At 43.3% G+C, this 144179-nt stretch overlaps 3 protein-coding genes across 3 annotated transcripts; all 3 read right to left on the bottom strand.

The window, feature by feature from the left end:
- Window positions 1-42847: 42847 nt before the first annotated feature.
- Window positions 42848-45651, bottom strand: edn1 (endothelin 1). The gene is made up of 5 exons (XM_079367529.1): window positions 45439-45651; window positions 45026-45179; window positions 44657-44809; window positions 44298-44402; window positions 42848-43808 (listed from the first exon to the last, which is right to left on the bottom strand). Exons 1-5 carry the CDS (start codon window positions 45497-45499, stop codon window positions 43670-43672), a joined length of 612 nt encoding a protein of 203 aa, XP_079223655.1. The 5' UTR covers window positions 45500-45651; the 3' UTR covers window positions 42848-43669.
- Window positions 45652-48410: 2759 nt separating this feature from the next.
- On the bottom strand, window positions 48411-93771 carry hivep1 (HIVEP zinc finger 1). The gene is made up of 8 exons (XM_079368083.1): window positions 93685-93771; window positions 61638-61691; window positions 53415-59206; window positions 53179-53315; window positions 52885-53060; window positions 51608-51709; window positions 50390-50922; window positions 48411-50125 (listed from the first exon to the last, which is right to left on the bottom strand). Exons 1-8 carry the CDS (start codon window positions 93722-93724, stop codon window positions 49010-49012), a joined length of 7950 nt encoding a protein of 2649 aa, XP_079224209.1. The 5' UTR covers window positions 93725-93771; the 3' UTR covers window positions 48411-49009.
- A 24038-nt stretch (window positions 93772-117809) lies between these two features.
- tmem170b (transmembrane protein 170B) lies at window positions 117810-130656 on the bottom strand. Its single transcript, XM_079368452.1, has 3 exons — window positions 130118-130656; window positions 122566-122736; window positions 117810-120683 (listed from the first exon to the last, which is right to left on the bottom strand). The coding sequence occupies exons 1-3, from the start codon at window positions 130290-130292 to the stop codon at window positions 120553-120555; spliced, it is 477 nt and encodes a 158-aa protein (XP_079224578.1). The 5' UTR covers window positions 130293-130656; the 3' UTR covers window positions 117810-120552.
- Between the last annotated feature and the right edge of the window lie 13523 nt (window positions 130657-144179).

The raw sequence follows: 144179 nt of genomic DNA, 5'->3' as shown, positions 1-144179 counted from the left end.
TTACCTCGAAGGCCTTGACATCCTAAACTAAGCAAAATATTATCACAGACAAACTGTTTACACTTCCTGTGTCCAATCAGTGCAATGTTTAATTTAATGTTTGTCACAGAAAACGTGTAATATATCACAACTCGTCATGCGGTAGCTACAAGCAGGTGCCGGTAGCATCGTGGTTGAAAAGTCTTTGAGAGCGGACTCATGTACTGCAGGTCACATATAGTCATTCACACACTGAAGGCAGAGGTTACTAATCCCATTCACACACTCCCTCAGAAGCAGAGGGAGCAACTTGGGTTTAAGTGTCTCGCCCAAGGACATGAGGCTGCAGAAGTCAGGGATTGAACCCACAACCTTCTGGTTGAGAGAGGACGGTCTCGACCAACTGAGCTGACAAGCCGACCCTAAATAAAAAAGCACAGATCTTACACAGATGTATCCAGATGTTTGAGCTCAGGCCTTCATGAAGCAGATGTGTTGAGGCCATATTAATATTTACACTGAAAAATCAAATCTTCTCAAAGCAAAAATATAAGAGACACGAGTAGATTTTAAAAAACAAAAGAAAGGATCTCTCTCGAGGTTTTTTTTTTCTTCTTCATCAGGAGCTCAGTGGTTGAAAGCACTCCTCTGATTGATCATGAATCACTTTATAAGCTGGCAGAAAATATCTAAAAGCTTGTTTGGCAGCTTCTCAAACACACCGCCACATTCACAGCTGTCCACTGCTTTCATGACTGAGTCATCGTCCAGGAGAGAGGAGCCGTCAGAGACTCCTCTACAGTGCACCCAATGCACCTGGACACATCCGTCATGAATGTGTACTGTCTACTGAGGATGCAGCGTTTAAACAGAGAGCAGAAAGAAATGCTTAAAAGATAAGTACGGAAGCCCAGAGGTCAACAGCAGATCTTAATTAATACACTGACAGGTCGGCAAAACAATGAAATCATATCCAGGGGTGAGGCGAAAGGCAGGGACAAGAAGGCGAGCGAGATCATACACGAGAGAGCTAAATACAAAAATGCTGCATTGAGGATAAACTGAAGACGCACGGAGAACTCAATAATGTAAAAATACACACGAGGACATTGAGACACACACAAGGATAAGAAATGAAAAAATGAAACAGGAAGCACTTAACTAGGAACAATCAACACACAAGGGAACAAGCAACACCATGCTAGGGAAGAAGGAATAACGCAAAAATACAAATCTAAGTACCAAATGATGACGAGGAGCTCCATCCACTCACGTTCAGTCTCCGCTCGTTACCTCATTGTTCTCTCCTCTCTCCTAGTTCTGAATCGTGTGAGATACAAAAGACGTGACTTGGGTGAATTACTCACAGTGCAATCACATGTCTGAAACTTCTCTGGTGGTCGGACACAAATAAAACACAGAATGATTTTAGAGGGTTGAACTGTGAGTCAACAAAATGCACTAAAACAAGGCTCAGACGAGTCCTCTCTCGACATAAACCCATCTTTGTTTTTCTCCTCTATTTTGGTTTCGTACGTCAGTGGGAGCTGGCTGATTGGCTGGTCGAGTTGTATCGGGGAGATCTCCTCATTCAGCACACATAGAAACGCACTCTCACACACACACACTCTCTCACACACACACACACAGACACAGACACACACACACACACACACACACACACACACACACACACAGAGTTCTATTTCTTCTCCATCCTCATTTTCTCTGCTGTTCTTCCCTCTCGCTGCCTCGGACAGCTGCAGGACTCTCAGCATCTCCTGCACAGCTGACCCGGATGCACTGACGGCTATGAAAAGAGCTGTTGTTGTCCACTGATGACCCCCCCTGCACTCACACACCCCCCCTCCTCCCTGCAAACACACTCACATCTACACATAATCACTCTCCACACGAGGCAGGAAACACGAGCACAGACCTGCGATGAATGCTATTCTCATCCTAATCCTCATTTTGATATTCACGTTTAAATCCTGGGATTAAATGAGGATGAGTTGCATGAAACTTTATCCGAAGTATTTGTTGTGCTGATGACTATTGATACAAGTGAAAGAATCCTAAATGTGCACGTTAGCTTTCACTGGGGAGTTGAATTGATGTATTTATCTTCTGTTTGAACCTCTTTGAAAGTCCTAATTTTGGGTCAGAAATCTCATTTTGAGTGTTTTTTCTTTTTTCTGTTGTTGTTTGACCTAGTTGAATTATGCAATGGGGATGTTCTGTCATGTCCCACATTTTTGCAGCCGCAGCAGAAGAGGAAGAAGAAGAAGAAGGAGCGCGGCACAGTCGATAATACAAATTGTTTTTCAGTACGGGAGCTTCTGTAACAAATGAGGCCCAGCAGCTGTGTTTTTCTGTCATCTCAGACACTTTCATCCACATCCAAACTCACAGCCTCTCTGTCACACACCCACTGATCTTGTTTGATTTCTTTGAAACAGAGCAGCATGAAGGCAATGACATGAAATCTAAACTCAGGTTTTCTGTGGCAGCGGGGGGGCCACTGTGTTTCCTCTGCGATTCATAACGACAGCTTACAGCTTTTTCGGTGCCCTGCAGCAGCTGAAATGGAGCTTAACGTGTTGTGTTTGGACCTGAATGGTAAATATTATAACCATATAAAGACGAAGAAATCTGATTGGACGAGAGGCGTTCAAATAACCTTTAAATTACAGTATAAATAGTATGAATACCACTGGGACTTTTCATTGTGCCTGTAAGTCTCCTTCAGGTGTTCTAGTGTGAATAATTACTGCTGCTGATCTTTGTTTACACTGACTGAAACTTTTATAGTTATTCAAGGAAATTCAAGCATCAACTTACAAAACATGGCATGAAATATTGTTAAATCTACAATACCTGCTAACTAGATTAAAAAAAAGAAAAACATAGACAATGAAATGTTAAATGAACCTGAACATTACACAGTATGAATAAGAGAATGAAATCAGACCTTTACAAGGAGACTAGAGTCATACAGAAGTTAAGACAGTGTGTGGATGGAGCTCATTGATAATGAGTCTGTTCATTCTTTAAGGTGTCATTGTGCTATTATTAAAGAGGCTGTCGCTTTAAAAGATGTGCAGCCTAAAAATGCTGATCAAGGACTCCCATAGACCGTCAATAACTCTCAATTCACTGCTTCAGTGCCAATCAAAACACAAGTCGACACAAACAAAAACAATGACCGTTGATTATTAGTAACATCCACCTGTTGATACAAATACATCACGTTGATGTTTTTCTGTCGTGCTGAGTATGAGCACTTCTTCAGGACACTTGTGCTCATGACAGAATCAGAGCTTCGCTGATAATGATGGCACTCCTTCTGCTGTGTGTTCATACGCTGTTATGTTAGTTTGACTTTTAGGTAGTTTGGGTTAAAGTGTTTCCTGCGCAGCTTCAGCAATATAGGGACACGCACACGTCACATCAAAAGCTCTTTCCAGGGAGAAAACAAATGCAAAAGAAACTCAGAGCAGGACCACAAATGACACATCAAATAAAAAGGAGGAAGAACCAGAACAGAGATTTCCCAGAAAAGTAGAGGGTGACGGGAAGAAAAAGAGGAGAGGAGCCACAGAATGAGGACACAGACTGGCAGAGGGGGACAGTAAGCTCAGCAGCGGGTGGATGCCTGAGTCAGACAGGTTCACCTGATGACACATCTGTCGCTCTGACTTACCCAGACTCTGTAATCTCTTCCTATACAGACCCACATGGAGCAGCAGACACCACTGAGGGGAATAAAAACACACACACACGCACACACACACACTCAACAGAGGGATTACAGGATGTTTCATGACAGTTTAGGGTAGTCAGACAAATAATGACCCGTTTAAACGAGGACACGGACACGATGTCCCGAATGAAGAAGTCGACCTGTGTGAAAAAGAGTGTTTGTGTTTTCAGTGTCTCTATGTGTACACTAACTCAAGCACTGCTCCTGCATTCATGTTTGAGATTTCTGAAGTCACAGACATGCTTTGCACAACTGTTACAAGCTGTGTTTGTAACTTTGACTTCATTAAAATAAACGTGGCGTTTCAAAATAATCTTAATGGACAGTCTTGCACTGCAGACTCTATAAAACTTCTTTCTTTTATGAATTATTTCAAGCACACATGAGTTGGCCTTAAAGGTAGAATACTGGTTTCAAAACTTGTTGATCCTGTTTAAACAGAAGTAAGAGGGTCTTCTATTAAAGCAAACAATCAGCTTCTATGTAGCAATGGTGCCCTCTAGTGGACAAAAGAAGGTTCTACTTTCACTGTGAAGTTTTTAATGGGAAATAAAGGAGACAAAATAAAGACCTTTAAGTGTAAAAATATGATACTTTATGAAAATAAATTAAATACTGCTCTGTAGCTTGTCAATTACAAATCAGTACTGTCAGTAAGTCTTACATAATCATGGATTATAGCTTTTTAAAAATATAATATTATAAAATATGATATATTATTATAATATTATGAAATAAAGAACATTTATCTTTTATTGGCCGAATCAGTGAAAAATAATTATCAATGTGAGAATAATTATTGATAAAGGAAATATTTGGTTTTAGCTCCACAGTGAAGTAATGTCCTTGAATTTTCCCTGATTTAGAGATTTTAAACAATAAAAGCTTGTTTATAGCTCAATTCTTGAAACGTACAACAAACACTTGTTGAATATTTTGTCGGTTATTTTTTTTTCTTTTAAACAGGCCTTGAGTAAACCTGTTCATAAAGCCATTAAATCTTCATTTTACGTCATTGACCCTGCTGCTGTTCAGTCCACCAACCAGAAGAGGGCGCTAGATACACGTGATTGTGTTGTACTCCACTGGCTGCATGCCTTTGCTCCTCTGTACATTAGTCGATGTTAAATCTTCGGGTGCCAGTTTAGTTTGGATCTAACCTGTTCTGGCACAATGTGCTGAAAGCTTTTTATAGCAGCACTGGGCTTGGCAGCAGCTGTGAGACTCAGTTACTGTCCCACACTGAAGAGCAGCCCTGTTATTACTGTCTGCACTGCTTTTAACAGCCCTGATGAGCTGTTTGCACAGTTCATTACAATTGGCAGTTAAACTGTGTGTTTAAACATTTTCAACAACTCCTTTACCTGCATGACTCGGTGCTGTTTGATCATGAATTGGGGTTAAAATGGTGTCTGATGACCCTCAGGGACCCGACTGCAGGGCTCCCTGCAACATACCAATATTCTTACAGTGATTAAAAATAATAAATTAATTTAAATCGAATATTCACCAGAGTCCTCTTCTCTTCATTTGAGGTAGCAGATGAACTGTTATCAAACTGACTGGAGCTATAAAAATTTAGACTTTTTTCTTTTTAAACTTCAACTTTATTTCAAGGTAAAGTTTTGGATTGGAAAAAATCCAGTATATTTGTACTTTATTCTGAAAATCAAACAATGAAGCAAAAATGTAAATATAAATTGAACTCTGGACTTTTGTTGGAGCTCTATGTAACCTTTGTTTTATTGCACGGTGTATTTTTACGTGTGTATATTTAGCTGTTTTTAATTTTCAGAATCAATGGTTGATTAAATTAGACTTAGACTTGGAAAACTTTATTTATCCCAGAGGTCCATTTCGGTTTCTCAGTCCATCCAGACCATGAACAAACAAACAACAGATGGAGTTTATCAGAGACAACAAACAAATCAGTTCTTGACAAAGACCCTCGTGTGGTCTCTTTGTGCAGTGACCTGAAAGGCCCGGTTCAAATACAACAGTAATAATTAAGTCAATACATAACCAAGACAATCTAGGAGGCACCACCGTCACGTTGAAGACTTTATTCAAGGAATGCACGTTCAGACCCCTCAGGATTCAACCACTATCATTAAACCAAGGAGACTGCTTTGAGGTCGCACACACCTCTCGCACATCTGGGTGTATCGACATCCCGAGCTGCCTACAGCGGAGACATCGTTTCACTCATTAAGCTAAGCTATGCTAACAGGCTGCCCCTCGTTGCTCCGTGTCAGATGGACATGAAATGGTATTGATCTTCGCGTTAAGCTAGCGAGAAAACATTCCCCCAAAGTATGCAGCATAATACATCAACAAACTGTGTTTTCCAGCTTTGCAAATGAGATTTTTTGCTGTTTTTTTCCCTCTTTCAAGTCATTGTATGTTGAGTATTTTACATTCAGGAATAATGTTTGTATCACTCTGGATTCTCGGGAACAGTGATGGAGTTTGTTTGGAATATCTGCCTGATTATATCTTTAAAAAGAGAGATTTTTTTTTGCAGAATAGTTAAGAAACACTCATTCAATGTTTGAAGGGTGACCTGTGTGTGATGCAAAGGATATAGGAACTATTACGAGGCCCTTGATTGATAAAATCACATTGTGCAACTTCTTCTTTGTGAACGGGTCTAATTAAATCATGTCCCAAGTGTCCACACCTCCTCCCTGCTGGCTTTCTTGTATGTTTGTGTGTTGGCCAACATGTCTGTCTCTGCAGGGTCAAACCTGTTAACCTCTCCATTGAAGACCACATCATCAGGCAGGGGGACTTTGTGCCGTTTGCTCCACCTCGAGGGACACAAACAGACACCCTGATCCCACAGGCAGAACGTAGCTTTCAGCACCGAGCAAACATTTGATCCCACAGCGGATCAGCACACTAACCCTCAGCCCCCATTAGAGCGCCATGTTTCACTCCATTGACTGTTCTTTACGATGCACAGATTGAAGAGAGTTATAGAGAACAGATTGATGCCCTGAAGACGACATGCTGGGGACTGCAGTGTAGAAATAGAGACATTAGTTGTGTGTTTAGGCTGTGATTGGATTTATAGCGGCAGAAAGTGAAGCCTTTCAGCTCCTGTTTGGGGATTTAGGGAACAACTTGTTTGTTGTTGCAGAGGTGCCCATGGTGTTAACCCATGACCCCGCTGCCCTCTGACCCGAAGGACGACAGCTCCATCCACGCGTCAGGGAGAGGGGCTGTCACAACGGAAACAGCCAGAACACGGGCAAGGGCTGCTGGCGAGACAGGGACAATTAGATATGGTTTACTTTACGCTAGATCAAACACACCGCCGGAGTGAAGAGTGTCAGGCTACCGGATGTAAAATGTGTCCCGCAGGAAAAGTGTGAAGAGATGCCACAGGCTGCAGAGGAGGGGCAGGATTAACGTGACAAAAAGGTTTCCTGCCACAAGGAACGTGTGCAATGAATGAAACGTGTTGCATGACATGCATCTGTGAAGTCTCAGGGATTAAAGCTCTCAGTGCTTTTGCAAAAAAAATGTTCATCAAGGTAACTCGGAGGAAATCTGTCTGAAACCAACATAGACCACGTCAGAGGAAGCAGTGTGTGTTCAAACATAGAATGAGCGGAAAATTAATCAGCTTTAAAGTGCTATATTTGAAACAAACTAAAAAAAAGTCATTTTTTTTCTACTTGTCAAATCAGAGGATTTGTTGATCCTCTTATTATAGTTAACTCATGTTTTGGTCACCTTGGTCATATTAAAGTTAGTTAAAATTCGCTGTAACTGCTGCCATCTGCTGTTCGTTGTAGTTTTTGAAACATACTTTGCTGTATCTCAACACATAACTCTTTCTCTGTGATGTACCGCTCTCTCACGTTCTCTGGTTCAGGGAGAGAAATGAGCTTCAGCTCGACCCGTTAGGATTTTAAATCTAAGATGGAAATGTGACCCACAAAATCAAGTCTTATCTTTTTGCTGATCCTGTCCTGTGCATGTGTAAGAAGTGTTTTCTGATGAAATATGAACTCCTGCTGTCAAAGGCATCACTCTTTGTGATTCTTTATTGAGGAAGATATTTCAAAAGTTTCTGCAGTGAGCTGTTAATCACTCCGTCTGCAGCAGCAGGTCAAGCATTACACTGACGAGAAAAAAATCAGTCTTCTTGCTGATGGTCTCCTTTGCTTTGTAGGTCATAAAGAGGCAGCAGTAATAATATCAGTCTGTTTCATAATCAGCTAATACTCCTCACAGGAGCTCAGCTGAACACTGTCTGAACGAGCTGCGACGTCCTGCAGGGTGGAAACAGAGGCCAAATGTTCGAGCTCTTTTCTTTTGACTTTGTGATTTACGAAAGAAAATCAAAAACTTCAAAGTTTGACTTGGTTTGGGTTAGAAAATAAGATTACAGATAGCGACATGGATTATTAAATAGATAAATGCACAGAGAGAGAGAGTCTAAGTCTAGTCTCAGCCTTCAGCAGCATAACTAGAAGTCATGAGTCTGGTCCTGCTTGAGGTTTCTGCCTCTTAAAGGAAGTTTTTCCTTACCGCTGTAACTTTGCTAAATGTGTCTTAGTGCTCATGATGGATTGACCTTGAGTCTTTGTTGTATAAAAATAAAAAACTGTTTTTTACCTGCTCTTTTATAAAGTGTCATTTCTGATGAATTGGCGCTATACAAATAAAGATTGATTGATATTTCTGTCAGACAGTGTGCAGGAGTTTCTTTAAGAGCTTCAATACTCGTTGATACCATCAATTGTAAAAAAAAAAATATCCAAACTGTTGACAGCCCTGTATTGAAAACTGATTGGAAGGTTGAATTCATGCACGGTACTTATAGTTATGGTCTCTGCTGCAGACAAACATGACGTGTTTTGGTTTGTTTTCTTTCTGGGGTTTGTTTTGGAAAAGCATCCCCGGGGGAATTTGTCTTTCAAAAATGGCTGAACAGCAGAACGTACAGAACACAATGTCTCAAAGTTTGGAGGGAATGCTGAAGCCAAAGCTAAAAGTGGCTTAAAGGGAAACTTCAGGGGAACATTCGGGGTTCAAGTGGTCATGGTTCCTGCTTGTATGCTGCTTGTTTATTTTATCTTGAGCTCTGCAGCCATAAGATGTTGATGGCTCCCTGAATTTATCACTGTTTTCGCTGATAACAACCTTCCACTTAAGTTTAAAGGTCCCACATTTGTCTTGGATTTTTCCAGGTGACAGGTCGACTTTGCCGATAGGACGACATGTCTAAGTCCGTCGTCTGAAAATCTGCTGAGGTGGATTTTAACATTTCGTCGCTTGAACCGGCAGGATGGCAGCGGAGAATGCAGAAATGAGTGAGCGCAAACATCCGTGGCACACATGTATCACACGGGGTGACATTATCTTCAAAGTCTGTCGCCTCTAACATGTGATACGACTCAGACCCTTTAAAAAAAACAACAAAAAAAAGTCAGACATCTTGCATTCCTGAGCCCATTCCACAAAGTACAATAACTTCCTTGAATTCTTCGACCCTCGGCGGCGGAGCCAGGGCACATCCTGTTGTCCTCGCCGCACTTCCTGCTCATGCAGCTCGAGCAGTCGTCCCTGTTGCCATGGCTACTGGTCAACACTGTCCTCATGCTTGATAGGCACACTAGCAGATAATGGATGATTATGAAGTGAGCGGTGCAGAGATGTGGCAGCAGTCTCTCTGTTATTATGTTGGCGTCAAATTGCAATTTCCTGCCTGTACAGAGTAAGAACAGCGCATCAGATTTACAAGACAATCCTGTTAATGTCAATCAGTTATCTTTTTTGGTACTTCTTACCTCAAATATTTTCAGAGAAATTCATAATTTTATGGTCGAAATGGGACGTGTCCCAGACTAGTGACAGACACGTTTATTGTTGCCACGGAAACGCCAGATGTTACATAAAAAAAAAAAAAAAGCTGAATAAGGAAGGAGGAGCTGCCGTGATAAATACGTCATGTAAATTTTCTTTGGATAGCTCATCCGTGAATATTCTCTTCCTCATGTCGGTTTCGTCCGGTCGTCTTGACAACGGGCATCTCAAAGCTCCTTTTCATCCGGGGTGCAGATGGGGGTGGAGTAGCAGAGAGAATCACTCCCGTGATTGCCCGCCAGCCTCAACGTGATCTTGATCCCGCCTGGAGGCAGAATTTACTAACTGTGCGTCGAGGTCACCATGAATGTTGAGGGTGATAACAGAGAACTTTAACTTGTGGTAATTGTCTTTTTTTTCCTTGAGAAACTTTAATTATTTGGAATCAAAGTTGTGCAACCTTGTTATCTGAATAATGTATCTTCAGTCAGCATATGAAAACACGTTTGTGTGTGAATTATGAATAAAGTGTGCTCGTGTTGCTTCTATCAAACAAATCTTTGTTGATTTTCTGAGCTGGAGACGCTGAACTCAGAGTGCGAAAATAAAATAGTGAGTTAAACAAATCTGCTGAATATTTCATGCCTGCAGTTTCACTGAGACATCACACAGCCTGTGCTGGCCGTGTGCTGCATATTAAACATTTTTTGGATCAGTTTGGTTTATTTCATAACCACAACCCCGCTGCCAGCTCGACGTTTATTTGTCAGCTTCCAGCACGGCGAGTCGTGGCCAAACTTTCATCCTGCTCTGTCGGAGAGAAAAAAGGGAAAGTGAGGCGCGTCTCCTGGGTCTTTACACAACTCACCCTGAAGGCTGCCTTCAATTTAGCTTCCTGCACTGCTGTGTCTGTGTGAGACTCCACAGACAATCTGACTGTTTGCAGGCCCTTTGAAAGGGATGTTACACAGGTTAAAGGATCTATTCTAATAAGTTGCTTCACACATGAACATGTTCTCTCCCTCCTTAATAATCCATTATTATTTTAATCGTCACTCCTCGTGATCGGCACCTGAAAATAGCCTTGTTGCTGTGCTAAAGCTTTGAAGGCAGAGGAGGGATGAAACAAGCCCTCATGCCCTGATGGAGTGAGGATGAGCAGACATTAGGAATGGACAGTGATAGCAGACAAAGGTGGCGGTCCATGACATCATGTATCAGGAAAGTGATACCGCCTCACTTACCCGTATGCTCACAGAGAAAAACACCACGCCTCCGTCTGCTGCCTGTAAACACACAGAGGCTGCCACCCATCCTTCAACCTGTTATTGCAGAAATGTTCAGGTCTCTTTTATTAATCAGACCGATAATGGGAACGTAGCATCTCTTTAATATGTTGTTCTCTTATTTTTGACTTTGTCAGCAAACTGGTTGACAACACTTGCTCTAACTGGATGATGAGGGTGTTCGTGACTGTACAACTTTCCTCGTGAATCATCCTGTATCTGGTCATGCTGACGGGTTTTCACGCCTCTGGATAAGCCGTATCAGATGGCACACCGGATGCATGCGCCTGAAGCCCGGGCTGAGTTGTGTTTGGATATTCTTAAGATCAGGTTGTTATCAGGAATATTCCCCTATACAACCGATCCTAAACAAACACAAACAACATTTCAATACAGCAACAGGAATGTATGGCTCTTCAGCTATTTCAACATTTTTACAGCTTTAACGTCTCGTGGAGGAAAACTTTGAGTAAACTTTGTCCCTTGGCAGTGTTAACCATCGTAGTGTGTCAGTGTCACAATCTCCTCTCGTTGTGAAAAAAGTGCAGGAGGTAGACAATCATCGGAGGTGATCTCTTATCTAAGATGGTGCTGAAACCTTGAATTATCCAAATCACCAGTGGTGGAAGAAGGATTCAGATTGTTAGCTTAAGCTAATGTATGAATACAACAATGTCCCCCATTCTAAATGTATAACTACTTTTTATATGGTGATAGTGTTTGCCCGTTTTGTAGTGCTAGCTAAATGTGTTATATTTATACAGAGGCACTGCTTGCCAATAGGCCAATGGGGCCCCAGGCCAGTAGTGGGGTCCCTAACAACTGACTACCACAGCAATGCCTCCAAATGTGCAAATTTTGCAAAGACAGTCAGCAATGATGCATGCATTATCAGACAGATTCTTCCTGATGTCTTTTACATTTTTGTAGAAAGTTAAGTTTTACCGACAGTAACGCTGGAAGTGGAACTGATATCTGATTCTACGCACTGTCCCATCTCTCCTATAAAAAATGACACCAGCTAAAAAGTTGGATTGCAGACCTCACCGTCAGCTCGAGTTCTTACATACACTCAATAATCTGCACTGATCTCTACACACATCTGCTCCTCTAATAAAACACCTTTGGGAGCTCTGATAAGACATCAGGTCATGCACTGTCTGCTGCTCAAGCTGCACACAGACACACTCGTACACACTGAATGCACACATCATGCACATCGCTCTATTAATAACATTGCGTGCCTGCAGTTCTCTCACGCCATGACATCACAGGGTTTAACATATCTACAGTGTTACATGGCGGCCTGGCGTTAAGTCGGACTGACAGGCGGCGACATTAGGCAGCATTCCTAACATGCTGCCTTGTTGGGAGAAAGCGGTTAGAAGATCATAACATATTTCAGTGAAGTTTGATGAGCGTGCAGAGCTGAGTGGAAAAGGCTTAAAGAGGATTTCACTGATCATGTCAGAGAGCCAATAAACGGTGTCTCGCTCAGCTCGGAGAGAAGCACATTAAGAAAAACTGTGATACAAAAACATTTGTAAGTTTCAACGTGTCCAATGTTTACATCCAGTGTTCGCTTGTTTGTGCTGAGCCGACGTAATCCCATCGATTTTACAGCAGCTTGGCTCGTGAAAATAAACGTCTGAAGGTAATAACACTTTCAAACATGAACGTGTTCCTCCAGCGTAAACTTAAAGGACCAAAATGTAAGCTAACTACCGAATGAAATCATAAAATGACCTCACGAGCAACACATAAAGGAAACTGGAAAATGTCTGATCTCTCAACAATACAGCGGCCTGTATGTTTTCCTTCTAAGTTTAGATTCTGGTGCTGAATGGTCTGTTTTAGGCGGTTTCAAGACGCCCCTAAACAGCCGTTTTGGACGCCCCTCAGTTTGCCAGGGAAACTGCAAACCAACAGGTGTTGCAGCGATGGAAGCGGGCAAACAAACTGGTTCAGAAAGAACTGATTCTACCAAAAAGCCTCTGCATGTTTCAAATAAGCTCCACGAGCAGAAACCTGCTCAAACTTGAATCATTTTAGAGATTCTTTTTAAAAATGGAGCGAGGTTAGAACGCAGAAAGGTTTACAGACCGATGCAGAGCTGCTGGCTAAACACTGAAGCTTCAGTGTCTGTAACATGGTGGGGGGGTGGAGGCAACTCTCTTTAACGTTGTGAATTTGGACTGCAGTAACCATTTTAAACACTAGGTGTCAGAGTTGCTCCTTTAAGATATGGTTGTCAACAAAATAATTTGCACGTCTAAAGGAGTGAATAAACACTCCTTTAATTTAGGGGTTGTCATTTTTGAATATTAAAACTTAATGCATCCTTTTTATATAAGCCTTCTTAAATACCGTAAATTCCGGACTATAAGCCGCTACTTTTTTCTCACACTTCGAGCACTGCGGCTTCTACTCCGGTGCGGCTAATGCATGGATTTTTTATGAGCTTGTGCCGCAAAAACATTTGACTTCGTCACGTCGGATCTTAATATCAGTCATTTTGCGCTTCATGCACGCACCCTCATGATGGAAAACACACGGAGAAATACATATGATGCAGCTTTCAAGTTAAAGGCGATCCACCTGGCTGTCAAAGAAGCTAACAGAGCTGCTGCACGTTAAGATGACACTGACAGCGACAACAGAGACTGAGGAAGTGAGTAATGAAGTCATTCTGAGGCAGTGAATGGATGGACTTTTTCTTGTGAAATATATTACGGTCATCTTTTTCATCAGCCGTGTTACAGACACCGTCGGCTAGGCTTCGTATTGTAACGGTTCATGTCGTAAAGTCAGTAGTTGATCATGTGTTCATAATTCCGATTATGTGGAGAGTCAGTGAATGCACCAGCGCGAACGTGTTGAGTGGCTGTATGAGAGAACGCTGGGGGAGAGAGTTGGATTGTTACGGCAAGTTATGTGTTGTTCTCTGCTGTAAACGGCGTGGTCACGGCCGACAGTGATCGGGTTATTAAAAGTTATTATTTGAACGCTCTCGTCGTCCTTTAACGTCCGTACGGACGCTACAGTATTTGCGGATGTTACCGGTAGCCTACGTCTGTGTAAATAGCTCTTGTTATAGCGTGGACACCTGCGGCTTATAATCAAGTGCGGCTTATATATGTACAAATACATTTATTTACTTATTTTTAGCCGGTGCGGCTTATATCCAGGTGCGCTCAATAGTACGGAATTTACGGTAGTAAGAAATAACTTTTTCTAAACAGAGGACTGAATGTTTTCACATATAACAGTTGATTATTTGTTTCAGATGCATTGGCTTGCTTGTCAGCAGGTCACTTTAAAAACACAACCAGCTTGTTTTTTCTAAAACCTTTGCTGTACGTTGGTGCAGCACGGACTAAAAGAAGCCATGAATGTCACTTTGGTGAATCCAGAGCAATTAAGTGTACCTAATTTTATAAACATGCCGCCTATTGTAAAGTGAAAGGTGTGGTACACCTTAACATGCAATGAAACATAGTTTACAAGAATCAAGAAACGTCAGCCATGAAGGATAAACATCCCATAAAACAAAATCTGTTTAGCATGAACCTTCAGATCTCCATTCTTTCTTTGAGACCGATCTTTAGTGACACTTTAGAAACACTTTACCTTTTCTTGATCTTTGTGATTTTATGAATCCACTCCTGCTGCTTTTCCACAACACAAGATATTGTTTCTATGTTAGGCTCGGATGTTTTTATGGATAATCTGTCGTTGTTTTTGTTTTTTTTCAGTTCTTCGCGGCCTGTTTCAAAGACGCTGCGTTTAATGGCTGTTATATGTTTGCAGGCTGGGCTGAGAACAACATTTGTCCCTGGTTCTTTTTGTCTGGGCACGTCTGATCTTGCTTGGAATTTAAATCATTTACTGATGGTGACAATTAGTTTTGTCTTTAGTTCGATCTTCATCTATTGCATTGACAGAGTGGGGCAGTAAGAATGCTTTACGTTAATGGTAATCTCATGAGGATTTTTGAACTATGTAGCCTCGTATCAGATGCGTTGATCTCACATGAGGTGAGGTTAGCCGAAGCAGAGGTCAGAGTGCCAGTCTGAACGTTTGTTCAGCGTGGCACAGGCAGGAACGTATAATAGTAGTATTTGATGCGAGCATGTGACAATTTATAATTCACCTTTTCTCTTGGAACTTCACCTCCAATCATACAAAAACGTCGACCAGGAACTTTCCATAATGTCTGCTGATAGAAAAACCCAAAAAGGATTCATTCGGAGGGGAGTTGTGACTTGCCGTGCCACGTGTTAGAAATGATGCATTTGAGTTGTAACACCTTAAATTAAAACCTTGAGAAGCGGCTCTGAACTTGTATAACACTTATGTTACTCAGCTAAAACATTTAGAGGGAGTGTTTTGTTGTGTAAACCTTTTCGCCCATAGCAACATATTTTCTCACAGCTCCACTTTAAATGAGACACACAGTAGCACTCAGATCAAAGTCGGTGTAACCACAAAACCTCGAACCTCACAGAGCCTGTCATCCAATCACAACAAGCGGGCGTGCTTTTTTGTCCTTATTATAGTCTTTGATGAGAAGGGACACGTGTGAGTGTACCAGCCGGACCTGAAAAACAACAAACACTATTAGAGCCAGAGCGATGGAGGAACTCATGTTAAACTTTTAAACTAAAGACTCTCTGGATGGGCATTCTTCCTTTTATTGTTTATTTGAAATACCAGAATGACCCTCAATTTAAAAAAAGCCCCCCCCCCCACTCCTGTTAATTAACCTGAAATCAGAAGCCGTTTGATTAGTTAGGAGTGGTGAGAATGTGACTTTGGCTCGGTTGCCAAAGTCCTCAGGGCATCCATAGTTCTGAGCTTTAATTCTCACCAATTTAATGCTTGAGTAACGTTCAAGATCACAAAAGGCTTCTGTGGAATCTAAAGGAGGACAGGCGAAGCTGTAACACCGTTCAGACTGGTCCGCTCACAAATTCTACGTCCAGACGAGAGTGAAGGTAAAAAGAGAAGCTGGGAACTGACTTGTTGAGTGGCGTTGTTTAGAACCAGGAAACATGTTGTCGGTAAAGTTAAGTGAGCTGACAACAACCACGCTCACCACACAACCGCCACATGAGACGCACCGACGGTAATGATCCCTGCGCGGAATATAGTTCCTCCGTGATAGTCGTTCAAAGCAGAAAAACGGGCAAAACAGGAGAGGAATTCTCTAGAGACAGCGACAAGGTTGAAAAAACATCATAGAAATGATTGGACGTCGGTGGCCTATTGGTTAGTTTGCACGCCACATGTTCAGAGGCGAGAATCTCTCCCGGATTTCCAACTCTATCTACTGTCCTATCGCTCTGATAAACACCCGAATACAAACAACATTTATATACATTTAAGTTGAAAAGAAAAGTCTTCCAACAAAAAGATACATCTGTTTAAACTCAGGAGTATTTGGGGACGCTGGTGTCACATTGCTTGGTGTGCACGACCTCCTTATAGAGACCTCCAGGCGGGCGGCACTCGTTCAAACCCGATCTGTAGCTCCCTTCCTGCACGTCATTCCCCACTCTTTCTCTCTCTCCCTGATTCCCGACTCTATCCACTCTCCGTCTCTCTCTAATGAAGGCACCCAAAAAAAGCTCAAACATGCAGGTACAGTTGCAGAAATATTCTCATGTCGAGCATGTCCACTGATATTCTCTGTTAAATTATACAGATCGGTGGCATAGAGGCATCGAAGCAACCCCCCCCCCCCCCCCCTTATCTTATCTTAATATCCGGCCTGTTGACAGCAATGGCATGCATTCACAATAACTACGAATAGAAACAGTCAATCACGGTTGGTCATGTAGAGGCATCATTATAGCAGCTATAGATATCATCATAATCAGTTAACAGTAGGTTTGATACAAAGTGAATCAAAGCTGCACATGTCGAACCTGAACAGAACAACAGATGTTATCCTGCTGTGCAAAAACAAAAGTGATGCCAAGATGTGAGAAAGGCTGCCAGTTAAAATAATCCAGGGAGCAATTACATTTCCTTTGACACGTGTTTGGAGAAGCAGTTACGCAGCATGTAATTGTGACTTCTCGGAGACGGGCTTGTTTAGTGCAAATCTACACAATTTTAGTATCTGGGCCACAAATCTCAAATTGGTGTTTACATTCCAATTTCAGCTATTTCCAGATCTACCTGCTGAATCTCGTGTTATTTTTACAGAACACGAGGAGGCCTTTAACTGAGACCTGCTGGTGTCCGTGTTTAAAGAGATTCATCTGACTTGGTGATTACTCTCAGGCCTTGAAACACAGGTCTGTACAAACCTCAGGTTTGTTTACGACACGTTTATCCTTCGGAAGATTCAGATTCATTTTTGCTCCTCATAATCACAGAGTGTGGCGTCTACATGCAGCGTGTCAGCAGGAGCACGCCCAACACATACCAGCTCGTATGATGTGGTAAACAAGAAGCTGAAGGAGCGCGACTCCTGACCTCGTTTTACCACCAAAAAAAAAAGTCTTTATTAGAATTATATAACAAACTGGAAACCCTTCCTCGGGCCTCCTCTGCTCGCTGATGATAAAAGCCGATAAGCATGTATGTTTATGAAATACTGGGTAGTCTTATTCATAATATTATTACCCCGCCAGACCACAAGCCAAGACATTTGACATGAATTTGAAGCCGTCCTGGGTTTTTGTGCACATTGAAGTCAGGGTTCTTGTATTCGCATCCTCCACCCTTTACATTCATCGCAACGTGTTTATGGTCTGCGAGGGCGTCGAGGCAATAAGGATTTCAAGAGAACGGCATTCCAGGTATTGTCGTCTGTTTTCCATTACATCAGAGCGGCGGAAAATCAGTGCTGCTGTCAGTTAGCGAGACAAATGTGTCTCATCAGCCGCCTGACATTGTCTGTCGGAGAAAAAGAGAGGCGATCCCATGATGCACATTGTGCTCGGAGTTTGTGATGTGTCACTGACTGTACCTCCTGTCTTTGTCTCTGCACATTCCTGGCAGTATGTTGTCTTGAAAAGCTGAATATTATTGCCATTATTCATTAGTGGAGCTTTACATGAGGTGGCTTGAGCAGCCTCGAGTCCTCATTCAGCGTGGCTCTTATCTGCAGCGCTGCAGGAGCCTCTCTGTGGTTCCTGTTATTGCGATGGCCATGTTCTGCGGGCAGATACTTGCACCCACTTTGGGCTGCGGCAGCTTTTTTTTTTTTTTTTTTTTTCCACTGCTTCACAATTCAGATTGTTTAACCCTCAATGGCAGGTTGTTTTGTTTTCACAGTGCCAGTGCACAGGGACTTGAGCGTGCGTTGTTTTGACTCTGAGGAACAATCAACTGTTGCAATAAAAGAGAGTCCCTCCCTCCCCGTGCAGCTCGAACCATCTTCCCACTCCCCGATTATTTACTGCAGGGATTCTCCAGAAATGTCAGCACCTCCTCATTATTCTCCAATCTGACTGGAACAAGGGAAACACCTCCACCCAAGAATTTGACTGGAACAAAAAAGGAGGACTTTTCTGCTGTGTTGTCAGCTGTCACACGTACGTCTGCATTCAAGTGAATTAAATGGCTGTTATGTAACGCTGGAACAAAGTCGTCGTGTATAATCGCGTGTCAAGCACTTTGAATTTGATTCATATGCATTTCCTTGAAACTTTTCCTGCACATCAAAGGAGACCGGCTGCTCGATGAAGCATCCTTAACTCTCGCTCCCGACAGTATTTCACTTTGGTTAAAACAACGACAGTGCTCAGGAAGTGGTCTGGCACCTCTCCGCACTGGGACTTGAACCGGCGACCCTCAGTTTTTTTTAGTTTTTTTTTTATTGACATTGTTCGGAAAAATTCACTTATAATGAAAAATAAACCCAAACTCCCTGAAAGTAGCACACTGAAAATAACTTTACTGTATTTTAGTGTCGCCTGCAGCTTCCTCCTGTACATCATGATTATCTTCAGTGTGCCGCTTTCAGTGAGTTTTGATTTATTTCTCATGTTCCTGCAGCCGTGCGCTCCTGAGAAGACAGAGGCTGTGCACGGCGCACCCTGTTGGACATATACATCATGCATTATATTTAACTTACTGTGATTGTGCATGCATGCTCATTCTGTTAGCACATTGAAACTGGTTTCCATTATGACCACAGCGTCAAGCGAGTGCTATCTAGAAAACGATTAAGAACCAAGCAGACCTTGTGGGTGGAAGACGAAACATCTTCCACAATTAAGCCAGCTCGTGTTTCTTTAACCTTTTGTAGATATGACTGGTTCAGTCTGTTTTCATAAATACGAACCCTATCTGGCTTTAGGGACTAATCGAAGCCTGCGATGTTGGAGATGACATAACCGTCACTTTAATCACCTCTGCACTGTTCCTTTAAAAACTAACAGTGTGATTGGAGCTGGTTCCACTTGATCTTAGGAAAGTCTGCAGTGAACAACAGGAAGCTGAGCTGCATGTTTATGGAACAAGTAGCTTACAGAGTTTGAAGCTTTTTGTGCGCGAGATAAGAAACGTGAAGTGCGAATTTAAGCGTGCGGCAGAAAAGCTTTTGTCTGAAATGGAAAACTACTTACTGATGGAGACTCAGAAAGCTTTTCAGCCTTCCTCTGCAGACTTTCCATCCTTCTCTTTTCTAATGACACAGAAGACTGTGTGTGTGTGTGTGTGTGTGTGTGTGTGTGTGTGTGTGTGTGTGTGTGTGGTGCTTTAGGGAGGTTGTAGGTGAACGGTGGGTGGTGGAAAGGTTGGTTCTCCTTTCAAACGGGCCGAGAACAAAACAGGAAACCATCCTCCTGTTTTGGTTCGTGGTCGCTACAAGTGTTTGGAATTTTGAGGAGCTGAATTCAGATGTTTTTATGTTCATGTCAGCACTCAGGTCAGAGCATGCACACACAAACACATCCACACACACACACATAAAGCACAGGGAATGTGTGGCATGCCCCCCCCCCCCCCCCCCAGCCCCCCCCTCGTGGATGTTGTGAGGAGCGACCGCTGAATAGACTAAATACTCAGGGATACAGTTGGGTGACCTTGGTTGACTGCGGGCTCGAGTTCTGTGTGGGTCAAAGTGCTGCTGATGCTTGTCTTTATGTTCTTGACTAACAGATTCCCAAAAATCACCATGACCTCCTTTTTTTTGTGTACAGTACAACTTTTACATCACTCCTCATTTTTAATCTTTTAAAAAGTGTTATCTCGTTATCTTTGGGAAGAAACACAAAGGCTAAAGTAGTCTGGGCTTCTTCGGAAATGTTGTTTCACCTCAAACAAGAACAACAGATAATTCGATTGTTGGATTGTTGTTTTAAATGAAATCTGCAGGAACTCTTCTTGCTGTTATTGATAACTTGTGTTTTTAATGTTTATTATTGGACTCTGTATGGACAGGGTTTTCCTCCACTTCATTGGGCATATTGTTTGACATCCTTGTGCAGTTTAGTGTTTGAATTATTTATTTTCCTCTGCGCCCTCACAGCTCAGCTAGTAAACAAAGTGACACCTATTCTTTTGCAGTCATGCGAGGGAACCTCCCCCGTCGATGCCTTCCTGTAGCTGTCACTTTTAAAGCTCCTACCCTCATGATAAACAACGTCTGAGGAGATGCCTCTCCTGATATTAATGCTTTTTTAATGCTTCCTTTTATTGTGCGAAACAATTCGGCTCCATCGAGGTCGAAGCCACGAAGAGGGAAAATAAAGGTTCGGTCTGTTATTGATACTTTGATCATTTCACTTCAAAATAAACAGCAAATCAAATCTGTGCTTTTCTTTGTCACTATAATTACTTGGCAGGGTTCAATGGAGCGTTGGATTTTTGTGATTAAGGCAACAAACAATCAATTTTATAGTGAGACATGCGGCTGCTGTGTGAAAGGTTAGACTAAGTATGAAATGGAAAAATCAAACTTCCAGCAGGATCCCGTCTGAGAAACCAAATCACAAAAAAAACACTTATATTGGCTTTTTTAAAATCTACAGTGCGGCTGCGTCCAATCACTAATGTTGTGAATTCTTTCATCTGATACCTACGGCATGTAGAAAAAGTCGGTCTTGTTGTGGATGCTCTTTATTTAGGTCAAAGAGGCGTCACGGTTACTTTCAGTTTGGTAAATAATAATGTAATAACTCCTCACAGCAGTTTTAAAAACACGACTTATTCTTAAGTGATTACAGACACGGACCGTTTCATTTATCTACATGTTGTTGTGTTTCTACAGTTAATATAAATGATAACTGAATGATGCTCCTGATTTCATTCTTTCATTCTTTTAGTTTTATTTGTTCTGAACTGTGTTTGCAGTGCAGATTGGGTTTTTTTTTTAACCCTGAAAAGGGACCTTGACCTTAAAAACTTTATCAACTCTAATCATAAAAGAAAATAATAATAATAATTTCAGTCTACATGTGGTAATAGAAAAAAAAACTGATAGGACTTTGGTTTACACATGTAATGAAAGTGACCTGAATACAGTTTTCCACTCATCCACCAAGGCTCAGATTTTCACACAGCGGAGAAAAAGGAGAGAGAAGCAGCTCAACTAAAACATGAAAACTCAGCATTGTTTTGTAAAATATACATGAGTAGCACTCGCTGAACAGCAATCTGCCCAAATGTGTTTGTTGGCGTGTGCTAATTTAAGATCCATTATTTTGTTGAAGCAAAGATTAAACATAACTCACAGATCTTTTTAATGTTTAGAAGTAAATTGAGGAGTCATTTAGTAAAGAAAAGTCTCCTTTTTCCTTTGTTCCCTGTGAACCCAACGTTTCTCTCGTTACACTCACTGTTTTTTGTTTACCTATAGACGTTGTCACTCAGGTTCAATAGCATTGACCCTTGACCCCGCAGAAGTACTTCCAGGTGGGGCCTCTCTGGTCTCGCCCTGACACTGAGCACAGACCTCCTGCAGTCACACACAGATATTCCAACCCTAAACAAACAGTGATCTGACCGCTCAGAAATGTCGCATGATCTCTGTGAACACGCGGCTCAGTCAGGAAGAAAAACTGACGGTCTAAAACTTCAAAAGACACCGTTGTGATCAGTGGATATCGCTGACGGTTTCTCTTTCACGTGGAAAATTCAACATCACGTGAATACTGTCTTAGGGTTAAACTTTAACCTGCAGGGTCATCTGAAACCACGACGATTGTATTCAGCAGCCTCAGCACAAAAGCGGCAAATATGGAACTATTTCTGTTTCTTTAAGTCTGCTGTGGTTTCTTATCAGAGAAGGCCGCTGGTTTTCTATCTATCTCGTTGTCCTACCCAACCTCTGAAAAACACTGAATGGTGTCTCTGCATCGTCACCATAGCATTTTCACTTTGAAATAATGGGATTTTCAAAGGGTTAAATTTGATAAAGCAGTCACGAAATATAGTTATCAGGTGTCCACTTGTAGGTTCTTGACTTTCTTTTTGATTATGATGAGGAACTTTACGTCAAGATCCAGAGTTCAGCCACAGACTTTAGGAAGTCCGACCACATGGCACCCATCAGATGACCAGCTGACTGGTTTCATTTTAAGACAGTAGAAAACGTTATGGCCCAAATACACTTGCTAAGATTGGAGTTTTTGCAGGAATGATGACTCCAAAGTGGACAGGTATTTTTTTTCCTTTTTGATAGAGTAAACTGATGACTGCTACACCCAGGGGTTTTGTGCAATCGATTCAAAAGGCTGGGTTTGTCTCTGGACTGTCAGAGGAACCCGTCAAGCTTTAGTCTCCACACAGTAAAGCTGCAGTTCAGGTCAAATTCAGTGACTGTGCCTAAGCCAAGACCAAGAATGCAATCAAGACCAGCAGGCTGAAACAAGGACGAAGACCTTCAAGATGTCGTCTTATTGGAAAACCAACAGTTCTAGGTATCAGTGCAAACTTCTGAACTGTTAGATAATCTTTCTCATGCATTACAAAGGAGCTGATCAAAGTCAGTTGTGCATGATGATTTGGTTGATTTCATTTCTTTCCATCACAAACATTTTTTGCTTGCAGCTGCAAACGTTGACAACACATCGCCCACTTCCTGCCTCCATACACCAGCCTGCCTGTGGCTCCAAACATCATCAGCTACAGATCAGCTGTCAGGCCATCGACACCCAAATGTGCTCCATGTGTCAGAGGAATGTGTGCAGGACAAAGGCTGCAGCTTGTTGCATTAGCGGAGCTGGAAAGAAATTATCATACCTTCCTCCAGAACCTCAGGAATGCTGGTGTGTGAACTGAGGGGTCACTGTGGAGCACACCGTACATGAATGTGAGGAATCTCTTTTTCCAAAATCCTTAGCAGGTGCCTGCAAGCATACTCATACTGTACATGTAATCTTCCCTAAGGGGACTGCGGCGCCCTCCGGTATCACGCACGTCTCTGTGCGGCTTCTTAATCATATCGTGCTTCGCCTGGTTTACCTGCTCTCCCAGCGTGTCTGCGTGCAATCACTAAGCCACAGTTAGCGATCTGGATGACTTCTACAGCACTGTCTTATGTCCAAATGCCACCCCTGAAGTGGATTTTTAGAATATGAAAAACAGATCGGTCATTACATCCTCTTGCTATGTGGGAAATGTTTCAGCTGGAGCTTTTGGGGCTAACGCTGAAGTATAACATGTTCACAATGCTTGAAGCGTAAAAAGAGTTATGCAAGAGAATCCATCCACATTTTCCAGCTGATTTCCATCAACCTGAACGCAGAGGTTCATGGAAAGATTGCAGAACAGCAAGGAGGTCTGTCAGCTGTAACAGACCTGTGAACAAACATTAAGATGATGCCAGGAGAGAGGACAGGCTGAGGAAGGGGGACGCTGTTCACAGTGCGGTAGTGAATGAATGAATGAGGCCAGGTGCCACCTGCACAGACCTCACAAGCAGCAACTGGCTGAGTTAAAAGCTGTCCCCCCCCCACTGGTTTCTTTCCTCTGATTCAGCCTGTGTGAGTGAACGAGTTCCGGTCAATTCCCCACCAAGGTTGCTGTTGTTCAGTGCCATCTCCTCCTCTCTCCCTCCTCATGTTTCTCTTCCTCCTTAAGTGACAAATCAAAGACAACTATGGTCCTGCTACTATCAAAAAGACTGAATGCAGAGCATAATGTTTACGCTTGTTTAAGTCTTTTCAGAGATTTCCCTCACACTTTATTTCTATTTTTAAAAACCAACACTACAGGCCTTAAAGAAAGACTGTGCGACTTTTTCATCCAGTAGATGTCGCCCTTGAGCACCAGCGTGAAACCAAAACACAAACACCTCCAAACCCCTCCCCCCTCACGTTTGCAGAAAACGCACCATAATTAAGCTCTTTAAGTGCTAAACGCAAATGGTGAACAAAATTGTCGTTGTCTCAAGGTGCAGGCTAATGGTAGCGCTCTTTAGTTTGCATCGTAGCTTCTCTTGCATGTAAATTTACATCTAAAATCTACAAACCCTTACGTGACATTCAAACATGCAGTTTGTTCTTTTCTCTAGTACTTTACAGACTTTTAATCTCTGTTAATTGTCTGTATGTTGTGAGTCTGACTGTGTAATGTTTGCTGCCTCTTGGCCAGGACTCCCTTGAAAAAGAGGTTTTTAATCTCAATTGGATTTTTCCTGGATAAATAAAGGTTAAAAAAAAAAAAAAAAGCTCTTTTATACGCAAAGGGAGGAGCCTGCTGGCCATCCCGTCCACATAAACACGATGTAACTACGTCTGAAACAGATAAAGGATTTCGATGAGATTCGCCCGTCTCGTTCATTGACAGTCACGACTCAGAGAGATTTACAGAGGATATACTTGATTTCTGATTTATGTGTTAAAGGTTGCATTCATTCCTTTGAACTTTTCCTGTTCATACTGGGTTGTGATTGGTTTATTTGTAAATGTTTGTTGAAGCAGCAGTCGCGTTGTAACTTTGTTCTACATTTCCAACATTTTTGTTGTGAATTTCACAGGCCGCTTTCTGTCACAAAACCCTCTAAAACCTCCTGATGCAGGACTTCTGTTATTGATTGACATACCACATTGACAAAGTATTTACTGCATCACTGATGCCTTAAACTTAAACCGTCCCCACACACCCCTCAACTCATTTACCCCACTTGCTTCAGCGCGAGCTGCAGGATTACTCCAGTGAGAAGCTGTCTGTCAACGCCTCTGGCCTGTCGCAGAGCAGTAATGGAGCAGTTAAGAGTGTTTTGAGGTGTGTAATCTGTCAGGCAACGCTGCAGGCTCATGGCTCTGGGATTAGCGTGACAGAGGAGAGAAGGGGCCAATTCCTCCGTCTTTTAACTGACCGTGATCTCATTGTGGGCCAAAGACTCTCTGCATGCCATTAGCTTTTCTAATCACCTCAGCAACACAAGAAAATGCTTCGTTTTTCAGAAAGACAACAAGACAATTAAGTTTATTGCATGTATAGCTTGTATAGCCGTTGTTTCCGCAGTTGCTTTCATGGCCTTAATCAGCCCAGCAGGGACCTGAACTCTGTGACCCTTAGGTGCAGCTTTGATCGCCTCTGTTGTTGCCCGGGATCTCTAAGGGACGGGTCAGGAATTAGGACGGAGTCCGGCGCCTTTTACAAACAGGCGATGTCACCAGCACTTTGCCAAAAATATTTCACGCTTAGCCAGGCTTCTCCTTAAGATCATTACCTAAGTTAGAGGAGAGGCGCAGAGGGGGGGTGGGCTGCCGGTGACACCAGCATCAGGTCAAGATGAAGAATGTTTATAACGCTGTGTTCAAAGGTCCGCCCGCATGGAAAATAACAATGTTGAAAGTGAGTCATCTGCATTTCAGTGAGGTGGAAACATTGTTGAAAACAGAAATATTTGATGGATATCTTTATTTAAGGTACTATCATTTTCTGACAGGACTAAACAAGTTCCATCTATACTGTACATTCTCTGGGACTTTATTGTGTTACATAGTTTTAATGAGCAAATCAAGCTCGCCAAATGCTCCCAATCGTGAAGATAAAGTCACAGTCGAGACATAACGCAGTGCACACAGATGCTGTGGGGTCTATTGGTCAGTTTTTGACCACATGTTAAAGAGAACAAGACGGTTTTTTTTCTGTTTTTCATCGATTCATCCAGCATCAACTTTTCCTTCTGAGACAACATGAAGATCACAACATAGCATCATCACAGTGTTGAATAATTAAAGTTTCAGGAGGTTCAAACTGATGTTGAAGGCATATTACAAGATTTCATTAGAAACTGTTTGCACGACTCCTTCCTGGGTCACGTAGAACACTACACTAATGTACAATCCAATAACATGTACACACAATACAAAAGCCCTGCAATGATCATCCTGCATCCAGGGGAAAGTGCAGTGTGCAATGAGCAGCAAGCAATTAAAATGAACATCTATCTATCTATCTATCTATCTATCTATCTATCTATCTATCTATCTATCTATCTATCTATCTATCTATCTATCTATCTATCTATCTATCTATCTATCTATCTATCTATCTATCTATCTATCTATCTATCTATCTATCTATCTATCTATCTATCTATCTATCTATCTATCTATCTATCTATCTTGCTAAATACAAAGCTAAGCTAGCTGTTTCCTTGTGTTAGCTTTCTTTATGCTAATCTAAGATAATTAGCTTTTTATGTTGTTAGCAAACATGTGAAAGTGCTATCTTGTCATCTTTTAAATGACTAAATCGCTCCAACTTTATTGAAAACCTGTCAGGTAAAAATGTGTCTAGTAAACGAAATACGTCAACATTCATGTTAGCAGCAGGATTGTTTTCAGCTCCACAGGTGAACTGATACGAACAAACTCTGAATCAACTTCTATTCAGCAAAACAAATGACCTGGATGAGGTGAAGATCAGTGAATCAGATAAGTGCAGACCGTTGCCCTAATTCTCCTCTCACAGTACGCTAACATCTCTGGAAGTCGACGAGTGAGACACTCCTAAAATGACTTCACTGTTATTCATGGTCATTTGAAATGTGACAGAGAATTCAGGAGAACCGCTTCCTCCGATCCTTATCTCATAATTACATAACAGAGAGAAGACTCTGCTGTATCCAGGTTCATAGAAAGAAAGGGAAAACACCACGGGCCTATGTTATCCAGTCAAAAAAAGCAACAATTCAGGGATTATAAAATCCTTTATGATATTAAGTCCCGTGCACATCGATTTACTCATTATCAATAATATGATCATTTTAAGAAGACGTGCAGTTCTGCATTGAGCCCCTGTGATTTGGCTTTAACACGCTGACGCTTTAACCTTCATGAACATGTTTTTTCTCCTTCTCTTTCTGTCAACCTTTTTGGTCACTGTCTTCCTCTGGTCTTTCAGGAGAGCGAGCGGCCTCCTTTCAGGTTCAGTGACTTACAAGCATCTAACAGTCTGAGGAGTGAGGCTCCTTTACACCTACTTCCTGTTTGTAAATGACAGATAAAAAGAGAAGCTTTGTTTGTGCTAACAGTCCAGTTATTTGAGAACATGTGTTTTTGCTTCATTATCAAAGTGCACTGGGAAAGACAGACCTTCATCAAATGAGCATAAAATGACTGTTAAGCTAAAGCTTGATGAGCTTGTTGGTCTATGCTGCAGTAATCAGCCAAAAGACTGACAGACATGACGCCTTAAAGAAGTTCAACTTCCACTCAACCAGTCCTGTGTGGCCCCAAAAAACTGTCGCACCATCACTCTTTTTTTCACATCTTAACAAGTCACTCAGGGGCAGCGAGACGCTGGCATGCCGGAGCCTTTCTTGAAAAGAGGTTGTTTTGATTCTGGCGGGGAAATTGCTTTTTTTCTATGAAGGGTATTAGAGGTCTTTTCTTTTGAACTCCCTGGTCCCTAAACGTCTTTTTAAGAACAACAAACAATCTGCCAAAATAAATCATGGCATGTTTTTTTTTTTTTTTTTTTGGCTCCCAGCTCCAAATGCGGCAATTTCATCATGCTGTGACAGCGCCGGTCCTGAGGTAGATAACGGGTCAGAGACTAAGAGGGTGCAGAAAGAGATCTGTCCTTAAGGTCTTATTCAATGCATGCAAAACACACATCAAGTTTGCACCCTCCTCTCATGTGGCTTTTGGCAAGCAAGTGTGAAAGGGAAATTTTGTGTGGAATTTTCCGGCTGTCTGCATCGCACATTTCCTGAATGTTGATATGAGGTGTTTTAGTAAGGAGATAAAAGAGCTGGACCCGGCTGAAACAGAAGCGACAGACAGGATACAGTCAAACAAACAAATAGGACTGGAGTATTGATAAATGTGTCACGCTGCCATTATCACTTCCACTCTCTCCGACACAACATGTGTCCCTTTTTACAATCTTGGAATATGCCCAACATACAAAAAGAACCATAATAGTGCTGTTGTATGTTGACACACATTTTACAAAAAAAGTAATAATATAAACTTTCATTTAAAACTGAAAAACCCAACATCTGGGGAAAAAACTCAGTATTGGACGTTTTATGCTACAACACACTACACACTGTTTTTTTAAGTGGTAACCTGATGTGTTAAAAAAAACAATTTAGAAACCAAACTAACTGCAGCTCCTCGTGTGTCCACTTGAGGCAGGCTCCTTCAGCTGAGGAATTCTCATTAGGATCCATTTTTACAGCAGAAATTAACTTGTTCACAGCATAGAACAAAAACAGTTCTGGACTGAATAGATAATTTCTTTGTTGTTAAAAATAAACAGTCATGCTTACATTTGCACAATTTGGGGAGTGGCTAAATTAACAGTGATTGTTGTTGTTTTCAAGGAGGCTTAAAGTCCGCCTCAGATCTCCAGCCTTTACGGTTTGATAGAGCAAACGTGAGGTGGAGATAGCATTTCTGGCAAGGCAGCCGGCGTCATTGGAGGGGCAGCAGTGGGTCAGTCTGGAGTCTGGGTCAGCTCGGGTTGGGACTTGGAGGGTCGCCGAGCGAGGGAGCTAACCCCCCTCCTCCCAGCTCAGGAACGCTCGGTGATTGCAGCCCCCTCACTCGGACATCGCTCCATTAGTGCATGTCCACAGGATCCTGTTTGTGCATGTTTTTGTATTTCCTGTTTGTAGCATTTGTCAATAACTGAGTGTAAAATTGGGAGATTAATAAAGTATATCTTCTTCTTTATTATAACAATAACCGCATAATAACATTCAGCAGATGTCAAATTCAATTCAATCAATCTGTTTTAGTTTTTTAACAACACCAGTACCACCTTCAGATGGATGAAACTACATTACAAATAGCTGTCAATTTAACACAAAGAATTTCAAAAAAAAATTCCCGCCACTGAACCGTTTACTGGCACTGCCATATCCAAAATCTCCAACAGGTCTATATTTGCCGATAACAGTGACTCAACGATAAATTGGTTAGACTCTAAACTTGTTAACAACCAGCAAGATGTCTGCTGTCAACACGCTGATCGGTTTTGTCCCTCCGCCAAGTCGAGGCAACGATTTATGACTCTCTGTCTGCCAAACCTCTGACACGGTGCCAGTGGGTTATGTATTCGAAGCTGGCATTGGAACAACTGGCACAGGTGAACTGTGCAACCTTGAGCTGATGCAGTTAAAGGACGGCATCACTTCGTCTTTTCCTGCACTCTGTTGTTATTGAATTATCATTCAGCATTATTTAAAGAGAGGCTCTTCCTGTTCATGTCTGAATGAGTTCAGCATGAGGGGTGGCAACTTAAAGAAACATCAAGACAAAGTTGTGATTGATCTTCATGAATAAGACTTGGCTTTATTGCTGCGATATACAAGTTTGAACCAGAAGAGCGCTACTAAATCTTGGTGTACATATTTATTGGACTCCTGGATTATTAATATACTTTTAATTGTAATGTTCTGATGCTATTAGGATAAATCAGTCACTGTCTTGTTCCCTCATTGTTGGTGGTTCGATCCTGCTGCTGGTGACCTGTGTGGTCTGAGAGCTGGATGCAGGGGTCAGTGGAAAGTGTGAAAGTCATAAGGACTTATCTCGCTCGCCCGTCTGAGTTAAAACGAAGAAAAGAGAGAAAATAAAGAAAAGGTATTTCGTGGCTTTATGTGGCCTGCACTGAGTTTGTGTGCGAGGTAGATACAGCTAAATATTCAATTTGTAGACACTGCCAGTCAGCTGACGTCAGCGCCTTAATTAAATGTTTTGCAAAGTGAAGAAATGCAGGTGATTTATAGCACATCACTTCTTCCCGGCTCAACAGGTTTGTTTCCTTCATTGTGTATCGGCTTAGGCCTTCAGTCACCTTGATGTTGGGTGAGGCAGTGTGATCATATTTTTCATAGCATAATTGTTTTCCGTGCGTCTCATACGAGTGGAAGCAGAGGCCATTATCAACCTTAAAATAGCAGAGGCAGGGGAAGCAGTTCTCCAGCAGACCTCTGTACTTGTTGTTTTGACAGTTTGTCAGTATCTTGCTGAGAGTTTACTATCGGTGTTGATCATCAGCCAGGCTGCTCGTCGACTTATCTGTCGCTGCCTCTCAGCGAAGCTCAGACTGAGAGGTAGACAGAGCAGTGCCAGCAGTCTCTGATGTTATCACTAAATAAACTGTCAGACATTTAAAAAGCAAAAAAAAAAATTGTTCCATTTTTGTGACACTTGTTTCCAGATAAATGCTCCTTCAGCTGGCATGAGAAATCAGCTTCAGTTCTTTCGCTGGTTTGTTTGGTGTTTAAGTGAATTTCTTGTCAGTCAGTCAGAGACTCTGGACTCTTCCTGAGCAGAGTGCCTGATGGTTTAGAGACATCGTGGGCCTGAGAGGGTTAAACAGAGCGCTTCTCTTTTTGGTTCCAGCTGAACCGTTGTCTAATATGGTACAGTGGTTAGCAAGAAGGATCCTTAATCAAACCCACCGTCTTTGCATGTCCTCCAACATGCATGTGTGGATTGGCTGGTTCTGCCTCAAGACGTGCACGTTTGGTTAACATGTTTGTGTGTAGGTGAAGTTGTGAGTGTGACTGCTTGTTTGTCTCTCTATGACACCCCTGTGATTGATGACCAGTCCATATTTAACCCAATAACTTTCAGACTCCAGGCACCTGCGACGGGATAATAGATGATTGTCGATGAGCCTCCGCAGTGTCTCCCTGCAGTCGCAGTGATGAAAGGGAACAACACTCCAGAGTCAGATCCACCTCACGACATCAAAACACTTCACTTTGTCAATGTTCCTTTTTTGATATCTTTAATTTAATCTGTGGTTAATTTATTAACATGAGAATCAATCTACCAGAAGTTCCTTTCTTTATTTCAAAATAAAAGCAAAGGTTCAGTTCACCTTCACACAGTACAAACATTCAAAATAAAAGCCTGACTGTTTTTATTTTTAAATGCAAAGTAATGGAAATTCTTACATGTGATTAATTGCGATTAACTATTTAAATTTTGTGATTAATCAAGGTGAAACATTTTTTATGTTTTACAGCCTTAAATACTTTGTTTTCTGCATAATTTATCTCTGCATCAAAGAGTTTCTGCATGCATCGTTTAAGTACGATCACCCTACAAAGAAAACAAAAGACCCAATTACTATCATTTCCCAATCATTTAGAAGATAACATTATTTTCTATATCGTAACTTCAACGCTTGTATTTACTCCATAAGATGTAATTTAGAATTTGCATGTTTTAAATGTGGTTTATGTTTTCCACTGTGAGCTCATGGGGGCGCTAGTAGAGCTTTAAATGTCTGTTGTTTTGTTTTTCATATTTAGACTGACACTACTGTATCCTCCTTTAAAAACGATAACCCTCCTCATCCCTCCACTGTGTATTCTACATTCAGAGAAACAAGCTCAGTATTATGGAACATGCTGCTCAGTGTTTACAAGCTGACAAGAAACTCTTTTTATTTTACATTGTAATCAAGAAAAGAGACGTGTTTGGGTACTGCGTGTGGTGTCAGACGATTACTACAAAGCAAGGCTCTTTCAATATTGAACTGTTTCACAGAATCCAAACAGCAGAGATGAACATTTTTGCTTGTACTTGAGATCAACTTCCAGAGTGATAACTCGCTGAAGCGTCTTAATCTAAAGTCAGCTTTATGTCAAAGAGTCACAAGATGGGTTCACAGCTGCTCCCTGTAGCACATGTGAAGAGGCAGCTGGTACAGTAGAAGTCTCTGTAAGTCGCAGCTGTCAGATTTACTGTCACACCTGCAAGATACTCAGCAGCACAATCATCCATTCAACAAACAGTGAGAGTTAACGTCACACTGCTAATCGAGAGTTCCTACTCCTTTCTTTTTTTTTACATTCATAGCCAAGTCGCCTGACATGACCTCGCACCCTCTTCAGCAGTTTTAAGAGCCTCCTTTTGATCGCTCTCTTCCCTAAAGTGTTGGTTCTCAGTGGTTGGCCATTACGTTTTTTTTGTTTTTTTTCCCCAGCAGCTTGTAAACACGGGTCAGTTTGAGGCTTTTCAGAGCAGAAGAAGTCTGAGGTCGACCCCGTTTTCCTCCAGCTCCTCCCTTTTAACCCCCAGAGGCCGTGTCCCTGCTGGGAAAGTCATCACGGCCTCAATGGCGGTCCCAAATAACCCTCGTAAAAAGCTTGACGGGTCAGAGTCCCCTGTGGAGGTTGAGGGACAGGGTCCCACAGATGAAACAATCACTGTCATTTAAGTCTGTGTTGACATTTTGTGATTGGTATTTTAAATATAAAGTTATGCAGAACGATGAGGATTACACCTCTTGTGTAGATGTCGGGATTTTGGGGTCCGGGGCCTCCGCTTGATAAGCATTCAGTGTTGAAGAGATTTCCACATCATGAACATTATGTTGTATTTTAAGATTAAAAGGTAGTAAGTAGATCACATCAGATGCATCTGTACATGTTTCAGTAACTCATCCAGCTTCCTCTTAACGGTCAAACCTCTCACACTGTGGATCTTTGTTTTGTTTACTGCGTCTCGGGTGCAGGTGGCCTGCAGAGGTTACATGAAGGCAGTCTGGGTTCGAGCCTGGCCTGTGGCTCATTCCCCGCATGTCATTCCCCTCTCTCTCTCTCTCTCTCTCTCTCTCTCTCTCTCGCTCTCCCTGCTTTCTTCTCTATCCACTAAAGGTGAAAAGCCCCAAAATAAATAACATCTTCAACATGCTGTTCACTTCATCTGACACCTCCCCCGTGGCAGCGGTTGTCGGCATGATTAATTACTAAACAGAAAAAGTCAATCTAATGGATCATGGTTTCGTTTGTCTATCAATAAAAAAACTCCCTAGTTGAATTTACAGATCGCATTATTTTGATTGGTCAAGTGTCACATCATGTATTTACATTGGTAACCAGGCAACTTGACAGAAACTCTCTCCGAAATAACAAAAAGCCTATTTCTCAATATGTCCAACTGCTCCTTTAAGATTCATGATTCATAAACCACCATCCCAGTTTCATCGGCAGCAGCTTATGTAATATTCTCCACAGAACATTTGCAGTTTGATGCATCAGTTTAGGTGGAGGTTCACGCTGGGTTGCGATAATCCGGCCAGTTGTTTGGGTTAGGGTTGTCTGAGGACTTGTTGGTTGCCAGCTGACTCACCCGCTGTTGACAGAGTTTGGGTTTTGTTTGGGAACGGCTGCCTCGACATGCTGCAGGTGCACACAATCTTGTTTGGTTTCAGGGAGATAGCACCAAAAGCTGCAAGGCGAAGGGTATACTTTTTTTTTTTTTTTTAAACGACAATCAGAGTCGCTCGTAGACTTCAGAAGCTTAGAGCCAGGGATGATGGAGTGATAGCAGCGCGTGTAAACATCTGAATTCTGTTTGTGTGTTCGCTTTTCTGGTGGTCAGTGGCTGTTTCATGAGATGACAGGCTACAAGTCTTTATTTTTGGGCTCCTTTTAATTTAGACAGACATGCTGTATAAACCAGCACTTCGACAAGTGAGTCGAACTTTTACAGGAAGTGTTTTGAACCATAGAGTAAACACTTAAAAAAAAAAAAAACCAAGGCCGACGCAGACAGACATTCACATAATCAAATTAGCTGACTGTAACTGAGACGTTTACTTAAAGTAAGGTTAACCGTGGATGAAGCTCAACTGCCTTGCACAACAGCACACAATGAATACCCTTTGTGTTTATTTTTGTCTCGTGGTTTTGTCCGAATCTCATAAGAATCAAGCTCTCCTGAGTGCAGATGGCCTAGCGGCAATTTTGTGTCCCATGCACAGAAGCTAAAGTCCTTCAAGCAGGCGGCTCAGGTTCAAGTCAGACCATAGGCTCCTCCTGCATGTCACTCCCTGCTCGCTCTCTCTCTCTCTCTCTCTCTCTTTACATTTTACTACTCTGTCCACTCTCCTGTCAAATAGAGGCAAAAAGCTCAAAAACTAATCTTACAGGATCCAAAGTACCGAGCTGTACATTTCTCTAAAACATGTATCAAACTATGTTGACCTCTGGAACACATGAGGGTTGGTATAATTGTCCCTCCAAATCGTTCAAGTTTCATTCTCTCAAACTCGGGCCAGAAGTGACTCAGAGCATCGTTTTCCAGTAAATTTTAAAACTCTTGTGAGTTCACTTTGTAAACATGTGGATGTCGTGAGTCAGCAGACATTTTGCATTTATTTTTAGCTCTCATTCAGTTCCCTTTAAACTTGACCCACATGTGTCGCAGACAGAAATAGACTCCTCTGTTTCTGTTTCAGTCTTTGCCTTGATGGCTCTTCTTCCACACGTTACCAAACGCTCATCTCTCTGTGATCTGATGGTCTCTCACGTGATGGGACCGAGGGAGGACCTGTCGGGCCACGGGGCCTCCGACGCAGCTGCTCCGTCCGTGTTTCCTGCTGCTGCAGCCAGTGTGCTGTTCGGTGTTGAGTGGGGACATGTGGGGCCTCCGTGCAGACTGACAGATGCTTTGGGAAATGGGACAAAGTCTTGCAGAAAGTATGTCTGGAATGTGAAGCAGAAAGAAGAACAGAGAAACTTTCACAACAACCCAAATGAGGGTTAACAGTTACAGTAATCTCCCCGTTTATCAGTCAGCTCTGTTACCCTTCGGCCCTGGAGATTATTTTCAAGGTTATTAGGCTCGCCGTAGATATCATTGGCATTATAGAAATTATAGTAACATAGTTTAGTAGTTTACTTAACATGATTGGGGTCAAGGCTATGGGTAAGATCTTAGATATTGTCTGTTTTTTTCTCCAGTTTGAGCCACTGTACATAATCATATGTGGTAGTTTAGATTCTGCAAGCGAGACAACAACATGTAATAAATATTAACAATCATTAACATTTCAGTTGTAAAGAGGCTAATGTGCAGTATATTTTTTTGTGTCAATAATTAATATACAATAGTAAAAGAGCGGTGATTTAAAGATTTATGCCTTTGAAAATGCATCAGGTAAAATGAGCCGAAGAGATGAAATAAGTTATCTACTCTCATGCTCTTGATTGATATCACTGAGTGGTAATTTCGGAGCTGCATAGCTACATGTCGGCTGGTAATGGATGGAGTAGCAACCTTTGATGAGTTATGAAATGAAGGTGGAAATGTTTCTTCATGATGGTCAGAAGCTACAAAGATTAGTTCTTTTCATTTCTTTGAACTTTAAGGTTTTAAAGATGCTCAGAATAGTCTTGAAAACCTCAGACTGAATTACAAATAAATAAAAAAAAAAAAGTTGATTATCAGTTCAGGCCGTGTCAATAAGGGCTCACCCTCAGGTGCCTCATCTTATTCCTGTGAACCTGCTCCACACTTCAGACCTGGGCTGCATCCACGTTGCACCAGTGCACACACGTCAGCAGTCTCTACATTCCTGTGAGCTCCCGTATGTAACGCAGTCATTCTGCAGCGCGTCCCGTATTGTTGTTACTCTCTTATTTCCCGCCTCAGGATCGGATTAAATCTCTGAACTTCCACTGAACTGCTCAACGGCTGCAGCAGCCGGATAATTTGTTTTGTTAATTCTTCCTGAAACCTCACAGCAAACCTGTGATGGTATAACAAAGTGATATGATGGTTTTGCGCAACCTGTTGCAACAACGTCTTGGTGAAAGTTCAGACTCGTGCAACTTTAATTACAAGCAAAAATGTTAGCATGTTATATAATGTGATTATCAGTCACGGCTTGAAACAATGCCTGAAGGAGGTTATGACATGAGGTTGTATAAATAAAAATGCAGCTGAACATATCTGCAGGGACATTAAGAGCAGAAGTGCAGCTTTTAAATCTTAGTTGGCAGAATCATGTATTTGTCTGAGACTGATAGCTTTTGTTTTGTATTGATGATAAAAGTCCAAACATGAACAATTATCTTGGCACAGCTGTATACGGTGAAAGTCAGAGCATATTGAAATACTTGACACAGTAAGTTGAACCCAGGAGTTTATCACTTGGCAGACCTCCTGTCTAAACAACAGCTGCTGGCAGTGTCAAGCTGCTGTTTTAGATTAGTATAACATCAAAAAAAGAAAATACAATAAAGTTAATGAGGCTTTAAGTACATCTTAAGTGAGGATAGTTTAGCATTAACGCTGGAAACACAGCTGTTCAGCTCGCTTGGCAAATATATAAGCTAAGTGTTTTCACAACCATTTATGTTCAATGAATGAAAAAAACAAAATCACTGAACCTTAAGATAAAGCTTAGGCTTTTTTCTAAACTGCCTATGCATATTGAGTTCAACATGTATTACTTCCAGTCGATGGTTATATGTCAGCTGGTTTCCGATCTTTGGACATCAAGCGTTATCAACAGTGTAGCGTCCACTTACCTTCTCCACAAATCTGACAAGTCATACATTTTAATTATGATGATTTTGAGAATGAAAAACAGATCATAGCTGTTGTCTTTGTGTGGTGTTGGTGTGATTGTGATTATTTCCCCTGTGACAGATGGCTGTAGCTGACCTGGCACTTTGCATTGTGGGAAACAGTACACGAGGGAGAGGGGACTGATGCATACTGTGAATTTTTCCTAAATCAGTACATCAGGGTATTTTCTGCTTACTGCATTTGGACCAAATCAGCACAAACTACTGGTGTAGTAGGAGGTTTAAAAACAGCCTTCCTCCTCTCACTGTCTTGTCTAAATGCTAAGCTCGTTATAAAGCTCCCAGACTCCACCCGTGAACCTCGTCTCAGGAGCTTTGAACTTGTTTCGAAACAGTCCCAATTTAACACTGACACCTAAACATGACCTACAAAAGCAAACCAGAACATCAGCTGGAGGATTAACTTTTCTATATGAGGTGTCGACACTGCTGTCACTGTTGTATTCCAGCAGAGCAATGTAAAGCATGCATACTGTGAGAGCCTTTACTTTAGTTTGCCTGAGTGCAGTTACACAAGGAGTCATATGAAAGCTGTAAATAAGCACAGATATTCAGGTGACATTGATGTAAACTCGGTTTTTAAGCAAAAAAGACAACAATTTCCTCATTTGAACTATTTATTATCGCGCACTACTTTTGCAAGAATTTTTTCTTGCACGAGTTTCGATATTTCTGCACTTGTTGTGTAACTCAAAACACAAACTTTGAGCTCATATGCGAATGTCTGATGACGATACAAGCCTCTGGGACTGATGGTGATCTCTTTGGGCATAAACCACCTTCAGCCAAAACGTCCTTTTCTGTTCGCTGCATAGTTTAGTCTTGTTTAGCTATCTTTAGTTTTGATCAAACTAGAGCAAATTTCAGTCCATCCCTCTGGTGGAGCACACGCTCATCTTTTTCTGCAAGGTCTCAGTTTCCCTCCAAATAGTAAATCACACCGAGGCTTCAATCTGGCATACAGAAACAATTTCGCTTTTGCTTTACTAGAATGTGTGAATAGAGATTACTCTAATAGAGTTTATATAATTTTAAGTAAAAAGAAAAAACAAAACATCGAATGAATTATTGTTTTTTTTCTCTGCTAATTCAGGGACATTTGGAGGACCAATGAATTTGCTGTACAGTAAACGAATGTTCACTTACACACTGAGACTTTGATATAAAACAGGTTGTGAATGGACAAGTTAATCCAGAGGGAAAAAGCAGTTTTTTCAAACACACTTATTGTCAGACTGATGCACGGCTAACATTCATGAACGAACAAAAACTGGGATCATGGCATTGATCCATGTTGAAACGTCTGTTTTTCTTTTCTTTTTGTTAAAGTCTAACTCATAAAGGAAGGTAAGAGCAAAATGCTCCACTGCTTCGTTCAAGCCATCAGCGTCTCTCAACATTTACCTTGTGTCCTTCATCAGGTGTTGAGAGGCAGAGCGAGAAGAAGATGCAGAATAAAAGCTTAATCTCCACCTGCTTACCAATGTAAACAAACGCAGTGACCAAGGAACACAGCTGTTATTTATAACCCAAGTTATCATGGAAGTGTTAGTTTCTTTGAAAATTATCTTGAGAAAGCAACATCAGATTGATATCTGTGTGTTTGCAGCGTTGGCTCAGTACAGTGTTTGTTCTGATAGCGAATGTTTTTACTGGGTCTCATATCAGCCCTTAACTGTTAGCAAACAAAAAAAGGGAGATGAAATCCTTTTATACTTATTATTATTGTTATTGAAATGAGATAACCTTCATAAAGTTGTGTTCATATGATTATTGCTAACCCCCAGAGAAATGACGCGGGGTCCACAGACATGCTAGCAGCTCTGTAACCCGAGGTGCTTTGAGGTAAATGCTAACATCAACGTGCTAACATGCTGATGTTAAGCAGATGTAACAAAGTGTTTCACATCTGAACAATTGTTTATGAGTAAAGCAGCTCTGTGAGTTGCTTTTTGAGGCAATGCTAACATCGACATGTTAACACTAGCAATGTGATACTATGACTTAAAGCTTGTGTAGTATTTGACTTATAAAGGGAACTACATCTAGAGGGAGCAACTAACACTTTGCATAGAGAGGAGCCAGTTGTGGTTTGGATATCTTATTGATTTACTTCCTGGGCATCTTTGGAGGCTTCATTTTAGTCCATCATGGTAGAAGATCCCACAAGACCTGGAGCTTGCTAAGAGGGCTTCAGCTAGCTCAACCTGCTGCCACTGCACTGTGACCCCGGATAAACTGAGGAAAAGTGGCAGATCGAGTGTAAATGAGTTAATTTAGACCTGCATCCATTAATGAATAGTGCAGCGGTGGTTTAAAAGTTACACTATTAAAAAAACAGCTGTTGCAGAGGGAGTTGGGGGGATCTAAATATATTTGAAGTATTTATCGAAGGTTAAAGTATGTAGTGTGTCATATGTGGGTGTTTTGGGTTAATGTTAATGATATAATATATTTATTTATTTATTATTTATAATTTTTTTGTGGGATTATATTGAGTGGAGGGTAGAGGCTCACATGGGCATGGGCGGAGATGTTGTGTTGATTGAACTCACCTGTTCACCTTTTTTGCCCAGCGGAAGAGAGAGGGGTTAAAATGTTCTGAACCCAAAACGTCGACCTCCAGTCCATCCAGTAACTGTGGAGATGTGTCAGGGCCAAAGTCGTAAACTGACTGACCGACGTTATCGTCCCTGGAGCTATGCTGACTTAAAGACGACAGAAAGTATGTCTTTAAAGTAAATGATGTTGTTTTAAAGATTTCACTGAAGTGAAACTTCTCGATAGCACACCCTCGGGCTTTTTCCACCAGACATTGATGAATGTTTGACGGGATGAATTTGTTCATCCGGAAGACTTTCATACCTGTGAACCATGTCAGCACAAATGCAAATAACTACTTCTGGCGATGACTAAATGCACATATATTATGTATTATATGCATAAGTGTTTATATTTGTTATGTAACTTACATATTGTTGGAATCTAAGGGATATGCACATTTCACCATCCATGAGTTTGATGAGTTCCTGAAACTTTGTGTATAATTCCTTGCATTCTGAACATTCCCTCCAAATGTGCGTACGAGCATGGATGACAGGACCCCCCACTCTTTTTGATTTCTAGCTTCATTAAATGTGAAATGTAGCTAGGGAAAAGCTGGAACACGATTGCAGACGGTACTCATCCTCACCTTCCTGTCTGTCAGTGAAACATTTTCTAAATATCTCAGGGATATAACTGCAATGCTCCCAGTAATTTTCGGAGGCAGCCGCTGTGTTGGGTCAGGCTGTAAGTGGGATTACTGGCAGACAGAGTGCTGAGAGATACCTGCACAGAATCCCATAATAGGCCCTCTGAAAAGCGTGTCGTCCGAGCGAGCGTAGATGTGATGACCATCCTTCAACCCTCTGGACGGGTTTCTTGTGGTGTTTAGTCATCCCCGTAACCAAATCTTAAACTTTGACTCAGCCAAGTTGAAATCCCTTCATGTTGCATTGGAGCAGGGTTTCGTGAGATGCTTTGGGAGTGTTAGTTGGAAAACAGGGCGTGGAGGTAGTGTTGAACTTGGTTGGACGTCAGAAGTCGAGGCCAGTCGGACCCCGCCCCGACGTTCCTCGCTCACAGTCCTATTGTGCGGCTCCTGAGCTCGAGAATTCCTGTGGAGCCGAGGAGATTCCTCGCTGTGTAATGGGGTATTATGTTAGCGCTGGCTCTATTCAATAGACTAATGACTTATGCCAAAAGCTAATGTCTCAAGGGAGTTCCGCTCACAGGGCTGCATAGTTTCGAGGGTAAGTGCCATTGTGTTGGCTTCCAGGCCCTGTCGGCATGCTGTTAACCTCCTTCAGTGTGCAGGTACGAGGAGGCATCTTCTTTTAGAAAAGCTCCTGCAGGACTGACAGCTCATTAAAGCTGTGGCTGCCTCATGACGTATAGGGCAAGTGATTGTTGTGCAGATAAGCCTGAAATAGCCGAGTCACAGGAGCCGACATGGAGCGGTCATTTTGATAAAGGTAATCTGATAACAAGCTGTGCAGTCAGTGTGTTAAAGAGCCACAGTTATGAGGGCTTTACAATAATACTGTCAGAGTGGGAAACCAATCAGAATCAGTTTTACATTTACACATGCAGAGTATATTCAGAGTATTTCTATTTATCCCATCTTAGCACGTCATACATTTCAGAAGGCATTTTCTACTTGGCATTTAAAAACTTAAACTTAAACTTTCAAACACTGTTTATAAGTGAAAGCTTTGAAAAAAAGTACAGAATTATAACACATAAAAACAACAAGATTGGCCTTTTCAAGAAGTACATTTGTTGCGTTTCCCGTGGAGCATGTCACTGAATGTCGTGCTTTTAGCAGAAAAGGATTATTTTTATTTAAGGCTTTTTTATCATTGATCAGTGAATCTGACTTCTTCTTCCTCTTCCTTGGCTGATTACTTCCCTAAAACATGTCGTGCAATGCTCTTGCATCATGATAATAACCCTGTAAGAGAAACACACACACTCAATGAAATGTTGTAATTGAGCCACGTTTAAGCGGAAAGCATCGTTAATATTGTTCACTTTCACGGGTTATGTAACACGCTGTGGACAAATCCCTCGCTGTATCGAACATTATGTTGGTTTCTCGTGCTCTTGATAACATTTCCTCTTAAACCCCTAAGAGAGCACCATATCAGCAGATCTCCTTCTAATAACCGGAGCTTTGTTAGGCACACAGTCTCACTCGCTCTGTACCTGCATCGTCTGATTAAGTCCAGCTGAATGCATTTCTTGCGTGTCATCGAAACTTTCCCTCCATTGTCCTCAACGTGTCCACAGACTTGTCCCCCCTGCTGCTGCAGACAAGTCTTTAAATTGTTTTGCAAACAAAAAGAAGGTCTGTCTGGAAAATATGACATCAGTATTGTTATGATTGGACTGTGCACGCAGGAGGACACAACAGATTCTCTCAATAAGCCCCGGGCTCAGACTCCAGCGTGGATTTGTTTGCTAAATGGGCTGGATAGAGAAGACGTTTGAACCAATTTGTATTGGATTGTTCTCCGCTGCCAGTGTGATGAGTGATGGGAGCGTTTCAGGCTCACCAATGTTTGAACCCAGCCCAAAAACAATTTGTATGACATTCATCCAAAGTACGACAGAGATCCTGTGTAATGTCGGGGCAAACGTGTCCGATTTAATGCAGAATCATCGACTCTGATTTCATCTCTGCTGTGCATAGTTTGAAAACACAATCGTGAAGGGAGAAAAAATAACTTGAGAGGAATTTGATCGCTTTCAACTCCTCTGTCTCCTGATCAGTGTTCGCCGGACGAGGCTTACTGAGGGCTGCTTTAAGAGGATTTTGCCATCTAGTGAAATTCAAATTGGGCTTATCCTGTAACTTAGCTCAAAAATGCTCTTCTGTTAACTCCTACACGGTTGGTGTTTCTGTAATAGCTTTTAGGTAGTGTGTTTTCTCCTGGCAGCTGTTAAATAAGCCTGATGAGTGACTTACTGAAATGAGATGACGTTGATTTATGAGCCAAGATGAAACGTTGATGACAATCTGTGAAAGGTGTCAGGTTGTCGTGTGGTTTAGGGAGACAAACAGATGCATGACTCTGTTCGGAGGTGAGACAATCGAAGGGACACTGGCTGTAAGAAATGACTCAAATCTGCAACAACAAACAACCCGAACGTTGACTCAGGTTTTGTTGAATGAGCGTTGAGTCACTTGTCTGCAAAGTTTAAAAAAGCTCAGGTGGAAAGGTGGCACATATCTCAAACTGTTTAAACGCAGCGTGATCGTCACAGAAGAAGAAAAACGACGTGCTGGATGTCTGAATGTCTGAATGTTTGAGATCAGAGCTGCGGAGAGGTTTGGCCCGAGATGAGAGAGACTGAGACTCTGAGACTGTCTCTGTCTTTATCCCCATGTCTCCAACTCTCTATCATCTTTCTCTTTCACTTTTGCTTTTTTAATTTTTTTTCTTTACCCCCTTACAAGCCTCTCACACTAAACCCAGACTGTTCATGTTACACCTGGGATGTAAAAAAACCCAAAAAACTCAACCCTCACAGAGAATTTGAAATGCCGTGGCCTCTCCATTACTCTATTCTTGATGAATTATTTCTCATTGATCAAACTTTAAGTCAAATACACTCAGAAGAGAATACAGCACAAGTTGTTGATACATCAAAGATGAAGGAGATGAAAAGTCTTTTTTAAAATAAGTGTATTCATTTATTATAATTTGGCCAAACGTTGGCACCTTGGTGACAAAACATTTCACAGAAATGAACCAAACATGACGGACCAATATGGACATCAAATTACAAAGAGAATAAATAAATAGATCAGACAGTAGCAACAATATAGATTACATATTAAGTGAAATATTAAATTATTGTTTATCAGTGATAACATCCACAAACTCCCAGCAGCGACTGCACTGCAAAGCTACAATGAGCTGCGTCCTGACAGAACAGGAGACCACCTGTTCTGTCAAATCCAGTAAATAAATTCAGTCAGAGGAAAACTGTCACAAGGCGGAACATCCCTTCTACGTAAGCTCCACGCGGTAAAGTAATGGCTTTGTAAGATATAATAACTGGGACTGTCTTCACCCATGCATTGCAGTGATTTGTATTATCTGTAACAGAGGCATATTATTGAATCCTTCCTTTAAAGTCAAGTCTTTGAAATGCTCTTTGGTGGAGTCCGATGGAGAAACAGAGTCTGGCCCTGACACCTTAAGGATCAGTCACTGTCCTTGATTTTGCAGACAAGGGCCAAGTCCTCTGCTCAGCTTATCTCCTTCCACCGAGACTCCTTGTATTGTCTCTGACCTCGTTCTCCTTCTAAGTCGAGGTGTAAAGGCTCTCTGCGGACGCCTCCTGACGCGGCAGCCCTGAAGCCAAACACGCCGTCAGGCATTTCGCGGCGCTCCATTTGCCTTCCACCAATGGCTTTAGAGAAAGGTCCACGGTTACAACAACTCTTTCTCCCTCTCTATTTGACAAGGTGTGGAGGTTTTCCCGTCTCGTTTAGGAGGCCGTGCTCTCGCCCTCCCATGCTCTCGCCCTGTGGCGCTGTCTCACCCTCCACTTCTCCAGCAGCAGGCGGCTTTTCAAGGTGGCCCTGATGGCTAGAGGGGAAACCCGTTTGTTGTTGCTGTTCTTCCTCCTGAAAACAAAGACAGACAGCAATCAGACATCGGACCTTTGAGGAGAAGTTTGTGTTTCCAATTATTAATGTGTCTGATGGCGGTGCAATCTTTAACAGGGTTTTAAGTATAACCATGATTACACATGTGTGCAGAGAGGAGCTCTGTTACCTCGTAAATCTCACTGATAAGTGGTGGAAAGTAATGCAGCTCACTAAAGGTGAATTCCACACAATCTTATCTTACGCTTAAATATACTTATAATGCTGCTCAGACATCATCATTTACAGGGAATTCTTTGCTTGAGGGTAAATCTCGAAATTCTTTCCACTCAAACTCAGGTGTGCTGACTGTTGTTATCTCGCGTGGCTCACAAATCTGAACTCCGGGAAATCATATGATATTTTGCTCTTTACAAAAGACCTGTGTGTTGCATGACGACTTAATTGCCATACATTTATTTTGCAAATAGACCTTTAGGAATTCAGCCTAGCTAAGGGTTGTCTTACCTCTTAATCCTGCCCGTGTCGGCTGCCAGCTTGTGTTTGCACTGCGTCTCAGAGCAAGCATCGCCCTCGGCGGGGTGGATCACTGTTCCTGGCGATGTCCCATACCTGTGAGCGAAGGCGCACAGAAAAAAACACACGATGAGAGTGGATTCACATTTCAATTATTCATGCCCACAGTTTCGACACATGCACAGCCCTTTAAAAAAGACTTAACTTGTTCCCACTCGTAGTGGAAACAACACAAAAAGATAGACTTTGGGCGATTCCCAGTATCACTGACAGCTGATGTGATCCATAGTGTTGTTATTGCTTGTACTCGAGATGTTTTTGAAGCTGATGTGAAAATCCTAATCACTCACCTCACGGGGTGTTTTTCCAGCCCGCAGAAGTTTCTGCATGTTGGGTCGTTTTCGCGCGCGCACTGGCAGCGTGGTGCGCTGTTCGTCGCCATGGAGTTCGGGAGCGCGCGCCTTGACCTCGGAGCGTTGCCCAGTCCATAAGAGACCACGCGCCTAAAATGAAACATGGACAAAATTAAAACTCTTTGAATTAAAGAAACAACTTCAGGATGGCTGATAGTTCTTCCATATTTTAGCGTGTCACTTTAAATGTAGCATTTTGTATTGGTAATGAATTGACTTTTTTTTTTTTAAACAAAATTTCTGTTGGAAAAAAAAGGATTGTGTTTCTACTGTAAAGAGAAAAGTATCAGGCTAGCCGTGACTTACTCAGGTGTGTTGACCCAGATGATGTCCAGGTGGCAGAAGTAGACGCACTCCCTGTCCAGGAAATTGGCGCAGGAGCAGCGCTTGTTCCGCACATGTCGCACCTGGGTGGCGTTGGAGGCAGCAGGCATCTGATCTCCGACAGGCGCTGAGAGCACTGTAATGGAATCATTATAATCAATACACTGCATAAACAGTAAGATATGAACTTCGGGTTAATGGACAAGAATATGCACAAAGCAAACATCGTGCTGCCAGCAAGTTTTGCTTGACTACACTGCAGAGAAAGTTACAGATTTTATTTAAAAAAAAAAAAAAAAGTAAAACTGAGTAAACAAGTAATTTAAGTTCGACTTCTGTTGTGTAGCTTACACAGAATTTGTGTCGATGCAAAAAAGACAAAACAGCGAAATTACCTGTGCATACAATCCAGGAGTACATCACTGACAACACGAAAAATAAAACGTGTATATCCATTTTCCAGATTCTTCTTACTCAGAATAGTGCTACAAAAATGTGCTTAAATTGTAATCCTGCAGAATTAAAAAAAAAAGGAATCATCCAGTGTAAAGTGTCTCGCTGGTTATCCTCTTGAGATTTACGCAGGAGCGTGGAGGAGTCACTCTGGAGTCTCTCTGTCACTGTGGCCCCACATGTGCAGCCCTTTGACTTTATAGCAGAGCGTCCCACTTCTCCTCCTCCTCCTCCTCTTCCTCCTCCTCCTGCTGTGCCGTAGATTACAGTGTTGTCCTTTTGGCTCAGATCCAGACGATGCTGTTTGTTTGTGTCGCTCCCTGATATGGCGCCTTGCAGGCCAAGTTGAGGACTTAGAGATGATTTGGTTTTGAGACCGATGATGGGGGGGAGAAGCCGGGTGATTAATACGACCTGTGCCATACTCCTGCTGGACTCTGTGGATGAGCTGCAGTTGCACCTCTGAGACAGCAGGTGGCAGTCAAGCTACAAGATAAATTCTCCTGTTTAATGGTGAGTATTGCATACAGAATTGAAGCATAGAGCAGAAATGTAGAATAGGCTACAGATATGAAGAATTACAAAATTGACAAAAATATTACTAAAGCATAAGTGAAATCTAAATCTACACCAATCAAATTACTTCTTCTTAGATTTTCTAAGCAGCTATCTGGTTACATAGGTCTATGTTTGAACTCCATGATCTCAACTTTTGACATACATTTTTGCTAACTATTATTCTGCCTGTATGGTCAGAGAGGATTTAGCTCTTATCATGATCTGGATGAGCGATCTGAGTTGAGGAAAAAAAACATTTTCTAAATAAATTCATCCCATTCTCTGCCCCTTTAGAATTGGGTGTAAAAATCTCAAGTGTCATTCAGCAGAGTTCTTGAAAGAGATTTAAAGATTTCAACAAGTTGTTTCTTATGATTTAATCCCCTTTATAACCCTCTGAAGTTTTAAAATCAACAATATTGACTTAATTATCATCAAATTCCATCAGAGATAAAGACGAGATTTTTTTTGAAACAATAAAGTGGCTGGATTAAACATTTCATTGCTATAACCTGGAATTTCATAAACTTATTTTTATCAGTTTTACTTGGTGCATAGCAAATGTATACATAGTGTGATACCATTTCCCCCCCCCATAAATGACATACCATTAAACAGCACAACAAGCTCCATTTTTTTTTGATTTAATGAGTGATGGCTGCAGTTCAAACAGCCTGTCAATCTTATTTTTCCTTTTCCATCATGTGTAATTAACCCCGGAGGCTGAGGGGTTCTTCATTTTCCTAAATCACTTATTCGGTGACACTGTGCTGTGGGTAGTGGTGGAAAATAGACTTTGTTGGGGTGTGTGTGTGTGTGTGTGTGTGTGTGTGTGTGTGTGTGTGTGTGTGTGTGTGTGTGTGTGTGTGTGTGTGTGTGTGTGTGTGTGTGTGTGTGTGTGTGTGTGTGTACTCAACATGGAACAGTCTTGAGTAAACTACCCTGACCTGCTGTGACTCTGAGGCCCCTAATCAGAGCTGGAGTTAGAGTTTCCACTAACCATTGGAACAGCTTGTACTAATGGCATGAGGAGTGCGTTTAGCCTTTTTTCATTGAGAACAAAAACAACTGAAGAGAGTAGCATTACAGAAAACAATTAAATGTAAACAATTTAGTCAATTGAACCAGAAAGCTGTTGAGATGTTATGTAATAATGGATAAAAGAAAAAAAGTCTGACCATGTTTGAGTTGCTGAATCCTGTGAGGTCCAGCCTTTTAGTTTTCTTAGCACTGGCACATCATGGCCTCTAGGGGTCTCTGTTTGCTTGGCTAATGCTTCCCCTCGAGGTTTCATCCACCCCTGTGAGAGGCAGGGAGAGATGCTGGGGTCTGTACTGTAGATGGATGAGTCACCCTCTGAACGAGGTAGGACAGAAGTTTCCCTTATTGGTGCTTTATTTAGACCTGCGTCTTCTCCAGCTTGTTATTATTACGACTCCTGGATTGAAGGTATAATAAGGAACACACAATATTTGATCCATCTTGTGCCCTTTGGTTGTAAACTGATTTTGAATAATGTGTCACTGATGATGAGAGTACTAAGAGGTTGTTTTGTTGCTGTCAGCGTTAAGAAGTGGGATGCTCGATTGGTTTGCTGTATGAAATGTCACATTCTCACATTATTGTTTCAGCAATTCCTCCCTCTGATGATTAACTGGATGATCGATTATTTTGTTTTGGTTTTTTGCCCTCATAGTTCACCGTCATGGTTTCTGCTGTAAATATGCTGAACTATTAAAGCTGGAATGTGTTTTCTAATGACAGTGCATATTGGATGAATGATTTTGTGGTGATTTTTGAATATTTTGAACTGAAGTCAAAGCATCGCTTGAAATAAAAATGACACATTTCAGTTTAAAGTACAAATTAACTTCTTTTAAACAGTAGAAAATAATGTATTTTTATATGCATCAGAATAAAAATGGCAGACCTGTGTAAAGGTTTTACTCTAGGCTTGGGGTGGAGATGACAGGGAAGGGATTTGTTTTTACTGGAATCCCACTGTGACATCACAAGAAGAGCACATTTAAAACAGAGCTTTTTTTCTATGTGTTGTAAGACTTCTGCAGACCACAAACAAAGGACCCATTTTGTGGATTTGCAGACAGATTACCCAGATATGTTCAAAAACAATGTTAAAGGAGATTTTTCATAATACAGCATGTCCCCTTTAATAAATTTATACTACACAGTAAATAAAAAAAAATGCAGCTTATATTAGTTGTATTGAATGACTCACTGTAAGAGAAGACTTGACACCTTTTATGAGTGATTATCCGTCATCTGCAATCAACGTCCAGTCCAAGTCCACCTTAAGACATGAAGCCAAGATGATGCAAAAAATACAGCGACGCCATTTTAATGTTTGTAAACAAATGTTTTACTGATACAGTTAAGAATATTGATACAGCAATGTAAAGCTACCATAACGCACATACCTATGGACTAATGAATCAGAATGGGCACTAGATGGATTATAATAAATATTTGAACACAACATCTGTACACAGAAACATTGCCCCTTTATCCATAGAAATGTACATATACCAGTACAACATTTATATTTCCATATATTTACGAATGACAAATCCAAAATAAAATTGATATTCTCAATTTGTATGCCTCTTTGACTTCAATATTTTTGAAATAAACACAAGCAACTACTGAATTTGTAAGTAATTATGTACAGGTTCCAAAACAAGAAACTCCATAAAGGCACAATTGTCTATACAACATGTACAAAAAAAAATGTCTGGAGCTGACAATAAAAGTAAAAATTAATGATTGGTCATCATTATATATATATATATCATAGGATTGCACATACAATATGAATGTCAGCATCTGTGCTTTGAAAGGTGATTTGCAAAGAAACAAACCCCTGAAAAGTGTTTTCAGTCTTACAAAGTGACAAGAGTTACAAAAAGAGCAAGAAAAACGTTCCACGTGGTGTTTTCAGGTGGCAATGACCAGTCTGTCTTCATCATCACTGGACACCTCATTATAGTCATCATTTACTTTCTGCCAGCTGTTCACTGGCCGAGTTCTTGGATGTGCATGATCACTCGCTGCTTCGAGCGGCGACTTCCGAACGGGGTCTTCTTGGCTCTGAGCAGCTGGTGATGGATGTTTCTGTGAGGATTCCTTCTTTTCTCCTCCCTTGATAGTCCGTGTGAGCTCTCCACTGTTACCTCCAGCGCTGGCACTGCTGCCTGAGATTAGTTCTGGTGAGCTGCTGAACTTTGAATGGGCAGGTGACGAGCCAGGCGTGCAGCTCTGAAAAGAACCGAGACCTTGTTCACTTTGAGATGGCTGTGCTCCTGCAGCGTCGGGGCTTCCCTGCCTCTCCGAGGGCCCGGGTAGAGGACTCAAGGTGGAGAGAGGGCTGAGAGAAGGAATAATGGTGGGCAGAGCAATGTTGAGTATCTGCAAACCTGGGAGCTGCGTTTGGGGTCCAGTGCTGCTTTGGGAAGTGGGATTGGCAGCCAAAACCTGAAGACCAAGGGTGGCGTTTAGGGTGAGCCCTTGCTGGGAGAGCAGCTGGGTGGATGCTAGGCCTGTGTTGGTAAGCCCCATGAGGTTCAGTGTCTCCAGACCTACTTGCTGTAATGTTTGAGCCTGCAGACCCGTGACCTGCCCTAAAGGGAAGCAGGGTAGAACATTACTGAGAGGTTCTTGCATCACAAGGGGCTGGGTTTGCAAGCCCTCTTGTAGCGGTGGAGTGTTGGGAGCTGGTAAGGGACTCGTGTTTCTGTGAATGACGCTCACTGCTGGAATGGTGAGTTGGACGGGACCAGCCTGTATCGGTAAGAAGGTGTAATTGGCTGCCAGGCCGGCAGGCACCAGCTGGATCCCCCCTACTGGGACCATTCTGTAAGAGGGGCGAGAAGGTTGCTGGGAGTGCAAGGGCAGGTGACTGAACAGGTGGGTTTGTGCTCCAGGTGTTTGCGATAGATCCTGTGGAGGAAAGTTCATGAGACCTTGAGAAGCATAGGAGGAGGTCTGAGTACCCCGGTCCACTGGAACACCTGGTTCACTGGTGGCCACAGCAGGAGGGGCAGAGGAGAGATCCTGTTAAATGAAAGAAGAAAAAAAATTCAGTCTAATTTCTTGACTTAATTTAAGAATGATCCTTGCACATTTTAGAGATTTTAAGGTGAAATGGTTTCGGATCCATCCACCGAACCTTATCAGAACTAACAAGATGCATTCACCTTTTTGTGAAGGAGCTTTGTGGATGTGCCTCACATGCAGTATGGGTATGGATAGGAAAGAAGGGAGACAGGCAGGGAGGGGTCAAGTAGTAGTGACACAATGAGAATACATGGGTCTCACCTGGCCTAGCTTGGACACCTTGCCTGGCACTGGGGGACTAGGGGGGACCTCAAGGTCAGGGTAGTCGATGGACATCTGCCTGCACGGCGACACTGGGCTCATCATGTGCACTGACTCTGTGTCTGAGGTGTAGGAGTCTGATGTGGCAGCAACAGGTGGAGGAGAGTAAGGGAAGGGTGTTTGGTTGTAGAAAGACCCGGAGATGGAGATCTGCTTGCTCAGGGACACGGGGCTCATCATGGGGACAGAATCTGAGTCTGATGTGTGGGATTCAGGAGCTGGAGGTTGGGAGAGTGATAGGGCGACTGAGCTTATTGACATCTGGGCTAGGAGGGCGCTAGGCGGGACTTCCGTCTCTTTGCAGGGGATGTGCTGCGGGCTGGCAGAGACCGAAGGGTTGGTAGACAGGCCGGACTCAGCCTGGCTGTCTTCCTCTTCCTCCTCGTTGTCATCGTTCTCCTCATCATCAGGGCCGTCGGAGTCATCACCATCTGAATCTTGACGGTCAGCACTACTCAACTGACTAGGGTCTCCTGTTGATGAGAGAAAACGTAAGCAGGAAGTCTATTCCTGGTAACCCCCACAACATATGAGTCATCCGTGGTGGTATGAAAATAGATTGTCCCTTTAGGAGTACTGAACATTCATTCATTAAATATCCTCTCTCATCACACAGTGAGAGAATCCATCGCCAAGAATGTAATTCAGTGATGTTCTTTGCTGCTGCAGCACAGTTGAACACCCTACATCACCATACACCCCTGAGCTCCATCACAAGCAGAGGTGGAAAAACAAATATGCTCTAAGAGACTGGGACCACAGAATGCTTTCAGGCAGCTTCTCTCTTTCTTTCTTTTCTTTTTTTTTTCTAAAATTAGACGCAGCAATTTCCTCTTTCTAAACGCTGTGCATGCCTCCCACTCAGATTTGAGTGAACAGAGGAAGAAGCTGCATTTAGAATTTCTAATTAGACCGTGGTAAAGCTATTGATCGACATAGCAACAGAGGAACAATCAGTGTTTTACATCTCAGGCCATTAACAGAACTATTTAAAGAATTGCAGTCGTATTTGTTTTAAAAAACAAATAGGTTTAAAAAGATCTGTGTTTGCATTCAAAACAATATACTTTAATTTAAAGAGAAATGGGTACATGTAGTTTGAAGACTTAAGGCTTTGGAAAACGGATTTTTATTTGGCTGCTCAGTGAAGCGGTGTACCTGAGTCCTCTGCATCCTGATCCTCAATGAGACCCGCAGGCACCCCCATCTCCATGCATTTCTTACTGTGGGCCTTGGATTTCATGTGCTTGGTCAGATTCCCTGCAAAAAAAAAAAAAAAAAAGAGAGGCAAAAAGATGTTACGGGTGGGTAGAGCTTAAACAATAGCACAGACGGAGTTTATGTAAGAGAATGCAGTCTTTGGGAAAGCTGTACGTAAAGGGTGAGTAACTTACAAAGACATTTTTAAATGAACGTGGGTTGCTCTGACACAAAGTACTTTTCTGCAGTGTGGTGTGGGTAGGCGAGTTTGATAAAGAACGGTGAATCATACTGTCTTAGTTCAAGAGATTGTAAAAAAAAAAAGAGCTCATATGGAAAGAAGAGATCAAATGCAGTAGATCTAGGCCACTTAAAATGTAATTTGTGGTCAGCTGCAGTGACACACTGCCAATGTATGGTATGTGAATGTATTTTTTTAAGCTGTGGTATTTTTTCAAGTATGTGAGAATATAGTGCATCTTGTCATTTACTACTACAGTATCTCTTTTGTTTTGGGAAAGCACACAGATGACTAAAAATCAAGTCCCTACTTGATAGGAAAATATTGCATTGACAAAAGCTTGTGCAAATGTGTAGACAACAAGGATGCAACGGTATCCACAATTTTACAATATCGAGAGATCTAAAGTGTAGTTTTGTGTCGGCTGCAGTAGAGCAGAGCCGAGGGAAGTAGGAACTACAAAGACCATCGCCCTATGCGCCTCTACATCCTCTGCGCCCTGCTTGTAGCCTCACTGCAGTGAAAATGTTGTACAATGGCATTATTTGTGAGGGAGTGAAGAGATGATTTTGAAATTATCCAGCAGCTTTTAAATCTGATATGTGAAAGCATTTTGGTTTGTGGAAGGTCGGGGATAAACAAAAATCAATATGCAGACACTGTCAGACTGCAGTGACCTACGAGTACGAGTAATATGAGAAGCCACTTGGCAAATTGTGTCCCCAAAATTATTTGAGAGGATGTGAGATAAATAGTACAGACATGTCAAACACTCTCAGTTAGTTTGTTAACGATCCAGCAGGAGCAATGAATTTTGGGGACTTTGTGTAATTTGACCAATCTCATACCCTGTGTTCAATTTTCTTTTTTAAATATACCGGCGAATTGTGATTGTGATAATTTCATAAAGTCAAATTCAGATATTGTTATATCCTTAATAGAAAAAAAGGAGTTGATTTGAGCTCTTAACAGGTCCTATTTACTGAGTGCTAACCTTTTGTCTTGAAGGAGAAGTTACAGTGGACACAGTGGTATGGCCGGACGTCCGAGTGGGTGCGGATATGTTTACGCAGCATGCTGGGCTTCTTGCAGCGGATCCCACATTCCTCACAGATGTATTTACCGCGTCCACGTCCACGAACATAAACATACTCCTCATTAGATTTAAATCTGTAGGATAGGGAAAAAAAACCATGAGAGAGACATAGGGCAATAGTAAAGCGAAACATCTGAAAAATACAATTTGAAAAATTGTGAAAACTAATTAACCGGTACTTTTTAATCTTACCCGCCATCAAATATTTTGACTCGTCTTGGTTCTGTTTTAGATGACACGTCCTTGTCTGACTCGTTGCTTGCCTGAGGTTCAGGTGTCACTTTATTTCTGCTTTCAGTTGAATTCTGCTTCTGGGTTATTGGCAGCTCCTGGAAGAAGTGATGAATGAATTTCAAAGAGTTGATTTCTCTGATGTGACTCAAGAACAATGCTGCAGTATGAGAGTAATTAAAAACATTAGTGCTTACCCTTGGCATGACGTCTTTCAGCTTGCCTGAGTAGGACAAGATATCAGATTTCTTGCTCGTTCTTATAGCCGAGGTGTAGTGTATTTTCTTGGAGCTCTGCTTGGAGTCAAAAAGAGACATGACCACCTTAGTGGGCAATCCAAGTGGGTTGGGGTTGTTGGGGCTGACTGTCCAGGCAGCGTATGCTGAAGTCTTCAAGTCAGTCTGCGGAACATGAAGAGGTTTCCTCTTCATTAAGAAACACCAGGTAAATGTGGTGGCAGTTTTCAGGCTGGGGAAAGAAAGGCGATGACTGTCCTTTGTGTTGACCACAGATACAGATGTGTTCAGTTTTAACTGTCCACCATGGAAATTGGAGGGCCTAATAGGAGATTTAGCTGGAGACCATCTCTGTTCATCCACTTTTTCTTGGGGCTTCAGAGAATTACTAGCTGGTATAGAGTTGACCTGGCTACATGGGGTAGATTTTGGGGTAGGTTCTTCTTCCTCATGAATAACAGTGCTTGTGTTTTTTTCCAGCCCAGTGCTGTCTGGTGACATTGGCTTGACTTCATCAGTTGCCTCTGTCTCTTTCTCTCGATCTGTTTTAACCTGTGGCAGAGGTGGGGCCTCAGTTTCAATGGGACTGTCCACTGGCTCGGTTGTGCAAACTTGCCTGACCAGTGTTAGTTTCCTCTGTCGGGTGACCTCTGACATCTTGCTGTTAAGATAGCTGACTGACCTTCCATCGGTTAAACAGGCCACACCATGCTCATCCTTAGCCCGCTTCTGGTGTTTTTCCATGTAGATGTCCAGGCTGTTTGCAGGTGACAGCATTCGTTTACTTGAGGCGGTGGGTTCTTGCTGTGGGCATAGAGTTACTGATGCCAGTTTCTGTGTGCAATGTAAAGATCCAAGAGAAGGTGCTCTTTCTACTGAATGCATATAAGTGCTAACTGTTTGAGTCCTATCCTTTACAGTAGGTAGAGTTTGAGTGTCACTATCTACACTGTGACTCGATAGAAGGCTATTCTTATTTGACACAGAGAGAGCAGGGTGCATCTGCTCATGAGTTATGAGGATCTGAGGCAATGGTATAGCACCTGCTTGGGCCTGATCAAATAGTTCCTTTTGCTGTTCTCCTGATAGAACAACATTATGTGTCTTAATCTCAGAGGCCTGTTGATTTGGTTGAGCAACATAAACATTTTTCCGAACATCTGAAGACTTTGAAACGCTCAAAGATGGATTGGCAATAGGTATTGTCAAAACTGGTAGGGCAATCGGAGTTGCCTGATTGTTGGCAAATGAAAATGTTTGGCTTGCTCTAAGAGCAGGAGATGTTAGTTGGTATTTGGGCACAAAACTTTTCATTTCTTCAGAGTCAGCTGGTTTGTTTTGTATATTCTGGCGACAAACTAAGATCTGGCTCTGTGGTTGTTGTAACTTTTGGCATATTTGAACCCTTGAAGTTTGATGCCAAGGGTGTGGAAGGCCATGGACTTGAGGTTGCTGAGTTGGACTACCCAAATGAATGCTTTGCACAATTTGCTCATTATTTTGCAAAGGCAGCTCTCCAGTACGCAGAATAAATGGCTGAGCCATGGTCTGCCTATTGGCAATGTGAATTTGATGGCCTCTATGCTGAGTTAAAGAGCTGACATTTGAAACAGCAGGTTTATCTATAGGCATGACAACCTTCCGGACAGGTTGCTGGCTTTCTGGGCCTATCTTTAAAGACATTTGACGGACTAAAGGCCCTCGCCTCCTTTCAATAAGTGGTATCTGGGGAGCTTGTGAGCTTTGTCCACTTTTTTGTTGGCCAACAGGTGACAGAGATCTGCTGGGGGACACATTGCCACAGTCAAAAGACTTGCTACGGTAGTCACAAGAAATCTCAACAGATGGTTGAGTACAAGTGATTTGTTCAGATGCAGCCCGCCTCATAATTCCAGGCACACCAAGGGTATTGAAGACTGTAGGCAAACCTTGAGGCTCCTGAACTTTGCTAAAACACTCTCCTCTGGAAGGACTCTCTGACCGAGATGGCTCCTCTCTGTCAAAAGAGGCTGAGACACTGGAACAACGAGAAAGACTACTGTCCCTGCTCAGGCTCCTTGAGAGGCTGGACTCAAAACTAGATTCACCTGAGGATTGGTCCATTTGAGCCAGACGAATTCTTTTCTTTTTTGGTGGAAGTTTCTCTGCTGGTAACTTGGACAAGCTCTCACTTCTCTGAGGCCAGCTGAACTGATCTGTGGGCTTATCTACTTGTTCATTAGCATGCGTTTCATGTTCTCTGTCTGGTTCCTCGGTGACTAGAATCTCAGGGACCTGAATGTTATTTTGACGAACCAGACGAGAATGGTGGACAGGAGTTGAGTCTTCATCAACACCTGCTACTGAGCCATCACATGACCGTTCCCTTCGTTGTTTTTCATAGTCACCACTCTTGGGTTTGGCTATGTTTTCATGATAGCTGTCCACTGAAACATTTGCTTTTGCATCTGTCTTAAGCTTGTTTAGGGGATCCTTCTCCATGCTATCAACAGGAGATGCCCTATCAATCGATTCTGTCTCAAATGAATTTGGTCTGCTGAGAGAATTGGTGTGTCTAATAACTGAAGTACCACTGCCTTGCCTCTGAAGTTCTCCCTTGGTAGAGGTGCATATCTGGGTTTCTCGTATTGGTGACAATCTGGATTCTGAAGTATTCAGACCTCTTGCTACAAGTTGAATCTGAGGTAGCTTTGTTTGGTTGTTCTTAGGCTGTATGTCCACAAGAACATTATGCTGAGAAAAAGTCTGACTTGCAAGAACAGATGGTAACTCAAAACTTACGGAACAAGGTGGAATAGTCTCAGTAGGAGACTGATCATCCTCATCTCCAACACTTTTCATTTTCCTTCTCTTTCGAATTGATGTCTGTTGATCAAGTATCCCAGAGCCACTTGTTGATCTAGAGACTATGGGCTGCATGTTTATGTGAAAAACATCTTGGTCAGTTTCTTTTACATTGACTGGCTTGTTTTTCGGACCATGAAGCTCAGAGCAATAGAATTTCTTGTGAGTTTCAAAGTTCTCCAACTTTCTGTACCTGTTACGACAAGTTTCACATTCATACATTGTACCCTTACTCTGTTGAGGCTTTTTGTTTCTTTCCTGATTGTGCTCAAATGATCTACTTCTTTGCATTAGTTCTGTGGAACTACATAGGCCATGAAAGCCCTCGTCCATGGAGCGGAAAGTATGAAGGCCATGCCCATCACTTGTGGAAGAGTCCTCTACTGCTGCTTGCCTGACCAAGGTACGAGAATGTATTGCTGGATTTGGGGTTGATGGAGCTGATGAAAATACATCATCATTCAATGAACTAATTTTTTCGTCAAATGACTGACAAATTCGCAAAGGATGGGGAAGGGGTGGGACATTAACGGGAAGAGCAGAGTGTCCTGGTGTAGTAGGCATTGAGTTACTTCTTGTTATTGGCAAACAATCCATTGGTGGGTATTGGGAAGGTACAGAGAGAAGAAATACTGGCTTTGATTTATCTGTGGGAGTGAATGGGGACTTAGGGATGTCTGAGCTGGAACTTGATCGTCTCCCAATTGGTTTAAGATCAAACTGAAAAGAGTCTTTAAATATGTAGGATTTAGGGGAATCTATGCTGCCTCTCCTTGATAGAGAAGTCCTCCTCGGCTTTACACTGTCCAGCTGCTTATTGTCAACCACTGCCTCATTGTCAGATATCAACTTTGAAATTCGTTCTTCCAGAGAGAGTGCTTTGACTTCTAATGGTGGACGCATCTGACCCTCTATGGCCCTTGACTTTTGCTCAGCTACAACATGCATAACTGTACCAACCACAGGAGCAACATTGGGAAGGCTATTCTTGGCAATGTCAATATCTACTGGAGGAGTTATCTTAACAAATGGACTGGGTGGACTCATTGCTTGGTCAGCGCTTTCAGAACGTGAGAAGTATCCAGAATCCGTACTTCCCAAACTGCGGGGACTTAGTAGACACTTCATCTGTTGCTGTTGAGAAAAGTCTGTGGCTTGTTGCCGCTGAAGCTGAGCATGACCACCTAACATTGGAGACTTGCATTGCGGGTCTTCATCTTCACTCACAGTATCTAGGGATGTGTTTGCACCATCCACCTCTTTCAGAGATGACAATACTGTGATGCTTGATCTCAGGTTAGCAGTCTGGAACTCTCTTTGACGTTGTGCAGCAGCTTGCTCAGGTGCTGCACCTGTAACTCTTGGACTATCTGCCCTCATAGGGGAGACATTAACTGGGTATACAACAACCTTTGGTAGTGCAGCTGTCACTTTGGGCTCATGAGCCTTCTGACCAGGGGCAAGTTTGTTTGACTCAAATGCAGCGGATGAGTCAGCCTCTCTGTGGCTTGCCTGAGCTGAACCTGCACTTTGCAAACTATTTTCAGACAGAGCTGTGACACTGCTCTGTGATGAGTCGGGGTCCAAATCCGCAGTGCTACTTTCCTCATCACTGTCGCCACTCTCCTCTGCCTCTGAATGTGTACCAAGTGCTTTGTCGGATTCTTGAGATAGCGACCCACCTCCAGATTCAGAGCGAGCAATGAGACCCAGCTTTATAGCATGAGCATGTGATTTCTTGTGCTTGTACAAGTTGCTCTTGGTTTTGAAAGAAAAGCCACAAGTAACACAGGGGTATGGTCTCTCTCCTGTGTGAGACCGTATATGTTTGAGCAGCACACTGGGTTTTGCACATGGCCGGCTGCAGTATTCGCAAACATACTTTCCTGGCTTCTTAGGCTTTTGGTCTTTGTAAACCTGTTCAGCACCAAAGTTCATTACAGTGGTCATCTGAACTTGGTTGCTGCCAGGTGTTACTGGCACCTGAATGGTGCTTGGAACACTTGCTGAAAGGGACTGGCATGTCTGCACAACTGGTGGTTGGCTTTGTGGCAAAGCATTGGAGCCTGACGGAACTGGTGCATGAGTAATGGTGGATGGTCCAGTATTGAAACTCATGTGCAAGCTTGCTTTTTCAGAATGTGACGCAACAGGCATAAAGTGTGGTGTAGCAAGCTGAGATGACTGCATGGGGGTACCCTGTGTAGATGTCTGCACATGTCCTTGTAGTGGTGCTGAAATGCCAATGAAGTTGCCTTGTTTGTCAATGTAATAAGTCTGCATATGAGGAGGTTGGGTCCGGAGACCAACATTAACAGCTGGCATTGTTGTTAATTCTCCGCTATGTTGAGCTTTAAAGTTGGAGGATGGTTTTCCAGTGGCATGCAAGGAGTGTTTCCTCTCGGCCAATGTACTAAAGTCAGGCTCCATAGCTTTAAGTAAAACATCAAGGGGAGCACTGCTGTGGTAAGGATCTCCCTCTAAGCTGGGGCTCTTGTTGTCTTTAGGCTGAGATTCTGTAGCAGTACTCAAAGAGCTCTCTCCACCATCAGTGGAATCAAGCGCTAGCAGTCCAGAAGGTGTTACTTCCTGCTTCAGCCTTTCACTGTCAGTTGATGATGATGATGACCCCTTGCTCGGGGATGCTGTAATTGGTTGGGCATATTGTCGTTCTCCTTTCCCACTGGGGGATGTTGAAGGTTTGTGGGAAGGGCTGTTGGAAGATGAACAGCGAGAGGGTGTGCTGTCCCTGGATAGCGCTCTGTGAGGCACAGCTTCAGATGTTTTCGACTGTAGGGGCTTCTTGACAGGTGATTTTGGAATTTTTTCCAGCCGATTCTCTGCTACAACCTTTTTCCTCTTCAGGCCTTTTATGTTATCTGCATTTCTTTGTTCTCTTTCTGATGTCCCTGGAGACAGACCAAAAAATGTGTTAAGACATTTAATTGTACTTCTAGAAATACTTTAAATGGTTAATAACAGTGCAATAAAATTGCGTTATTGACAAGAAACATCCACAAGTGTTTTATCTTGTGTCTACCTGCCGAGGGACAACAGATGCAAATTAGCTATTTACTCACTGTTCTGCAATAACTTTTAATTGTGTGCCGTCCCAGTAAAAATAAACAATACAATTAAATTGATTTATGTAGAATGTAATTTGGAAGTACAACTATTTGTTTAGGGTCTTATTACTTTAGGATAAACATGTCATCTTGACACCATAATATTATGAAAGAATTTTCCTATGGCTTAATGCCCTTGCTGTGAGGGTTTTTTTTTTTTTTTTTGTTGTTGCTGAAACTAAATAGGGATACACTCTAAAATTTAGATGCATCCCCTTGTTGTCATTTATTTTCTGTGTGACGAATACCAAAAAGGCCCACGCTTCATTACATAAGGCAATGATCATTTTTCCCTTTCTTGTTTTCAGTATCTGCATTTTGAGGTTGGGATGATCACAGATCAGAGACACACAAGTGATTCAAAAAGGAAACTACACTGCAAGTCTAAAGCAAAACCGCCGCAAAAGGCCGCACCCATATCATGCTGTCCCATATTTGTTGAGCTGGCCTCGTAATGATGAATCAGCCAAATGTTTTGAAGGACATGTTGCATAATGTTACCACCAGTGCCCTGTCACAGTTTCCTGGCTTATGTAGGTATTTCCCAAGATGAGGTCAGGGTTCCTTCAAGGACTCTAGCATAATTAGATTGGGGAACGCCTCGTCTTTATATAAGTTAATCTATTCACTGTAGAAACACGCAACCAAAGAACTTTCAGAGCAGCAAACAGGAAGACACAGATCCAGTGATTTTTGTTTTGTTTTACAACTCATCGTAAATGAGTTCTTCGTTAAGAAAGGTAGTTTAATCATTTGCAGTGGAAAGAAAAGGATTAGCTCTTCCACCCACTACCTGAACTAGTGTGCCAAAGATGTTACATGACTTCACCAAAGCTTTTCCGTTCTTAAAAATTCCTTCTAAACACACAACAATGACCCTTTCTGTGTGCAGATGTAACGTCCTTGTTCGAAAAAAAATCGTATTCTTCAATGACATGCAATAATGCTTGATACTATTTTCCCCTCTCTGATTAGTAACAGACTTTAATTGTCGTGTGTTAATTTAAACAGTAATGTAAAGATCCCGGTTCAATGATTAAGTATGAAAGAGCGAGTGAAAGATTTAACTTCTTATAAAAGGCTGTTCTCAAAGGGATTAACCTTTGACTGGCCAGCACGACACGACGTCAGTACCTGTTGTACTGTGTGCATTTTTTTAAGTTTACTCAATCTGTTTAGTGTCTACACCCAATCTCAAGTACAGAGGACGCTTCAAATCAAAGCTTACATGTCGTGCAAGTAAGCTGGGTGTTTTAAATGAACAATGCTGCAGTGATGAGTAAGCTCAGGTTAAACAAAGACTGAGAACACAACAAGCTCAACACAACCCGCTTTTCTGTTTTGAGCACAGTTACATAAGAACCCAATTTAACTAAAGAAAATATTGCTGTATCTTCACTGAGATGACAGTGTTAGATCTACAGATACATGTTTTAAAATAAAAAGGCATACAGTTTGCTTTCCTGTGAATCCAAATATTTAGTTTAAGTATAATCGTGTATATAGTGTATAATGTAAAATTATGTTCACTTCAATTAATCATTATGATGTTTCGCTGCAAACACAGGAGCAAATTATGGTCGAACCTCTGATAATACCAACCAACCTTCATCCTCTATATTGATAAGAGGGCAGAATTTACTCAGCGGTTCAGAAACAAAAAAAGTCTTATTTATTGCAAATCTGATGCAGAAATCAGAAATCCAAATGCTACACTGCAGCCTACGTACCATTGTAACAGGTAACCCGTTATGTTTAACTCCATTCACAAACACACAAGTTCCTTTAAATCATAAACTCAGTAGAGGTGGGGGAAAAAAATTGAGATTCTCATCTGGTGAGATTTTAAATAGATTCATAACTAACTTCCAAAAAATTCAACCAGTCTCACAGATGACTGGAGTAGACCCTGAAGTTTGTACTCACTCTAGAAAAGTCTTTGAATCATGAATCCAGGATAGTTTTAAATCACAAATAGATTCTGAATCGAATCATTTGACCACCAAAGATTCGCAGCCCTACAAGTCAGTACTTAAAAAATGCAGATTAAACAATACTGCAATAACAACTATCCTATGCACTGCTGAGCAAAAACACATTTTCAATTCAACACAAGTTAACTCACATTTACGTCATATTTTCAAGTTAAAAGAGGTCATTTTGTTATTTTCACCAGAAAATAAACCTGTTTTAAAAACAATTCTCTTTTTCTTACCTTTCTGTGAGCCTTTGGGGTCTTTAAGTTCTTTTTGTGCCTCTTCAATTTTATCTGTAAGACAAGAAGAGAAAGCATTTTCAGTGTTGCACACAGACTGTTGCTCCACAGTGAAGCCTGTGCAGAATGTAACTAATGATACTGGGGATGCTTCCCACACGGCTGCAGCAGGATGAAGGTCTTTCAAATGAAAAGCAGATATTCTTCCATAGCCGAGAGAGAGCGCACTATTCCATTATGGAAACTACTTTAATCACGGAGGGGGCAAGCCTGAGTGCACACACACAGAAACACAAGCACACACTTCATTCACTCATTCATTTACACACAAACAACAGCATGCATATTTATATACAGGTTAAAGTTTGCAAACAAGTCAATATGGTGGGTTCATTCTCATTATCACAGAGTGAACACCAACCCACAGAGCAATTTGCATATTCAAATAGCGTTTGCACCCCTCGGGGAAGACAAATTAATTCCACTTAGGTCTTTTATACGTCACAATCATCACCCACAATCCCGCAGGTGGAGAACCTGTTACTTTATGAAAGCATATGGATGTGTGGGAGGTGATGCAGTATTCACTGTGCGTTACTGTAATCTATATTAATTATGTAGTCTGGCTCAATGTGGCGTGGATTTGTTATACACAGAGGAATATTAGAGGCAGAGACGTGAAGCCTCTGAAAAAAAAAAAAAAATAAATAAAAGAAAAAGTGGGTTTGGTCCTTTGTTTTAAAATGTGCTTATTTAACCACAATATTTAAAGTGCAAACTAAAGACCAGTTTGTTTTTCTCGTAACCTTGAGGAGATCTGCTTCCCTTTCTGCAGCTTTGATCCATTTTCTCTCCATTTTATGCCAAAGCTTGCTGCAAATACGTTTCGTTTTGTTTACTATAAACCAAAATAATCAATTTCTTCCAGTAGCCGTAAACACCAACTCCAGATGTGCAACGTGCATCTCTTCAGCGCATCTGGGAAAGAACATGTAACATCCTCACGTTAGCAGAAAATAGCAGCCCTATAGTGTCGCATGTTTCTGCCTCCCATGGGAAAAACAATCCCTCTGAGGCTTCTTTACCCTGAACGTGACATTAAAGTTGCAAAAAAAAGAGTCCTTGAGGACCAGCGGTTACAATTTCGTCCTAGATTGCACAAACGTTAATAGAGGGTGAAAGAGGATGTTCTTCTGCGGTTCCCAAAAATCACAGTGTGATGCCGGGAAGAACTAGAGGAGGGGGTGGACGAGGGCGGGCCATAGAAGAGGTCAGTAGATTATGTCATCGCGTGTGTGTGTGTGTGTGTGTGTGTGTGTTACTGTGGGCACACCCTTCATCATCGCTCTCTCTCTCTCTCTCTCTCTCGCTCTGTTTTCTGTGTATATCCCCGGCACACGCCACAGATTACATAATGCGTCCCCACCCCTGTGCTGCCGTGAAGCAAAACAAAGGCACCCTGCCAGCAGAAACACAGCAACCGAGGCTCATACGGAGCGGGCACGCTGCTTGTTTGTTTGTTTGTTTGTGAGCGTGTAGACAGAAGTGTGTGTGTGTGTGTGCGTGTGTGTCTTCTTATATTTACATAAACACGAGCATGTGAACACCATCGTCCTCCTACAGAAGAATCAGGTAGGTTTTCCTGGCACTGGCACGGTATTTCTCCAAAGCAGAGGAATGCCGAAGCTTCCCTAATGCTAACCATGGCTCAACCTCACAGCTTCCTCCAGTTATTACGCACCAATTTGAGATATTAGGTGCTTACTTTTGCGGTGCGAAGGCTCACATGTAGATATTTGCTCGTATGTGCTTCATTGTTTGCACAGCCTGCTACATATGTCTTGTATTAGACCGCACTGGAAAACCAAGGCACAAGTGATTACTGCTCAACAAAAATCTTATTAGTGGTTCTGTATGGTAGCGTAAGCTGCTATAGATCAGATTGCACGTCTTACATAACAAGCCACAAACAAGACCCCTCATGCTGAACGACACCCAAAGCTCTGAAGCACGGAAAAGACGAGGGGAAACGCCAGCCCAAAATGAGTGGAAAAGGACAAGGCAGAGCCCCCCCCCCCCCCTCCAAAAAACAAAAAGAGAACACGGGATAAAAAAATATATTCCGTCCCGAGTGCCTGAGTCATTAAGACAGCAGGGGACGATTACAAGCGTGTTCATATTCCTCTCAGGACAGCTGCTGGGGTTGCCGAGGTGGTCCGTGTGACGGCTGCACGTTTACATCTGAAATCTGTGGAAGGCGTCGCACGGCCGCGAGAAAACAATAAAAAAAAAAAGGAGCGAATACAAAAGTGACCCAGGACGAAAACCAGAACACATCACGGAGCATGACCGCAAACCTGTGAGGGCAGAGAGACGGAGAAAACTCAGTCTGACGGCTGTAAACACACAGCTCAACTATTTACAAGCGTGGTCGCAATCAAAACAGGACAAATGACAGAATGACTCGCCGAGTGTTCAAACTGAATAATAAGACAAGTCACACAGTGTTTCCTTTTCCCCGAATTAAAGATCCTGCCAACCAATAAATGCCAAAAACAAATGACCCAGAATCAACAAAGCACAGTGAAGCACTCGCTCAGGAGGCTTTGTATTCTGCAGCAGGCTTTAAGGTAAGCAAAAAGCATTTCAAGTATCGATCCGTCTTTAATAATTCAGAAGAATATGAGCTGCACTCATTTTTACTTAAACATGCGGTGAAGATATTGCCTCCTCCTTGAATCATAAAAAAGATTGATCTGTAGCTGTGAACTATGACAGGCTTAGTCATTGTTTTATTTATCCAGACCCCCCCCCCCCCCCCCCTCCCCCCCGGACTGCAGTACTGGTCCTGGATCTGACAAACAGGATGAGATTCAGATCCAGGTTCACCCTCGACTCAGGGTGGCCGACTCGTGATCTGTGATCTATGCAACGTGATATCTAAGGATAGACGAGGATCCGGCTGGGAGGGGCTCGAGTGGGTGGGCGCATGACAATTAGGCGAGGAGTTTGTGGGCGAGGGAGTGAGTCTTTTTCGCCGGTTGCTGTCATGACAACCACGAATCTTTAATGCTACCCTCACCTCGTCCGTGCTTGTTCCAGCCCACTCCTCTCTCTCTCTCTCTCTCTCTGCACAGTCCAGGATCAGTGGGAAATGTGATTATTTGCACCCAGAGAGGCTGAAGGGACATCAATGCACAGGAAATGTGCAAGCTTTTGAACCCCAGCGCCCACCTGATGTGAATTTAAAAGCCATCCCTTTTAACCAGCGGGGTTCACAGCGGGGGGGGGGGCGGGAGCAGCCCATGTCAACTTAAGGTGCGGACATAACTATTGGACAGGACGTGGCTAAAGTGCCTGTCTAAGTTCAAGGGTTCCACAGAGAGAAATAATTCAAAAGCATTCATTCAGATGTCAAATTTGTATTTTAGTAGAAATCCGAAGATAAAGGCTTTCAAATCAAATCCACTTTTAGAGCGTAATCTGTGACGTACAGATTGTTCTGCAACTTAACTATTTGAAACAGGGGTCGTGGTCATGATGTCAGTTGAGTTCATTAAGAGATCAGGAAGCTTTACTTGTATTCAAAGGAGAACAGAAGCGTGGAAAGTGTTTTCCTTTCTCACCGTTAAGGTCGTAAAAACCTGACCAACATCCCCCGATCTCACTGTTCCGTCCTGGGTTCCCCCCCCCCCCCCCGAGAGCTTCCTTAGCATGTGTGCTAACAAACACCCTCCTTCCATCACTGCCAGCTTTAGACATGTTCTTGTTTTGCTCGACAGCCTGCCCTGCTGGGCCTCAACATGCCAAACGTGCGACCATCAGACAGCCCATATGCACGGCGCTCAGATGGCCCTGGCGGGTTGGCTCTTGCTTTTTCCTGCAAGCATAAGCAAAACATATAAACCCAATGGAGGGAGGGAAGGGGGGGGGGGGTGTGCTGTTTTGCTAAAAAAGCATCTGTGAGGGTTGAGGTGTGATCAGTATGCATGACAGTACACACCAGTATACCAACAACCAGGCTGAAGAATGCCAGTGGAGGACAGCATGTGGGCAGACGGGCGTCGAACAGCGGCGAGGATACAAACCGGTTAACAGGGAGTCGGTTGATCCCGCCACATTCGATGTGTTTGGACAAACCGAATTGTGAGTGCTAAAGGTTGAACTCGTTTGCCTGTTAGATGTTTGAGAGCTCTCTTTACGCCGTGATGGATCGGCTTGATGTAACGGTTCAAAGTGTGAAGTGAGAAGCAGCCAGCAGGATTGGGTTTGATGTTTGGACGAGAGCAGGTTGGAGTTTGGGTGCAGTGCCAGCTGGATGTGGACGACACAGCGAAGCATAGCGAACGAGCGCCGTGTGGTTTTTTTCTCGAGAGGGAAGAGGAGCGATATCTCAGCAGGCTGAAGATGATGAGATGGGAGTCGGCAGCTGCCCCCTTCTGCCCCGTCACTGTGCAGGAGGGGAGGTGGAGATTATGTAACTGGAGCACCTCCACCAGCCTGTAGCGCACGCCCGACTGCGTGCAAACACACACACACACACACACACACACACACACACACACACACACACACACACACACACACACACACACACACACACACACACACACACACACACACACACACACACACACACACACACACACACACACACACACACACACACACACACACACACACACACACACACACACACACACTCTCTTGGAACAATGACTAACAAGGACATTTTCAAACAAAACCGACACGACGGGAAGACGGAAAACTAAAGTGGATAAATCGATTGATGTAAGACATTTTTCCGAGGCTAAACAGAGCTGGTGCTCTTGTTCCAGCTCCCAGATGATCAATGTTCTTTGTCCTGTGCTGTGAGGAACTGAAAAGCCTTTGAGTCGGTGCTGCTGGTGGACACGAATCACATCCTAACTCACCTCAAGGCATTTCTTTCAACTTTCTAACTTCAAATAGACCAGCAGATTAAGAGATCAGGGGCGTGTCCAGACTTTATGGCCCAACTGGGGCATGGGGGGGGGGGGTTATTATTTACCACTACACCACATATACATAAACATTTATTCAAGGACCCAAAACAAATCTGTCCAAAGTCACAATTCAAAGTTTTTCTAAAAAAGACGGCTCATTTCTTGCTGTAACAGTTCGATTATCTGTTCGTTATTGGCAGTCCATATCATGGAACATTTCTATGAGCGTTCATTGATGGAGGACTTTTCGCTCAACTGCGTTGGTTTGTCATTCTTCAGTATCTGGATCTCTATCAGCGAGACAAAAGAATGACTCTGAAGAAGTCTCATCGGACTCTGAGTACTTGAAATAGAAATGTTGTTTCCAGCACAAACAGGCTTTTACTGATAGAGTCTACCGCAGGTCACCAGTGAATATAAATAACTTGGACGGTCACATTTTCCAACACTAAAAGGCAGAACAGTAAGCTGTTTTTAGCAGCTATAAAAACAACTGAAGCAGAATTATTTTTAGTTCACTTATTGGTGACATAATTGATAAAACCATACGAGGAGAAACACTGATGTTTAACCGTCCAAAGCAGCTAAAGCCAAAAACATCCCTCTGATCTCTCCTGCATGATCGAACATTCAGTCAAACAAGTTTTTAATTCTTACTTTTTAAAAACTGACTCTCAAATATCACTGTTGCATTTTGGGAACTTGTATGTAAACGTTTTGTTCTTTTCTTCATATCTGGCGTTTTGTGAACCAAATAATGTTTACACTTTTTTTATGTATTTATTTTTTTACAGTTTTAACATTAATCCTGAATTGTTTAGATTTTTTTAAATGAATAGTTAAGAGTGCTGCACGGCTCAATAATCAAACCGGACAGCAGGTAGGTGTTCTTTAAAAGAGGAATGTGGAGTATTTAAAGCACTCGGATGTTTTACAAACATTAACAGCCTTTCATGGTTATACGTGAAGTTCTAAATGTGCGACAGGTCAGCGTGCTTCAGCTCATCAGGGTGCAAAGGTCACGGCAGTCCGTCATTATATAGAAAATACCCAATCAAAGAAGGGCACGGCTACACATCTTTTTTTTTTTTATTTACATAATACTTTTTTTCGCTAGTGTTGTTTTACACTGTTGTTGAAAGTCTGGTTAATTTATGTATATACAGTGATGTACAGCCATGACCTTTGAACCCTGATGAAGAACATGTTGGTCTGCCACACATTTATCACTTTGTTTTTTGCCTTGGATGTTTTCAGCCTAAACTCTTCAGAGAACTTTTTTCCACTCGAGCAACAAACGTCCCCTGTGTTCATGAATCCATGTTGTTCTTTCATAAAGTGGCGGCTATGAAACGAACATTTCCCTTTTTTCTTCGCTTCTTTTTTTCTTGTCGCTCAGATAAAAAAATCAATCAGCTGCGTGCTGTATGTCAGTAATAATTAAAGAAAGACGTCTCCTCCAATAAGAGCTGGGGGACGCTTCATCGTACAGGAAGTCTGCAGCGTTTCTGCAGCCCTCAGCAGCTGACCCACGCAATAAGTGACCATAAGGGCTACTGTCAGCGTCTGACACACTCGTTATCTTCATGGACACGCCTGAACAAAGAGACTCCCGCTGGCCTCCAGGGACACGAACCGGTCTGAGAGACGGAGAGTTACAGGAAGGGTCGTGTAGGAACAGATGATGATGCAGAGTAGAGGAATCCCCCCCCCCCCGACATACCGAGAGTGTCCCATTACCCTTCAGTCCATCATCATCATCATCATCATCTGAAGGTGAAGTGAAGTGACTCTCCCTCTCTTTTCTCGTATTCATCAGACTGAGACACGGAGCGACTCGCTCCATCACATCTAATCTCCGAAGAAGGACGGAGAACGACTGAAAGATAAAAGATGGAGGAGAGCGCTGCGGCGGTCCAGACCGAGCGGAGGGCGTTAAAAACTAATGAACTCACTGTCAGACATGAACAAGGAAAAAGAAGCAATCAACAATGAATGATCTGTCAACGTCATGTGGGTTATAATTTGATTTATTTGGATTTTATTAATCCTCCCGAGTGTAAAGCTGCTTCCTGAATCATTTCACGGGGAGTCCGAGTGTCACGATGGAGCGACACTAATCTTATTAACAAGACTGACCTGAGCCTTAACTGCTACAGGTATTATGACTATGAGAGGTGAGACTCTGACAGATCCCCGTCACAGGGACGCGGAGCCGGACGGAGAGACGGAGGCAGCAGTAGAGCTGTCGTCAAATTAAAAACACAGCGTTGCTGTAAGTGGAGCTTTGAGGCAGCTTCTTTTGATTTATCTATAACTGTAAAAAAAAAAAATTATTAAAAAAATGAAGCACAGGATGATTAATGATTAACACCTCGATTAGTCACGTTTCCTAGAATATGAACAGAAGTGATAACGCGATGTGTTTGGAGGCAAAGTTATTCCTCGTAACAATTCGTGACGGGGCTGCAAACACAGAGTCAACCGATGAAATATTGATCACACTCTCCCCTCCTGCACACACACACACACACACACACACACACGCACACACACACACACAGAGAAAAAGACAGTGGTTTGGTGCGGTTTCTGTACAGTACTGCTGCTGCTGCCCCCGCAGGAAACTGTAGGTGGAAGAAGCAGCAGACTGGAGGCCACTGATTATTGGGACTGCGTGGGCACCCTTGTGAAAAATTGATATAACGAGAAATCTACTGGGTGGGTAGAAAGTGTGTGTGTGTGTGTAGGGGGTTTAATGGTGCAAGCGGGGGAATGAATATTACCTCTTGTGTCTTTTTCAGACCACACATATGATTTAACCCGGCCCAGAAAAAAAAAAAAGATCTACCAGCACAAAAATGGACAAAAAGAGCCAGACTCAAAACACAATACAAAGACGCAGAGCCAAGAGAGGTGTAAAGCCGGTTTTCTTTCAGATATCGTCCAATGCACTTTTTTTTTTTTTTCTCCATGAAATGAATCAGTCCTTATCGACAGTGATTCCAAACCTCGGGGTTACAGATTCAAATTTAAGGGTGTTCAGATCATTCACAGCTTACATAAGCAGGACAGAGATATTCTGCTTCGTCTGTTTCCTCCGAGTCGGCTGGTTCGAGCGTCTCCGGCCTTTTAAAAATGATTCAAACATAAATTGGGACAAAAATCACTGCAGGCTAGAGATGAGACGCCGAGGAAATGTTCCCAAACCAATTACACTGGAAAGCTAAATATTTGCAGATGATACCTAATATTTGCAGAGCTTTTCTTTGATCTTAAAAAGATGGTTTTCACTTTCAGGACATCTTCCTCTAATCAGAGGCAGCCGGCCTCTAAAGTGAGCCGGCGTAGAACTGTAGCATCCACTAAGTGTTGTTTGGACAGATTTTATGAATGTGCAGACTGATGCGCCTTAAAAAAAAACAAAAAAAAAAAAACACTCAGTTGGTTTAATCATTGAAGGGAGTTGAAGGATGGGGGCGTTGGGCAAGAGATGGAAATTGTTGTGTAACCGGGACGTGACTAATCACAGCAGTGTTACAGTCCTGAAGAACTGTATGTAACACAGCCTGACAGGTAACACGTCTGAAGAGCCATGAGCCATGAAGGTTGTGAAACAGGAGGTTGTTTTGTCTGACTTTTGTTTGACCCCCCGCCCCCAACAACAGTCAGAAGTATGAGTGTGTGAACAGTAAAATGTAAAGCGTGTGAAACGCTCCGGTTTGAAATCATGCAGCTTTATGTGCTGTGTTAGTGTTGTCAGCATTTCACCCGTTTAATAATGTTATTTCTCTTCTTGTAACTCTGGCTCCTTTGTTACAGCGTGTCTTTTTTTAACGATAGTTCTGCTTGAGGTTTCTCTTCCCTTTAAAAGGAGAAGGCATGTGCACTTTGAGTCTTTTGTTGCTTTCTGCTGCAAAACAATCACATTAAAAGGTCGGTATGTTTAAAGTATCAGCACGCACGGATATCCGAAGCAGCCAAACATTTAACACTGCTGCTTATTTATCTGAAGAAAACTGTCAGACAGCACATACAACAAACGAGTTCAGAGAAACAAACAGCAGAGTGCTGGTGGTCTGGTTTTAGACACATTGGACAGAGCAGGTTAGCGATTTATCACTTTTAATGTTTATGCTAAGCTAAGCTAATCACAAGGTGCAACTCTTTTCAAAACAAATCGTCAGCAGGTCTTAAAAAGAGGTCACCTTGACCTCTGAGAAACTGTGACGAGCAGGATGTGTGACTCTTTATAAATGTTCAGAATCTTATCATGCAACACAACATGTGACTCGGTGTGCAAGCGAACAAACCTCACCACAAAGTTAAAGAGGACTTAAGATGTCGTTGCGGAGTCAGAAAGATTCAAACTGAAAGTCGAGCTTCCTTAAACGCACCGATCTCTACGTAACAACAGCGAGCAAAAAGAAGAAACGAAACTCTTTGAAAAAATGCCCTCAGGCTCAACAGTCCCTCTGCCCACTTGTTGTTGGTTGCCGTGGCGCCGACTTGAGTGACGGCCCACTGACTGCTTCTTGTCAGAGTCATTCAGTTTGATAAGAGCTGTCGTGTTCAGTTTGATGAAAGCAAAGACGTCGCTCGGCTTCTGAAGTAGAAGAAGAAGGGAAAAAAACAACAGACCTGCAGCTGCACTCTCAAGTCTGACCTCGATCTCACACCTCCACGCTGCAGTCCCACTCAGCGCCGTTCAAACACAGAGCTCTAACTACTCCCAGAACTGGCTCCAAGTGTTTCACACAAGTCTTTAGGACAAATGTTCACTTCTTACCTGCCGACCCGGCTGATGTTTCATACAGCAAACGCTTACAAACTCCTTTTTTTTTGTCCGGGAACAAAAGAAGAGCAGGAGAAAGAACAACAAGTGCACACACACACACTCCCGTGTCAACAGCAGCAGTCACAAGCTTCCGCCCAATCAGCTGTGGCTGTGCAGCGGTGCGGGGCGTAGCCAGCGGTTTCCTCAGAATAATGTGACGAGGAGGGGAATTCCTGTAAGGCCCAGGAAGTCAGACAGAGAAGGGGGGGGGGGGGGGGGGGGGGGGGGGGGGGGGGGGGGGGGGAGGGAGGGGGGGAGGGCCTGCCCTAACAGAGCAGGCCAAGTGACGTCACGTAAACCGGCTCTGGCACCCTCCAGGGGATCCTCCTCCCTCCCTCCCTCCCTCCCTCCCTCCCTGCCTGCCTGCCGCTCTGTGTTTGTGTCGGGAGGGGAAGGAGTTGAATGTGCCCTGCCAACTTGTGATTGCCCAACAGCTCGCTCACCGGGTCAGGAGGTGTTTACCAGAGGATGATCTAATCGTTTCACCTCCACCGCCTCTCTCTCTCTTTCTGTTCCTGTTGAACAATCAGGCAGCGCCATAACGCTCGTCCTTTGTTAGAGCACGTTTCACCGGAGCCTCTCTTCAGAAGTGTTTAAAGAATCAAACTCTTCACATCTTGTTCTATGTTCGAAATTTGAATGAAACATGTTTCCCACTCTCCCTGAAACTAAAATATTGGTTTTAGTCAGAAAAGGTTTAAACATCCAAACAAGACTTACACTCTTCTTTTGAAGTTTTATCCACGAGGGATTTCAACTACCACCCCCCCCCCCCCCCCACACAGGGAAAGGTTTTGTCTTAAATCAGCTGTACATGAGGGTGATGCAGTGGTCAGAGCGTTTGCCTCAGAGCGAGGCGGTTGCTGGTTTGAATCCCCGGTCAGACAGGAGCCTCTCTGTGTGGAGTTAGCATGTTCTCCCCCTGCACGTGTGGCTTCTCCATGGTTACTCTGACGTCCTTCCAAAAACATGTTTGTTAGTTTAACTGGGGACCTGTGAGAGTGAATGTGAGTGGTTGTCCATCTCGACAGGTAAGCGCTGTGATTGGCTGGCAAACAGGATATATATATATATATATATATATAAATAATTCAATGTAAGTTTGAGCTAAGTGGCTAATCTTTTAAGCAAAAGAGTTTCTGTTTTCATCTTCAAAAAGGTGACGCTTTTCTGTTTTTCTTCGTCTGGTGTTTGCAGAAATCAAGTGGACGTTAAATCAGCAAAGTAAATGTCAGATGAATTGTTAATTTGCCCAATAAAAAGAGATTTTTTAACCATAAATGTTCCATCAGTCTTTCAATATGAATGCAAAATCATGAAGGCCGCAACGTTTCCCAAACAAGCCTTTAAATGACCCTTCAGAGTTCAGATCATCTGCAGAGGAGAGACACACACACACACACACACACACACACACACACACACACACACACACACACACACACACACACACACACACACACACACACACACACACACACACACACACACACACACACACACACACACACACACACACACACACACACACACACACACACACACACACACACACACACACACACACACACACACACACACACACACACACACACACACACACACACACACACACACAGCAGAGGAAGCCCATGGAGACGTTAACTTTGCTTTTCTGTTCAAATCAGAAAAAAATACATTCAAGGCTGCAAAACAACAAGTCTGAGAATCTTACATTCAGAGTTTAATGGCGGCTCTGAGTCGATTCTCCAGTCAGCTGACGGCGACTGGCCGAGATAAAGCTGCAGGGTCACAGTCTGCATGTGTGTGAGCTTTAAAAAAAAGGAGCAGGGTCGATGTTTAAAGGAGGGGGATTCACCCCGCTCAGGGCAGACGAGCGCTCGCTCGCTCGGCCTGCTGTGTTACATAAACACGAGCAGCCAGGCGTTGAACGACACAAACATCTCTCTGAGTGACACTCGGCGGGGTGAAGCGCTCGTTTAACTCTGCTGCTTCAGAAACAAAGAGGAAGCTCCCTCTGCTTTCGCTTGGTTTCAGTCACCGCAGGGAATTCTTTGGGGTTTTTACAGTTTGGCCGCAGAAAAATATTTGTCAGGCCTTGGACAACAATCAGCATGACCGAGCATTTTTTGCAGTGTCAATGCAAAAAAAAAAAAAAAAAAAAAAGGTAGAGAAGATTAATACTCCACACTCCAGCATCAACACCGCTCCCTGCAATCAGAGCGAACGACGCAACAGCAGTGAGTTGGTGTTGGCTGGTGGAAACAAAAATAAGCACTGAGTCACTGAGGCCGCTTAGCTAAGAATCATACTGTTCCTAAAAATGACATGAAGAGGAAGGGTTCAAGCAAACACTGCCTCATGTGTGTGTGTGGAAGCCAAGCAGGACAAACTGTCTCATCCCTGTGAGAACATCTGAGCTAATGACAGCTGAGCTGCTGATAATGCAACAGAGCCTGAATGAACTAATCCAGCTAGTAACCTCTAATACCCAGCTCTGTGTGCGCGTGTGTGTGTGTGTGTGTGTGTGTGTGTGTGTGTGTGTGTGCCTGGTGTCCAGTAGGTTAAAGATGTCTGCAAACACACATATAATCAGGCAAACACACAAACTGAACCCTGCAGTCATTCAGCTAAAAAAAAAAAAAAAAAGGCTGTTCTGGTTTTGTTGCCAAACATGTTGTGTGCTTACAGCGAGACGCCCACGCTGACCCCTTCATACCCAGAGCACCAAACTGAAACCAATCCAGATCCACTCAGGGGGGGCGGAGGAAGGGTGGGGGGGGGTGAAACCACCACCACATGTTTCTTATGGAAAGCTGCAGACAGAACTCGACTTTCTCTTGGCTTTCCTCAAAACTCAAATGTGTTCAGTGAAACACATCATGCTCCAACAGACGAACAGAAATGAGCTGATTTTTTTTTTTTTTTTTTTTTGGGGGGGGGGGGGGGGGGGGGGGTGGCTTCAACTTTTATCAGAAACATCACGTCCATCCAGTCTGCAGTGGGTTCATTGTGCCGATGCTCAAGAGGCCCCTCTGTTTACTTGATGATTTCCTCTCTGTGCTACTTACACTTCTTGTCCAGTTGATTTATCTGACAGCTGTTAGAGTGAAGTTTGAACCAAGACATTGGTGTGAAAGCTCAGAAGATTAAAGCTCCTGGGAGGAGTTTTAAGCTGGTAAGGAAATAGAAAAGGCCTGATTGTGACTTTAAAACCGTCAGCGTCATAATTACTAATTTGTAGCTTTGCAACTGAATTTGTTTTGATTTTCTGGGGAGCTTTATGTAAAATTAGCTGATGAAAATAAGCCTTTCGGCTAACTCTGGCGTATTTACAGAAATGTTTTTTAAGATGCATTTGTCCCTGTAAAATAAAAACTATTATTAAAAGCATATTTTACTTAAAGAGATTTGATCAAGAAACAAAGGCTGTCCTGTGACAAAGCTCAAGACCCCTCAGACTTATCTGAATTAGACGTAACTGGATATTATGGTTTTCAAAATTGCTCCACTTCCAAAGCATGTTGTACAAGGCGGCACACAAAACGTACAAGGATAACGCCAACAAACATCTGGATCCACCAAAGAAGCAAGAAAGTGTGTCAAATAGTTCAAAGGTTGGGTCTGATTTTACATTGAAAGGGTTTTTACTTTGCCCATACTTCACCCTAACATTAAAACATTGTTAGCCTGTTGCTCTTGGAGGATGCTCAGGGTTTTTAGGCAAATGTTATAGCAGAACAAGAACTTGGATTATTTCTGATCTGCTGAAATGTGATTGTGACTGAGTGAAGGGTTTTGATGAACCTCAAGGATCCGTCCGTCTCTGCGTGAGTAAAGTAAATAATGGTAATCCTGTGTGTAATCATCCTAAAGAGAAGCCTGAGCACATCCAATCACCATCCGAGTCAGATTTATATCTCGGCGGCGTTAATGAATCCAGAGTAATCAAATACATTTCTGACTAAGACGTTTCTTCCGGTTCACAGATGTTGCTCCTCGCGTCTCTAATCGCAGGGACATCCTCGCTCGTCGCTACGGGAGGAGGAGAGGGTATTAAATCGAGCGAGTATTCTAGGAAAAGGGACGGCTCTTAATTAGATCTGCAGCTTATGGGAATGAGTACAGTGGGAGGCAGTGGGTGTAACAAAAGGCCGTGAGCCTGTGCAGGAAATAAGGATCTAAGCAGTACGCAAGGTCATTGATCACGTTACCAAACAGCATCAGGATCCCGCTGAGCCACAGCGTCTCTATCTTGGCTGCCTATTCCCCTCCTCCTCCTCCTCCTCCTCCTCCTCCTCCTCCTCCTCCTTCCTTTAAGAGGCAGAAAGCTCGAACAGAACCAGACTCACGATGCACAGCCGTCTGCCCAAACTGTGCAGGGCTTCAAAAACATGGGAAAGATCCAGCGTGTGTCACAGCACAGTCATCCTGAGGGAGCGGCGTCCGGCTCCACAGACTCCCACAGCGCTCTCCTGCAGCTGCTCGCTCGCTCGCTCGCTCTCTCTCTCTCTCTCTCTCTCTGTCTGTGTGTGTGTGTGTGTGTGTGTGTGTGAAGGGAGCAGCCAGACAACCATCTGCTTTTATAGCTCATTTAGCACATTCACACCAGCATCTACATGACTGGTACGACATGTAAACACAGAGGGGACGTGTCTCAACAGTGGCTGCAGAAGTCACCGGCGTGAACATCAAGCGGTGAAGCGTCAAGGAGGGAAACGAAGAGCTCGTCTTCTTCCCTTCGACTCGCCGTACCACCTTCACGCCCGTCCACCACAGGGCCAATCTGCCCCCCCCCCCCCCCCCCCCTCTCTCTCTCTCTCTCTCTCTGACTCTCTCCCCATGTTTCAATCTCAACACACAGCTTTTTGAACTGGCATCTTCAGTCTGATGGTTTCCTTCTGGTCTCATGAATCCACACCACATCCTGTCATTGGTCTTTTTAATGTTCATTTTAATATGACTGTTTTTACCTTTTCTTTGTGAGGTGACCTTGAGAGTATTAACTAAAAAGCATTATTGTTGTTGCATTAAACAGTCATGACTTTGATTTGAATAGTCAATAAGGAGAAAAACGTAACTGTCTGAATATTTGAAGGCTGGACGGATGGTCTGTGGCCCGTTGAATTCTGGGATTTACCGGCAGGTGGGAGCAGATTTGACCCCAGATCTCCTTCTGCCGCCTGTTTTTCTCTGATGTTGTCGTCGTCGCCGCCCACCTGCATGCCGTTCACCACTGTTTCTCCGTGCTTTCCTCCATGCAGGAGGGAAAAGTTACATAACGCCACTGAACACAAGCAACATGGCGTTCCCTCGCTGTCTTTTTCATCCTCCTCCTCCTCATTCCTCGATTTCTCCACTTTGTCTTCTTCGTCCTCCTTCCTTCCTTCTGTCTGCCTCCTTCCATCATCATCATCATCATCACCACCCACCTTCACTCCCCCCCCCTCTCGTCCATCACTTAAGGACAGTATAAACTGAGGACGCAGAAACCCACAACATGCGTCTTCTAATCCAACTGAACATTTCTAACCAGGTCTTAAATGAACGCTTGTATTTGTTGTCGGGCTAAAAAAAGAAACGGAGAAACGATGCCGTCAAAATAAGATCGACAGATGTTTTGTTCAGTTTGAAACACAAAGTGAGTCGAAAAGCGTCACACACAGGCGAACAAGAGAAATATTAATGAGTCAACTGAACTCAAACTCATCATCAGTGCAGCCGGAACGAGTGACGATCACAATCTGCTCCCATCCAGCCGTGACACCTGAACGCCGCGAGAGGGTTACTGCACACCGCCAGCTGGCAGCCGTTGTTTTCTGAGGAGTCGCAGCAAACGAGGAGCGCACGAACACACGAGGTGATTAGGACGGTAAGCAGCCTTCACACGGTGACAAACACGAGTCTTCACTGAATGTCTTCCTGTTTGTTCGTCTGCATCCACGTCTCTCTCATTGCATCTTCAGTTTTTTTTTTTTTTTTTTAAATGAACAACAACAACAACTCTTCAGCTCGTGAGCCCAGAGAGTGACGACAGGAACATGTGGTCACATTTCGCTCACTTTTCACGGCTTAATTAAAGATGAACAAACAGGTGAATGGAAAAGCCCTCAGTGAGTAAATACGGCACAGAGGAAAATCCGGAAACGCCGTCGGATTAATGGCGCCGGCTGCTGCAGGTGGATGTTTCCGAGCGGTTTAAATCAGATGATGCTTTTAAGAGAGCGTAATGAAATCACAGCAGAAAAGAAGAAGGAGGGGCGATTAGCAAAAGGAGGCCTGCAGAGAAGCTCAGTCAGTCATGAGTGCGGTCGGGCCGCACCTCTGACCCCTGAGTGTTTCTTCTTCTTCTTTTATTCACAACAGCATGCTCTGTTCTTTGCACCGGGATCACTAAAGCGAGGGGGGAGGGGGGGGGGAGGTTGGTGATGTCACGGTGCGTGGTTGAAGGAGAAGAAGAAGAAGAAGAAGAAGCGCTCAAGTTCATCTCCGCTCTATCTCTGGAGCGAGCTGTTGCATAACAGCAGCTCATCCCCCGGCTGCACTTCACAGGCTTATCTCGTCCTCCTGCTCATGTTTGGACGTCAGCTGCTGCCGCCGCCGCCACGACCAGGAAGAGCAACACAACACTGCAGAGCCAGCGCCAGTTAATGTTGTTGTGTGTGTGTGGGGGTGGGGGGGGGGGGGGGGGGGGGGGGGGAGAAAGCTCACCACATGACTCAGAAGAAGTTGCACTCTATGAAAAGACAAAGGACGGGCGGACAGTGGACGGCGTTTTAATGTTCAGAAACTTTTTCACACAGAAACATTCTTCACCTCTGCTCACGTGTGACCATCTTCTGCTTTTTTCTCAACTTATGTTTAAGAACATGAATTAAAAGGTACATTTCCTCTGCCACTTATCCGTTCGTTAACAAGCAGAACGAGCAGCGTTGGGATTTGGTTTGTTAAAGGAAAACAAGTGAAAGCTCTCACTGCTGACCCTGTGAGACTGGTTGATCGTTTTACTCACAATTTAGGAATTTAAACGTCACAAATAAGATGAATTCTCTCACAAGAAACAAGTGACGACGTGTCAGTGTGGATCGGTTTCAGAAGCAAGCGACACTTTGATAGACTTGTAGAGAGGGGAAAGCTTTCAAAAACATGGAATGATGTAATGCCATGAGAGAAAGAAAGATAGTCAAATGGAGCCAGCGAGGAAACAAAAGCCTGCCGGCAGGAATGGGACAGAAAGTGAGGAGCACAAAGAGGAGCTCTCGCAGCGTTGCACTGTACCTGTGAGTCGGGGGAAGAAGTGCGCCAAAAGGAAAAGTCGGCTTCTTTCCCAGAGAGTCGCTGCGGGCGGATTTTTCCCCTCCTGGAGTCAGACTGCCTCGCGGGGGAACACCTGACATTCCCGACCCAGACACACACTTCCCCGACCAATAAGCACCGACATTCCTGAGCCTCTCTCCCGTCTCCCAGGTATCAATGGATAACAAAACAAAAAATGCCAACGCAGAGCAGAAAGCAAGCGCGTCTGTCTGTCCTTTAACTCACACACACACACACACACACACACACACACACGAGTGTGTCTCTGTAGAGCTTTCAGTTCTCACTTCTGCTGCTTCCTCCACTGTGTCAGTGTAGCAACCACGCTTCTTCCTCCTCCCTGCCTGCCCGCCTTTGTGTTCCTCCCCCCTCCTCCTCGTCTCCTCCTCACTTCACCTCCCTCCTCGTCTTCTTCTTCTTTTTTTTTTTCCTTTCTTTTTTTTAAATCCTAACTCGAAGTCAGGGAAGCCCTCGCTGCCTGAGCAGAGACGCAGAGCGCTCTCTTTTATAAAAAACAAAAAACAACGCAGGACAGAGGATCTAAAAACGGCACTGGCCTCTAATTCCTCTTCTCTCACACACACACACACACACACACACACAAACACACACACAGTCAACATCAGATTAGCGGCTAACCCACTTGTGGCACACAACCTCCCACGCCCCCACACAGGCTATAAATACCCTCCGGTCCATGTTGCTCATTGATCCTGTGTGTGTGTGTGTGTGTGTGTGTGTGTGTGTGTGTGTGTGTGTGTGTGTGTGTGTGTGTGTGTGTGTGTGTGTGTGTGTGTGTGTGTGTGTGTGTGTGTGTGTCAGCAGTTAATGAAGGTGCTAATATTGGAAGCCACTTAAATGACGGGTTAAACTGGACCTGAACACAGCGACACCTCCAGAACACCAACACACAGGCGAGAGACGGGGCTTCTTTTTAAACCTTTTCTTTCTCTCTTTCTGCTGCTCAGATAATAATGTGATAACAGTGCACACTTTGAGGACACGTCGATGTGTCTTGTCGTGTATTATTTACAGTGCAAAACGTCCGAACACTGACGTCTGAGTAAAGAAGATAAAGAAGTGCAGCACGCACACAGCTGAGTCAGTCGATTAGGTTTAACATTAAAAACATTGTTATGGTTTTATGGTGCATTCATGTACTGTCGGATACGTCGTAAAAAACACGTTTCCCAGTTGATAAAATGCACACCAACACGTGTTCAAGTCAGAACATCAACTCGGAAAAGAATTGGGTGCCAGCTGCACCTGAACGCAGCGTTCGTGTCGCCCTCGTCCGTTCGATGAAGACAGAGTAAGTCATGTGGTGGGATCGTTTTCAGCCCTCCAGTTTGTTTATTTTTTGACCAATAAAATGATTTTAATTCTGGAGATCAACGGAGCCGAACTCGCCCGTGCTTCCTGGAGGAAAAGCAGTCTCTCTCAACCCTCGAAAAATGATGATCACTTTCTTTTTTTTCTTTTTTTTAACTTGCTGGATCAGTATTTCTCTGTTCTCATGATGACACACTCCCACACACACACACACACACACGCACACACTATCAGACACACACAGGCTTGACAGCGAAAACATCTGCACTCACAGAAGAGTCCCACCGTTAGTCATGCTGTTCATCTGTCCAAAATAAAAAAGAAATTCATTTCATTTCACGAGGCACACCTGCACCTGACTCACACACTGCTGCCCTGTAGGCTCACACACACACACACACACACACACACACACACACACACACACACACACACACACACACACACACACACACACACACACACACACACACACACACACACACACACACACACACACACACACACACACACACACACACACACACACACACACACACACACACACACACACACACACACACACACACACACACACACACACACACACACACACACACACACACACACACACACACACACACGGTCGGGAGCCCTGCGTAGCGCCCTTACAGAATCCATCCAGAACGCGAGGTCTAAAAATACCACTGGAGGATTTTTAAATCCACCTTCCTCCTCCTGCTGCTCTGCCTCGTTAGAGGAGGGAAGTCGCAGCTCAGAATTCCCCCGACTCTCTCCCATCAGGAGCTAAGAAACCCCTTCCCAACATCGCTCCCCATGGCAACAGCAGCTAAAGGAAGAGTTGGCCCGTGTTACGCAAGAGGATGAAGATTTGCCAGCAGGCAGGCAACCCTCCCTCCCTCCCTCCTCCTCCTCCTCACACTTATTTTCACAGCTTCACTTTTAACCCTTTTCACATTTGTCCTCTTCACTCTTTCAACCTAATTTCCATCTCCGTCATGTTCACGCTCTCTTTCACACCTTTAACTCGGACGCTCTTCCTCTTCCTCTTCCTCATCCTCCACTGCTGCTGCGCCCCCTGTTTCATTTCTCCTTTTCTACCTCTCCCTCGGGCTTGTTTGAGAGCTGCTGCTGCTGCTGCTGCTGCTGCTGCAGGACGTCTGAGCTGCTGTGTGAAAAAAAAAAAAAAAAAAAAAAAAGAGAGAGAAAGAAGCTGTTTCTGGAGTCAGCTGACCCGACGATAAACGACTCAATGCATGAACTTGTAGGCAGGCAGTAAGCGACCGCCTGACCCCACAGACGGGAGAGAGCACGAGTTTCCTTCAGTTAAGTCTGTTAGATAACCAGAGTCACCGCAGTCTTCACCAAGTTACATTCAAGTGAACAATGAAATATAATCCCCCCCCCCCAGTAAATATGACAGCATGAAGGCTTACTGTTACTGTTAGGACGCGTTTCTTCATGAATTAGTGGGAATGCAGTTTGTATAAAGTACTGTGATCAGATCGGTTATAGTTTTAATTTTTGACAAAACAAAATTACACAGAGAGAGAGAGAGATCATGAGTCAGTCGCTCATCTTTTTGTTTTTGCACTCGACTGAACACTCGTTCAGCCGATCCTGTTGTGAAATTTTTCAATAAAAATAAATCTGGATACTTTGGTAAATCTGTTTTCATTTCCGCCCCGACATAAACGACGTCTTCAGGCCTTCTAATCGCCGTTTCCCTCTGAATAAAGCTCTGATGGTGTTTCGGAACTTTCCTCAAAAAGTACTTCCTGTTTCAAATTGCTGAAATATAAAAGAGACAGGGTGGTCTGATCATCTTCCTCACCTGTCACTGCAGCCTCCATCAGCCGACAACCTCCTGACCTCGCACTATAAATACGAGCGTGTGTGTGTGTGTGTGTGTGTGTGTGTGTGTGTGTGTGTATTTGTGTGCACAGACAGTATTTTGCTAACGTGAGTGTGTACGTCTTTAAGTATTGACCTGACCTCGCCGACCCCGCTCACCCTCCCCGATGACTCACACACTGTTCGCAGGCTTTCAATCATCATCCATCGACCCGCTGGAGCTCGCTGGAGCTCGCTGGAGCTCGCTGGAGCTCGCTGGATCTGCCCCCCCCCCCCCCCCCCCCTGACACTGCCGAGACACTCTGGGGCAAACTCTCCCTCTGCCTCGCCGTCACAGTCGATACTTTACAGATGAACACATGTGCTGAACAACATGTTTCCTGCTCGTGGCGGCGTGCCAACACAAGCGGCGAGGAAAGGATCAAAACAAAGAACGAGTTTATGAATGAACAGCGATGAGGCCCGACAGGTTTGTACACATGTGGACGGTCTTTAACGCCCACCATCAGAGTGAGGAAGCATCCTGCTGACTGATTGATTCAGACGTTTACATGACGAAAGACAAATGTGGTCAGATTTTCTTTTCACTCGATCTTTAACCAAAAGAAGTGTTTATCCATTTCTCCATTTAAAGACAAGCTCATCTTCACACTCTGCTTAGTGTTCCTGACGATCGATGATCCAGATTATCGTCTCCCTCAAACGAAAACAAGAAGAGTCATGGAGCAGAATCTCTTCGGATGAAGATTGAAAAGAAGAGAAGGCGCGCCTGTTTTATAAAAATCAATCGAAGGAAAAACGACACCAAGGAAAGATGGGAGGAAAAACGGCAGCATCGCCTTCGCGTTTAAATCAAAGCAGAGACGCTGCTTGAGGCCCCCCGAGGCCTGAAAGGGCCCCTCAAGGCAGACAAGCTGAAAACCGCAGCAGTAGCTGAAAATGTGCAAATTTTGCAATGACAGTCGGAAACCTCCCTAATAGGGCCCCGTTTGACAGCACTCACTCTCGCTGCCTTGCCTAGCAGGTCATGTATTACTCCTTACTCCGAGTACAGATGTAGAGACGGAGGACGATATCTGTGCTGCACCTCTGCACAGATTCAAACCCTGCAGTCTGAGTCCTGGGTGGGAATCCTTATCTTTCAGTTAGTGAACATTTTAAAGAGATCTGTTGCCATAGCTGTGTGATTTGTGACAGTATTGATAAGATGAAAAGCAAACATTTCTATTTTTTTGCGGTACCCTTTTTTTCCTTGAGCCTTTTTGAACAGACTTCAGAAGTTCAAGTTAACTAATTAGTTTTTATTTTATCAAACAGTCGATGAAGGCCGCCACCACAACCTGACACAGGAAACAGGTTTGACTTTTGCTCTGAGTCACAACAGCTAAAAATACAATTGCTAATCAACCTCTGAAGTTTCCCTGATCTACAGACGTCTTGTTTTTGGAGAAGCAGAAGTGAGCTGATTTAGCAGCAGCCTCATTACAAACTATTGTCTCAGCAGTGCTGCATCAACAATCACAGAGTGGAAGACGCTTCGCTGCACACTAAAACACTTACTGCAATCTTCTGTAATCACTTCAAATTGCTCTCACAGATCTGAGTGTTTACGAGGGAGGGCGATATCAACAAAAGAAGAGGAGTCGTTTCTTAAAAACGGACGGGATGGCGTCTAACGGAGCGGAGAAGGTGTCGAGCGAAGATTTGAAGGCGGCACGTCTTCCGTCACGGGGGTCAAATGTGTTGTTGTCTCATTTTGAGTCGCCTGTAAGCACATCAAACAGCGTCAGTTTCCCCATGAGGCCTCATCGTTCGTTAGTCACTCGCCTGCCTGATGCATGTGACTTACAGCTGCGCTCTGATTGGCTGCCGTGTCTGCTGTGATGGGAGCAGACGTCCCACGCAGCAGCAGCAGCAGCAGAAAGTGTCGGTGCTGATAAATACAGAACCTCTCCCTCCTCATCCACCTGTCCTCTTCCTCGTCCTCAACATCTGGTCGCCACGGCAGCAGAGGATGACTTCAGGTCAAGGTCTCCTGAAGGCTGAAGCTTAATGATAATTGATATGCTGGTTATCACATCCCAGGTGCATTAGGCCGAATGTAAACCCTTCTACTGAATTCATTAGAATCTATTGTGTCATTGCAGCAAAATGTATTCATACATATATATGAGGGAAGTCAGCAGCTCTTTACGCAGCCTTATGAATCAATGCATGATCTGACCGGACCACACAGACAATGGCTGGAACAAACATGACAGATTTAGGAGGGGGGGGGGGGAGTCATGGTGGAACCAGAGAGGATAGAGTTCAACGACAACAATATGTGAACAAACTCATCACACCAAGATTTACAGAAAACAGGAACCTGATCAAGTTTCTGATTAATAAAAAAAAATATGGCTGCAACCAATGTGGTTTTGGAGCATGTAGAAAAAAAGCTCAGAAAAAACGGGGGTTGTAAGAAAACAACATGAGATTTTATATTTTTGTCTTTTAGGGTTCAGATTACCGAGTGGTTAGTTCACGAGCCCCTCGAACCGAGGCTAAAGACCTCCAACCAATCCAACCTGGGGCTCCTCATCTGCACGTCATTACAGCCAGAGTGTAACTCGACCCATCCTCAGTCCTGTCTCTCCAATAAAGACACACAAAAAAAAGAAAACTTGAATCTGCGCTCTATTTTATCGTTCGTTTGATCAAAAGTACCTCAAAAAACCTTCTGAAAATATCTTCATTAATTTAACTTTTGAAGTCGAACGAGATAAATCAAAAAAACAACAAGCAGCAAAGCTTTGAGATTTAAAGATGACGTGAAGGTGACAAATAACCGAAATGTTCAAAAGGTGAAAAACAGAAGAGACGACGCTCTTCTGTGATTATTCTCACAGTCAGAGAAAAAGAAACATGTGAGCCGATCAGATAAATGAAAGAGTACGTGTTCAACTTGTCAGCATCGATTTGTGAAAGTCGTTTATAATGGCGGCGTCCAGATTTATGAAGCAAGCGCTACATATTAGACTGCCCGCTGATAAACTTTCCGTGTTTTTGACTTTTTCCTGTGAATTTGTAAAAGCTCTTCATTTACCAGTTAGCTTTACTTCCTCCCTCTCCCCCCTCTCCTCGCTCCCCCCCCCCCCTCGTAGGAGCTTCCAGCATTCGGACACAACCAACAGCACCTGCAGACTGAGACTCATGCTGCTCTGTTTCCCTGGCAACCCCAACATCGGGCTTTGCGTGTGCAAACCATTAAGCGATGCCAGCTCTGCATACACACACACACACACACACACACATACACACACACACACACACATGCAGCTGCACACATACACAGAAAGCGCCCCCACACAACCATCCTTTTAAGGGTTTCCGACTTCCTTCTCTTTTTTTTTTTTTTTTGACTCGGGCATATTTTCCGAAGGTTTTTGTTTGGTTTATTTTTAACGTGTTCGCCCGGCAGTTAAACTCAAAGACACATTTTCCCCACAATAATAAAAAAAACGGCACCCTGGGATTCAGCGGCCCCGTCTCACAGAGGCAGGTTTGTTGGGGCATTTCTCTGCAGATGACATACATCCTCAGTGCGTACAGGAGCAGCCCCCCCCCCCTCCCGCCTCCCCCCTCAGATGTGTCACGAGCTTATCTCTGAACAACACGACATCCAGAGGCCCAGCGTCAGTCCTGCTTCGCCACCGCAGAGAGCATTTTTTTCTTCCACTATTCTGGGTCTCTCTGCTGACGCCAGCAGAGGCAAATCCTGCCGGCCCCCACCTTGCTTTTTTCCCCTCATCAAGTCCCGCTCACCTTTCTAAGTTGCCAACATCAATGCTCCTCAACAAACTTTCCAAGAAGTGGCTCTGTGGGCCGCAGACGCTCACCTGTTGAGGTGAAAGGTGTGTGTGTGTGTTTGTTTGTGTGTGTGTGTGTGCACACAGAGGTCACTGTTCGTTAGCTCCAATTTAGCTCGGCTGGCCTGAGGCCTTCATGAACACTTTACTTTGAAAGTTTAAGCCCAATAATTTGACTGATTGGGCAGCAGGCACAAGGTGAAGCCCAGGAACGCTGCAAACAGTCGGGTCATGTGACTGCGGGAACTCAGACGTAAATGGTCAGGATGAGTTATAAAAAATGAAAAAATAATAAAAAACTGTTAATGAAGGATTTCTTGATCATTTTAGAGCAAAACATGCGTCTCTGCCTCCACACAGCGACGCTCGAGCACAGGATGAGAAAATTCACCACACACACACACACACACACACACACACACACACACACACACACACACACACACACGGCTGCTGTTAGCTCCTGTATTAGTCACCAGCGTCTGATAACCAGGCAGCATTTGACAGACATTCAAACTGAGAGTGTGCAGCAGTAAACAGTGGGAGGTGGGAGGAGGAGAAGCTACAGCGAGACTTCTGCAGAAGAAGAACGCGCAGGTGTCACTGTCGTCTGAAGATCCAAAACAATATGCATTTAAAAAAAAAATCTCCCCGTAGAGCATTATACTTCACCAAAAACAAAGTCACATAAACGTTCGGCCTGCACACTGATTCACAACCAAACTTCCTCTCACAAGTGGAATTAAAACCTCGAGGAATAATAATTACAGAGACGAGCTGCCAGCTGAAATCCTCACAAATGTGTTTCCTCAGAACCAGATGTGAGCAGGTGTCGGGGCGGCTCCTCTCTTCTCCTCCACGGTGGAGTTGCCCCGGAGGGCAGATTCGTCACAGAGCGACCAGCCCTCCACTTAGCAGAGGCCCCGAGGTGATGAGAAACGCTCAATTTGTGGGACACACCTCACAATTAGGAGTTCACACAAAATGGAAAAGGGCGTAAGCGTCTCCTGTTCCTATGTGTCTGCCCTTTTTTTTTTATTTGTACGCACGTCGAGTTCACGATTCTGCCATTAAACTCATCTCTCGGTTTAAAAGGACAAAAGTGGAGGCTCTTTTATTTTTCCATCATTTCAAACAAGGAATAGACATTAACCCACATAGCAAGGATGGCAAAATGAACACATCTTCTATTTCATTCACACCAAACCCTGTAAGGCCATTAAAATTCCTCCCGTCCCAGCTCTGCCTCTGTGTCATAGTGAAAGCTGCTCCGAGGTTACCAAGTTAAACAGACGCTCCTGAACTAGTTTCAGCCTGCCTTGTTGTAGTTACTGTTGCTAAAAGCACCGTTTCCCTCCCGCCTCTGGGAGAGAATTTTCTCTTTGTGTGAATCTCGCCTGCGTTTCGCACACTGTAATTTGAAGGGACTGTACGGAAACACTGGTTTGGCTGGCTGAGCGTGACACAACATGTAGAAATCCATTGGGCCGAGTCAGGACGTTAACTCTTTCTTTGCACCTCGGTGGCGTTTACATTCGCCAAAACGGTTAAAGCCCACATGTTAAAGGTCCCATATTCTGCTCCTCCTGGTTTTAGATCCTCTTTGGTGAGTTTTCCAGATGTCTTGTGCGTGATTAGGAACATCTATGTCATCTCCGACTTCCTCCTGCTAGCAGTATAGCTAACGCTCGGTCCCTAGCCCCCTCCTGAATGAGACTTGTCAGTGTGATGTCACTAATCCAAGCCCATTGGCTCGTTGTAGCAAGACTCAAGCTCATGCTGCACGCCCATGTGACATCCGTGCTGAGCGACTGACCAATTACAACACAGACCGGCCGACCAATCAGATTACACTAGGCCCATGTGGGGACCCTGATCGTGGGGGATTCAGGAGCCTCAGTAACATGAAAACAGACATGATTAGCGATCGTGAACGTAGTTTAGTAGACACATAAATTAGATAAATAATATGGGACCTTTAATTTCTGACCTCTAACGCATGCTGCTATAACATTCACAACTTTTGAGACGGCTCAAAATTACCTCAACACATTTGTGCGTTTACATTGTAGAAATGTTTCCTCCCTGTGTTTCTTTCCATAGCCTAAAAAAAAACAAAAAAAAAAACGGGGATGCTAACAAGCTAAGCTAACCATCTCCCAAGTGGAAAGTAGAAGTGAAGGTGAGCAGTGTTGTAAAAAATAGAACCACTGATTTACGTCTCTGCAGAAAAACATTTAGAAAATGTAACGACCAAATGAAACGCTCAATGTGGACTGAATATTTTTAGACGCGCGGCTCTGACAAGGACACACCTCAACCAATCACATCGTGAGGTTTTAAAGGCGTTTGGATGTGCGGACGCTAAGTGATGTGAATGTACACAACTCGATCATCAAACAGTCGACATGTTCAAATCAGTGTCACTTTAAGACGTGGAGCATTCATGAGCTCGTGTTCTGTCGGTGGTACACTGAAGACCCTGACACTGAGCCTGACGGATGGATTAAAAAGGGATTTGGAAAAAAAAACTTCAATGAAGGTTAAAGAGGAGGCCGGAGACAGAAGAGGCGTCGCGGACCTCTCTGACCTGCACTCTGCGGCTAACAGAAGCCGAGTTCTCCACAGAGCGACGGCCAAACGGCAAACATCCGCTCGCTGTCGGTGCAGGTTGCTGCTGCCGTTTATTCTGACCATGGATGTTTAACCAGAGTGAGCGCTGAGGTCGGCGGCTCGGCTGATCATTAGCAAAAAAAAAAAAAAAAAAAAAAAAAAAAACAGTGGTGAGGGACAGGTTGATGCAAATGAGCGAGGAGGGGAAAGAACCTCGAGCTCAGAGACGGAAATCAGATCGTGTAGACGATTCAGCACCTGCTTTAACAACCTCAATAAAAACCTTCAAATTACACGTATAAACATTAATAAGGCTTCGGCTTAATGCTATAAAACACACTTTCTTTTTTCCAGCTAAAATCTCACCGTCAGCACCCAGACGTGCTGGAGGGGATGGATGTAAACATTTCCCCCCCCTTGTTAAACGCAGCTCCCTTTTCACTGCCGTTGTCCACCATTTATCACGCAGCACGTTTCTGGGCTGAAGCAGCAAAGCGGAGCAGCCGGGCTCGAGTCCGTTCTGTAAACACCGGTGCAGCTAACAGGTCTGGCCATTCTCACGGCGGCAGAGCAGAGACGAGTCTACAGGAAGAGACGTGCACAGAGAGACGCCGAGCAGAGACAAAAAGGGTGACGTTTCAAATAAGTTCTCAAGTCTCCAAATGCACGCAGACACACACCTGTCACACTGCAGAGTGTGTGTGTGTGTGTGTGTGTGTGTTCTGTCTGAAGGGGAAAACACTGCGTCTCCCTCCTGAGCTGCTGAGAGACCAGCTGTTTGACTTAAGTCAACAGAGACTCTGAGGAGGGGCTGCAGGAGTTCCTAACTCCTTACACTGATGCCCACAAACTGCGTCATAGGATCATTCCTGACACACACACACGCACACACACACACACACGCACACATGCACACACACACACACACACGCAGTAAATGCAGTAAAATCACAGCTTAAGAGGAATTGTGAAATGATGGGGTTAAGTGAGTGAAAGCTTTGACGGCTCCTGCACTGTAACCTTTATTTTGTTCATGAATGAATCTCTCGGCGGTGCCTTCAGGGTAAATGATTCATTGAGCACCTGTGCCTGGCTTTTTTTTTTTGTCTTTCTCCGAACATCTCCGAAGGGAAAAAGGAGACGAGGTCTGCAGACTGCAGCTTCAGTGTACGATTCGTCCCTCGCTGTGTTTCATGTTTGAGATTCTCTTTGCTCTGCTTCTCGTTTGTTTGTTTCCCAAACTCTGCCCACAAAATGATTGGGCTCGAATTTCCAGGGAAGCAGCGCTGATGAATCAGAACAAGAAATATGTTGAAATCCAGAAAGAGAAAGAGAAAGTAACACATGTGGAGTCAAGCAGGGCCTGAATAGATTTCACTGATAAAACCCAACACACTCTAAATCTGAGCACGTCAAAATCATCAAACTTTATTTAAAGTTTCATGTGAACACACAGGGATCATGAACAGCCTGGGAGAGTAAAGATTCACTGCAGTTTTATTGGACGTGATAACATTATGACAAAGGGTTGATGTGGAGAATTAGAGAAAAGGTCACACGGGGGTTTGTCGTGAGTTATGGCTTCAAGAAATGCAAAACGTTCACTCCCCCAAAAAAACACTGACGATAAAATCTTTTCATGGCTCGGATAAAGTTTTGACTGCGCTCTGATTTACAGGCAGCAGGCTTCAACATGTGCCCTCCTACATGATCCCACGCAGACCAGCGAGAACACCTCGACTCGACCCCGACACCTTTTAAAAAAGTAGAAAGTCACGTCTGGGGGCGTTTCAAATCTTTTTGTCCCCTGACTGGAAAAAAGGGAGCAAAGTCAGAATTCTGAAGAAACCAAGTTCCACCCAGCCGACTCTTTAAATACTGAGAGAAAAATAGCAGCTCAGTGGCACCCGTGTCATCGTGGTTTGTGTGTGTTCCCCACGTACGGAGGCTGTAGTCCTACAAGCGGGCGGCCCGGGTTTGAATCCGACTCTCTCTCTCTGGTTTCAGACTGTCCGGTCTCTACAGTTAAAGCCCAAAAATCAATCTTAAAAACAGCAGCTCTGCCTCTGTGCTCAGATGAGTTGCTGCCATGTTTTTCAACAAAGGCAATAATGTGTTCAAGGCTCATTTAGCTTCAAGCCCAGTGTCTTTTTAAGCATCCTGATTGGACGGCTTCAGGGCAGTTTGAGGCGAGTTTTCTTTTTTTCCTCTCAGAGTTCCCTGGAGTTGACACATTCACCGCAGCAGAGTTTAAGCATGTGATAGCACGCCGCACAATTCTCATTTCCTGTGTGATGAAGGGAGAGCCTTGAGTGCAGCAGAGGAGACGAACTGGGTCAGAAGCCAAACTCGACAAGTTGTCAGATGATGAGGAAGTGAGTCCTCCGCTGAACGCGGCGAGAAAGTTTCCCGGGATCAGATAAAGCAGGTGACGATGAGTTCAATCACACACGTCGAAGAAAGCTTCATTACAATTCAGTCACAACCCAGATGACTTCTCCTCTGCCAGGCTAAAAAAATCCAAAATGTGTTGCAAGAGTTTCGAAAGAAGTGTCTTGAAATCGCAGTGAAAAAAAAAAAAAATTTAAATTAACAAAACGCTCAAAATTACTACAAGATGAAGGAAACGACCACGAAGGGAATCAAAACAGGAGACACAGAAATGTAGCAAAAAAATAAAAACACGCTAAACACCCACAAACAGCACGACCACACAAAGAACACAAACCAACCACAAACCTTGAACACAAAAGCCTTGAACTATAAACAGATGCAAAAAAAAACCTGTAAAACTGTGTTTCTGCAGCCTGCCTCTAGTGGACACTTGACAAACTGCAGGGATTTGGTTTTCACTTGGTCTAAATATCGGTTCTTGATTATCCTAAATGTGTCCTGTTACATTTTGAAACATTCACTAATATTAAATCCCCTTCGCAGGGATCTTCCATCCAAATCAAATGACTGTTAATGTAATTGTTTTGAGTGCAGAATTTTTAACCCACAACCAAAAAAAAAATCCCCCACAATGCAGCAGCTGCAGTCTGTCGTCTGAAACAAAGGAACAGTCACCATTAAAAATAGAACCAAGTATCATTTGGCCGGCGTTTCTATCGTCCTCTGTTGGGCGGTGAAATGTACTGTTCTCAAACTTAATTATTTATGTTGTTTGGCCAAATAAGCGGAATAAAAAAAAAAAAAAAAAAAAGAGCACAGGAAGTGTTTGTATGATAAACAAACAGAGGGCCTCGCCGCTCACAGACATGAAGACATGTGCCGTGTGCGGAGCGGCTGCAGTGATGCACAGTCTCACACCCAGCGTGGAGCGATGCAAAAATCACAGATCTGTGAACGGCGAACGTCTGTTGACACGTAAAATCTGTCAATTCTCAACATAACACGAAATCCTGCGTTCCAATTAGTGCTCTGTGTGTAACATGGGACGATGCTGCAGCTTCAATACGCTGCCTCAGCTCCCATCACACGCTGCTAATATTCTCATAAACTCCTCTGATCCTGTTTGAGTTTTCCTTAAAAGAGCCACCTCAAGAGGAGCCTGTGATTAATCAATGTGACGCACTGATCACTTCTCCAATAAGTGAACCATGTAAACAATATGAGCCCCTGATCACAACAAACAACGCAGTGTGCAGACTGTGCTGTGTGTCAACAAAGACGAATAGATCAGACATGCTGACATGAGCCAGAGGGAAAGCACACAAACATGGCCGAAAGAAACACTGATACTAACTCAGACATTAACCTATCACGCTGCTTCGTGTTGGGTAGTGTCCAAATATTGCAGATTGGTTTTTGTTGGATTGCTGGCAGTAGGATTGCTGCGCTTGTTTCCTTCCCTTGTTCACTTCTTGGCAACAAAACACCAAAACAGACGTCTCGTCTGAACAAACTTACTTGGCACTAAAGCTGATTGTGTTGCCTCCGGTGTTGCTGGTTTGACTTTTTTTTTTTTTTTTTTTAGCAATTCCAATACATCAACAACTTTCAGGCTTTTTTACATGTTGTCTGAGTGCGGGCACCTGGATCATTTATACCCATGTTTGTTGGTCTTTGGTTTTCCTTTGCATGAGCACCCATGGTTCATCGTTTTTATAACATTTCTTCAGTGAACTAATTTTTTTCATCTAATTTTACAGACTGTATTGGCGTTGACTTCAGTTCAGTATAATCATCTCAGTGAAGGAGTGTAAAGCTCTACGGGCAGAATAAGAACAGTAAAGTGTCTCTGCCCATTACCTGCCTCACCAACACAACATTACATAACGCTTCTATGCAAGCAGGGCTGGCAGGGTGAAGTCCTTTTAATGTAACGGTTAGGATGACCTCAAACTCTTGGGAAATGTCCCGACAAGTTCAGGATGTGCAGGATGTTGACATGGCTGACACAGTTACACCATGACCTTTGACCTCTAACGGACACGCGGGGCTGAAAACGAGGAAGCTTCGAAAATAAGAAACCAACACCCGCTCTGTCACCGGAGTAAGATGTGGTTCAAATAAAAACTAAGAATGTGGATGTAGAGTCTGTGGCGGTGAATTTTACAGAGTATCTTATGAATGATTTATGCAACTTTTTACACATAATTACAGCAGAAATCCAGACTGTCCTCAGTGAGCGTCTCTCGGAGTTGGACTGCCGTCGTGTTTGCATCCTGTTTACGTGGACGGACGGCCCTCGTGTGTTTCAAGCTGTTTCAGTCGAGGACTCGAGAGAAACGAGAAGAACATTCAGCTTATTTAGATTTCACACAAGTGTTTTTTGAGATCACGCCCATTCTGTGTAAATGTGCTAACATTAGCACGCTAGCACGACACGGCAGGCCTCAGGCAGCTGCAGCTCGAGCCGAGGACAAGGTGCTTTCTCCGGAGGCTTGTTGTTGTCTCGCTTGTTTATGGTTTCATGCTGGTGCTCAAGGGTGCCGTTTACTGGATGAAAAAGTCACACAGTCTTCATTTAATGTTGTTGGGTTTTTTTTTTTAAGTCTCTCAAACTCAATTCAAACCAGAAATTAAAACGGGGCAGCCCATTTAAATCACGTGGACCTGAGTACACCTCTAACCTTAACTGTCCTGATCAACGACGGAAATGAAGTCAAGGTTAAATCCGAACCATGCACCTTATATCAACAATATGAAGTGATCCAATCCCTTCGTGTTGGGAAGAGACAACTGAGCCGTTCCACCAAGACAAGAAACCAGCGTGTACGTGATCGTGTTCCCACCATGGAGCGGGGTCTCACCTTTTAGATTCTTCGGGTGGTTCTGCTTGGTGCGCGGCATCTTTTCCGCCCCTCAGTTCACAGGTGCATCTTGGGGGGGAAATTGGGATTTAGAGTCGACTCCTGAGCCGCAGTCTTGGTTGCATCTGTAGGAAAAACACACAGGGTCATGTTTAAGGTGGGAACGTGAAGTCTGCCAGAGCAATATGCTCTTTTTTTGCTTTCACTCTGCGGCTGTCTTGAGAGTCCTGGACCGAGTCACTGATTGAGTTCACTCCTCAAACAGGTGCCTCTGCCGGCTTCTCATTTCTCCTCTCGTCTGTAATAATGTGCAGCACGGCTCGGGCTGCTTGCCTGCCGTCAGAGGGAGGAGAGGAGGTGTGAATGTGTACCCCCTCGTATCAATATAACCTCTGCAGCAGCTGCTATCTGCCACTCTGATCTGGAACAAAGGACAGAGAGGTGGAGGATCCGTTTCTGTTTATGGGAAACGTCTGATTGACACGTCGCCGGCGGATACAGGGAGCCCGCGATTCACTTTGACGAATGTCAGCGCGGATGACGAACGATGGAAACAATAAGGTCCTGTGTGTGCCGGTGATGAACGCTCAGGGGCAGCTGGGGCGGCCACACAGAGGTTACTATCAGAGAAATCTCCCCATTGAACTCAGACCACTGCAGAAAGTCAAACCAGAACAAACAAAAAAAAAAAAAAAAAAAAAAAAGAACAGCCAAGCCACCTCCACAGAGGAAATGTTTGCACTGTGATCGCTTTCGATGCCCTTTAAAAAAAAGAGAGAGATCAGATCCTTTAGATGAGTCTCATGCAAATGCTGCTTGGTAAGGAAAGAAGGTAGGTGTTGAAGTTAAATGTTACCAAGACGTCAAAATCCACAGAGTGTCTGATGTGCATAAATAGGTGCAAAACAGAAACTCACCCCTCCATAAAGTATAAAATCACATCATCAACTCTTATTCATGTCAGCTGTCCTGCCCTTGTATTATCTCCACCTTGTCCCCACAACACCTCAACCCATGCTGGAGCAATGAACGGTGCAGAGAGCAGCAGCAGCAGTCCTTCAGGAATCAGCCTTTGTTTCCCCCCCCTCTCACCAATATTACATAACACTTACTACGACTGGATGATGATGATGATCCCCCCCCTCCATACAGTTGGTACATGTGGCGCTAGAGCAATGACATCATCTCACGGTGCATGTTGGTTGCACCGGGTCGCATGATAGGCTTATAATAATAATTTTAAAAAAAACGCACACACACATCGAACATCCAGGTGATGAAGAAGACGGAGAACAGCGCTGCACACCTCACCTGGCTGCCTCACTGATGCACAATGTGATCTCGATGCAGGTTCGACGGTGCAGAAAAAGGCGGAGGAGAGAGACGTGCACATTTCCTCTGGCGTGTTTGTCCGTCTGCCAGCCTGTCTGCTTGTCTGTGTGTGTGTGTGTGTGTGTGTGTGTGTCTGAGGAAACACCCTGCTACTGACCCGAGAACAAAACACAACACACCACACACATCCAAACCAGAATGTGCGCCGTAACGCTGACAGGCTGGTGCATCCCTGCAGGTGACTGAGTGATTATGTCGCTCGCACCTGAGGATCAACCGGAGCCATTATGTAAAAGCCGAGGCTGCAGCAGCGCATTGTTCACGCAAACCACGCACTGTGACAGCGCCTTGAGAGCGCGTGAGGAAGCCAACTCACAAGTTCAACCTCAGAAAATAGAAATAATGAGCGGTGGTGCAGAGATTTCTGTCTCGTGCACGTCGCTGCGGGAGATGAGCGCCGAATGTAAACCGGTGCAATCACTAACAAACACAACGGGAGGAGAGAGACATTTGGGGGATTTAAGTGCATGCAATGAAGTCAGCAAAAACAATGCGTGGGAATAGCGCTTTTTTTTTTAAGACTGTTGCAACACGTGAACGCCCTGTGAGAGAGGGAGGAGCCAGGGAAAACCCCTCACTGTCTCTGCAACAGAGCTCGACTGGGACGCTTCCCCTTATCCGACACGTCCGTCTCACACACACACACACACACACACACACACACACACACACACATATGCAAATGAATCCCAGCATAGGCTATAATGAAAGTGAACACATGAACAACAGAGGTTAAATTAGTTTGTGGCTTACCTGTGGTGCAAAAAAAAAGGGGGGCAACAAAGAGGTCGGCTGCAGAGGAGCACCGGGGAGCTCAAGTTGCCTCCCCCAGAATAAGAAAAGGTTGGAGGAGTCCGCACGAGAAGCTGCGTCAAAGACAAAAATGCGTCCTTGTAGGAAACAAAAGAGCCGAAAAAGTTTACGACAGACTCACGCAGAGAGACACACACAAGGCGGGCAGAGGTAGAAGCATGTCCGACCCTCTGAGGCAGCAGCTACCGACAGCGACCCATATCACAGTGACAGAACCACGCTCCGGCTCCGCGTGCAGCCTGCAAAAATACGCAGATAAACAAAACAAACGCACCCAATCTGGATTTATTAATACAGGTGCGGGGTTGTAACGCACATTTTAGTGTAAAGAGGAGGGGGGCACAGCTCTGTGTTTTCTCCCTTCACCTTCTATCTCTCTCTCTCTCTCACTTTCTATTGCAGGAAACAGACAGGCCCACTGACGTCAACGGGGGTCCCGTCTCCGCCTCCCAGCCAACGGGTGTCCTCTCCGGGCAGCGGGAGGCTCTCGACGGACCACAGCGCCTGTGACGCCTCGCTCCAGAACCTTCCTCCATTAAAAAAAATAAAAATGAAAGAAAATGAAATCAAGCAAAAATGAGGCTTCTGTTTCAGTGTCTTCGTTAACATGCATCCCCCTCGCTTCACATATCACGGCACATTGACACTGCGGCTCCTTTCTTTACGAGGTTTAATGCACCAAAGCGTGTCGTTTGTCGTGACACCCCCTTGAGGGGGCCCCACACCCTCCCCTCTCATGTGCACATAGTTTCGGACTGACGGTTTTCCCGGAGGTTCCTTGTTGTCAGGTCACGTTGTTGCCCCTCCACCACTACCGACTGGGCTTTCCCTGCACAAACCCGCAGCAGGGACACGACAGTGGGTCTCTCTGCACCAGGACCAGGACCAGGAGAAGACACACAATGGAACCACTCTGGCGCACAAACAGTCACTCAGATAACCAATGAAGGAAAAAATAGCAGAGAAGACATTCTGTACAAGTTAAAGTCATCAATCACAATTTGACTCTTTTTGGAAAAATACTTAAATAGGCCGATAAATAAAAATGAACTCAAAGTGCAAAAGGTGGAAAAATGCTTATGCAAGATGGAATTTTGAGGGTTATATTAAACCTTCACTTTACAGACATGATGAAGCAAAAAAACTACCAGCAGATTTTCATATAATTCACAGTTATCACAGGACTTAAGGGTAAAGTGGACCCGTAAATATATTTGCATTTATTTTGCCACTTGTTGTAATGCACATGTATGGGTAAAATAGATCTTTGAGCTTTGTCACATAATGTAGAGGAGTAAAAAGAAGATTATTTATCCTGGATGTAGGACAGCAGAAGTATCAAGTAGACTGAAATAAGAGTAGGCCTACATCATTTATGTTCATGTATTTTGTTATTGAGGAAATATCCGAGTCTTCTGTATGTGGCCTCACATCTTGTTTTGGTTTAGTGCCGACTGTTAACCATTTCATTACATTTATTAAACAATCTCTGGTGTCATTGTTCATCTATCTACTTCACTGTTGCAGGGGTGGCCAACCCTGGTCCTCGAGGGCCACTATCCTGCATGTTTTAGACGTCTCCCTCTTCCAACACACCTGATTCAAATGATCAGGATTGTTATCAGGCTTCTGCAGAGCTTGATGATGAGATAAGCATTTGAATCAGGTGTGTTGAAGAGGGAGACGTCTAAAACATGCAGGATAGTGGCCCTCGAGGACCAGGGTTGGACACCCCTGGCTTACAGGATCTGCTGCACCAACAACATTACAAAAGACAAGTGAAGTAAACATGGCTAAACTTCCCTAACTCCCTCGGCTGGTTTTTCAAAACAAAACAGAAGTGCACTAGCTCTACTGTAAAAGCAGGCTAAAAGTGTACTAACTGGCACATTTGAACCAGCTTGAAGATTTCTGTGCAAGAAGTTAGATATCCCCTTTCTAAAGCTGCACGGTGTCACCGCCAACACAACATGATCTGTCCGTGACCCAGTTAGTAAAGCCGGTTTGTTTGTTTCCCTTTTAGTCAAACAAGAGACTACATACAGCTGCAGAGGTGAGGAAGCTACATGAGCTAAGCAGTGTTTATCAAAAGTGCTGTTTTTCTTCCTCTCTATAAATAAAATTGTAGCTTACAGCAAACAAAATTATTCTTTACAGCAACAACTGAGGGAGTTAAAGTTCACAAGATTTGGATTGCTAGCCAAAAAAAAAAAAAAAAAGACAACACAATGTATGCAGAGCTTTACTGCCACATGTATTAAAATTAAAAGGCCTATTGATTAATTGAAGTACACATTGGCTAATCTATTAAACTAAGGGTTTCACAGAAGCTGTTTTTTCACACATGCACTCCTCAGGATATCTAGAAAATTTCAGTCAGACGGCCCCTGACATGTTCCGGCGGTGCCCAAGTTGCTCCTGCTGCTTCGTCAGCAGTGTGTGAATGTGTATGAATGGATTAGTAAATACTGACGGCCCCTTTCATCAGATCACATCAGTGTGTAAAAGCGCTTTGAGTCGTCAGCAGACTAGAAAAGTGCGACACAAGCTCAAGTCCATTTATCATCACAGCAGGAGGATGTCCCATCAGACGCGAGAAAGGAGGAATGCAGGATGTAAAAAGAACATTGTGAAAGTGGCGTATACAAGACACAGAGTCAGATCGTCAGACGCTGTGATGACGGTACATCAATGCTATGTGTAGTTTCACACATTCATAATAACAACAAAAGAACAGAAAAGAACATAGTGGGCAACAGAAAACACTGATGATTAGTTCTATTATAAATGCGTGTAGAGCTGTATCTGTGTACTGTATCTGTGGACGCACAGATACAGTCTCTAGTCATGCGCTGGTCGTTGGATACAAGCGTCACCACCACCTCCCACTTCCTGTCTGTGAATTTACCTGAATATTTCCTGCTGCGTTCACACATCAGCTCACCCCGCCCTCGCCAGAAAAATCAACACAGGGGGGGCTGCTGGGAAAATGTCAGAGTGAAAAATGTGACCGTTAGCGTTCACACATGAGGCTCATGTTGAAACAGCACAGTCTGGATGTTTATGGTTCAGTTTCATATGACCTTTACTTCATTCACACTCACTTTCACATGTGTGTTTCCCCAGCATCTACTCACATTTTCCACAGAATCAACAAGCTGTTGAGGCTCTCGTCTTTAAGCTGATGTAGAAAACATACGAGCGTGATATTTTAACTTTTTTTTCCTTCGACAAACGTGTGACAACACCAGGAAATAATTCAGCCTCTAATGTTTTTACTGCTCAGAAAGGACTCTGAACAAGATTATTTGCTCATCTGCTAAAATAAATGAATCCTAATGTTATATTATTATGTGTATCCTCAGGTTGTGTTGGTGCACTTTGATATCGAGATTGCTATTTGTATCCTGGGTCTGTAATCTTTGAAGTGTTAGGTGGTCCAGCTATGACACATCCCTGTTGGACAAAGGTCATGCTATTTTTTGCCTCACAGACAGAAATAGCTCTCAGACAAATGCATGAAGAAATCGAAAGTTTTTCCCACTGGTTCCTTCACACACACTTGTACAGTTTGAGCACATTTGACAGCTTTATGTATTTAAAAAAAGAAGAAAAAAGGCACATTTATATGAATTTAAAAAGAAGACGTGACCCAGATAGCTGAACTAAACTGCAGCCTGAACACTTTCTCAGTTTGTCACAAGAACTCGCTGCAGTTGTTGCAAAAAAAAAACGGTGAGAAAAACACGCTGCCACTCAGAGAAACTTTGCTGCAGTGAGGCAAATCTAGCCATTAATAAGTGATTGTGTGACAGCCGCCCACCTTCATATCACACAGGCAGACTGCAGAGTGGGACTCCTGGCTCAGCCGAGCTTTATGACTCACCTGTTTCAACTGCAACAACTTTAAAATGGCACATTTGAATAGTGGAACTTTTTTCTTCTGCAAGAATATGAGACAAGTGTTGTCCTTTTTACAGCCGGCGTCATGATTATTGATGCAGTGTTTCCGTGGTGATTTCGTTTGTGTGAATGAAGAAGTGATGAGAACTTGCCTGTAACGAGTTTGGGTCCTCCGGCTTTGCAATAATTAACTAAAGTGAATGATCAAATGTCGCTTTTCGTATAAACTGAGAATGACACGATGCCCCTTATCTTTTCATCTCGGTACATACACCCACAGAATATTCAGACGGTTTTTGGTTTTTTCTTCGCACGATAAAAAGAGGCAACGAGGGTGTGTGACACTCTTTTTACATAACCACATTTTTCCGGAGAAGCTTGTTTGGTTTGAGCTAATGCAATGCCAAGAGTGCAACAATTGTTTATAAGAAACCCTCTGCTGTCACTCTCAGCCAACTTCAAAACGAGCCAATTAAAGCAGAATCTTCCTGGATGGAGCTTCACAAGATCCATGTTTTTTTTTAATCATGGGCCAATACAAATTCTGTGCAGTGGTAGTCATTTCTGTTGGTTTGTTGGAAATGTCTGTTTACAGACTCTACATAAACATGCTGAATATGATGGTGCAGTGTTGTGTTTTGGTTTTTCGAAATGTTCTGATTTTGCACGATTAGTGTCGAACTCGAGTCAGGAGTCAAATAGAGAGCAAAAGTGTTGGAACGAAGTCGAGGGTTATGTGATCCTCAAACCAATCAGTAGTCATCTGACAACAATTAAGTTTAAAAAAAAAAAAGAAAACATATGCCTGCACCAGCAGCAATTAATAAATCATGTTTGAAAGGTCTTTTTTGGGGGCTTTTTATGAGAGAGAGGTCAGTGGAAAGAGTCAGAATTAAGGGAGAGAGAGTGAGGAATGACATGCAGGAAAGGAGCCACAGGTCTGATCTGAACCTGGAGGACTATGTATCAGGCCTAAAAGTCCTGCAGTCTAAACCCGGCCTTAGAGACCGAAGAGAAGATCCGAAGGGGTCAAGTAGATACATTTTCGTCAACCTCAGAGGCCCTCTCTGTGTGGGTGTCTTGACATTCCCAGACTCTGCCATGTCAGCTCAGCATTATGATCACACTTGTATCAAAGGAGGGGACTTCCTAAACTGCCCCAACAGCAGCGTTATGAACGCTCCACGCTCTATTAATATCTTGGAGTGGTTACAGAAAACAAGCACAGCTGCCCAGCAGAACTGTCCTCCTGAACAATGGCCTCTTATGTGAAGGGAAGGCTCCGCTCTGCACTAACCGATGTTCACGGGAGGTTCTTGAGCTGTTTTTCTTACTTTGTTTCTCTTTGTATCAAAAATAGATATTTACTCAGCGCGACCTTGCAGAGAAAGACGGCATTCATAAGGGAGCGTCCTATTTCTGTTGGCGCACAGCGGAGCGTTTGGATAGAGACTGATGCTGCTGAAGTGTTTATAGGGTGTCGTCCTTTCATCCCTCTGTCCCTTTTACTTTGTACACTTCCTATTTCTACGGTTATGCAAAGGGCTGACCATAAACAACCTATGCAATGGTTCTAGCACCCAAGGTGTCCCGTGGAGATAAGCTCTACCTAATACACATATCACAGGGAGCAGATTTCCACTGAAACACTATTACAGGATCAGGAAGCAGGGTGCAAACAACTGCACGCCTCCCGAACAAACTATAACTCAGGATTGTAAATTAGGGCGAGTATGCATAGTAGTAAAATGTGAATTATGAGTCTGTAATGTCTACAGTGTAATTTGTATCCATAAATACAAAGCAGTGTGATGTTTTTTTGTGTATATATATATAACAGTGCAACTAGTGTTATAGAGACTGATGTTATGTTATTGCTTTAAAAAGTTGCCTCTGTTTATTCTGCAGAAAGAAAAAAGTCGGAGTTTAAGAAGCTCGTCTCTCAATAACCAGAATTTCCCATCAATTCATAAGGTGTTTTAAAATCCGCCCCCCAAAAAAGGAAAATATGCATGCAAAAGCTGCAATTAATCAATCAATCAATCAATCCTGTTTTAAAGGTTTACTTTGGGGCTTTTTGTGATTTTGTTTTAGAGCGAGGTCAGTGGAAAGAGTCAGAAATAAGGGAGAGAGAGAGAGTGAGGGGATTGACGTCCCACCTGGAGGACTGTGTATCAGACCTAAAAGTCCTGCAGTCTCAACCTGGCAGTACAGACTGAAGAGAGGATCTGAAGGAGTCGAGGAGATACATTTTCTTCAACCTCAGAGGCTTTAAAAAAAGAAATAAAAAATCTGCCTCCGTTTATTCTCCTCAGTGCAGAAAGAAAAAAAAAAAAGTCTGGACTGTACACATTGCAGGATGCTTTGTTTGAAACACACCATATGATGTTACATAACTGAGGCTGTTGCCGAGGCAACAACAAGACTCCACCCTCTCCCCCCCCCCACCCCACCACCATGCACAAGGACCCTTAGGAACACACACATATAAACACATTAACAAACACACTCCTCTCAAGCAACAGGACGCTGTCTGTCCGCATGACTTGACTGGTTGATTTGTAGATTCTCTCCGTTAACAAGATGGCCTCTCTCTGGTGGCCGGTTTGTTGTTCCGAGGAGGTGTGTGTGTGTGTGTGTTTTTTTTAACATTTTACATTCACCAGGAGGGAAACATCTCCGCATGATGGTCCACAGCGGTGTTATTTGATAAACAAATTAAATATTCACCCCATTTCAAACCTGCGCTCGAACGATCCGGTAATTTATTGACATCGCTCAGAGCATTATTCCACAGAACTGCGAGGTTACACAGGTACAATGTTCACGTTGTCAGAGGCTGAGTGGCGACAGTGTGAGTCAGGTTTCATTACTTTGTGTTAGCAATCAGCTCCGCTCTTGGATTTCAAGGTCAGGGAGGCTCTCCTGCCTCTGTGAGCCGTACAATAACAACACCCGGCATCCCCGCATGAGAGCTGTCTCTTTGTGTTGAAGGGTGCAGTGATGAGTGCTCTCTCAGCCCTCCACGCCGTCTCAAAGCGCCATTCACACGCCAACTGACAGCCTCTGGTCCACGAGGCAGAAATAGAAGCGCTGGGTCTTCCCTGCTGCTTTATCTGTCAGCAGAATGATCAATTAATAGAGCTTTTTTCCTCCGTCCTGGAAGGTCATTATTCCCTTAAATAGCTTCAATGAAAGCTGCTCCAAAGATGAGAGCAATTCTTTCTCGTACCTTTGGTATGTTAAGTGACATTCACTTTATTATTGCAGCTTATATAAACTCTTACAATGTGAGCTGGTCCGACCAACACTTAGAGACACACGATATCAGAGATGTATGACATCATTTCTTCCTCCCTGATTCTGATATACCTTAAACTTAAAAGGTCACATATTCTCCTTTTTAACCAGTGTAACTATGTCTCTGAGCTCCTAAAACATGTGTGTGACGTTTCTTGTTGTAAATCCACTCTGATCCTGTATTTGATCATGCCTCGAAACCTCTGCATTTCAGCCCTGCTCAGAACAGGCTGTTTCTGTGTCTGTTGCTTTAAATATGTAAATGAGCGGTGTCTGACCACGCCCCCTTTCTGGAAAGGCTCGGGTGTCTCGGGCTTTCTCGCTCCATGTCCTATTGTTTACGGTGAAAGGTAGAACAAACAGCTGTGGGAGTGTCACCCACCTGGAGGAGGGGCTACTGCCCTTTGTGATGTCATGAAGGGAAAATCTCCAAACAGACAGTTTTTCTGAGAAGTGGAGCAAGCAGAAGACGAAGAGGATGGACCCTTCTCACTATGGGCTTTGGAGACAAACTCATATTAGTGTTAAAACAATTTCCAAATTGTTCTCAAATAAATCATAAGTCTGAAAATATGATAATAGGATACAAATACCTTAGAGCTGCTCATTTAACAGCCAATATGTGTTCTCTACAGACTCTAAAAATTGAGACCTTCAGTCTCATTGACTTACCTTGCATATTTTCCTGTCCTTGTTCAGAGGGCTTTCATGTTTTTGCTCCTTCATGTCGGTCTGAGCTTCAGAGTCCCTTTAAATCAGCTCATATGATTTTAAAAACCAGGATTAAGGACCATCTGACCACCAGTGTGTGAACAAGTCCTACTGCTTAACTCTGCAAATTTATCGTCTGATGTTAGGTCTGCTCGCTACGGTCTGTCGTTTGTTTTTCCCTGTGAAACTTGGTCTTGGCAAAGACCCCCTCATTAAAAAGAGATTTTGTTATAAAACAATGGGGAATCAAGTTTTTAAAAAAGATTTCTGTGAGCCTCAGTTGCACTTTTTTTTTTGTAGCACCAACTAGCTAATAGTAGCATGCAAACACATTTAAACATGCCAAATATAAGCATGTTAGCATCTTCATTGTGAGCGTGTTAGCGTCTATGACTTTAGCATTTAAGGATAAGTCCAGCTTCAATAAGCTGATTTTTGTTCCCTCAGCCAACTCATACAATAGAGCCATTCTGGGGAAAAGGCATGTGTGTAAAATGCATTAAAGTATGAGTTGCATTTTTAGTGCTGAAATAGTATTTTAACACACTTGTTAAGACATTAAACCATGAAGTCTTGAGGTATAAGGACATCCCAGGATCTCTAAGTGTCTCCGAGCATGCAGCCGGGCTCAGATCCAGAGATGTTTAATGATTCAAAGAAGCAGTGTAGGTGTGTGTATGTGTGTGTGTGTGTGTGTGTGTTTGTGTGTGTATGTGTGTGTGTGAGAGAGAGAGCGTGTGTGTTGTAAGCAGACGTAATTGTTGTCCCCCGGAGAATGGACATTTGACAGCGTTCCCATGTCATCCATCATGTCTGTGCGGAGCTGTGCATTGAATACACGATGGCAAGACGGAGTCATTCATCTGCCTTTGATTCACCTCTAGACAAACACGAGACAGAGCGAGATTACACACACACACTCCGTCGAAAGAAAAATGACCTCCGGACCTGTTTCTCATCGAGCTTGAAGTCTATGTGATTCTGATTGTTTTAAAGTTGGATTACAGAGAAGGTTCAGCACGGTACAGTGTGTGGATCTGATGTTTAATCATCGGAGCAGAAGTGGAAAGATGTCCTTAAGTGAAAAGATTTTACGCCCTGGCGTAATCCCTGGTGGGAAAATCACTTTGCAGGATGCCAGCGTTTAAACACAGCACTTCTCGGAAAAGTACACTTGAGGTAAACTCTGTTCCTGTGCCCCCTTTCTGTCCCAGTGGTTCCATCCAACCCTCCATTGCCCTGCAAAATGAGCTTTTAGGAAAAATAAATTCCACTTCATTCAGTGTTCCCATGTGACCTGCATAATGTCCAAAGGAAAAAAGTTTTTCAAGCCACTCTTTAAAGCACGGCCAACATCCTTCTTTCTTTCTTTTTTTCTAGGATTTAGTTGCCCTTCTTTGAGTTACTGCCAGAGACTTTGTGCCAGTGGCTTTAATACAGTCCAGTCGTGCAGAGTTTCCATCCAGCTGCAGAAACAAACCTGCACACCGGGGGAACGACTACCGCGCTGGAGCTGTGACGACATCTCATCAGTATCAACGAGTGGGATGTGAGCAGCAGAAGGAGGCCAGACTGAAATCCTGGAACCTGAAGAAGCCGAGTGTTTTTGGGAAAAGCCGGGTGTTGTGTCAACATTTCCAGTGACGCTGCCACAGAAGGAAAAATCCCTGCTGTTGGGAAGGCCAGGCTGGGCTAATAAGGGGAAAATACTCAGAGTGTCTACTTATATAACAGTAAATTCAACAGTTTGAGAGGAGCGGATGGAGCAGACATTCAATGATTCCATTTCAGGCTGAAGAGAAGCCGTATTCACTTCTGTATTGGGATTATTGTCATGGCTGGGTCAAGGAACAGAAAGTCACACACACACAGCACACGCTTAAATGTTTACAGCCTGGAACAAAAAAGTAAATAGGTCTGATTAGTTTCTGTCCTCATGGGCACGCTCGTGTACGAGGGGTGATGTTTTCCAAACAGCTCCGTTTCGATTTCATAAACGATTCGTGTTATCCGTAGTTAGGCGTGTAGCTGACATGACTGACAGGTGGGCGCCATGTAACGCTTCGTGAAGAAGCTCAAAACCCGCCTATCAAAAAATTGGCATGTGCTCAACAGATGAGCGAGCATAAACAGCTTACATGACTTTAAAGCACATTGATGGCTGGTGTAACGGTGCGTTTACATTTTACACACAGAGGCTGTTTCCTTCTGTAAATCACATTTTAACAGCAGATCTGGACGCTGCAGCGGCCTGAAAACATTTGCACAACAAGATGGAAAAAACTAACTTTGGGGAGAAGAAGACGAAGTCATGTCAGCTTTACTGTTTCTACTTTTAGGCCCTTCACTGGAAAAAAAAGGAGGAGGAGGAGGAAGGCAGGAAACAAAGATATTCACAGGGTTAGTTTGGAAAAAAATCTGCTTTAGTGGAGCAGCCGGATGTAAGTCCCCTGGTACTTCATACATCAGCTGATTTATGGGTTACACACAGCACACTTAATAACCCTCTGTGGGCTCCAGGAAGCGTCTGAGTATTACAACGACTAAAGCAGAGAGCTCAGAGAGCCAGAGGTCAGCGTGCTGGGGAAACCTCCACAAACTCATTTATTGACTTATTAAAGCAGTTCTTCAAAGCTTAGAAATAAGAGCTGTGGAAAAAGTTTGATCTGGATGACTTCTCCTCCTTCGACTTTAGATGCAAACGTCTCATTTAGAAACACTTCACCAGTCAGATTTTGCTCACCACTTTTTTACTGTCAGTATCTCTTTTTAAAAGCGTCATGTTTATTTCCTTGTGTTTACCTTCTTATCATCGTGAAATATTCACCATGTCATGTTTTAAATCAATTAGTGGCCGGGCTTCTCCTACATAAAGCTGCTTTCACTTCTCTACAATCCTAAGCAGCAGTAAGTCAGTCAGCGTGAGAGCAGTGGAGCAGAAACACGGGTTTGAAGGTCTGAAGTGTATCAGAGTCAGAATCAAACAGGGCTTTCCCCACATCTTCACTGCTCTCCTTCTGTGACTCTTGGCAGACACTCGGGCTTCCATTTCTTTCCTTCTGTGACAGACAGACGAGTACACAGGAAAAAAAAAAAAAAAAAAGCAAACTGCAGCCTAGAGTCTCACAGTCGTTGGTGTGTTTTAAGCTCTCTTGCGCCCCCTGTGGACAAAACAGAAACACACAACAGCACTTTCCAACCCAATGATCAAAGTAAGATGCTTTAAATCAAAAACAAGGAGAGACTCTGTAGATTGATAATTCTCTTTGTTTTTTATCTGAGAAAAATCCATCTCCATTTTCACAAGAAAGAAACATGAAAACTAAAAACTTTTATTTCAAAATTGATGTTACTGAATATATAAAATCTAAAGTGCTAAGAAGGTTTTTAGGTGCTTTGACTTTTAAGTATTTTCATCTCTTTTATCCTTTTGTTTTACATTAACTTTAGTAGGAAATAAAGTTATTTTTACTACACTACATTTATCTCATTGTGATCTTGAAGGTTAATAATAAAACATGTATGAATTAAATTAAATAAAAATTATAAGGCTAATTAAGTCAGATAATGAGATCATGGCTGTAATTTAATGCAAAATTTGGGCAATTATTGTGAAATTGAAATGAAATTGCTGGACTTCCTGTTGACGTCTCACCAAGACATTAAGAGGCATTTTTGAAGGTATTGGTCTGGTTAACATGCAAAAAAAAAACATGCATGTGGGTGAAATTGGGCAAAGGGCTGTTGAACCATTTTGCAGACTTTATTTACGGAAACATGAAAATATCAAATTTCCCACCAGTCCTGGTGACCATGCAGATTTTGGTGAATTTTTGGGTAAAGTTGAAGCAGTTAAACATGTAATTTATTTAGCAGACCAAGAAAAAGAAGGAGAAGAAAAAATAAGAATTCCTCGCACTTCAAAATGGTCCTATACCCACTGTCAATGCTCGGGCCCTAAAAATACATCAGCCTGATCTTTCTGCAGTGAACTTATCCTCTACCTCCTGGGAGATGTTGCAGGTCTCCCTCGTGTTTCCATTTGTGCTCCTTTCTTTGACTATCTGCTCTTTCTCCTCGCCCTCTGCCATATTTTATAAGCACTCTGCGAAGCCTCTGGGTCGTCTGTCAACGACTTCGGCGAGCGAACACTCGAGTCTGACGCACACGTCTGTCCACGCGGAGTCGTGCTCCGAACTCAACCCAAAAACTTCCGCGATGATGTTCGGGGTCTCACTTGGGTAGAAGAGCTACCCCTCAGCTGAGTCCCACATTGATGAATTATACATGGCTCGCATCACACCTCCCACGCTCCCGCTTATGTAATGTCAGCCACGCGTGGAGCATCGAGCGCGCGTACGAGTGTGTATGTGGATGTATTTATATCCAGACTGGGATTGAGGGAACGGTGACTCATTCTCTTTGCTCTTTATTTTTACCCCACAATCTGCCCACCCACCCATCGCCTGTTTCCAAGACGAAGAAGACGAAGAAATGTTATTAGTGTAGTGTTGTTAGAATAACGCTAATGCTAACTGCACAGGTTCAATCTGTAATTATGTTTACTCTTAGTCACATAGGGGGCTGCTAAATCTTGTTTGGGGATTATTGTATACAGAGGGGGACAGCAGGTGTGTATTGTAACTAATGTCTTGTATCCTGCCTGTCTGTATACTGCTACTGAATGCCTTGGATTTCCCTCGGGATCAATAAAGTATCTATCTATCTATCTATCTATCTATCTATCTATCTATCTATCTATCTATCTTTGGCTCCCTTTCAACCAAACTAAAGATGCTTTCTAAAGACTGATGATGGATAAGAAGGTCAATCAGACTCCTGTAGGATCAATTTCTCCAAAGGACTGATTACAAACACCAAACATTAAAGCTCTGCGTCCACTGTTTGCACGTTTTGGATTGTAGTTGGATTCAGTCTTCTGCTCAGCGTTTTTCTTTATGCATTGGGATTCTTCAAAGATTAAAAGCTGGCAGTTCTCGGCCAGGATGGGGGAGTTAAAATAAAACACTTCTGGCAGTTTGAGTCACTGAGCATCCACTGAGCCAAATGATTTCAGTTTCAGAAGTACAACTCAAAAGCTGCAGATTTAAGCCCTCCTAATGTGACTTTGAGAGCCGAAATCGAAAGCGTTTTTCTCGCTCTTCACTGTTTTAAAATTGTTTTTTTTAATAAAACAATTTATTTGATAAATCAAAATCCTCGCTCGTAACCTAGAAAAGGTTCGAGAGAGAACAGTGGAAGTGACGTTGTGTTTTCATTTGTCTCTGCTCAGTTGACAGTAAGCAGGTCGCTTATTGCAACAGCTGGAATCAACGTACGTTTGTAAAAATGTTAAAACAGTTCATTCAAAGTGTCCAAGACAAATACAACGATGGAAACGAGCCGAAAAACAAAAGAAACACGCTGCAAGAAGCTCAAACAAACTCAACACTTAATGATGTCAAGCTTACATAAAGAGGAAGTTGACTTTCTTCTGTTTAGCATTACAGCAGTACAACAGTCGATGAGACACTCGAGGACCTCGTAGTTCAAATATTCTGCTCAACATCTTGATTGGTTTCTGCCATGACTCCGTCACTTCCACAAGCTTTAATTCACATGTTCAAACGGACACAAACTGTGTGTTTGACTCTTCTTCATCGGACGAGAATGTCGCTGAGTTTGTCAGATTTAAGATCAAGACAGCTTCTTTCCAACACACGGTAAAGTGTTCTCTCTCTCCTCCCTCCTCTTCCTCTGACGAGACTTGATCAGAGTTGGTGCAAAGCGACTATTTTAAGAGACTGCAGTCATTACAAATCCAGCATTATGTTTTCTTACATAATGCTACACCTGCTGAAAGCCTCTCATCCGGTGCTCAGACACTTACAGGCTCCTTTCACACCCGCCAGCACATCACTGTCACATTCCTGCTCAGTACAGTCACACTAATCAGCAGTTACCCACAAACCAACAGTGGCAGAAAGGTCAGCGTCCCGGCCAGCAGACTGAGCGTAATAACACGATAAGAGTCCCCGCGTCTCCTCCCCTCGTTTAGCCAGAGTCACAGGTAGGCCGAGGAAGACCAAATCAGCAGCGACATCTCAGAGGGAGCTCGTTACCACCACAGATCCCCGTGTGCTCCATCAAAATGTCAGAGAGCCTGGACCCCGCAGGAAGGCGGAGGTCCGCACTTGCAGGTCTGCAGGACGGCTGATAGGGGTCCACCATTGTCCCCTCCATCTTGGAGGAATGCTGTCCTTCCTGTCGGTGGCATTTAACTTGTCAGCGTTGGGTTACGTGTTACAGAATGTGGAGAGAGGGGAGCAGAGAGCGCTGGAGCTGGAATTGTTTGAACATATCCTTAAACAGGCTCATTTACAGGCAAAAAGATGCAAGATAACCAGGGTAACAAAAGAAGTGTAAATGTCTCGCTAGATCAAAACTGACCACAGAAAGATGCATGACGGTCACATAAGGTGCAACCCAAGTCCCTACGGACTGAACTACTGCCACCCCAGTAATCATTTAAAGGTTGATCTAATGGTAAGACGACTTTCAACCGGCAGAGCATGTCGCTCGCCGGCTCATACTGTTGGAAGCAGGCCGCACTTCTCAGGCGAGAAGTGGGGACAGATTTACGACACACTAAGCCTGTCTTGGTACTGTTTAAAACAACTGCTGAAGCAAAGAGGGAAGCTGCAGTAGCACTCAGAGACCTTTGGTGGGCGCCAAAGCACACCAAATGGGATTCCTACGTATTGTCGCTTTTAAAGAGAAGCAAAGTTTCCAATAAAGAGCATCTTGTTCTCGTTGTGAATATTATTTCTTATTGGTGCATGAGTGTCGATGGGCAGCTATAATGATCACCTAATGATGAATTATTCTCCAAAAGGATGTGTGCATTGTGATTGCAGAGAAGCAGAACACACATTGTGACTCTTTTTGCCATCATAGCATCTCTCTGTAAAAGTCTTGACCTCCCACTCCCCTTGAAAAGTTTCCAACCCCTCCCCCTGCGGTTACATAACTGTTCTGGAGGGATGTCAGGTTAGTCGGCGCGCTCCTGAAGAGCAGGGGTGACAAACGTTTTTTCTTTTTTTACGGCGGGGATCCATTATTGATGAGGATGAGGCTTGTTTATAGCACAACTCGTTTGGATCAAGAAAGCAAAGCGACACAGTGCAGCCCTGACTGAGGAGAGCACATTACATAACAGAGCGCTGGAGAGGATGAAGGTGGAAATCCTTTTGGTGTTGTGTTTGAAAAGCATCCGACACACGCAGTGTGTGTGTGTGTGTGTGCAGCGTGATGCTATCTGAGCACAGAGACATGGGCGCTCTTATCATCACACTGTGTAAAACGTGTCACCCTCAGACACACACACATCACATCTGATAGAGATTCTTATCACGTCGGCACATCGCTTTGTCCTTCTGACAAGAAGTGGGGAAGAAAAAAAAAAATAGGACCAGAAAGGGAGGAAAGATGAAGTCACATATTTTAAAGTCTGCTGCCAGGTTTCCAGGATGTTTCACATCCTTCTGCTTGTCATGTTTCCTTGGATGGCTCCAGGATAATAAAAGATGGATTTGCTGATCTCTGCAGTGAAAATTAAATTAAACACAAATCATGATTCTTGTCCTCACTCCTGGACTCAATTCAGACCAAACCACGTTGTTGATTTCACATGTACAGTACGAGTCTTTTGATTTGTTAACCACATGCAAGTTACAATCAATCCCGATTACATAAGAAGTTCTCACTGTTGATGATTTTCTCCTATCATTCAACTTGTATTAATGTAGAGCGCCGAATGTTATCTCAGGACACTTTACAGAAAGAGAGCAGGTTTAGACCGTCCTCCATGATATATTATTTAAAGAGATACAACATTAATCCACCATGAGCGAAGCTCGGAGCAACATTTGGCAACAGTGGTACAAAAAATAAAAAATAAAATCTGCCTTTTTTCTCGAGTCTGCTCTTGTACAGAGGCATGAAAACCCTTTTGGATCTGTCCACCTTTAAATCTCTTACTTTTTGTGACCCTGATGTAAACTAATACATTTCACAGCATTCGGCTGATTTGTGCACCTCTCCGGGTCTTGGCATTATTGCAACAAGGGGAAATCTCAATGATTTCTTCTCGTTCAAAATTCTTAAATATTCTCTCAAAAATATCAAGTTCAAATGAATTTGGTCAAATAAAGTGGAAAATCAAATAAAAATATCAGGATTTACTCTGAGAATATTCACATCCATGTCGCTGTCAGACTGCAGGTCTCACACACATGCGTCCTCATTAGTGATGGTGGACACACCGGGTGGATCGGCACCTGCGCGACAGTTGACCTTTACAGAGAATTAAAGAAAAAGCCATCGAAGATGCACCAATAACCTCTCGTGTTGTCATCATGCTTGGCGGTTTTTTCTCCACGCTCCCCGATTGTTTCTGTAGATAATCCAAAGATTAGCGTGAAAGCAGAGACTCAGGTGGACAGGACCCTGCCTGTCACTGAATGTGAACTTTTAAAGGGCTGTGGCCCCCCCGGGACCCTGCACATACTGCAGCAGGTATACAGATGCACAGAGAGATGAATAATTACCTGTCACTCACCTATCTGGGTGTAAACATCGCCTTTAAATACATGTTACTTTGAGCTACTTCAGTTCAGATGGAGGTTTAAAAGTGTGATTTGTGTAACTGTCACTCTGGATAAATAACCTCTGCAGACCATCATTTATTTTTCCAATTATTCCTCCGCTCGGAGCCTCATCCCTGCGAGCCGCCGGCCGTCACTCCCCCTGTGCCACAGGTGAATAAAAAGGCTAATGCCTCGATTTAAAGAGATCACCGCTGCGTGGATCCGATATTGACCGACTAAATGAGTGATGGGCTCTGAGACTCCGTCGTCAGTCCCAGCGGCTCGGAGGATGAATCACTGCAGGGATCCCAGCGGGACATGAAGGCAGAGCTGGGCAGCATGCAGACGCACAGTGAGGGGTGTGATGCTGCCCTCTGCTGGAGTTTATGGAGAAAAACAACTAGTGCAAAGCTTTCAGAGGATGTAGATCCTTCACGTCCATTTCCCATCTCTCCACCTGCTCTGTCTCTGCCAGCTTTGATCTGCACTCGTGCACCACCCCAGCATCCATGACGTGTTGACTCTTAGAGTCTGTTGGGGTCCAAGGCAAGAAATAACAGGGGTGCCCTACATCTCGTATTTATCACCATTATGTCTGTTTCTGTTTTCTCTCCTATGGACGTTTATTTCCTCTTCACTTTTCTTGGTTCACTTTCATGGTGGTGAATTTTGGTTTTCACGCCAAAAAAAAACATGCAGCGCTTAGCAAGGCAAAGTGTAAGTGCTATATTAACGAGACAGACTTTAAAGGTCTTCTCGTCTGGAGTCAGAGAGTCAGGAGCGTGTGCTGATGTTAGTCACACCGTTCCTCACACGCGACCACTGTTAGACGAGACAATAGTCCCTGACCAGGAAGTCAACACACCCAGCAGGAGTCTCTTATTGTTCTCAGCATAAAGCAGAAGCAGGGGAGTGTCGGGCAGACGACACGCAGAACAATGAGGCAAAGAAAGGAGCTATTTCTTATCATCATTATTTAAAATCAAAGAAGACAAGTTCATTTTTGTTGAGCCAAAAATAACCTGAAGAAATCCAAGTGTGGATTGACTGGAAGACTACAAAGAAATGAAGCACATTCTTGTCATTCTTCGACCTTGAGCACACAGCAGCCTCGCTGTAGATCTCCGTGTGGTCACTGTCGGAGAAAATGTTCCATGTTTAGGATATTACAGCGAGGAGGAAACACAGACAGACATCACAGCTTCGTCCAGACGGCAGACGCTGCTCTGGTGGAGCCTGGCCTCATGTAGTGTTTGTGTGTTGTCTGTGCTTTATATACTGTACATTATGGACCACTGGAGTGAAGTCAGGCTGCACAAAGGCAAGGTCAATAATGTGAAGTGATCTGCTGGGTCAAAAGACGCGGCCTGCTTCCAGTCATTGTTTAGGCTGAGGTTTTTTTTTCAAAGCAAGCATGCGATCTCCTTGTCTGCACTCGGGCTCAACTCTTGAGTATTTCCTGAGAGGGAATCAATGAGACAATAGCAGCGAGTGGCTCAATGGTCAGCATAAAGGGACAACTCTGAGAGGACAGGAAGCTTTGCTTTATGACTAAAAGTTTGCATATGCAAAGTGGCTCAAGCTGTAAACAATCACTGCTAACAGTATAAATTTCAGAGCCCTGAGGAGGTTTTTAGGACACTTTGTCTCTGTGTGTAACCGGCGTCCCCTAAGGGCTTAAAACCTGAAGAGTTCAGCATCAGAGACCAAAGTTATGATATCAAAGGTTTAATTTTTAAGTCATATAGGCTACAATTACATGACACAACAAAACACGAAGAATACATTACCACACGAAACGATACAATACTATTTAAAACGATGTGTGATGTGATACACCGCAATATGGTGCGATTAGAAATTATACAAAGCGAGAGAAAACAATACAGAATGATATGATACAAAACGTTATGGTACAGTGAGATACAGTTAAGATACAACACGATACAGTGCGACATGAAACGATACGATAAGAAACGTTACGTTAGCATACAAACGACCCTATGTGCTACAAAACGGTACGATACAAAAACGATAAAATACTAAATAAAACGGTGGGAAACAAAACATTACAAACTGTACGACACAGTACGGTACGGTGAGATATGATAGAATATGAGAAAATGTTTCGATACAATACGATCAATTAATTTATTGTACGTCGTTAAATTGTTAGCCAAATTGCTAATTTAGCAAACTATTGTTTAGTCCTCTGATGTTAGCTAACTATGCTAATAAAGCGTGCCACTTTTGAGTTTATTTGGGACTCACAATTGTTTCGATTATTTCTGTAAAATTAAGTGACATTAGGTGACATTTAGAAATGTTTGGGAAGCCTGTGAGTGATGTTTCCAAAACCTCTACAAAAGGTTGCTAAATGTAAGATTAGCATAATCTGTAGTTAAACTGTCAGTGGGTAGCAGTGATAACGTGTGATTTTTAGCTCACTTAAAGGCTCCCACATTATTCCCTCAGCTATCAGTACAGGTCTGCATTATTCTGAGTTCACCAAAGACTAAATATCAAGGTCACATTCCCTAGCCTGTTATGAAACACTTCCTGCCCTTGTAGCAGCCACTGACCTCTTATCAGCTCTGCTCAGCTTCTTTGTAGGTTATAAAATCAGCAGCTGATGTGTTGAAACCAGGCTCACAGGCCATCATTAAAGGACAAAATAATAAAAAAACGGAGGGATAACAACTCAAGACCTTTGTTCTTTTAAATTTACGGCCATGATTAAATTCCTTCACAGTTATTCATGGCCCTCGTCCTGCGTATCTCAGCATCACAAACACATTAGACAGCGAAGACAACCGGCTCTGCTGAGGTTTGGATTCGTGCTACGCACAAAAAAAAAGGAAGAAAAGAAAAAACCTTGAAAAAATTTGCCCGACAAACAAATCCTTTCAAGCCGAGGGCGAAAGCACATTACACGTCTGGAATAGCGTCAAAATGTCAAATCAGATTTGAGAATAGAGACTTGTGTCAGAGTCTGAGTTGTGTTTTCTTCAGTCACGGAGTCTCGGGTACAATGAGAGAGTTTTAGGAGGTCCTGCCCCGTCATTATAACCATGAGGCGTCACGTACTGGAAGGTTTTTTTCTGGATATCATACCACCAAATGAAAACAACCAACTTCCTCTCGCCCTCGGGCAGACAAAACAAATCTTCTCTTAAAAAAAGGTCTCTGCAGAGAGAGAGCACGTACAGCAATAGCACAGCGGCTGATTGTGGGATATTTATGGCGAGGTCTCCTCTCTGATGATCCGACCCGGTGCCACCAGGAGACGAGCCGTGACTGGAGATGACGCCCTGGCACCCCGAGGACAATACAAGCACAGGCGATGAATAATAATGTACACACACACACACACACACACACACTTTGGGCTTTGTGGTGCCAGCCTGACGCTGTTTCTGATCGTAGTAACAACATACTATGTTTTAGTTTCCAAAGCTAGAAATGAGATGTCCGTTTGGATTCATGATGGATGAAATCTTTTGTAAGACCAAAACCAAGAGGAGGGTGTTACTGCGCTCCTTCTCTCCTAAACAAACTTCCTGCTGACCTGAGGACCATCTCTACTTTAAGAGATTGAATCAGATCACTGTGTATGTGTGTGTGATCGGCTGTGTGATTATCATATGCCAATTGGATTCATCTAAAACGTTGTTGGTTTATGACTAAAAAATGAAAAACAAGGCTGATTCGTGTCAGGGTTGTTTTTTTTGTAGTGCAACTCATGGAGTGCATATAGAAATGGACAGCGTGCCTCAGTCTGACAGGATGAAGTCAAATATCTTGTGATGGGCATTGATATATTGGGAATTTACAGTTTTTAAGTCGATGGTGAACATTGTAACCTGCTCACGTCTTTAAGACTGCCTTGTCACTGTGCGCCTGTTAGCATGCTGACATTTAGCAACATCCTGAGATACTATTAACGTTTGACTCCTGGTTAATAAAGCAGCGACCTCCCGGCTGGGAAATTAAGCTTCTGTTGATGAAGTGATAAAAAATGCTGTTCCCAAAATGTCATTCTGAATGTCAAGATTAATCTGCAAAGAAACAACGGCAGTGAAATTCATTCGATGGCGCAAAAAGTAAAGTAGCAAAGACGGGAATTACCACAAAAATATACAATTCTTAATTAAACGTAATGACTTCTGTTATCAGCTCTAAATGAGCTCAGAAATTAATCCTAAATCATGGCTTTATTATTAAAACATATATTATCTCTGATAAACAGAAAATCTGCAGCATGCTTCACTTTTAGTGGCTGCCGTAACTAAAACGGACAGAGATAGAAACTCTTACAGTCATCATTTCTTAAAATAATTTAACTTAAATTGTAAACATTTTCTTACCTTAGTTCAGGAAGTGTTTCCATGCTTTCACCTCCGGATGATTGGATATAGGAGGAAGGGGAGCGGATAAGAGCCTGAAAGAAAAGCTTAAATCTGTACGGAGAGAGAGATGATAAAACCACAAGGGCACAGAGGAGAGTGATGCCTTTCATTCTCAGGAGGAAAACAAGAATGCAAACAGCGCTCATGGGACATTTAACTGCAAAAGATGTTTTATTTCAACCGACTGTTGAGTATGTACAGGAGAACGTTTTGTACATAAATAGGCAACAGTTATAAATATCAGCGGTTCGGCTGGTACAAAATTAAAAAAGAACATATGGTACATTATGTACAAGTGCCACTTGTTTATTGTACAACATTGTCTTGTTGGATTGTCCGTATTGTCCATTCACACGTTATCTGAGCTGCAGCGCTCACGCAGGTTACACACAAAGTATCCAGGGGGGGGAAAATGTGTGGCATTTGGACGTCAGAGGACCGAGGGGGCGGCGGTGTATGAAAAAAAAAAACAGGATTATTGAGCTGCAGTGTGACGGTGTTTTTAAAGTGGAGAAGGGATTATTAGTTGCTGGGTGTCTCCTTTAATATTTCAGTACACACACACACACACACACACACAGAGTCGGCAGCTGAATCACGGAGTCCGGAGCGGGGGGGGGGGAGCAATATTCATCGTGAGCGATCATGGCACTGGGTGTGAAGACTCCGACTGTGTGAAAAGTAAAACACTCTCTGGTTGATTGGTAGTTCGTATCAGCTGTGATACACACACTCTTCTTCTTCTGGTTGAGTTTTTTTTTTTGGAACACTACGTCTATATACAGCTCCGGATGTAGAGTAAGGGCACTCAGCGTACATCTTCAGTCCTGTTCTCATTGGCAGGAAAGTCATTTTCTAACGCCTCAAATTAAAAAGGTTTTCATCACATTATGTAAGACATTGTTCAGTGGACTGCTTTCAATTAGGTCCTCAACCTTTTGGGTGACAAAATGACAGAAAATAAATTAATCTCCTGTTATACCTACTAGACATGGTTACAGCAGAAACAACACTCACACATCACGTCTCCTATGAAGCACACACGCAAACACGCACGCGAACGAACATGCAGAAACTGCCCCACAAACGGAGATTTCATCGCTTTGACAGCAGGTGAGTCATCAGCAGCAGCTCACATTTGGTCCCTGAAATTGAGCTAAAACATTCAAACGGGCAGAATGGACAATGTGCCGAGTGTTCAGAGGATAAAAAGACGGTTACAGACGGATTAGTTTGCTTCTTTTACACTTAAATTAGGGGCTTTAATTTAGTCTACAAAATATTTTCTTAAGTTAAATTGATGTATCAAAACAGTCTGCACACACTCTGTTTCATCATTTTTAAAATCCACAAATCGTCTTCCAAACAGACTGCCAAACCACTTCTCGTCTTCTCTGTGCAATATCACCCTCTTGTGTGCTGAGCTGGTACTGAAGGTGAGTCGTGTCAATTACATAACCATCACGAACACACAGCGTTTACCTTTGCAGCTACAAAACCACACAGCAGTCACGCTTCACCACACACACATCGACCTCATTGTCATCAAACTCATCATCCAACGCTGCTTTAGGAAGTGTTGGGGGGAGGGGGGGGGTGTTTGATACTCGAGCCAATGTGCAAACGCTTCTATAAACAGAATCAAACTAATAATCCGTGGCCGTGATGACAATTAAATGATACAAAGAGAATTAAATAAAGCTAGAAGTTGAGCATTACTTTGGTATTAAAACCTAACTCTTCTCACCCTGCGTTCGAGCTGTGCACAAGAGAGGGAATCAGAGATTTCTGAGAACTTACGAGCCAAGTAATGAGCATTGATCTTCGATAAAAACCGAGCGCATCTTCCCGTCAGTCGCTGTTTTTTTGAGTTCATATAGTAGCTTCGAGCACATTCTTCACACTTGATCTCAAACACTTTCTATTATGTGTCCTGGACTGGGTCACACCAGAGAAGTGTGATCGTACACTTTGCTAAAAACAAGGCAGATTAATCTCAGTGCAATATGCAAAGTTAAACTTAAGGAACATGGGCTGATAAATTAAAAAAAAAAAAAAAACAAGAAGAAGAGGGAGCCATAGAAAAATGGCCGTTAGAGCAGCAGAATCAGTCCGTCTGGGTGGCTTTCCATGGGGGACTTTACACAATGTCAGTGCAGACAATGTTCATCGTACAATGGGCAGAGGAAGGCCAGAGCCCGACATTATTACAGTTTTCTAATACCAATACATCTCTCTTAAAACCCTGAATAAGAGGACTCTGATCCTGATCTCAGAGCTGAATCAAACCTGAACGAGTCCTCTCCTGAGGGCTCGAACCAGGTCATGAAATACTCCGCTGGAACGTGCTCGTTTGCTTGTTGAGAGTTAGAGAGAGAAGAGAAGTGAGGGCTCTCTCATGTCTGTGGGGTAAAAAAAAAAAAAAAACGAAGAGAAGATGAATCAGGAAAACTTAGCTTAGCTTAGCACAAAGACTGGAAATAGGAAAACAGTGAGCCCTCTGTTAAAAGGCGACAAAATCCTCCAACACAGCCCTGAAAGTCATTCTTTAACACCTGACTTCTCTGATGTTCAGAATGAAGCGTGGAAATGAAGATTTGCTCCTTTTTGGGAGTTTGTTTTGGACCAATCGGCTGCGAGACAGTCAGTCACAACAACCTGTGTCAAACTGAAAATGCTTTTTTTGGGACCGAAAAAAAAAACAACAAAAAAAAACAAACATAAAAGTTTGTTTTACAGCCGCTGGTATGTAGATAATGCTAAGCTAACGGTCTCACTGATTCATATTTATAAACAGACATGAGAGGCACCTTCTCAGCAAACTCCTGACTCCAATGAAAACAAACGGCTTTATCTCTCAACGCGTCGCATGTTCCTTTAACTCCGACGGGAGCTCTCGTTGGCACTCAATGAATCACTGTTTAGAACCAAACGTGACGCTGATGCTGGTTTTCTCCTCCTTGACTTCCCAACCTCTGAGGCGAAGAGCTTCTCCAACATTTACAAAGTGCAAAACTCAGAGCGGAATCGTGCTCCGAATTCGGATGGGACTCTTTCGGGGGGGGGGGGAATGAGCGTTGTGATCGTGAACACCGTGGAGGAGAAGAAAGCGGCGAGGGCCGACGTGCAACACTGAGGAAAATGGTGTTTTTGCTGATGAACACTGTTTGATCGCCACATCCTAAACGCTCCTCAACGCCACACGCTTGTTCACCCTCTACAAGTCGTATCTGCTGCCCCCCCCCCCCCCCCCCTCCCAACAGAAAGCCTTCAAGAGTCAGTGGCCACCAAGGCGTCTGGATGTCCAGAGAAGGCTGTTGGCACAAAAGTGATGGAGCTCTGGAAACACCTGAAACATGGCTTTCAAGTTCAGAAGCTGAGCACGACGCCGTCTCTGCACGTCCCTGTTGCTCTCATGCATGAAGACAACCTGCCTGCACTGATTTTCCTCTAAAATGCAGTGTGATTGTGGCAGTAACAGAGCAGAAACACGGGTCGGCGCTCTCTCGTTCTCTCTCCTGCTTCCAGCCCTCCAAAGGGCCAGAGAGCGATTTCCGCCTCTTCTTCTTCTTCTTCATCATCATCATCTACAAACTCGGCCACTTTTGAGCATTCAAAAGGTCTCTGATTGGCTCGTCCTCTCGCTCTCGTCTCAGCGTTTGTCCTGGGCTCATCGGCAGGTTTTTTTTTCTTCACAGGGTGGCCAGGATTCTTGAGAAGGAGATGATGACGGAGAGGGTGGTCTGGCCCACGCCGAACACCAGAGCCTCCAGCGGTGCCATGTCCTTCCCCGCCACGCGGTAAACCCCGGCCACTGCCGCGCCTGACAGAGGGGAGGACAAAAAAACAAACAAACAAACAAACATCAGCAGTGCTGATACACAAAGAGGGTAAACAGACGGTCAGGGGCATAAACACAGCTGTCTGTCACGGCCTGGCACGGCGACTGCAGAGGACAAACTCAGCCGCCCTCCCATCCTCGGTATCCTCCGCCCATCAGCAGAACTTTACCGTTTGTTCATATTGGAAAGGAGTCATCGCGTTCTTGTGTGGCTCCACGCTGTGAGTGGGGATTATTTTGTTCACAGCCCCTCACTGTGTCGACTCCCCGCGTTTCGTACGACACTTTGCTTTCCGCGATAATTAGCCACAAACAGTAAGGCGGGAGTGTCGCACACAAACACACAGTCAGGAACTTTTAATGAATCTCTGATCTGTGAAGCAGAACACGGCAGTTTTATTTGGTGAGAGAAAAAAAACAAGAAAAAGAAAAAGTAAGAGGAAACAATCCAGACTACATCATCGGCTCCATACCAAAAGAAATCTTTTATAAACACTTTTTTTAAAAATATTTCCATTTATGCTTCTGGACTTTTCTTCTGCGTCACCATAGATAATAAAAACATATTAATATAGTGTTAAGTAAAATACGATCATTTTAAAGCTGCAGTACGATATCCATGTATTTTCCATCTGGCAGCACTGCCTCCAGTCAAGGTTTTAATATGGAGATATCACAGGAGAGGGAGCGACGTTAAACTGAGCTCTGCCTTTAAAAAGTCGAGGCAACACATAATATGCTGAGTGTAGTATTTATTTTAATGTGAGCTCATCGCAGCAGTGCAGAACCTTCATCACATCACAACTGCAAGTGAGATATTTCTTTCATTAAAGCGAGCTCAGGTGGAGATAACAGCTTCACTTCTCCACTTTATTAAACGTTGAGACGTCCTCTTTACTTCACCCTGCTGACGCTTTGTTTCCTCGTCTCTCCCTCTAAGTCAGACGTGTGTACAACCAAGCACGCCGACGCCGAGGCGCGTGCGCTCGCTCTCACTCGACAAACGGTCCACTCTCACCGATTGCTCGCACGTTAATTATAAACCGTCTGCTATTCTGGGGCCGGCTTGAATCCATGATGAAGAGTGATTCAGTGAGCTGAGCTGAAGAGCTCCGGCGCTACACTGGGACTGATAGAGGGTCTGTTTACACACACGCTGTGGTCGCACTCTGTCACAGTGGTGACAAAGCAAGGCTGGAATAAATACAACTGTGAACGTATTCAGACAAACAAATGGATATAAATACGGGGACCAGAGACGGAGAGCAGATAGACGGGTAGAATCAGAAGACGGAGGGTTAAGGCAGAACTGGGACAAAATATGGCTTCTCCTAGTTTGATGGGATAAGTTAATAAAAACGGTTTGATGCATATTGTAATAAAAAAAAATACAGAGACTAAAGCTGGTTTATTCTAATTGAAATTTAGGCAGTATTTTATCCCCTTGATCGTATTTTGCATCCTACAACTCCTAGAAATACGATGAAGCCGTTTCCTTTGGCGCACAGAGATCCCACCAGACACAAGACACAGTCTATAGATGTGCGTACGTCACAAGATATGCACCCCCCCCCCCCCCCCGTCTCTCTTTAGCTGTCAAATATAACGAAGTTAAAAATTGCAACAACAAAAAAAAGTCTCCGAAGAAGCGTCCTGTGCTGCAGGGACAAAAAAAACTCAGTCAGCTTCGGTCGTCCTCTGTGTGACAGGAGTCAAAACACAAACTCTACCCCTCTCACTCTCTCTCTTCCTCCTTGTCACCTTCTTCTTCTTCTTCTTCTTGGCTGACTGGACGTTGAACCCAGCTGAGGTCAGTCTAAAAAAAGAAAATACCGTAACAAAAACGAAAGAAAAGTGGACTTACTGGTGACGACCCCTCCTGAGAGCGAGGCCAGAAAACCAACGCTGACCAGCACCAGGGTGATGAGGCGGCCCCGCTTGTGGCGCTGCAGCATGACCAACATGAGCAGGCCGACCGCCCCGTGGAGGAAGAGCGAGGAGAAGAGACACCACAGGAACACCCAGTACCACATCTCTGACAGGAAGACACAGCAAGGAAAACATGAACATTAAACAAAGACAGTTAGTTAGAATGTCTCTGGCTGCTGATTGGACGGCTCAGATTGTAAAAGTCAATCAAGTCATGTCATCGCAATGATGCAAGAGTTATTATAAGTTGGAATCTGTGAATGTTCATCAAGTAAACATAACTCTCCCTGCATTGATAAGGCCAGCTTTGTTATTCCCCGGGTAGTTAAATCAAATCAAGCAGCATTATGGGAAATGTAGGATTCCGTTAGGGCTGCTCAGTTGTGACAAAAATCATCTTGACGATCATTTATTGTCAGCGACTGAGCTCACCATATCTGACTCAACGGATTCGTCATCTTGACTCAAGCTGAACTCAGATCTTATGACCAAGTTGTCAAAATAGAGAAGCTTCGTCGGACACAAGACACAACAAGGCTAACGACGCATGGCGCGGCTAGCTAACGTCAATGTAAAACCGTCCACAGCAGCGCTGGACCCTCTGATACTGGTTTCTCATATTCAAAGTGCTTTTTGGACCAGAGTTTAGCAGATCTGTTGAACACAGCAGCTAGACAAGAGGAGTGACTCACAATTTTTTTTTTTACAGTAAGAAAATAAATAATTTGGCGTAATCGATTACTCGTTCATGAGGAGAAAAAGACTTGGGTTGAGTAAGGGGGGTTGGATTCATTTCCCAAGATAAAAAGAGAGGAGCGTCATCGCCAACAAGAAATGTGACATCAGCCTGATAATCTTGTTTTCATTTCAGCTGGAAGCCAAAATTAGTTACTGATGTAGTTTATTGATGACTGGACTAAAATGAAGGATAAATGAGCTTCTAGTGTTTCAACATTGACAGTTTATTTATACATATTGTCTTTCACCTGTACAGTCTGTACAGTCCCTGCATAGGCGAGTACACATCAGGTCGCTATGGTTACGAGAGAATGGCTGTCCTGCTCCATGGACCCCTGGCTGATTTCCTGATGCGTTTTACCGCCGTGCTCGTACCGGAGCTGGTTTGAGAGCTCGTTGGGAGCTACAGATCAGGCTGCACAGATTCTCTGTGAGCGAGGATTTCAATCGACGGCCAACACCATCTCAGTCAGGGCTCATGAAGGAGGCAGCCGAGCGTGGTAATGGACCTGAGGTTGAGATGTATAAAACTGCTCCGAGAGAGATTTCTGACGAGCTGCTGGGGAGGCGAGACATTAAGCAGTTAATGGAAGATGTCGTCTGAAACAAGAGATCGTGGCGTCGCTTTTATGGACCTTCAGCTGGACTGAAGAGAAATGATTCCTCTAGAAGTGATACGATTCCTCTTGTGCCTTCCTGACTCCAATTCATCGACTTGAGTATTGGCTTATACCACGCTACAGTGCACTTTGGATAGTTGGTGAAATGTGCTTTTCAAATAAACTTGCCTTGCTGTCTGCATTGTTGGTTTTGTTTCAATAAAAAAAAAACTGAATTAGCTTATTTCCAAAACTTTCAAGAGATAATGACTTGCGCTTTAAAACCTGCCAAACAAAACTGTGATGAAAGAAAAACAAATCTCAAGTATCCCAACAAGGCCCGCGCTTCGCCTCCCGATTAGAAAACGACAAAACAGAAGTTGGACCTCATAAGTCGTCAACAGCATCCAAAATCGTTCCTCCTCTTCCTGTCCAACTAACAGGCTTCACTTTAAAACTAAAAAAAAGATTCTGGCCTCATCGTACTCTGACAACGAGGGGCCGTGCTCTGAACCCCTGGCACCGTGGGAGCAAGATGGAGCCAGCTGGCCCAGGGATTATTCTAGAAGAAAAGAGATAGGCTAAGGGAAAGGGGGGGGGGGGGGGGGGGTCCTGCATGGATGGAAGAGATCAGCCCAAAAGCAAAGGAATGTTGTGTAAAAGAAAAGGCCAGTTCCCTTTTTAACGATCGGACGTAAACAGGAAGTGTGACATTTGTTGTGTGATGTAAACATCTAAAGACACAGAGCGAGCTCTCTAGCATGTATCCATCGACTCTGGTTGTTCCACAGTCGACTGAGCACCTACATCTACTTATTGATCGGGTAATCAGCTGTCGAGCCGGCTGGAGAGAGACGTGACAGCACCGCAACACAGCGGCTTCTTTGTCCAGCGTGACGGGGCGCGTCACAGCGTTAGATCACCCACCGCTGTCTCTACTCAACCATCGCACGTCCATCTCACGGGAGGAGAGGGAGACGTCAGCGAGGGGACGAGGATATAAGGAAGCAAAGAGGAGGGCACAGGATGCAGCCGAACCCAATCCTCGATCATTGACCCACAAATCCATGTGAGGTCCGCCATCTTTGCTTCAGTCTCAACAGCTAAAAAACAGGAAGAAGACTCGGAAACGAGGAAAAAGGAGGTTAAAGGAGACATGTTGTTTGTTCTGGAGTAAAAGCAGAAATATCTCAATATCAACGATCAACACTACTGGAACCGAGAGAACCAAAGTCTTTATTTTTCAGAACGTCTCTCACTGCTTATTGCTGAGTCCGATCTGTGTGTGCTCCAAATCTGAGTCGTGTTCTTTCCTTACAATGATTGTAGAAACAGAGCTTCTTCTTCTTCTGTAGTTGTTCTAACAAACTAACTCTTTGGTTCAATCTCACAAAAAAAAAAGCAGAGAGGGGGGAAGGGATGCAAAAATAAATACAGCTAACAATCTGGTCCGTGATATAGAAATCAATAAAGGTCTGCCATCATTAGAAATGTCTGACATACCATAATGACACGCAGCCATGTGGGTGGCTGCGTGTCACCCAGGAGATTTAAGAGACACCTGTAGTTTTTGGTTCATCGTGTCTCACACTTGCTGAAAACAAAGCGCTGACAAATTGCAGCAACACAGAACCCATAATTAACACACACAGAACCAACCGAGCTCACACATAAAGACATATTTAGTTTGTGTCTAGTATATGGGCCAGTTTGAATTTTGACCAATCACTGAAATGTATCCAAGTTAAAGTGGTGACACCTCTCTTTTATACACATGGTGCTGGTATGGACTAACGTGTCCTACAGTACTTGGTGTTTCATTTTAAATGGATCCTTGCGCACCTCCCTAAAAATCTAGCGGGGACCGAAGGGGCCAGGGTCGTCAAATTAAAGCACCCAGACATCCTTCCCGGCTCTACTGGGATCCCTCATCAGGTCCTGCTCACACAGACTGGGCAGCTGTCGCTCAACTTAAGCCTGGACGGATTAACACAATGCTCAACATGGGAGCACGTCGGGCCAGCGGAGGATGTGTCCTACAGAGCACACCGCCATCAGGACGGCCTGAGAACCAGAGCCAAAGGAAATGAACTCAACTACTGCAGTGTAGGATTCAACTCAACTCAACTTGAAAACAAAAACCACTAAAACTGTCATGGATGAAATCTTTTACATGTTTTAAACTATGAGCAGTTCAATCAGTGTTTTGCAGTTAAAATACCTCACAAAGGTAACACAACAGTTTAAGCTTTAAACTTTGTGTGGCAGCAGGACAATCAAATCATGGCCTTTTTATTTTCTGAACCTTTTGAGTGTTTGTAGTCTGGGATCAACCTGGTTAAACTCCCAAAGAGTATAAAAACAATAATAATTAATACTATTTAAATGACCTTTATCTTTACTAGAAACAACAACTTGTTTCTTTTCATTTGAAAGAGCAGCATTGAAAACACATGGACACCAAACATGACGGGTACATATGGAGGCAAAGATGATTGCACAATGAGTTTTATCATCCATTGTCTATGCACATATCGCAGATTCATTTTCAATAAAAGACTTCCACTTGCACACAAAGCAGTTATATAAATAACAAATTAAATTGTGATATTGGAACTTCCTCTTACATATATGATCCGAAACCTGCCTCCCCCACTTACACTGATGGGCGGGGTCAGACACCAAGGCCCGCTGAGAGCCAAATGTCAGTAAAATCTGTCTGTGGTGGATAGATGGTCACAGGCTCTTCGTTTAAAGCACCATTCAAAACCATCTGGTCAAAATTATTTCTGTTATCTTTTTAAGGTTTTAATTAACAGCAAGAGACAGAAATGTTACGTTCCAAAATGTTGCAGTAAAAACACACGGCTGGTTATTTACTCCAGCTGATAAAAAGGACTCTTGGCAGGTCATTTTTTTTACAGGTGTTGGAAGATGCCTTCACGGGTCATTTGAGGGGACAGAAGCGCAGGTGCTCATCGCTCAGAAACGCACCTATAAGGTGAGAGAGAAGCGCTCCCTTCAAGTGCTGTGTCATGTTCAGAGACACGAGCAGCCAAAACACACCGTCACAGCACGGCATTAACTTCTGCTAATCCGCAACTACAGATCGAGGTCTTTGTCTGCACGGCATCTTTAAAGCTCGACCGTCATCGTTGGAGCATTAAAAAAAAAAAAAAAATTTTAGTTGCTTGATAAGGGGTCAGGGTTTCTCTTGCGCAAGCACAAGGGCTGTTGGAGAATTTGAACCAGTGGAAGTAGCGTGACTGCAGGCTCACACAGCGGGAGCTGTGCAGAGCGTTGAGTTCATCCACGAGCAGGAAGAATGATGGATTCCTTCCAGTATAGGCTGACATTGAGAGGTGGGATATGGCCAGCTGGTAGCAATGAAGCTGAAGCTGTGTTGGCTTGCACTGCAGAGAGACTTCTGTAGACATGATGTTCTTAATATTTAACAGATATTTCACAGATTTTTATCTTTTTTTAAAGGAGCAATATGTAACTCTCATGTAGCATTTACAGTGAAACATTGGCGAGATCAGTCGCAGCCCACCGCCCTCCTCACTAGAGTCAATACACAGGGACACTGAAGCTTCAGTGTTTAGCCAGCTTGAGCACATTTCTGGTCGAGTTTATAAGAATAATGCCGCCAAGGCTTTTAAAGTTATATCTGAACTAGTTTGCTTGTCCGCTTCCATTGCTGCAACACCTGCCATGATAACTGGTCTCCTATCTGGCAAACTAAGGGGTGTCTAAAACAGATGGTGGAGGTGCCTTAAAACCATGCGTAGCTTCACTGCTCAAAAACCTGTTAAGCTGCACCAGTAGAGTGTGTTATTAGTACTAAAGAACGGAAGCTAATAGTGATAAACAATAATCTACGTTTTCTGGCTTCCAGCTTTGTTTTTGGTCTCCACCAACTCCTCACTCTCCTCAGCTTCGAAACACACTTTTTTTTTGGCAAGCTAGTAGTTGATATTGAAACAGGATACCTAAACAAACTGTACTACAATGCAACTACTTCATGACATTACCAAGAATCTACCTCTTCTTGAGTCAGTTCTTCGACTGTCCACGTTAGGCAGTAACATACAGGAGCGCGGCTGAACGGACTGATGGGTCGTAGCGGTTTGTCTGGAGGCTTCAGGCCCACCTCAGGTCCAGCTCTTTGCCTGTTTCTTGGTTGACTGTCAACATGGTGACCGACATGTATGGGCTTCAAAAGCACTCCTTCAGAAACCAGTAGGTGACATCACTGTCTGAGACTATGGCCATGTTTTATACAGTCTAGGGTTACCACCTTTCTTGTGCCAATGTATGAGTATGGATAAGGTATGAGAACTTGACATGTTTTCAACTGTCCAACATGACTTATGACCACAGAAATACAAAGTAAAAGCACTGAGGAAACACGTCTACTTCATGGAAGTACTTCCTGTACAGTTTGTTTAAGGGGCTTCAGAGCTAATAGGTCTCTGGAAAGGTTTGTTTGAATGTTACTTTTATAATTTGAGTGAACCAACCTTTCAAAGACAAGCTTGTAGAGACATACAGTTACTTGTTTTCACACCAGTTCTAACATGGTTCCTTGCATTCATATCTGCCATCATAAAGCAAATGTTCCTTTTATAGCTTGCTGAAGTGAAACTGCTGCAAGGACACAAATTATAAACAGGAAATCCATTTGTTAAGGCAACTCCCACGGGGCCTTCAGCGAGAGGGCAGAGTGTCTGACGTCTCCTAAAAGTTAACATCTGCTCGCACACTTCCACCGACCTTATTTATGTCTCAGGAGGTCGTTTTTCACCTGGTTGATGAACTGAGGGGGGATCAGGTAGCAGTGTCGTGCGCATTACTCACTTCAGTTCACGCGTCAGCTTCTCGCAGCTTTTTCGACTCGCCGCTGCAGCTCCGTTTCCGCAAACTTCTGCAAGCGCCGCGGCTTCCTGCTGACTCAGCATCATTAACCGCCTCTCTCTTTATGTTCTTGCTTGATGCGTTTCTCAACACAGGATGTCAGCTGCGTTTCATAAGATGGGTCTGTGCCAACTCAGCTGTGACCCTACATCCCGTCTGTGCCTCACTCTCACTCTACAGGGGAGGAATTCAAGAATGCCTGTAATCTTGTGTTTATACGACAGAGCAGCCCTGTTGTTCACAACATCCCACTTTAACCCGGAATATGTGGTTCATCACACATCTGAGGGTGAAACAGAGGAAGCACATTTCACAGATGGTGGCCAGAATTTTTTTGTTGCATCAAGTACTTGCTGAAGAAGTTTGGGGAGGAAAATATAAAATGCCCACAGACCTCTCCTGTCTTTTTATTTGTTTTATTTCCTGAGAACATGACTGATGGTGTTTCAACACCATGATTGCCCCTTCTTCAAGCTCATTTACAGTATTCATAATTAAAAGGTGTACAATAGCATTTACCTGACAAAGACCATCCATCTTAGCAACTCTGTCAATCACGTCCACATAAAAGAAAAGACAAGGCGCCAAGAAAATAAGCTCGCAGGCGTTTTTGCTTTTCTGTTGGTGAAGAACAATTCAACGATCAGTGCATCACTGTGTTCTAGCTGTAAACAAAAGCCGTCTCTCCCATTTGAAACTACACAAAAGAACAGCATTGATTTTACTCATCCTCACTAATGCCAGAGTCTAGACCATCCCAGACAGATATCCTGCACAGAGTTGATGGTGCTGCCTCTAATTGCCCCTTCATAACTGGACTGCAAGGCAAAAGGATGGAGGGAGGAGGAGGAGCAAGAAAAAGAAACCGCCACTTAATTTACTACTCAGTCAATGCGCATTCACGCAGCAGAAAGATTAATTAACCGCATGTTGTGATTATTTTCATGTCATCCACGGAGTCCTCGGGCGTGGACAGATGGGTGGCTTTTTTTTTTTTTTTATAGCTGGAATTCACCAGCTTGAGGGGGTGGGGGGCGCTGAGGTGGTACCCCCTTTTCATGGGACCAGCTCTGCCCTTCCTGCTCACTAAAGCATGTGAGATGTAACACCACACATGTTGTCTGCTTTAAAATGGACGCGCAAACGGTACAGGCAAAATCCACTATCCAGTAGTCTACACGCTGATTGGGATGGCTTGTGTGTGAACATGAAAACAGCATTCATTCCGCATACCTGTGAAGTGCTGCAGCGTCGTGCCTTGCACCCAAAGGCTCAGCACTTGCTGCACGGACAGATTGACAGAATAATCCCTGTTCGCTGTCATGTTTCTGCCGCTGCCGCCGCCGCCGCCGCCCGGGTTCGCACCCCTCTTTATCGAATAGCTGTACTTGGCTTTAGACGAAGGCATGGAGGAGACCGGGGTGGCATGGGGATGTGTGGCGGCTCTCCCCGGCGCGGCTTGCCTCTACCGGTGCCTCTGTTTCGGCTTGACGTCCGTCTCCGCTGCGGGAAGGGAAGGGCCGCTGACTGTTCGGTTCATCCTCGGTGGTGGCGTCGGTGGTGGCTGTGCGGAGGCCATGATGAGGATGGCAGCCGGAGCGCAGCAGGCAGGCAGGCAGACGCACGGTCGGCTCGTCCTACATCGGCTAGCCCGGCTACATAACCCTTAAAGGGCCAGTCGCCTGCTTTGTGAAGGGGAGGGGGGTGGGGGGGTCTACAGTTTACGTTGACACATCTCCGGGATACTGACGTCGCTTCATGAATGGGGAACAAAAGAGAGGACAGCGGCGTGTGCGCAGAAAACGTGCGTCACTACGCAGCAACGACAGAAGGCAAATTAAGGAATCATTAAACTATACACACCATATTTGTCTGAAATTCGTTTTAGAGTAGTTACCAAACAATATGTTGTAACTCGTGTAAAAATTTTTGTTTTTTATTGATCAATAATCCTCGTTGATCTGCAGCCAAACAATGTGGTTGCTAAGCGACAGATCCCCATAATGTGCTTATCAGCGCAGGTAGGGGGGAAAAAAACAGATCTGAATGCTTGATATCCACATATGATCGTAGGCCATTACTAATCACTTCCTACATGTTAATGTGACGTTTTTTGTTTTTTTTAATAAATCACAAATGTTAACGCCACAATCAAAGTGCGTAAAGTGCCAGCTGTCTGCTGGGGCGTTGCCCCACATGGACGGATGGATGCAGGAGCTGTCCGTGGTGCTGATTGGCTCCTGCTACGTCACCAAAAAACGCCTGATAAAATAATAAATAATATCATAGGGTGCATTGGAGATCAGGGGTGGTAAGATAATAGGCCCTAATGGTTCAATAAAATCCAACATTAAAGCTGGAGTCGACTTGAACACCCGCTCAAGACATCATGTGCTAACTGAAGCACTCTGACAGTCCCTGTAGGATAAAGAGACATAACCTGAGAACAAATGAAAGCTATTTTTAAAAAAATGTGAAGCTTAACACTTGTCTGACACACTATTCTCACATGGTTGAGCTTGAAAAACAAGACAAAGAAAAGGTAGACGTTTGAAAAGCAGTGAGGGGACCTCAGAGTTACGTAGATACGAAATGTTCTGGTGCATTCCTCCGAGGAGTTTGGTATTTTAAGAAGTGTCCCAGTTCAGAGGTATGAGGGTGAGGAATTGTCTGACATTTGACATCTTTGTGTGTCTGTAGAATTATCTCTGGATATATAAAGGTTAACAGAGTGGTTTTAATAGGCAGCTGGATCAAGAGGGAATTCATGTCCAAACTCATCTCCCAACGAGCTCAGCGAGATAGGAGCGACTTTTTGCTCTTTGAATACAGATTCTGTATTTTTTATTTCATCTCTGTACAGCAAATATAGTATATCCATGATTATGTTATATAGACATTTTTATGTATAACATCTTTTTATTCATAATTATCTTTTTGCACTTTCATCCATGCTCCATCAAAGCTGAGACGATGTCTGCTTTCGCTTTGACCAATTTGACTTTTTGAATAAAAAGGGCCAAGGTCATATTGGAACCCACGGCCAACATTACAGTTGTGCTAGTGCTAATACTTTAACATAGAGTGCTTGTTAGCTATAACTCACTGTTTACGTCAATCAGGAAGCATTTTCTCTAAATATTCTCTTTAAAAACCTTCCTCTAATGCATTTTTTTTTTTAACCAAAGGAGGGGAAAATGAATTTCTTTGTTTTCCACTGGGGAAGTTATTCTCCTTCGTTGGTCCTGATCAACTGATGCAGAGGGTCATCGGGGTCACATGAGGCATGAGGAGGCGGAGCCATGTGGGTGGAGGAGATGAAGGAGCAGACACATCAATGGTCGTGGCAGTGGGATGAAAGCGTCCTTTGACTCCCTCACAGCTTTGCTGCGTCTTTGAATTGATCTGATCTGAGAAAGAAAACGTGCATTTATTTCGCATTCGTTTAATCAGCTAACAAGCACAAATACAAACAACTTTTCCTCATCCCCAAGAGATCTCAGCTTTGTTTATAGAATAAGCACAAGACAAACAAACAAGTAATTAACACATCAGACGCATGAAGATTTAACGAACCACCGACTGAATGCTGAAATAAAGGTCAAACTTGAATCAGGTTCAAACATAATTAATGATCCGTGCTGGATAGCAAGATGTAAATGTCATGTAAAACGCCTTTGAAATATTACCCCCACTGGAAAACTGCTCTTTAATCAGTTGGGCAATTCCTTCAGTTGACCAGTAGGTGGCGGCCTTCTCCCATTTTTCTGACGTGGTCTTGTAGTTTTCCATCACAGAGCTCGGTTTCCTTTTTTTCCAACCACGGTGTCCATATTTAGATGTCTCCAAAAGAAAACAACAAGATGTGAGTGTGTCCCAGGGTGATTTAAATTACACTGCATGACCTCTTTGAGCTTCATGACACATTGTTTTGGGGAATTTGACTTTTGACTTGCTGCCACTGACATTACATCTGGATGCGTGTCACTGAGTAAAGACTTTACCACATCTGTCACTGCGTGTTTTTAAACCGTCAGTCACTTCTTTTGAATTTGTAAAGGCCCTGTGAATCTCCTTTTTCCATGACAAATGGATTTGTCTGAAATGGGGATTTTTGGTGGAACCTGAGCTGTCACTGTACCCTGGACAGAGTCATTGTGCTCGCCCACAGATTCTCCCCGGGGTCCTGTGTGGACCTGCAGCATTTTGGACCTTTTATTGAAAGGTTTTTAAAAAAAATTTTTTTTTTATATTTGATCTCCAGGTATATTGAGCCTATTGTGTTCACTTTTGCCTTGATGTAACTGAATCTGCAGGGTGAGGTATCTCCCCCTCGAACCTTTTCATCTTTTGCTTCTGGGGTCTCTCTCTGTCATTTTCTCTCCTTCCCTGTGTTCTGTTGTCTCCGTGGCCCTGAGGCAGATCGATGACCTTGACTCAGGTGAGTCACCAACAGAGCCCCCTCATCTGGATAGCATCTCTTTCACAGTGAGGACGCTAACTGGAACCAACCGGCTGGCTGTGTGATGACTCAAAGTGCTGCTGCTTTACTATTACACACATGCAGTCATCTTCTCTGTTTACTTCTCTCTGGGTGATCTTTTTCTCCCCATACATAGAAGCTAATTAAGTCAAAACTCCAAATAGGAAAACAAACAAGAATCTGAACACAATCCCTCACAATAAATTAATTCATGCAAATACAAGGGTTAATGTAAAAGGCTAATTGTTTTTGTTTTGATTTAATGAAAAAAGTGGGGGGGAAAATCTAGTTATGTTGGATTGTTGAGTCTTCAAAGTCTCTGAGGATGATTTTGGTCCACAAACTGTAATAAATAAATAGCCTACTGTCATGTTAGCACAAACTGGGAACCAGAAAACGGGGGAATAGCTGTAGCTTGGTTCAGTTTGGAAAACAAAACAAAGCGTAATTGTAAAAAAATATTGTACAAAATGATTTTGTTTACCCACTCCAGATTATTATAGAGATTAATCCAAACCACGGTCATCTCTTCTACTTGCTTTGAGCCAATGAGAACTGGCCAATCCAAGGGTTTTAATGTGTTGCAACACCTGAGGCCTTAAGGACAGAATGCATGAAGCAAAGTGATCATGTCAGCTTTTTTATGGATTCACTCAACAGACCCCAAACCCTTGCATTATGCATCCATGTAATGGGTATACACAAGACACATAACACTGGAGTTATTAGAGCCAACTGTATGCCTGACTGAGGCAAAATCAAACACTAAAGCTCTATTGTTTGGCGCAGGACTGGTACACAAATCAGGAGTCAAAGCGAGTTCACGGGGCAGACACTCCGAGTCCTTTTGTAGTACGAACAAGGAGCTCCCAGAGACTCACTGGGAGCGAGGTTTTGAGGCTCACCTTTGAAAGCTCTCCGCAGGCAGGTGTTCACACTCACAGTTTAAACAACAACGCTGTTTGAAGTGGCACGAGATATATCGAGGGAACTGCCGAGGGTTTGATCTCTCTTTGGCTTCACATGAAAAAATAGCAGCACCTGCAAGCCCCGCTGTTTGACCCCAACCAACACCTGAGTCTTACAAAATCTGTCCATGGCAAGTTTTGATCCGCAATTTCTATCCTCATTTATCTTCTGAAGAAACCGATAAATTCTTTGTGTATGTCGAAGCTCTTTTAGGAGCTCTAATTTACATGCAGTTTTTGGAGTTATTTTTGGTTTCAGTTCCCTTTGTGTGCTGGGAAACTACAACCGAATGACACGAATGATAAACGAGCGTGCGTCAGACTTGATTTATTGTTGTAGAATTTAGAGGTAATGTGATTAGAGGGATCTTGTCTCTTTGAAGGGTTACATCAAATAAGTGTTGAGTGACCGCTGATGCTGCTGCTAAACTGCGGGAAACCCAGACTGAGATCCACGTTGCTTCAGGCGATGTAATTCCAATGAAAGACAAGCTTTACTACGAGCTCGAAATGTTTAGGTAATGCTCTCGACTCGAGCCGTGCGGGTGAGTCATTACAGGGACGACAAGCTGCTTCATGTTCCTGCGCGTGGGAGGATCTGCTCTTTCATTGAGAGAAACTTGTCCACAGGGCAAAGATTTTATGTTTCAGTCAGAAGAAGCGCTTGATTATAACTGGAGTAGTGAAATTTGACATGTAGTTATGAATATTTTGTATGTGTTATTATTATTTTAATGTTATTATCACAGAAGTGCAAGAGTTTTTAGTTGTCATTTAAAAAAAAAAAGGTAAATAATTTAAAATGCATTGAGACAGGTGTTTGAGTAGATATTTCAATAAACAGCAACCACGATACGATACAATCCTGATGTTGGGTTTACGATCAGATTCATCACAATATTTGTAAGGGTGTAAGATCATGGACTGCATATTAAGATGGACGGAGCTCAAGTGCAGAAAAGGACGTGGCGTCAGCTCCAGGGTTGAACTAGTCAGCTCCCCTTCTGTGCACGTCTTGGCTCCAAATTCGGTCACCCTAACAAAATGGTATTCTGGCTTCAACACACTGCAACAGCAGGAGACCAAGAAGCGTTTTCCTTTGTAATATACGATCTACAATCAGAGTTGTCTTGTTAAAATGTTATTTGTATTTTTTGTCATCCCTTCCTGAGAATCACATCTGTAGAGAATAAAAATGTTTTACCTGAAAAAGTCTTTGGTCTGGTGCCAGCGAGTTTTTATTTCTACCATGCAGCGGATAACAATGCCTAAATGATGACGCTATCAGGTGAGATTAAATGAAGATTTGCACTCGGTCATGGAGAACATGGTCGTCATACGCCTCAGCTCTAATCAGCCTGCTGATTGAATCATTGTTTCTAATCACACACCGGTACTAATCAATCACAGCCCATACTCGTAACTAGGCAGTCCATTTAAATTCAACTTCCTACTCACTGATCCCTGCAACACTAATGCTGCTCACACGACGTTCTGTTTGCCTGAGGCTTTCGGTGCACCCACATACACAGGGTTTAACATTACGCTCTCTGGTACCTCGCAGCCTGTCCATTATAGTAGATCAATCAGCACCAAGTTTAAGCGTATTTCCATTTAGCAATAGCTGACTGAAAAGATTAGCAGCTTACGTTTGTGTTAGCATGCTGACTAAACCAATGGTTCCAGTGGATGTTTCACACTGGAGCCTTTTGGATAATGAACGAACACAATATCATGATAAAGCATTCAGTAGTCTTTTAGATACTTAAGTTTGTCGACACAGAGCTGTGCCAGCATTACAGAAAAGTCTTGTTGAACCCATCACAGTTTCATGTGGTTTGGTTGCTTGTGTTTCTTTTAACCTATCACATTTGTCTTGCTGTCACGTTGCCCTTTTAAATAGTGTTGAGAGATTTGCACAAGTGTGTCAACATGACTGAAAATAATCAGACTTGCCATGGAGAAGGTTGTTGTTTTAAGACTTTAAAATTAAGAGATATTTGAAGGTAAGAAATAATTCTTCTGAAATAATCAGCAAATGGCCCCTGAAAAAAAAGCATATATAAAAGAAAATAACACAGACACACAAAGCCAGTACGGTATTCTGCCCAGTAAAGCAGTACAGCCAGTGCATTCATACGAGGAACAGCCAAAATCTGAAACTTCACTTATTCCAACTTAACTCTCCCCCAGAGGCCCACATCTCTCCCAGGGTCACTATAACTCGTCTGGAAAGATGAAGGAAAAAAGGGAGAAGGATGGATGCCAGCAGTATGTGGGTGATGCAGACAAGCTTAACACCAAACTTTCCAGAAGCACAAATGTTCCCGGCACGTTTTGAGTCAGACGAGCAGCCAAAACCATCCAGTCCCTACAGGCCTATCATCATCTGGGATCTGGCCTTTCAGATTCCTCTGTAGGAGGGGGGGGAGCACGACGACCCATACAAAGCTGCTGTGTAGATTAAACTCAGGCCATAAGGACGTTGGGCTTTTCTTTAAAAGCCCAGGTAAACCGTGAAAAGCGCTGGACTGTGTCGGCACTCAATGCTCAACAAATGACCGCAAGGTTTTTACGGTTTCCGCTGATAAAGACGTCTATTCAAGGTCTTGAATCACTGGCAAAGACCTCCGCGGAGATAAGAGCCCTTATTTTTCTTTTAGAGGGGTGTAGGACCAGATATGAGAATGATTTAGATCGTGAATACCTGAACAGCTTCCATATCAGTGGTTAAGTATGTGTCAGAGTCTTATCCACTGGATAGACTCAATGAACACAAAATAAACAAAGGTACTATCAGTGTGAGGTTATTGTATGCTCTCTTTGTCCACCAACAAGTCCGACATTTTACCACAAACACAGGCTTCAAAACTACCAGTGAATACAAGCATTAGCTTGAGCTTTAACTGAACATTCAATTGAATATTTACTGAAGCAAGGGTTCATTTCTGAACCCCCTTTCAAATGTTTTTTCCAACCAGGTAGATGTTTGAAACTTTAAAAAAAATGTCTATCATTGTGAGGTGCACATGAGAGAGAGAGAGGAGGCGAGACATGATGACTACATTGATTCTTAGAGGGGAAAGTACTGCTGGAATATTTTTGTTTCTAGTATTTAGTCTTCTTAATTTGAATTTTATCTAATGAAAAAAGATTCCCAGCACGAAGCCAGCCTACGTTTGTCTCGCCAACGTGACACATTTAGAGATTGCGCCGTCATCTCTCTCTAAGATGCCGTCTCAACTGATTAGCCCAACAGAGAAGACGAAAACTCCATCATGCCACTTCATGACTGTCTTTTCCAGCAAGCTGTGCTTTTTGTCCGACTCACGTCGTCTGATAAACACACGCTGTGGGTTTGTATCTTATCTAGTCACAGTGAAATGTATGACTCCATGCGAATATTTATACTGAGCCACAAAGAAAACCTTCCTCCAAATTCATTAGAAGCTTGAAACTTTCAATGAGTCATTCTTAAAGTCGGCAGTGGTGAGACTAAACAAAACGTATGCTATTTACAGCTGTGATGTCATCGCAGGAGGCCTGAATCCTCTGGAGTTATTCCTGTGTCACTATTCCCATAATCTGCTCCGTTCATTCCCAAAACACATGGATACAATTAGCACATGTACCTCAACATTTCTTGCCTTTATTCCTGTGAAATGCAGCTGAACCACAAAGAAAACATGCCAATGCTGTTTGCTAACGCTCACCGCCGACAGTGATGATGTATAGAGCACCACTTTAAACTGGTGCTTGTAATTTAATGCAGTTAATCTTATTATTTTTAATTATCCAGCTGTGTACTGTTGAAGGTTGAGACTTCTAATACCTTTGGATCAGACACATAGGATGTAAGACACATTTGTTAAACAGAAACAATTAGCTCTATACACAATCCTAATGCTTTTTAATTCCCTCTAACATCTGTCCCTAATCATCACTTTCACTGCAGGATCATTTAAGACACACACACACACACACACACACACACACGACAATAAAACAAATACCATAGTGTGCTGTGTTGACCAATACTAGAAGTGAGTTTTTCCATGTTAGCATATATTCCAGCATGAAAGGCTCGACATGGATTTTGTGTCCCTCATTCAACATTGGTAATCTAACATTTCCGGACAATGTTCAACACAATAAACTCATTTGAAATTAAAGAGCTAAAGTAGTAAAAAAAAACAAAAAACCCTGTTCATGGTAATAAAGGAAGATGCTCGTGGTCAGCCTTTCACTGAAACAGTATAAATAAGTTTAAAAATTGCATATTTCCAAACAAAAGAAGGACTAAGGTCAGAGGAATGTAATGGGTCCGAGTCTTTTTCTAGAATTAGGAGAATCAATTTATGGAAAACCTTGATGCTAAAGATCCCATAATTTCTCACCTTGGGATTCATCATCCATCCCTCCATCTATCCATCCACCCACCCAGACAAGGATTAATCCATCGATTGATCCATTTATTTAGGAATTCATCCATCAAGAGAGCCGTCCATCTGTCCAACCATCCAAAGATCTATCCAGGGTTTTTTTTTGTTCTTCTTCTGATTAACTAATTAATTAATCGGAGACACTTCATTTTTGGTAAAATGTTGGTTTCCTAAAAGTAAGAGTGGCGAAAGACAAGAATGAATAATACAAATGAGGATACGTCCACAGTTGCTACACTCTCAGATTTTAGTCCAAATGATGGACTAAATCTTCTAACTTGTTGACTGTGCTCGCCACCTTACAACTATGAGCCGTCGTAAGCTACATTGCTGATGCTAAGCAGCAAGCTTTAGACGCTAGGATTAAAATGTTGACTTGTATTTTACCAACAAGTGTGATTGAAGAACTGAATCATACATGTTTGGTCTTCACACATGTGACATTTGCTCATTTATAATGGACAGGTTGGGATTTCTTACCTCACTCAGACAGTTTTCAGTTAGCAATAAGATGTTAGTCGGCTATAATGGCTTGAAGAAGTGAGAAGCTGCTTTAGTCTATACCTGTTTTAAGGGTTAGGGTTCGAATCTTTACAGTAAGCTTACAACTTATTGTCAATATATTTTACCAAGAATCGGACTGTACTTTCATAGTCTTATGAAAACAGATGTGCTGGCAGTGAAATATTCCTCTGAATTTCCCTTAACAGAGCTCTGCTCAGTTTTTGTTTCATGCTCGGCCAGTTTAATCAAAAGCGCAGTGTGGGGGCAGGTGCTGCGTCTTACTCCAGGTAAGTGAAGGATTTGTTCATGCACGAAAAGGGGAAGCCTCTGATCAATTATTTAAGATGACTCAAGAGAGAAGAGAGAAGCAGAGAGGTGGGCGGTAATTTATGATCAAGTGATTACTTGATCATAATGATGTGTGATAACATCAGTTTACAGAACAAAGAAGTATTCACAGTGAGTTTAATTTATTTTAAAAAACCCCACAAAAAACCTCCCATTAAAGTATCATTCATAAAGTGAGAAAAAAAAACCCACTATGTTTTCGTGGAATAAAAGGATATTATTGTGACGCTGTTAAATCAGTTATTGAGTAAAGTGTCTACCTCCAAGGTCAAATTACACCGTTCCTCGTTTTTATTAGATTTACATGAATATTCACAACTAAATCAAACATTTAAGTCCAACTACAGTGGCATCCTGTGTTACAGTCAGCAGTGTTTTAAGCCCAGAGAGACGTGTGCTAACTGGACAAACACTTCCACCAAGTCACCTCCATATAAGGCTCTCGTACAAGCTTCGTTGCATAACGCAGTTGAGCCCAGAGTTGCCCAATATACCTGCACAAACAGTGAGGAAAGAAGAACACATTGAGTTCACGTACACTGGTCTTTGTGGTGCTGAATGACCGATGGCTGTTGGTTAAACACGGCTCTTCTTTGGGTTTCGTGCCCAGAAAGATGATGTCACCTTGTGTGCTGAGCTGTGCCAGTCTGTAGCACCACCGCTGAAAATTACAGGGCAACACCAACAACACAGGCTAACATGGATACACTGCGAGGACAAACACTGTCATCTGTGATCATCACAGCTGGTCGACAACGGGGTTTTCATATAAAAAATATGCAGAAGACAAACCATGATTTTGAATAAAAGTCATGTAAAATGAAGACTGACTAAAGTTTGTTACAGTGACATCTGTTTTGTTTTAGCTGTAATGACGATGAAGTGCTATAAATAGCGGTATTTCATAACGTATGGAAACTAAACAACAGTTGTTGTCGAGTGTTGATGGGATATGTGTTGCATACATTCTGCTTGGTGTGTTTGACACATAGAAGCCTCGCCCAGGTGCATTTATGGCCGAATCATTTTGAAGGGCGAAGATAAAATGCTGAATCATTTAATCCGATGGCAGATAACTCAATTTAATCCTGTGTTTAGACAACAGCTTATCAGCTTACTTAAACTTCATCTTAGTTTACACATGTTCTGCCTTCTTTGTTGCTTTCACTTCAAATATTTAGACATCGGATGTATACTTACCACATTCTCACTTTGCCCTTTGTTCGTATGTCGGTGGCGGTGCTCAGGTGAGGGGGTCCTATGCGTCCTTGTTGGGCGACTTGTTGGGTCACACTTCATCAGTGGAGCTTCAAATTAAGGGAAAGGGAGGCCTGGCAAGCACGGCTGCTTTCTTCATCTGCATTACCTGCATGCGTCTCCAGTGCCACATCGGCCTGAGCCCGAAGAAATAACGGGATCACACACACAAAGGACACAAGGCATGCTAGGCTTGTACGAGCTCCTTTCGAGAGCATCAAGCATGATCACATGCAGCATACCAAGGAATAAAACTGGATTGGAAAATAGTTTTATGGTGTGCAAGAATTGAGAAATACCGCTGTATAAAACGTCCTGTTTCAAAATGTGACATGTTTAGCCGAGTTGCAGCATCTGAAAGCCCCCAGAATGCAGAGTATTTTCTTGATCTGGGCTGAGTTAAAGTGGAAGGCATGTGGGTCTGATCTCAGGGTCACCACGCTTAAAAGCAGATGTGGACAGCAGCCAGTCGAGTAAAGAAGCTACCGCAGAGCGACAGTGACTCAGAGAGCTCGCCTGCATGTATGCAAGTGTGTCTTCTTGTTTGTTCCAGTCAAGCATGACTGCTTCATCTGAAAGTGGGACATCAGGACAGGAATCCGGTTTTCATGTTTGAGGTTTGTGGGTTCATGTGTCTTCACAAAACCAGCCAGTTTCCCTGGAAGAATGCAAAGGTTCCCATCTTTTCCTACACGGTTACTGGATTCTCTTCTTCACCAGATGAGGAAAAAACAGGTCCGTAATAAAACACTTCTACCAGAAGCTGGAGGTCTGTCTGGAAAAAGTCTTTGTACTGATGAAACCTCAGATTTTTACAAATATCAACTGAATCAGAAAAATGTACAAAAACAAACAAACTGCTGTCTCATTTATTTTTATTTTTTTTTGGATCCTGAGTTTAATTCAGCTTTTAATCACCAACAAGCAACAACTTCCGTCAATATTTAAAATCAACACATCCTCCCTGAATAAAGCAGCAAACTTCCAGGCTTGGAAAATGTATCCAATGAAAATGTGCCAAAAGCCGCCACATGAGGCTGGCTCCAAAAGTGAGTCCAACCCCATTATATGTTGAAATATCATGTTTACAGCCGAGTACAAAAAACCGTTTTGGTTAGGTTTATAGGAGGTGGGATTTTTTTACTTGATTCACTAAGTTACACTACATTGTATAAACGCTTGATTAGCATGATTAGGTGACACTTGTTGCTAGCTGTGCTGTTTATTTTACCAACAAGCCATGTTAGCATGCGTTAGCAGGTATGTCCGTACTCAGTGTACCTGGTTTGTTTGCTCATTGCGTTATTCTCCTACATTATTTTTTCTCTGCAGAGAAGACAGCAGGCCGATGTAATGATAAGCTAGCTAGTTTAGTATCTACCTGAACTTAACCACTGCAAGAACTGCATATTAAGCTCCTAGCATGCAGGGCAAGTTGAAGTAAAAGTATGAAACACACTGATCAAAACCAACTCATCATGATCAGAATGTCCTAACCTGAAAAAGTTACATGCCAGCAGAAACTGAGCCTTGGAGTCCACATTTTACTCAGGCACAGAGGCATGTTTAATACAGCACCAGAACATTAACTATCTACCCAGATTTCCATAATAACAGGGTTCCCAACATAAATCTCCCCGTCTGAGATGGATCCACCCTTATGGCTCAAACAGCCAGGCTGCACATCTTAACTCGGTGACACTCCTGAACCCCAGACCACAGAGCTTTCACCAGCGAGGCCCTATGGAAAAATTAAAACCGGACACCAAAGGAAGCCTGGCTCTGTGGTCATGGCGAGGGAATATGATTGGATAAACATACGGAAAAGCCTCAAACCGGTTCAGTAGGTGCCCGGTGGTGATGTGACAAGAGGCAGACAGTGAGGTCGGAAGAGGAAGGCGAGGTTTTGGATCTGCAGGGCACATTCTGTTCCTGCTGGGTCGGAGTTAACTCAAGACGGAGGAGGGCGTTTATCCATGTAGAGCAGTGACATCCTCCGTCACTGTTTATTAAAAACAGGCCTCATTATCCGGCCCGCTCCGCCTGCACGAGCTATTTCAGTCTGCAGCGAGCAGGTGACTCGAGTTACAGCAAACTGGGTCGAGTGTTTGCACGTCATCCGTCGTCTGACTTGAGCATGCTCTGGCTCGAAGAAAAAACACTAATGTATCAATTAAAGCCAATTATTAGCATAGCGGATCCTGTTTAGATCTATAATAAGCTGAGGTCCTGAGGTCATCAATGTATTGTCTTATGTGTGCGTATGAATGAGCTCAGTTCAGAGTAAAATGGTCCGAAAAGGAGTTGAAGTGTTTTACTGAATTAGTGTTTGATGGAGCTACAGGATCAACATTTATCTGTGTATTTGAATTCCCTTTAAAAATGGATAGAGAAAAGACGAACACACTGAGTAGTCTTCCATAAGTTAAACCTAGTTTAAATTAATGTACCGTAAAACTTCTAATAATAGAGCAGGTTTTTATTTGGATCAATCTTTGAAATGAGCCTGCTTTTGTTTGGGCCAGGCGTCAATACGAGTCAACATTTCAAACCAAAGGTGTGCGCAGCAAAGATGGGAAAGACTTTGAATTGTGCAGGTTGTCAACAAATGTATTCATTTATTTTATGTCCATATCAGGCAGCATGCAAACCTGCTTTATGGCTCGTACACAGACATCAGAACTCGGACTTCCTTGGACAGATGTCAGAGTTCCTGTTTCATCTTGCTGCCTTTTCTCCTCCATTTTATACCAACTAACTATTTCAACACCAAACTGACTGCTGCCTTTATTTGTCCAAACTTAGGACATTTCCAGGCCAAAAAAGGGACGAGCCTTTAATTGAGGTGAGCTATTATGAGACGTTTTACGGTATACATTTTCATGTGGGCGGCTGTGGCTAATCGGTAGAGTCGGTCGTGTCTCGACTAGAAAGTCGGAGGTTCGATCTCTGACTCCTGTCGCCTTATTCTTCAGCTTATTTACTAATGTTTGAATGAATAGTTACAGAAGAAGAGTCGAAATACCCAACATGATACGTGATGATTAAAATCTATATGATAATGTTCATTCCTGGTAAAGATGTAGAAAATGACTTGTTTTTTTATCAATTGAAAGTTAAAAATCATAATTCGAGCTTATCTCGACCAGCAGGCATCATATTGTGGATTTATGAGGACGTGGTTGGGGACACTTCCTTTGTTTCAAGCGTCTGTAGTAAAACAAACTCATCTGTCTCCAAAAACTCTGCGGATGCCAAGAAGAGAATTTCTGCTATCTGTTCCTCATCATGTG

This window comes from Symphodus melops, assembly GCF_947650265.1.
Source record: "Symphodus melops genome assembly, chromosome: 18".
Taxonomy (NCBI): domain Eukaryota; kingdom Metazoa; phylum Chordata; class Actinopteri; order Labriformes; family Labridae; genus Symphodus; species Symphodus melops.
Note: the sequence above shows the minus strand (reverse complement) of the source record. Positions and strands in the feature narration are given on the sequence as shown.

Bases quoted from the DNA above. Each gene is read 5' to 3' on its own strand.
- tmem170b (XM_079368452.1), bottom strand. From the start codon at position 130,292: ATGCCTTCGTCTAAAGCCAAGTACAGCTATTCGATAAAGAGGGGTGCG. The intron at 122,737-130,117 runs GTATGCGGAATG...TCTTCCTGTCAG, and splicing joins GACGCTGCAGCACTTCACAG to AGATGTGGTACTGGGTGTTC. The intron at 120,684-122,565 runs GTAAGTCCACTT...CCCCTCTGTCAG, and splicing joins CTCAGGAGGGGTCGTCACCA to GCGCGGCAGTGGCCGGGGTT.
- edn1 (XM_079367529.1), bottom strand. From the start codon at position 45,499: ATGGATATACACGTTTTATTTTTCGTGTTGTCAGTGATGTACTCCTGG. The intron at 45,180-45,438 runs GTAATTTCGCTG...ATTCCATTACAG, and splicing joins CTCCTGGATTGTATGCACAG to TGCTCTCAGCGCCTGTCGGA. The intron at 43,809-44,297 runs GTAAGACAACCC...CTTTGTTTTCAG, and splicing joins GACACGGGCAGGATTAAGAG to GAGGAAGAACAGCAACAACA.
- hivep1 (XM_079368083.1), bottom strand. From the start codon at position 93,724: ATGCCGCGCACCAAGCAGAACCACCCGAAGAATCTAAAAG. The intron at 53,316-53,414 runs GTAAGCACTAAT...CACTTCTTCCAG, and splicing joins TGAAAGACGTCATGCCAAGG to GAGCTGCCAATAACCCAGAA. The intron at 53,061-53,178 runs GTAAGATTAAAA...CCTATCCTACAG, and splicing joins GTCAAAATATTTGATGGCGG to ATTTAAATCTAATGAGGAGT.